Raw genomic sequence first — 144,179 nt, forward strand, 5'->3', positions numbered from 1 at the left:
AATAGCCCTAATGCTACTATTTTTGTCTTTGTTGAGTCTAGTATATAAAGAAGCCACAGTACTGCCTATTCTGACCTGGGCTTCTTTCACCAAGCTGCCTACATGTGTCTGGTGGCATTCTTTCATTCTTCATCATTCCTAACATTGTTGTAATGTCTAACTATATTTCATCTTGATAAAAGCCACTACTCTTTTCAGCTTTTCCATCCTAGGGTGTAACTGTAATGTTGTAATATCAGGCTTACCATTAAGGTGCTAAGTGCTAGTCCGGCAGGCTGTGTTCCAATGCTCAGAAGAAGCTTCTTCTCCACTTGGCTCCGGTTCTCCAGTTGCACTTTTCTAACAGACTTCACACAGTCTAGACCCCACGATATTTTTATATCACAGGCACAGCTCCAGCCTCATCCTTGTCTGGCAGAAAAAGGACTTTTATCATGAATTGATACTGTCTTTAATAGACTGTAATTTACTCTGACATTTTGAATGTTTACACCACTATTCAAAAGTTTAGAATGACTGTTTTCAATCATGTAAAATCAATTGTATAGCATCATATTAGAATCATTCTACACACACCTGCAAATGTTGTATATGTTTCAAACACTTTGTAGGATTTTTAGATGGAGACATTTTCAATGATGAACGAAGTGACAAGAAATAACTATGAATGGATAATAATAGTTAATTATTAAATAGTGTTAGTGTTAGTGAGTAGATTAAACCTTTCAGTCTTCACTATATGTCATTACTATATAACAACTAATGGAAATGTCAAATAATTCCAAACTTGGAGCGTATAGTGGTCTGAGTATTTGAGTTTCAGACATAATGTAGCATTTTTATGAGCCTGCATTGGTAGTGTTTATAAGCCTACACCAGTTTGATTACTTGATTACTGTATGAACCTCTTTACTTTGGCTGACCTAATGCCATGTTTATTTTATAGAGCACTATCAGCTCTTTATCACTGTTAGAATACAAAGAGCTTTTGTGAAGTTTGTGTTTTTTGCTCCTGTTTGCTCCATTTTTAAAAGACTTGTTAGCCCTGGGATAAGTGTTTACCTGAGGAACGGTTCCCTTGAGGAACCTGTCTTTAGGAAGCGAATATGTAGAATATATAGAATTTTTAAACATCACTATTAATCAATCTTAAATAATCATCTTTTTACAGTTTAATACAAATTATGAAAGTTGTAGAGTAGTAGCATCATATTGGTCTCGTTTAACACATCTGTGTGCAACTGAAATGGTTTTATTACTCAAAATGGTGATTCTGAACTTCTGAATACTGTTGAACATCTCTGTGAAGGGTTGTGAACGGGGCTGAAGACGGAGTGTTTGAAGAAGGAGAGAAATGGCAGGGAGGTGAAAGTGCCACTCTGCTGTCTGACCTCATGTTCATTTGCAGTGGCTCGCTAAGGCATTTGCCCTCAGCTTGTTGCTAAAGAACAGATTTCTGAAACGCTAAGCTAACCTGCCTGACGCTCAAACTCGTCTGCTTTTTTGTGATAGTATATGACAATATAAGTCAGGTTGTATTTATTTAATTGTCCACTGTAGTGGAAATGTGAATTCCTAGTCTTTTTTTTAGATAAAGTTTAATTTGGCAGTTTTTTTAATTACTTGAATTTTTCATTATATTGTGATTTGAGTAAGGTACTGGATGTTTAATGTATTGGAAAACCATAAAACATTAAATGTGCTTTAATTTTTTTGTTGTTAAATTTAAACTTTAGTGATCAAACAATGTAATAGCCTCAGATAGCATAATGAACAGACTGCCCATTCTTTGTGATACTTTATACAACAGTTCTGGGCACACAAGCTGATTGGTTGAACGAACTGCTGGCTGTGCAGTGAGTGAGCGGAGCTCGTACTGTGACGTAGCAACAAGCTGCTTGTTAAGGAACAATAATTTGGCGGAAGGAATTACTGACATTAAATGCCACGTTCACAGCCCAATTTATTAATTTCTTACTTTATTTAACAGTTGTATAAATAAGCAATAGAACACTCAAGGTCGTGTGTTATTACTATGGTTATGCGACCAAATCACATCCGTGATGTTATTTGCGCGATAACACACTCCCTCTCTTGTTCTATTGCTTAATTATTACATCTCCAAGTTGCACACTGTCACAGTTTTGCTTTGTGATGTCATGATGTCACGATGTATTGCTACTCCCCAGTTACCTTAAGTTAATGACTTGTTGTTGTTTTACTTTTTTCATTTTAAGATATTCAGAACATCCTGCATAAAGGAAAAAAATTATCTAGCTGCAGCAGCATAGGGTACACAATTATTAGGGGGCGGAGTCACAAAAGAATTAAAACATCTAACCATACCCAAGATATTGACACTTAATAGCTTAGGTGAAAAATTACCTTTTATGTATGACCTTCTTAGCTGATGCGATCTTGGTGTCAGCCGCAAGGAAGCTGCACAAACTCTAAATAAAGGAGTTGTGAGAGATCTTTAATTATGCTCTGTGTATTCCTCCTACTGAGAATCTCACCACACTTTCTTTGCCGTAGATCTGTCTGTAAAATCTGACTGGCTGAGTCATGTTTAAATCAGTTATAAAATGCTCAAAATACGCATATGTCCACACATGTCAGTTGAATTCTGTGCTCGTGTGCCATCTTTTTAAAAACATTGCGCTGTTGTAAAAACTTTGTGCCTGTCTAGAATCTTTCACCATTGCATTACTTGGCAGCTGTATTGAACTGTTAATAAACTGCATTGCTTGGCAGAAGAATGATTTATTGCGATCGTTATTGATAATAAATTGAACTATTTAATGAACATTGATATGTTTATCATGTTATGTTTTGTCGTTGCTCCATATAAATTCAGTCCTTATACAAACAGTAATTTAAAATCACTGATAATGGCTTCTTGCTTTATTTTAGGAAGCTTACCTTAAACATGTAAGCAGCCCGACAAAACTTCCACTTGTATCCCTCCTCAAGACTGATGGAGGGATGAATGCTTCTTGACGTGTTTTTCCTGTTGAAGGAAGAGAGGCATGATTGGTATCCATCAAGTCTTTATCGCACCTGTCAGTTACATGTCTGTATGTTTGTCCTGCAGGCTTCAGAGGAGGTGTCTAAATGTCTGGTTGCAATGAAGGAGATCCTGTATGGCACCAACGACAAAGAGCCACACACGGAGACAGTGGCCCAGCTGGCCCAGGAGCTGTACAACAGTGGCCTGCTCATTTCACTGGTGGAGAACCTGCAGGTCATCGACTTTGAGGTGACTTACTGCACTAATCCTCCAGCTTGCATGTTTTCATGTGGATTCAGGTAGACCTGGGTGATAAGTGAATGTTTCATATCAGCATTTCATTTGTTGTATCTCAGTTATGTTTACCACTGCAGCTGCACTGGTATAACTCTTATAACTGTAACTTGAAGTAACTTGCAGAGCTGAAGAGTAACAATTTGCCAGTTTGCATTGTTTTCCATGTTACTGAATAATAGGCCAGAGGATGTAATAAGCCTGGGATTTAGGCCACAGTCAACAAGGCTGCAAAGCTGTTTACACATACAACACTTTATTCACCTCAGACCGCTTATTCAACACTTATTTGCTGTATTATGACCATTTTGTTGACTGTATGAATGCCGCAGAAGTAATTAAGTGACATAATTGAGGTATTTTCTTAACATATTTAGCACAAACTTTTTTTCCCTCCAGCTCTGTTGTGAACTATGTGTTATTCTGACTATATACTGGCAGCATTCTGAATCTGTCTGAAGGGCTATGTTTATAGTTAAAAGAAGTGAATATTTGTAGTGCCAGAAGAGGGCACTCTTGCAAACAAAACAAGGAAAACAGACTATATTTATGTATACCCTGCCCATCAAACATCTGGGGACAGAATGTCTTTAATACAATTAAGCGTTTGTCAGTTTCAGTGTGTGCTTTCTAACTTAAGTTTAGAAAAGACATCCGTGTCAAATCATTATCTAAGCAAAGACTTCTTTTTATACGTATAGTTTGAGGAAAATGAGGCTGATTGTTAATGCAAAAAAGCATCAGTGAATAACTGATTAGTTAACAAAACTTTTGCAGCTATTTTTTTATTTTTTTTTACTTAAACAGTGTCCCAAAACCACATCCCATATATCTGCATATATACTGCACATATATGTAACATAAACAAGTTTGCTTAGTTGTTATTTGGTATTAAAGTCCAGAGTTTTGTGAGTATAGTTGTTGGTAATTTTGTTAATTTGGTGTGTTTTTGGGTGTGTAGGGTAAGAAAGACGTGTGCCAGATCTTCAACAACATCCTGCGCAGGCAGATTGGTACCCGCAGCCCCACAGTGGAATACTTCTGCTCCCATCAGGAAGTGCTCTTCATCCTACTCAAAGGGTAAGAAATGAGAGTTCACACAGTTCACTAACAGCTTACCGGCTTTCAGAAATGTTATTCAAATTGATACTGACCTTGATTTGCAAGGTTTAGGTTTTAGATTTTTTTTGTAACTTGTAACACTCTGTCACTCTGAGTACATAAAATCAATGCTGTAGGTACTCTGCTTAATTTTACCTACCTACTCATTTATTTATGTTTGCATGGGAACATAGTAAAGGACTGCTTTACTTTCCTTGTTTTGAGAAATTTGACTGAGTATTCATTAGGGGTGCAATGCTACACAAATTTGATGATACAGTACGTACTGCCATTTTTTGCATTATGATACAATACAGTTTCAATACAGAATTGGAAAAGAAATGCTAACATGACTGTCACATTTATTTATTTATTCATTTATTTATTTATTTATTTATTGTTTGTTTGTTTGTTTTTTGGTAATTCCAAACCACCCCCCCCAAACCCCCAAAAGGGCAACAGTGCTTATTTAAGGGATAACTGGCACAATAACATAAAATAAATAGAAAATAATATAATCAATAGGTATTTGATACCTGTGCAGTGTTGGCACATTGTCACCATTCAGTCTTTTACTCTACACCATTATTTATTCAACTGGGAAACCGAAGTGTTCACTTCGCTTGTTCCAGCTCAAGCTTGCTCTTTCCACCCACCATTATAAACAGCTTGGCTAATCAACCATCCAAGCCTTCTGAACAGATGAGACACATCAGTTTAGAACTTGAAATGGGGAGAAAAACGCAGACTTCTCTGTTCATTCATTTTTAAACACACTGTTGTAATCATTGACATTTCATTTTCAACAAGCCCTGTTGTCACCTTGCTTCTCAGACCACAAATAGTTAATAAAATTAAATATCTGCGAAAATGTACGAAAGTATTGGCTTTCTGACCTGACACTTAGTCTTTCTCTGCTAATGCAAAGTTTTTCATTAAAAAAATATATTTCCAGCATTATAACCTGATTGAACAGTAGAATACATTCAATTTTAATGTGAATTACAGAATTTCCTTAGTCTTTGTTCTCCTTTTGCTTTAATGACAGCATGCATTTGAGCTGGCATGGATTCTGATTCTGAGTAGATAAAATCCACCTGAGAGTCATCTGAACGTGAGCTTCAGTGAAAGAGTGAAAAATTTGACCTGTTTGTAGAAAGACGTTAACGTGGTCAGTGTCACCTAATGTTCACACAGGGTAAAGAATAACTGGCATTTTCCCATGGTGTAAAAAATAAATAAGTTGTAACATGAGAGACATTATATGGGTTGTACTGTAGTTTATCAAGGAATGTGTAATCGACACCGCTGACTTCATAATGGTCATTTTTGTAGTTTCAGGTGTGTTGTAGCTAGTGTGAAAAGGTGCTGTCATGATTTTATTTCTGCCTCTGCAGGTATGAGACTCCTCAGGTGGCGCTGAACTGTGGCATTATGCTCCGCGAGTGCATCCGACATGAACCGCTGGCCAAAATCATTCTGCACTCGGAGCACTTTAACGACTTCTTCAGCTACGTGGAGATGTCCACATTCGACATAGCTTCCGACGCTTTCGCCACCTTCAAGGTAAGAAAACGCTCCTAAAAGAATTAGCCTAAATTTCAGTTCTTTTTAATTCCTGAATAAATGATTTCTCCCTTTCTTTTTACAGGACCTTCTTACAAGACACAAGGTTCTAGTGGCAGAATATTTAGAACAGAACTATGATGCAGTAAGTGAAATCTGTATATCTTTTATCCATGTATTTTATCTGTTATCATCCAGAATCCAGGAAAAAAAACTCAGTTCTTCAGTAATAAATATAGAACAGGACTATTCAACTAAAGCTGTAAGGTCCAGTTACATTAAATTTCTTGCTTCCCAAGGCCTGGAGAAACAAACCAACAAGTATATGGCGACACTGGTTATCTTTAAATACTTTATCATAACAGCCGTTAATGATTAGTCCAGGCAGTTAAAAAAAATGACACTTCCAGTATATTTTGTTGAATTGTTTTATTTTGAATACATTTTTATGACCTAATGTGCACTTTAAAATTGTATTGCCATTGGTAATTAAAAAAAAAGAAAGAAATAGTAAAACAATATTTTCGAAAGAACACACAACTTGAAAATATCTTTACAAATACTTCTAAAGTAGAAAAAACTCTTCATAAGTATAAAATTAAGTTAAAATAATAATAGATGCTATTCTTAATGACATTTCACACTCATGTGCTGTCAGGAATGGATGAGCACTCTGCTGGTACTTTCATGTTGAGCTTTGGGTTTATTTTATTTGACCACAGAGCTGATTTTTGTAAGAAAGTGAATATGAATTGATTTGTTTCACAGTGACACTGATGCTTAGACCCCTTTTACACCTGGTCACTTCATGCGTGTTGAGTATCAGGATTGTATCTGGATAAGGCCAAGCCACATAACAGTGCAAGTGTAAACGCACCCAAGATGCTTGTAAAACAGATACAAGAAAACCTTTCAAGTGCTCGGTTCAGTCCACCGACCTACTTTGCTGGGTTCGCATCTGGACTGTGGTCCATCAGCTGACGAGCCCTGATGTAGAAGATGAAAAACTGGTATGTTAGAATATGCTATTATGTAGTATGCTTGAGTATATTATTATTAAGCCAACAGTTAATTCCGATGACAAAATCTGATTAGTTGTGTTCTCCCGGTGCTGTTATTTGTTATTTGTTAATTGTGTCTTTTTCACAGTAACTGTATGATTCTGCTCAGCACTGTTGCTAAGTAAACAGATGCTTCACGCTGAAGCTAACTGTTAAGATGTTTGTACTTCAGCACATTCAAAAACAGAACATGGATACCTTAGATACCTTCTGTAAGATAATATTTGCCCTGCAGCCTGTTGGGTCAGACTCCGAAGAAGAGTGTGAAAGCAGCACTACATCAAACTCTGACCCTGTCGTTGCCTCTAAACAAGCTTTTCCGTCGGCAGCTTTGACGGCTGAACAACTAAACAAACCAGAATCAGTCATTTGTACTGCACTTGACTTCGACTTGTTCCTGTGACCAAATCACAGCCATAATGTTATTTGCTTGCGGTTGCTTTAACTCAGCAGGGGCTAATTTGTCCCTTTTAGCTTCCATTCATTAGATTTGTATTCCTTGCATTTTTCTTCTTGCCAGTTAGTTAACATAGCTGTATCGCTGCATGAACCAGTGTGTCTCTCTCTGCAGGTCTTTGAGAACTATGAAAAGCTGCTGCACTCTGAAAACTACGTGACGAAGAGGCAGTCGTTGAAGGTGAGTGTTCTGCAGAGTCTCACAGCATGGGTAACTTAAAAGGGAAACTGGTGTATCTCAGCCTTTGCCGACTCTGTCACTGAAATATGCGTGTGTCTGACAGCTGTTGGGAGAGCTCCTCTTGGACAGACACAACTTCACTGTGATGACGAGGTACATCAGCAAGCCGGAGAATCTCAAGCTCATGATGAATTTACTGAGAGACAAAAGCCCCAACATCCAGTTTGAGGCGTTCCACGTCTTCAAGGTAAAGATTTTGTTTTCTCTGGTTAGGTTGCTAAATCCTAGACTTGAACCCTGGGCCTATTATTGCATTATTTCAAAGGAAAAACTCAGTCAGCCAGTCATGGTTGGTGTTTAAAGCTTGCTCTTTAGTTTTGCGCTAATGAGAAATGGAAGCTTATACCCAAAAATCAGCACTGCGCAACCTTTTAAGTGATCTTAATAGACCTGCTTATGTAGTTTAAGACAGACTTATCTGTACAATGTGTAACATATTGTTATCTATACAAAAGTACTAACACAGTTGTGGCTGCCAGTACTTTTTTCTGGTTATGTGCCATGCTATAGTCATATTCCTTCCTTCCTTTCCTCCCTTCCTTTCTTCCTTCTTTCCTTCCTTCCTTCTCTCCCTCCTATTCCTTCCTTTCCTTTCCTTTCCTTCCTTCCTTCCTTCCGTCCTTCCCTCCCATGATGCAGAAAAGGCTTTTTAATTTCTCAAGTGTACCCTTACCTGTAGAGCTCCTCACCCTTTGTTAGGTGTCGGTACTTTGCTAACATTTTTGTATCTTTTCCCTCAGGTGTTTGTGGCTAACCCCAACAAGACGCAGCCCATCGTAGACATCCTTCTGAAGAACCAAACGAAACTCATCGATTTCCTTAGCAACTTCCAGAAGGACCGCACAGACGACGAACAGTTTAATGACGAAAAGACGTACCTCATCAAACAGATACGAGACTTAAAGAAACCAGCCTCCTAAACCTTAGCTAGCAATCGCGTTATTAAGCACCTCATCTTTTTACTGAGGAAAAATAAACGAAAAAAAAATCACAAAAATCTATTAACAATAATAATTATATTTAAAATCTTAAGACATTTGTCTTTTCTTAGTCACGAGGCTCGCGAGTGATAGTTTTCGATCACTGACCGTTCAGTTCTTTTCTTTTTAGCTTTCTTTCATGAGCATTTTTCATTAGTTTCATCTGACTAGTGTGCCACGATAGGATGTTAACAACAAAAAACAAAAAGCAACCAATTTTGTTTCAGGAAGAACCAAAGGTTGTAGTAACCTCAAGAGAAGTGGGTGAGTCAGGACCTAAGAGAACGCTTCACATTTTCATTTTAACATTCTGATTGTGTTTTCTGACAGCCTTTACCACTCCAAATACTGTTCAGACACCCACAGTTCCGACATGCTAAAGAAAGAGTTGCTCTTGTACATTTTGTAGACGATACCGGTAGAAGAATTGTAGGAAGGGAGGTTGCATTCCCCAATTATTTATAAAGCTTTTTTTAGAACTCCTTCTGTATTTAGAAAGTTCATTCCTGCATTCCTTTTATTCTTTTTCTACTCTATTTTTTCCCCTTTACTCTGAAGCTGTAGGCTACATTTTTCTCCTGCACCTGTATGGCTTACTGCTTACTGACTCTCTGGGCTCCGAATTTGCTTGATTTCTCGGGAAAAAAAAAATATTGTTCATGTAATCCCTTTTTAGTGTTTTTAAATAATTATTTTTAAGAATGATTTGATTATACCAGTATTTTATTTGTTAGGTTTCTAAATGAAACAGAAGCGCAGTTCATCTGACTGTGTGCTTTAGTAATATATAGACCTAACCAAATTTTTTTTGTTTTGAGTTATCAGATCATATGTTTGCAAAACAGGGCGTCTAACCTTCTCGTTCTCTATTTCTACTTGATGACATGTTTACCTATCGTGTTATTAAAAAAACTGGTTTTAGTCTGAAAGTGGGTGCCATTTTAGAGAATATAAGACAAAATGTACTTTGACATTTTCTGTAGTAGCTTCTTTTACAGTGAATGGAGGGAGCGTACAGAAAAGTTCGCTCTACAGGTATATGTCTCTTCTGTACTATAGGGCGCCATGTAGATGCAGCTATAGTATTTTGGTAGTACTGTAGTGCATTCAGTGCTATAGTATTCCTATAGCAGGTTTAATAGCCTCCTATAGGATCCATGTAGTAGCTTACTATAGTACATACTATATATTAGTATCTCACTAATACTATTGTACAATTTTACGTTGTAGTACAACCTGCAGTACTAGAGTCATTCTGTACTATAGCTTGTCTGTAGTACGACGGTAATCTTCTGTTCAGTAGCCATTATTTTAGCTCTTCGTTTGTGGATTTGGCAGGCGAGACATCGATTAGGTTCGTAGCTAAAACACAGTTGAGGACACGAACATACAAAACAGGTGCCTTTTGTTGTGTTTTAATTGTATTTCTTTTTTCCCTGGTGTTTATTTTGTATTTTATAAAAACAGATCTTTCTTAGGGGGAGCTTAATTTTGTTTTTTGTTAATTTTTGAAAAAAAATATGTTCAAGTTGAGCATATTTGAATCGATTAAGCAGTGAACCTCTTTAACTCACTATATTTGAGTTACGCTGATGAAGAAAACTTTGTTTCATTCTTTGCAGCTGCAGTTGATTGATTCAGTTGTATGATTGTCTGTGACCTAACCATTAGAGTAGTCGGATCAAGTGGGAAATGTATGCTGAGGTGGTCTCTGACCCATGTTATCATCACATATTACTTGCCAATTATGTGAAAATTAATGTTTTGTTTTTATATATATATACATGCTGATCTTTCACATTTTTCCATTTTTATGGTTTTCTCTGAAATTTTGAGTTTGATTATTACAGTTCTTTGTCCTTGAAAATAGACAAAAAACTGGACCGAATTTAAATTCAATGGGAGGAAAGGCCCAAACGTATTCATTGCCAAATCTTTATTCTGAAGAAGAAATTCAAACTGTCACACTGTTTGATTCCCTTCCTCATGCGTTAAGATTATTAAGATTGGTTTTTTTCAGTATTGCGCAGTGTAAAGCGAACCATGGAACATTTTAAACCCTCCAGTAGGGTAACCATTTAAATATAGTAATGCATCTGAGCCAAATTTATTGAGTATCTTCACACCTTTACATGTAACAAAGAAACTGCAGTTTAAAAATGAAATCGAAATGAGCTACCATATCAAAACTGAAATTGTTTCCCATACCACACATGGTTGCATCCTTTCTTCTTAAATGCTAATTGTACCATATCACCAATAAACGAAAATTCAAGCATTATGGTTAATGTTTTTTTTTTTTGTATGTGTACAAGATGTTGGTTCACATTTGAAGACATTTGTAATCAGTTAATAATAACAACTGTTATTATAGAAAGCCATGTATAAAGCAATGCTTCTTCACAGATGACTCTACTTGGCTTAAAGCCTCATGATGTTTTATAGTGCCTATGATGGGGTAAGAGTCATGCTTAGTGCGAGCGCACAACATAGTCATGTGCCGTTTGTTCTTTGAAGGTACAGTACAAACCTTGACTGAACTATGTCAGTTTAAATACCAACATGTACCGTTTCTCCACTTAGAATTTTAAAAGCTTATTGTTCATGTCTTTCAAATTATCTACTCAACTGGAATGATTTTCTTTCATTACAAGGTAAGGGTGGGCGGTATGGAAAATATTTTATACGATACAATTTCACGATACACAATATATTTTTTTTTGTTGTAACGGACAAAATGCACCAGCAAAACAGTGGTGCCATGTTTTAAAAGGGCTATGAAAGGCTGAATACACTTATTTTTGATGCTCAAAATTTGCTAAAATACGCTATGAAAAAAAGGAACAGGAGGAAATCACTCCGGGTGAGAATCAATAGAAGAAGAAGATGATGATGATGATGTCATCAGCTACTTGTTGCAGTGCAGTTCAGTGACTGTACAGGGGCTGCTGTTGTTTACAGACTCTATTCATAGTATTCGATTACATCATTAAGAAGAGCACGTCGCCATTTTGGTAGGCAAGCTGTGACTGTACTCTGATAGACTTCGTCTCATCACCGTTACTGCATTTACAGCCCTGCAAGTGGATATAAACAAAACAAAATAAACCGGAATGATCACTGAAAATTTGTAAAGACATGTGGACGCGTTAGATGCATTGTCCAGAAAACGCTACGAGGAGGTTAGCTAAATTCGTCAATCGGATCCGTATAACCTGCACATCTCGAGAGTTCAGAACATTCCAGTGTGATATTTTATAAAAACTAATAAAAGTGGCAACCAAAGCTCTTCAACTCTTGAGACCACTGGTGGTTCCAAAACGCACTTCATCATATTCTTCATAACTTTCATATTTCATAAGCTATATTCAAAAGGTGGGTGTCATATGAGAGCTGTAACTGTCTTCTTTCCAGTCAACTAGGTGGGTAATGTAATTTTAAACCTTTATATTAAAAGATGCTGAACTCAGAATTTTTTTTTGTCTACTGAAAGTCGACCCATTTTTCCACAAATCTGGACTATAAACTATAAACAGATGGTGTCTCTTCAGTGATCTGCTCTGTAAAAATGATTTTTATAAAAAGTGTCTAAGATTTTTGGCTTTCAGCAGTAAATTGCAAGCACACAGCAATATGTGTATGATCATAAAACACATGTTCTGTTAATTTGAGGGGAGCTTTTAAAAACAATAAAATTAAAATTTACATTTATTTCATGCAGTTACTGAATTATTTGCTTTACGATTTGGTCAATTGACCCTGGTCAATAAGAGGTTAAATAATAAACTCCTGCATATATATCAAGCTCAAGTTAGCTTCTTGTTCGCAACCGTCTCATTTGAATTTTCCGTTCTACCTTAAACGGTGCAGTCGAAAGTTGGCGAATAAGAAACTAACATCGGCTCACCACAATAAATCCTTAATCAACAAATACCTCACATTTTTGCTTGGAGGTGTTTAACTGTTACTGATCAGTTCATGTGCAGCACAGTGAAGCTATAGAATGAGCCACTGGAGCTTCTGATCGCTTCTCACTGGCTGATCTAACGCCGCGTCCCAAAACACACACTTCTGTATTTCATTTACTTCACTAATGAGTGCACGTCTAATGGAATATGTGCTATTTTTGCATTCAATTTAGTGTGTTAGTTTGCGGTTTGGGACGCGAAAATAATAGCGCACTGGGGTATCTCGGCCGTTTAGATCCGTTTGTCATCACTACAACCACAAATCAAATTAAAACAAGTCAGTACACTCAGACACACTGGTTAATGTGCTTTACAAATTTAAAATGTGTTTTAAAAAGCGCGTTACTGCATTTGCTGGGTCGGTTACGCTTTATTATCTCATTACAAACAGCCACAGCACCGCTGAATTAACTTGAAGTTGCCTACCAAAATGGTGTCAGCGCGACGGTGACGTCATCAGAATACTATCAATAATTGGTCTGAATCCTGTCTGTTTAATGATGTAAGCAGTTGTTCAGTGTTCTGGAAGTTGTGTCAATTTTTGTGATAATACGAAAAAGCACACTGTGACCTAATTAAGTACAATAATGATGTCATATCACCCACCCTTACTGGAAGGCTAAGGATGTAAACTCTGCATTGAATCTAAAACATAATACTTAACAGCCGGTTAAGTATTAAGGTTAAATGAGGTCATTTCCTCTGAGAGCTCAAAGTGTTTTCAGGTTAACATGGCTTGAGTCTTGTTGCCAATGGATGGAGGGAATGGTTGTGAAATTTTCTTCATGTTCTCAGTCTCTTACTGCACTGGCAGTCGGATTCCTCTTGTAGTCTGTGTTTCAAGCAGCCGTCTGCAAATTAAAAAAAGAGTGAAAGAAGAACAGAACACCCATTTGTCTAAGGGAAAAACCACAGGTCCATAAAAATGTTCTTAAAATGTTCTATTAAATTTAGTCGTTCGGCCAGGTAATATGGCCGACTTCTAACAAAACAGCTGAACATTCCAAATTTTCCAAATTCCAGATTTGATTGTGAAAGTATGAAAATTACATGTAATCAGAAAATTCTGAAAAATGGGTCCTGTTAGTTGCTCTTGCAGTGTGTAACTATATTCATAACCGTTTCATCACAAATTCTGTGGCATTTTCTTTGTCATACTATATGTAGCTCCAAAATGAAATCGTCACATTAACTCCCAATAAAAATTAAGAAAGTTTTTCCTGCTTCTGTAAAGTTACCATTTTGCAGATACAAAGTTTTGTTCCAACAGGAAAGATTTGCTCAAAAAATAGAGAATTGTGAATATTCTGAAATACTGAAACCAGTTTTACAGCAAATAAATTCTTACTTGGTAAAGGTGGTGCAGCTTCTTCAGAAACATTTCTAGCCAGAGACGACTTCTGCCACTGAGAAAACACAGTAGTCACTATTAACTTTTACGTATATTGCAAGTCAGGTCTGTTCAGGTGGTTGGATTCAGGTATTGTGGTCCGTAAGGTCATATGGTAATACAGGACAAGGCTTGTGCAACAAGCATGTCATAAAATGACATTTTCTTTTCAATTCATCTCTAAAAATCTATTTTCAATATTTTTTTTTTGTTCCTTTAGAGAAAACACATTAGCATCAGTCTGGAATAAACGAGTTTCTTAAAGTCCCATATAACCTGATGGCTCTATGATACCTGAATCCAGTGTAAAGAATAAATAATCATGCCTCTTGAGTAAAATAAACAAACAGCCTGTTAGATTTTCATTTAGAACATAATTAGTTATAAATTCAAACCAACTTTACTACAATCATTAGTAAATGATGTATGTTTATAACGATATTAAAGGGGAATTCCACTACTTTTTCAAAGTTTCTACGTAATTCAAATGTTGCTATGTAAACAAAGTAATTACTATGGCTTGATTAGAAATGGTGCATTATAGTGAACCTTACAAACTCATATTTCTTCACAGTGGTGGTGAAAAGAACAAAGGGCCGTGACAACTATGACACAAGTTTTTACATGTAATGAAAATAACTGATTCTTTAGGTACTATTTTTGCCGTACATCTCCCTACATGTACTTCTCTCCCATGAATGTATTTTTAAAATTTCAAAAATATGCTCTATAGAAGGGTGGTGCAGAGGGTAGCGCTGTCACCTCACAGCAAGAAGGGCCTGGGTTCGGGCAACCAAGGTTCTTTCTGTGTGGAGTTTGTGCTTGTGACCATATATGTCTGTGTGTCTGCTCTGCAATGGGCTGGCCTGCCTTTTGCCCAATGACCACTCCAGCACCCCCTGCGACCCAGAAGGATAAGCGGCTTAGAGTGTGTGTGTGCATTTTATAGCAGAACTAGAGCCTAATATATATTCATATGCATTTCATGTAACTTTCTGTGAGGGAGCTTTTAGAGGCATTAAACTCTTAAGACATCTGTTTTTTCTCACCACCACTGTGCACAATTCTGACTTTCTGAGTTTCTCTAGAGTGGAGCATTTCACACCAAACCACTCTAAAGACTTTCTCTTACATCTTGATGACTGTTTTAAGCAGAAATTTTGTAATACAGCAATACATGTGAACGTACGATGAACTTCTGCACTTGGCTGAGCTGAGTGAAGCGCTTGTAGGAGATGTCATGCTTGTCTTTGCCACTGTCCAGGTCAGCGGTGTAAACCTGCTTGATGCCTGCGCCTTTGATTAGAGGCACACATTCATCACATGGACACTTAGTCACGAACAGCATTGTGTTCTCCTGCCCCCTCACCTCAGTGCTCCTGCAAAGAGAGAACATTGTCAACTCAAAACACCAACAAACATCTGAACATGCACTCGTTCTAAAAGACAGGCACATGCAGGGGTGTAATTGAAGGGGGTGGCGGTGCTGAAATATTGAAAAGAAATGATCCTCAGTAGTTGGTTTTGTGCTGGCAGGAGAAGGGTGTAATGGTGTAGTGATCACTCAGAGCAGGAGGCTTCAAGAACCCATCTGAGAGAGTCTTCCATAGTCCTCCAAAAACAGATAATCTGTGCTACTAATCATAACTCGGTTAGTGTAGGATCTTCAGGTAACCAATTAGACTACAGACTACAGCACTAATAAGGTAGGACTAAACTAGCCATTCAGAACACAGGATATGGCTAGCCCAATCAGAGAGCAAGCTACTGCTAAACAATCAGAATATAGGATGCTATTAGCCAGTCAGATTGCAGGATTGCCCTAGTCAATCAGGAACAGGAAACTACCACCTAATCAAAACGCATAATACTGATAACCAATCAGAGAGCTCGATTCAACCTGGACCGTCTACATACCTGATGGAGTGTCAGGTAGGATGTTGCCAGCCCCTGTTAGTCAGTCAAGTTTACTCAGCAGGTGCTGGATTATCGAATTTCTGTGCTAAGATCAAATATAATTAATATTGGGCTCTTTGATTTTTGCTAGTGTCCTTCTCTCATTTTTTTTTGTTGTTGTTGTTGTTGTTGTTTTTTTAATCAAGATTATTGTGTGGTTTAAGAGAAACCCATCAACTGCTGTCATTTGGGATTGGAATCCAAGTCAACTCCAAAATTTCTGGAATTGAACAGCCCTACTCTCATAGCACTCGCAGACACGTTTGCCACTGTGCAGTGTTGCTTCTAGTATAAACCTTACCTAACAACTTAATTTTGGTGGCGATGTTTTATGTTCATACATACATGTCACGTGGTGGGCTAATCAAAGTTCCATTAAGTGAGCCTAAAGCAGGGGTGGGGAAAACCGGTCTTGGATGGCGAGATTCCTAAAGAGTTTGTTGGTTTTCCTGCTCAGGCACACCTGACTCAACTCAGCAGCTAATTGCCAGGTTTTGTAGGTGTGTTATGGCAAGGAAATCACCAAAATCAACAGCCTTCAGTTCCCCAACCACGGCCTAGGGTTCATAGCAACCTCACTTCAGGTTTATAGCAGTGATTACAGTGATTTTTTTCAGGGTTAAGGTGCTCACACTGCTCTGGCTAGCTTGCTCATTGGTAGCTGTTTAGGCACAACTAAAGAGACCTTAGTTTGTATTGGGTGAGGCTCTTACCGAAAAAGCAGGGTGTAATTTTTGAAAAGGTATCAAACACACCCCACTCCGGACTACGCGAGTGAGTGAATGAGTGAGTGCACAGGTGAAGTTAATGAAGTGCTACTTCTGAATGAATTACTCACATGTGAAAAGAGTAAAGATTCTTTCTACCGTGCACCTCGAGTCTCACCTGAAAGTAAGTGCATTCTGCTCAGCATGGATGATGTACCGGTACTTGCGATGGCGCCTCTCCTCCTGCCTGGTGTCCATCTGCGGGAACTCTGCGTACTCTGAGCCTGCAGGGTAGGCATTATAACCACAGCCCACCAGGTACATGGCACCTGTACCATCACACTCAGCCTGCTGAAGGAGAAGACGCATAAAGAGACAGGCTGTTAACCTTTCATTTCTGAGCAGAGGTGTTATCTATGAGTAGAAATGGTGGTACCAAACCCTTAAAGGACAGACTGCTCACTTGGTAGCTATCTTAGCAATGCTTTTGGGTGGTTCTTTCCAGTCATACAAGATCAGGCTCATATTTACTTGATAGATAAGAAACCTATAAACCTGAAACTCCTGTCTCTCTAAGAACAGGACATTGCAGAGAAGTTTGTTAAGAAGGATGCTTTAAAAACCGAACAAAACATGTTGAGCTGTGCTGGCTTTCTAGCATCACTAGAGTCGTTAATAATATGGTGCATCTATAGTAGACCTACAAGCACCATTACAAAACACCCACTTACCAATGTAGCACATTAGTGCTACAATTTAAGAGTCTATGAGTTCAAGTCTCAAAATATCTTAAAAAAACCTGGAGCACTGGAGGAGCTGTTAAAATTTGGAATCAACATTTTTTTAAAAAAACTTCTTCCAGTGTATGAACACTTTCAACTTACCCATTTGTCTTCAGCCCAAATGACTGTGCCCACTCCCACTTTAGGATCTTCTAAAATTCGTCAAAAATGGAAAAATGAAACGTCAAAACTTGTTTTTACACAGTGGAAGTCACTGATTTCAAGCAAGTCTTATTTTCTCCTTAAAACAGGACCCTATTTTTTGCTCCAGAGAGGCGATCATGTAGCAGGCCTACATCTTCTGTTCACCAGACAGGCTAAATTCACTGCTCATTCTATATTTATACATTTTTTTGTATGTATTATATGTACAGAATGGGTTTGATTACAACAATCGTTTTTAACTTACATTTATCTACCTTATACTGTATTGTATTGTGAGCACATCCACCCATGTGCTAAATTTAGCCAAGAATTAAGCCACTGGTTGGTCAGGAATTTTATCGGACTGAAATGGCAATCATAGCTATAGGAAGCCCATTTTAGGCAGTAAACCAGAACATTAGTAGTATCTAGCACATAGATGTTAAAGACTAAAGGTGGGGAACTCTGGTCCTGGAGGGCCCGATTCCTGCACGGTTAATTTCTACACAGGAGATTTTCCTGCTTAAACACATCTGACTTAACTCAGCAGTTCATGTCCAGGTTTAGTTGGTATGTGTAAGCAGGGACATCATCAAACTCTGCTGGCCTACTGCAACTGCTAAAATATTCTAAAAATAATAATCAGAGCCTAGTAAAGACCTGCGTGGTGTAAAGATGTGTGCTTGTTTTAGGTTTGAGTTTGTATTTCAAAATCCTGCAGTAGTAGCCATTTTCATTAAAGTAAGCCGATTTTCCTCCCTTGCCAACTTTGGCCCATTCTAAGGTCATCACTAAAACATAAACAGGTTTAGATCTGTCCTCTAAACTTAAAAAAAAAAAACTAACATAATAATGTCTCACATTGATAAAAAAATTTATGTTAATGTTAGTCGTTTGATGTATTAGTAATAATTGTCTCTCATCACATTATAATATGTTCTATTTGATTAAAATTATCCATGATTTAAATGAAAAAACAAATAAAAAAAGATCTAATTTTGCACACTGTCGCACTGTAAAAAATGAGAAGTCAGCTCAACATAAAATAGAGTTGACTCAACTTGAGGACACTAGAGTTCACGCAACTCAAACTTCTTAGCTGAGTCAAAAATTCTCCCAGCTACTGTTTCTAGGTCTGCATCTCAGTTAGATAAACAAAACTGAATGTGTTTTTTTTTTACTCAATTTCCCCTCTAGCTTGTGCTCCTTACATCACACAGTCCCATCTGGCAAAGTTTCCAGCTGTGGCATTGCTGGGATTCAAACTCACAATCTTCTGATGTTGGGATGAATTATTAGACAGTTGCACCACATGAAACAATACTGTGCTTTAAAGTTAAAACAACAAATATTTTCTCCAGTGTATTAAACATTTGTAGACACAAAATCTGAGCTTCTTCATGTGTTTCCGTGTGGCGCAGTAGACTAGGCCATCACCCCAACAGGAGTTCGAGCCCCAGCAATGCCATAGCCATCCCTAACAGTGTGTACCCAAGCGGAAAACAGTATTGTGTGATGAAAACAGTCCTGGCTAGTGGGGAAGTTGGGTATGAAAAAACGTTCATTTTATTTACCTATCTGAGATGCAGAACTAAAAAATTAAGAGAACTTTCGACTCAACTAAGAAGTTTGAGTTGTGTGAATTCATGTGTCCTCATGAAATCAGTTACTATATCTTATTTGTTTAGCAGTGCATCATATACATTGCATACAAACAACCCGAAAAATTCCCAGCACCTTACCTGTTCTGTACGCCAGCAGCGTGGCCTGTATGATACAGTGTCGTACAACGTCTTGAGGCAATGTCTTAGGACTAGTAGTTGTGGGTTTTGTCTCATAGAACCCATATTCATGTTCTAGGACTGGAACACTGGCAGCCACACAAGCCAGAACTTTAATCAAGTCTCTCATGTGTTGCCGCAGTGTACTGAAATGCGGTTCAGTGCAAAAATTCTCCAGACCCATCTTACTGAGCAGCTCCCTGTGCCGAACCTCATCCTCTATGAGGAACTTCCTAGAAAAGTCGTCCCAGTTCCTCCAGCGTTCCTTCCTAAAGAGGTCACAGATGTCCACAGAAGAGCCATCCACTGCTATTGTCCCCAGGAAGTCGCTGTTCTGGGACTTCTCCTCTACGTATTGAAGCATGGAGCTGGCTAGAGTCTGCAGGAGCACACAGATTTGAGGCCTACTGTTGGACTTCAATCTCTCAGCAGCTAGAGCATCCAGTGTGGCCTCCTCGAGATGGGACTGTGCAGCACTGCTTCCATCAGACAGCAGGCCTATCTCAGCATCAGAAGGCCAATAAGATATTCTATTCACACCAGCTGAGAGAGATAAAAGGAGTAACAGAGAGGGAGAGGAAAAGAGAGAGAGAGAGAGAGATAAATGGCAAACACCTGGGATAATGATCTCTCTGACAGTGCTGTATATCACTATAGTGACAGCATAATGACAAAGCTTAAGAACGTCATGGTTTCTGAATCTTTGTTAAACATGTTTATTGATATACCATCCAAAAAAGGTCAAAAAACTTCCATAAATTCCTATCAGAGCACAAAAAACCAACTGAAGCTCTGTCATGTTATTGGTTTACTATGGGTTATTACGTGCCTACAGCTAATATGGGTCAACAGCTTTTACTGGCCGATAGTTCCACAGCAGTCGTCATGGATTCACAGATATTCAAAATGGTGTTAACTCAATATTAGCTTCTTTTAAAACCTTTAATTGAAATGTACTGCAGCCTTCTTAGCCTAACCACATTTAACTTGATTACTAAGTAGAAAAAGGTCATCCATAAATGCTAATGTTGCTTTCAGTTAATATTGTACCATATGTTATAAGCAATGCTAACACAAAATACACTATTACGTAGAGTTTCCCTCCGTTAATAAACTCAGTGATAACTATAGATACATACAGGCCTATGTATAGCTAATGTGCTAATCTAAAAGTTCCCATAGCAACTCAGCCTTTCACTTTGTCACCTAACTAGTCAATGTTCATATATAGACCAGGAACTAAAGGTTCATTTTTAAAAAATGGCTAACAGTGCAAGTATTTTTGATACGACTGTCCTTCATAATAGCCTTGGGCAGATCACTAATATTCATATTATTGCTCTTTTACATGCCACATGATTTCTGTTATTGCTTGACCTTTATTTAATCACTCTCTAATAAATGTATATGCACATAATTACAGGCCATGCCAAAAGAACACCTACAAATTCAAACTCCTCACAGAGTGGTGAGTTACATGATTTGAACTGCACTTGGAAATATTAAAAAACAGATGTTCTCTCTTGCAAGGAATGTTGGGGGATATGCAAATGAAATGAAAACTTCAGTATTTGTGATCTACTTTCCAGTAGAGAATAAAATGGAGGAGGTTGTCCAGAAGAAGGTTGCCAATGCATCAGTTTGGTGATATTTTGGTTTCCAACCAAATGAATGTGAGACCCAGTGAATATTAACTGTGTTACATGCAGGCTGTGCAGAATATAGTCATCATTATTAATTATTAAGAAATATTCAATCCTAGCTGGTGATTATAAAGTACTTATATTACCATCAGGGAAATGATGAGCATAAGTCTCTGTAATGCTGTCAGGCTCTATAATGAGATACTTGGGAACTGGGTTTGAATCGCAATGATACAGTATGAGTGATAACTGATGAGATGATTCTGCAGATGACAATCATTTATCTAAATTTATGTGATCCAAGCTCACTTCATAATCTCAATTAAAACGGCAGCTAAGTTAGCTCACCATTGATGATCATCTTGAGGCAGGTTGAACAGGGCTTTCTGGAGAAGTAGAGGTCACAGCCTTTTAGCCTGGGTCCATGTCTGATGACCGCTACCTGTCCTGCATGTAGGTCAGGTCCAGAGCAGTGCAGACCCAGCACTCTCTGCTCATGAACCACCACCAGACCAGTGTCTCGAGTCTGCAAGTATCACATTACGCTCCATATTCATCAAGCATTCCAGTGTAGGAGCTAATCAAAGGTCCTCCTCCAAGGGCTGACACAAGGTCTATATGGTTACACATGGTTTATGATAAAGACTGGACTGCAGTGTCTCTCAACTCCAGTCTACTAGTCCACATATTTCATGTATCCCCACAGCTTAGTCATAACATACATGCTAACATTAGCCAATGATGAAGCTCATCATCACCTATGCTCCATATTTCAGCCCCATGTTGCCTCAATCATGTTTCCTCAACACAAGAAATAAGACTAACATCCATAACGTAATTACATATTTACAAATGTACATGTTGCGATTTCATATGTTCAATATATGATATCTGAAATTGTTTTTTATACATGCTGCATATAAGCAAAGTGCTCCATTCTGTTTTGTGTCTGTTGATGGAAGTTTGTTATTCCACTCTGCTAGCTTGCTAGTACGTTAACTAGGTGCTACACAGTAAGAGCAAATAATAAGGCCAGGGCGTCACAATCAAATCAGACAAAGCAATTACAAAGTGAATCAAGTATGCCACACTCTTGACTTCCGAAAACTTCCCAACTGTTTGCATTGCAAAGTTTGCTTAGCTAACTGACTCTAGAACCATGGCCACAGGAACCCTTCCATAGGTTTTGTTAATGTATAATGTTAAGGTTTGATGTATCATATAAAGAGGTGAGGGAAAGCACAGCCCTGTGAACACAGGACCCTGGGAACATAGATACGCTCCTGTTGCATGTCAGCAGCCAGTGCTACAGTAAATGAGCTTCCCTTTTGTGCTCATACACATACCGACACATAGAGTCGGTATGTGTAGAGTCACTGAGAGGGCATTTTATGTTCTGTTTAAACTCACCAAAATGGACAATGGTATTGATAGCATAGAGGATAACACTACAGCTCCACACACAGAAGACTGGAGGTTTGATTCACCGTCCAGGCAGGAATATCACTGTCATACCATTAAGAGTCCCTGAGCAAGACCCCTAATGTTACATTTACCATCGACTGTTGCTCCAAATAAAAGCATCTGCTAAATATTATGTACATTTACAACTTAGCTGTGTAAAATGAGCTAATGGTCAACAGAGTTTCTCTCTTAATATTGTTGGAATTGGCCACAATGTTAATTATTGGTTGTCATTATCTGCCCAATTCCGATGCATCCCTAGATAAAATGATTCATAAGCTGTCAGAGCAGAAGAACATAAGGTAAACCTGAACATGACATGCAGGTGGACTACAGAACTCAACAAGTTCAGAAGAATAATACTTTACTCACAGATCCATTATCCTGTTTCTGAGATTCCCTTTTGGGGAAAAGTTCCATCCAAAGACTCAACAATGTGAAGAGGTTAACTTTGGACAGTCTCGGTCCAGGGCCTGAAAGAGAGGGATGTTTCATGAACCAGTGTTAAAGGCGATTTCACTGAATTAGATTCTGCATAATAGAATGAGGATCTTATTCAGCAGCTGTTCACAGTGGTGGTGAGAGGAACACCAGGCATCTGAGGCAGTTAAGGCCTGTAAGTTACATCACAGGAAGCTATTGCATGAAATGGTTATGAATACACCGCCTGAAGTCTGAGACACTGTTCTATGATAGTTTTCAGATATGATTTTGGTCTTAAATGTATTTTAAATGCATTCAGGATAGAGAAGTACATGGACGGCAATGTTAGGCAAAACAGTCCCCAAAGAAAACTTACTTTTTCAGATTCCCCACAATTTTCCTATCATCAACATTACACATAACAACTCAGAAGATGCGCAGATTCACCTGTCATTTTGCCTAGTTAATAAAGTGGCTATATTTGTGCTGTAGACATTGTGACCCCTGGTTCCTATCACCACCACTGAGTGACATCCTCTTTATTGACAGTAGCCCGAACGTGTTTTTAATGTCATTTTCTAAACTGCAAACTCGATAACTACAGCTTTGTGCACCTGAACAGGATTCACATATCATGCATTGTATCGACTAAGCTGATGATTCAGACAAGAGCGAATAGCGTGGAAATAGAAAGTGAAACTGATGTGCTGCCTAATGAACACTTAATGAATAATTTATTTAAGCAGTACATGTTTTAGAATAAAAGTTCATAGATGTTCATATATATATATATATATATATATATATATACATATATGTACATGCATACATACATACATACATACATACACACACATATATACACACAGTGGCAAATCAGTAGTAGCAAATCAGGACATTTCAGCCTTGAATCAGAGCTGATTTCACTTTATCTGGCACCTGTGACAGAAGTGGGAAATACTTTTGTGCTGCTTTTATATTTTATAATGTATAATCCCCGAAAAATAAACGAAGAATTACTGCATTTTGTTCTAATGAGCTGAGCGACCACAGGTGAGAAATGTGAGACCCTTACTGTCAGGTTGTGTTTTGCCCTTTGACAGCTTTTACGGTAAGTGTTGTACAGTTTACGTAACGTTACCGAAGCCTTAATGATGGAATGAAAGATGAACGGTCTGCGTGCCTGCCTGTCTGTCTGTGCTCACCCTTCACTCTGCTGCTGTCTGTCTGTGTGCTGCTCTCCTTCACACCGCGCGCTGAGCCCAGACCGTTCTCCTCGAGCTCTGAGCGCTGTCTCGTGCTGTGTGGAGCTGCCATTCAGTCTCAGCCGCTGATACCGAGTCCGCTAAATTCCGTCCTGTTAGCTTATCACTTCATTTCCACATCATCCTCTTCCTATTTTGTTTGACGTCACCCAGCAGGAGGAGCTCTCAGGTGCCTTTTGAATCTGGGTTGCCAGATATCCCCGTACATCAGCGGGGAAAGCCTCGCACCACTTGACTCGATTAAGATTCCCGTTTACTGCTCTCTGGCCACCTGTACAGACAGAAAACCGTTTTATCTTTAAACTACGATTTCTAATATCGGAAATTTAATTTGAAGAAGTAAAATGACGATAATAAGTAAAAACAAACACAAAATTCAACGTTTTCTAGTATTTGAGCATGCCGGATTTCCACTGGTAAGAAGACAGGAGTTTTTCAGCAACGATTTTTATTAGCATTAAACTTAACGTGTTATTTTACGTGAACCAAAAATAAAAATCGTTTTTAAAATTCTTAGATTAAAATTAATTTATTACTTCTTCAAATTTGTTACATTAAAAAAAAAATAGTTCTATTGCTACATGTAAAAATTTGATTTGCAGTCATCGCATTTATTATGCCTGAAAAGAAAAAAAAACACCTTTGTAATTTTGCATATTTGCAATTTTGAAACTTACATTTAAATGCATCGGGCTTGAGGTCACTTCTTTTAAATTATGTAATACTTAAAACTCATAAAAAAATGAAGATGGCTAAAAAAAATTTGTTACGTTATATTCTGACTGACTTCAATGTGTGAAATTCAGACTTAACATTTAAACATTCAAAGCAAAGCATAGGGGCCCGGACTAAATATAACTCCCTGCTGGCCACAACAGCAGCCATTCTGGCCTATTATTAAAAAAAAATGTTATTTAACATTAGTTTCTTCTCCGTCTATAAAGACACCCGAAAGAATGCAGGTAACAGCGAATATGCATAACAGACAACACTGTGGTTAAAGATACAACAGAAATGACAGTGAAAAAACATTTACCCAAACTGTAAAGAAAAGCTTTATTTTCATCAGATGACATTATACAATACTGTTGCATGTTTAAGTAGATAAATCATTTCTCAGATGTAATGCAAAAACTATACAATATATACACCTTTCACATACATTTCACACACTTTGCTTCTACATATGAGCAGTCAAAAATTCACAGGGGCGTTTGTGCATACATACAAAATTAATCTGACAGGACAAAACTAAAGTCATACAAAATGAAAATCTAAACCTCTGAACTTCAATGTAACTATTGGAAATGGACAAAAGTCTTTACTGAATAACTGAGTAAATAGAAGCAGCTGTTTTGACAGCTTTGACTACATCTCTCTTTTGATAATCCATAGAAGCCAAGCAGCCTTTCTGCATCTGGCTAGTTATCTGGATGCAAATTTAGTCTGATTTTAGACAATTTTCAGTGGTGAGTCCTCAGTGACACTTCGCAGATGAACACGTAAACTAACAATGACAAAAAAATTGTGTGTAAGGAAAGTGCAATAGTGAACTGCCAGCCACCTTAAAAGCAAAACAGCAAAAGTGTTTTTTTTTCCCCCCACACAGGAATAGATTTAAGTTTAAGACTGGCATGGTCAATGTTGGATTATGAGCTCTCTGAACAGCTAAAATGAGAAGGTGTGTCTCATGGGGTTGCACACTGGCATGTGCCAGTATATTTGCTAATACCTGCAATTACATCCTTGAAGATGAATGCACTGCACCAAACCAGAAACTCAGTAATTCACCTCTCTAACACTGATAGATGAAAGAGGGAGAGCGAGAGCAAAGTAACAAAGTGCTTTCAATGATGCACACCAAAGCTATATAATCCACCTCAGTGATCACCACAGTGCAAACTACACCAGCAGCAGTGTTAGGATGTAACATTATTATAATGTCTCCAATATTAGATCTGTGAATTGAAACAGTGTAGACAGCATATAAAGTAACAGATCAGCTCCGTGGCTAACAATTATTTATGAGTAACACTGAGATCTGTTTCCTAAGTAAATGTAACAGATGGGCTCTGAAGCAAGACCTAGAGATTCTAACTGGCAAAAGACATCCAGTGCCAAAACCTCTAGGGTACATTTGTGCCAGAATTTCTAAACTTGCACAGAATATACCTATGGATCCATGAATGCATGTTTGTTGAATTTTTCCCATGGCTTAGATGGAAAATTAGCAAGATAAACACTGCAGGTGACTTCATGAAAATCTGCACTGCAAATCAACGAAGCAGAGTCTTCTGCCTTGAAGGTTGATCAACTTCACTTAGTAACAGTGCCTTCTAGTGGTCTGGATGACTGCCTGCAGTAACAGATGGGCTCCTTGGCTACTAAGCCTCTGCATGTGCGCACGTGGTGCTGGCCTGAGGCCGCAGCGTCAGTTTTTGAAGGCTCCGCAGCGGCTGGCTCTGCAGATAAACTCCTTCAGCATGTTACCGTCAATCTGCCAGAATGCTGCTGTCTGGGTGACCTCGGTCAGGTGGTTCACGCAGAACTTGAAACAGAATTCCTCCAGATCCTTGAGGAATAGAGAGACATTTATCACAAACTGAGATCACTGTACTTGAAACAGACCCATTTGCAAACATGAAACAATTTAGCAGAAAGGTTGAAAAATTCTTTGATGAAGCTTAATAATGAACTTGGTCCCCAGTGAATTACATATGTTTTGGCTAAGAAAATGTTGAATCATTATGAAAGAAAATCAGTTTTGCTTTTAAGTCCTGCCTTTTAAGAAGCAAATGAATGGCCAGTTCATGTCTTTGATTTGAAAATCTATTTGATATTTATTTATTTTTTTTTATTTTTATTTATTTTTTTTTAAGATGAAAGCCAATACTTTCCTTTGGAGTTGTTTTTAACAGCTGACCGTGATATGATTTCCTTATAACCTACCAAAGTATATCATGAGCTTTGTGTTTCACCACAAACAGATGACTACATACATTTTTAAGGCTAAATCCCCTCGAAACCATACAACGCTAATGTAGGTAATCCGCACAGAGTTAATCCGTAAACTGAACGTCTAAGAATTTCAGTCCCAATCAAACTGCGCTGTAGAAGAGCTCTGGGAACAAAACCCAGTAGCAGCATGTCCCCTGTGCTGTGCCCCTGAGAGCAAAATGCAAATTTGGATCTTTTAATTTGATATACATACATATACTATGTATTATATACATGCAATGATATGCGTTTCCTGCTCCTATAAGATCAGGTTAGTTATACCTCAGCATCGTATCTGACTGCAGCAGACAGCAGGGAGAAGGCATTCTCTACAGTGATGCCTCGCTTTATGATGTGCTGACACAGCCGCTTCAGCCTGTTCTCACAGTACGAGGTTGCCAGATCCAGCAGTCCTGCAGGGAAAACTAAAGTGCTCAGTGAATGGTGCATCACATTTATGCAATAATTGCTGCCCAGATGCCAGGCAAGAGAAAGCAGCTTCTTCATAATATTTTCACTGTACTAAGGTTTAGCAAACCTCTCAGATTAATCCTTGTGCTTATTACATTTGTGCCTGGATAAATCAATAAATTAGGGCTGTCACAGAAAAAGAGAACTGGGAAGCCCTTAAAAGACTAAATAATCAACAAAAATGATGTGGTAAAAATGTAAATGTGTTTTCATGGTAAGAAAGGCCAGTAAAGGAACTCGCATTCATTATCTTTCAAACTGGCAAGCATTTGAGGGATGATAATGCATCATGCAAACAATTCTTTTGTATAGATTAAGTGAGAATGTACATTTTAATATATTTTTTTAATTACTTAACTGAGTAGTCGTGACAGTTCTACAATAAGTACCTTAAGGTTTTTGAACAAAAGATGCAGGATTAACTGCTGGACCATGACCAACTGCCTTACCTGTATCACACATTTTCCCACTGTACTGAAACATCTAGTCTCTTCTGTAAATGTACTTGGCTATTTGCATGGTACATCTTGGACTTACCGATGGCATCTTCTGGGGGAAGATCCACAGTGTCTGTGTAGAGGAACTCAAGGAAGGAGCGGTAGACAGGGTATGAGAACTGATCGATCTCTATGACCTCTTTCATATCCTCATTCCAGTGGGACTGAAACATGGACCGGAAGTGTTCACATCTGTAATTAAGGAATTCAAAGACAGACACAGCAGCTGAATTAACAGCAACACTAAAGGCTGTTATTAAAGGGTATGTTTCTCGTTTTAAATGAATTGTTTAGCAAAAAAGTCAAATTTACACAATTTTTCTCTTTCCCCATAAGTAGTCAGCCAGCCAAGACATGTTTGGTGTACAGAGGTTTGGCACACGGTATGACTGACTGTGAGCTATAAAAATGAGCATAAGTTGGGCAGAAACTTCAGACGACAAGTGTTGTGCTGATTTCAGACTCTCCTTAGTGTGCGTGCATGTCATGCAAACATATGGATGCTACAGATTACATTCACTAATTTGGCTGTTTCTTTTTAGAAATAACTGTAAATCCTGATTTTTCAAACTTAAGATATATATATTTAAATGTAGAAACAACACACACAAACCAAATCTAGTGTCTATATGCCTGGTTACGTGCATGTATGTTATAGGCAATGAGATTCTGTGGACGAGAACACCTGTTGTGTAAAGAGGCTGCCTGTAGCATTGAGCTACATGGTAAAGTTTTGCTGATTTTTGTAGTTCACAGTAAGTCTTGCAGTGTCCTCAACCACACTGACAATTCTGTGCAGCATGAAGACCTGGAAACTGTTTGAGCAAGCTGAGAGAAGTTTTGGGGATGTATTTACAGAAAAGATCTGGAAGCCTATTGACTTCTAGTGTTTGTTAGCTACGTTAACCTCAGAGTTCCAGTTCAAAAACTAAAGAAAATTTGAACACCAAACCTATCAGGACTGACTGACTATATGAATATATATAAATAAACACTCTTGACTAAAGGAAGGCATGCAGCAGGAGGTAGCCACTCACAGACAGCCAAAATTCTAAAACTGATACAAAAATGAAAGTGATACACATTACAAGGATATCAGATTGCACTGGTGTCCAAAATCTGTTAGAAATCGGACACTGAATATTCGACTTACGTGCACCATATCATGTAACTCATGGAGCAAGCTTGGTCTGACTTGACTTTTCCATTTCATGCAAACCCAGGACCAGCTCTCTTTTCCAAAGTTACTGTTATTAACCTTTTTTGTGACAAAACCCCCAAACTACTCTTGGGTCAGTGTATAAAAGCAAGTTACACCCCATCATGGAGTGAAATGAAGTGAAGTGAGCAGGCACCTGATTTTGAGCACTGCTTTGTGGACGTGAATAAATTTGCCATCTACGCTGAACTTGAGGTCTGAAGTCTCAGGGCTGTCGAACTCTTTCTTCAGAGACTGGGCCACTGTCAGGAAGTCATCATGCTCTACCAGAACAATAACAATTCTGTTATTGAACTTCAGAGCAGAAGAAAGAGGAGCAATGAAGAGGTTTGTTTGTGTTGCTTTTATGTGTCTTTATATTTAAGAAAGAAAGCAAAAAAACAGCTGTAGTAGAGAATCAAAACACAACTGGCCAACATTATTCAAAGAACTAGTTCAGTCTTCTATAATAGAGACACTCTATAGTAAATTCCAACACATTAACTCTACCGGATTTCACAAAGCAGTATTTCTAACTTCTTTTTAATTCCTTTATCAAGTGAAATCTGACAGTTCAATCATATCTTCAGAGATAACACAGGCCTAAATGTTTAGGGGACAGTCCATGGATTTTGGCATCCTCTCAATGTCCCCATATGCAAATCTTCCAGGAATTAATAACGACATTTGCCCATGTACACTAAGAAAATGGGACAGATATATATTTTAGAATAAAACATGTAGTGCTTACATCTAAATGAGAAGAAAAAACCTGAAATTTTTCCAGTCTCTCTTAGATCACATCAACCGAAAAAAATATGAGATAACTGGGGACCATTTAGTCAAAGCGGCATTTCTAAGTAAGCTGGATAACCTACATCAAGGACGGCCCAATAAAAATGCCTCATCTCTACTCCTCCTAGACAGGCTTGATTTCTGGTTTGAGTTATGGAGCCAACAGAAAAATCCTGTTTTATGAAATACTGCCCCTGTCAAATTAAACTGGATCTACTTTGATTTAAAAGGCATGAATTGTTTTTTTAATTTCTCAATAAATCAGCAGTAATTAGTTTCAATTTCTATGATGTTTATTTTAAATTATCCTACTGACTGAAAATAAAAACTGATGAAGACCCATTTATGTATTTTTTGCCACAAAATTGTCACAAAGCTGTCCTTAGATTGTTATTGTCAATTAAGTTAATTTTATTATTATTTTTTTTTCTTTTAATTACTCAATCACCTAAATGATTGAAAAAATACTCAATTTCTAATTTAATCGATAGTGACAGCCCTCAAAGGCCATTGGCTGTGTAATCCGTGCCAGGTAAATACCACCAGACAAACACAAACAGTCCAAAAACTCAGGGAAGAGCACACCTATCAAAAAACAAACCAGACTCACCTACTGACAGCAGCCTCCACATGACTGAAGGCGTGGCAAAGCAGGCAAAGACGTCGTCCGTGCAGGAGAAGTGTGTAAGGTGGGGCAGGACGATGGACTGGCCTCTACACTGACCCCACATATACACCTGACCGCTCTGGGTCTTTGCTGCAGAGGTGTGTGTGGAGTGGCAGGCAGCTATCTCCACAATCCTGTACAAGTGGAAAGAGGAGGTGGAGAAGGGATGAAGAGCAGGAGGGGAGGAGAGGAAAGGGAAGAAACACAGGTGGAGGGGGTGGGGAGGCAAGAAAAGGAAAAAGGAAATGCATCAGCGTGTGAAGAATGAACTCAGTTTAAGACTGCCAACATGTTTAAAGGGGCAGTTCACTTTACCAACAGTAAAAGAAAACTGACGGCTACTAGTTAGAATTGTTTCATTTGTAAAATGCTAACTGGAAGCTATTCCCTTATTGATTTGTTATTATCTGTGTTAGCACTATCAGGGTTCATTTTACTATAAGACAAAATGCCTATTATTTCAGAAAAACATGGATGTCTACAATCTTTCTTTAAATAATAATTAAATAATAATTAAGAAACACAGTACAAAGAAGTGCATCACGTGTCTATCTGAACAGGCACTTGAAGCATTCCCATCACAGGACACTCAAAACAGGAAGAGGGGGAAACTCCCCAGCAAGCTGACAGGAAATGGCTCTGGGATGCAACAATGCAGAGCATTACTGGTGCTCTGACTGGCCACACACACACAACATCCTTCATTATTAAGTCAACATGACCTCATTACTGCACCCAGCACTCAGCTCCATCCGAACTCCACAGACACACAAAACAAACAGAAACACATTGAATGAAAAAGCAAGTATAAAACATAAAAAAGAAAAGCACATACAAACAAGCAAGAGAGAAGACACTGAAAAAAAAAATTCCACTCTCTCTTACCTCTCTTTCTCGGCCATGACCTGAACGGGACTGAGCTGGTTGCTCTTATTGCCTGTACCGAGCTGACCATAAGTGTTGGCTCCCCAAGCGTACAGAAGCCCCTCATCTGTCAGTGCCAGCGAGTGGGCGTAACCAGACGCAATCTTAAACAGATGGCATGCATTAATGCAATAATCTACTGCGTCCCACGGGAGAAGCATGCTGGCTTTTAGGTGAGCAAGAGTGATGCACAATAATGTAACAATACAATGAACAACAACAAATTGTGTAATTATAATTTAACTGACTAAATTAATTACATTAGCTAAGTGCCGCGCCTGGACAATCAAAATTTTCCGGCCACCAAAGAAAATTAGATTTTAAGCTAATTTTCTGGGCCGCAAGTCTTTGTTTTCTTTTTCCTAAAAAATAAACATTAGGAAAAAAAAATACAAATATAAATTACCGTCCAGATATGTACTGCTTTAGTCTTGGCTAGCTTAAGACCTTTTAGCAAAAATTTATGGCCAGGCTCTGAGACAATAAGACCCCGTTTTACTCCTGGTTGTTTCATGCAATAGCATCTAGACTGCACTGCAACAAGAGTTTAACCACATGCATTTACGTGCATTGGTAATCAAGTGTGTCACCAGTTTGCAACATCAGTTTGCTATGAATCACTTTATTTGCAAAACCTATAATACAACAACCAATCACCAGTGTTGTTCCTAATTCTTTACCAACATGGTGAATAATGATGAAGCAAAATAAAATTAACTAATGTGCTGCTTTTTTTAAACTAGTTTGGACCGATAAAGGTTTTGCCCTTATGTACAACAGCAGGGGGAGACACCATCACAGGATTTGGAGGAGTTCTAATTGTCAAATGTGGCTTGGTGTGTCTTAGACTACCTCCTGTAGTGGGTTAAGCAACTGAATTTATATCTGTTTTTAAATGCATCTTGGGTGTGTTTAAACTGGCATTTTTGTGGCTAATATCGAGCCAGATACAATCCTGATGCTCAAGACTCATGAAACGGCCAGGCGTAAACATAGTCCTATAGTTCAACCTATTTGGCTGTGTATTATTTATACAATGTGGTGGGATGCAGGACTTTGCTTTTACCTGCAGAACACACAGACCCTGTAGCGCTGCTAGACGGCATGGAGTCAGTTGGTTCCCATTGTTTCCCAACCCAAGCTGTCCATTACCATTATAGCCCCAACCATACACCTGAAAAAAAAAACAAAAAAACATGCTTTTATCAATACATCATACACACAAACAGAACTGAAGGAAATAGAGAACATCTTTGCACAAATATGCTTGACAAAAAAATAAAAAATAAATAAAAAGAGAGATGTCAAAGAACCAGCACTTTTGGTTCACTAAAGAACCTTTCAATGATGTTTAATGAGATGTAAATAAAATAAGAACAACGAACCTCTGAAAGGTTTAAAAGCCTCCACATAATATACAAGTTATTTTCCCAGAACTGTACATCCAGCCAAGGACTACTTAGGGACATTTATTTATTATTATTTATTTTTATATTATTATTATTATTATTATTATTATTATTATTTATTTGTAAGATTGTAAAATATTTTAAGATAAAAATAAATTTGAGGATATGAACAGTGATGAAAGTGTGTAAAACACCACACAATCATCTAGGTATCACTGGTTTATATTAGATTCTTGCTTAAAAATTCAGTAACATAAGCATTATGGCCTGAAATGTACTCTAGTAACCTGTCCAGAGGGTCACAATATAAGGAGAAAGTCCAGAAAGAATTTGTTAATCCTGTGTCACCGTCAAAACAAAGGATGTTCTATGGGCCAAGTAAATGCCTTTCAGAGTACAGTTTACACTGAACCAGTCTAAGGAAAACCACTGCAGTTTTATTTTTACCTCCCCATTGTCTGACACAGCCATGGAGGAGGTCTGGCCACAGGCTATGCTGACCACCGCTTTGTTCTGGAGGCAGTTGGAGACTTTACGTGGCGTGGGCTGGTTGGCAGTGGAGCCCGAACCCACCTGACCACAGTTGTTGTACCCCCAGGCGAACACCTGAGAGAATAGAAGTATGGAAATGAAGAAAGAGGACATCATATACAAACAAATTAATGAATGAGCAATGAACAAATAAGTAACCAAAGAATCTGAAATTACCAACGACAAATACTTTTACTTTTCTGATACAGACACTGAAATCTACAGTAACTGAGATGATACTGACATTAATTCAATACTTTTTTTCCTTTTAAAAAGGCTTTAAATAAGCTACTTTGAACTGAAGCACTTTATTTAAGATGGCCATCTAAAGTACCATATTCAAACTAATCAAAACATGAAAAAATACATAGCTAATCATAGCCAAACCTTTTTTACGATCAAACTTCTACACACAAAAAGACAGAACTAAAGAAATAAAGAAACTTAGCATAACACTTTTCTAGGTACTTACTGTTGTTATGTTAATGTTAGGCTACATGTAGCTGCTGTTATAACATGACCCACTTTCTTTCGCTTTATGTTTAAGTTCTACTGTGAAATTTCAGGCTAGATTTGTTACATAATCTGATTGGGTTCAATCCTTTTTAACCCCTCCTCCAATGCACAATCAAGCATTTTCTGTTGGTACTGATAAGATCATTATGTTGAGTATCAGGTCTCTATCTCTACCTCTATTTTAAATGATTAGTTTCAAAATATTTTCAAAAGCCAAAACACACACAGCTGCCTTTTGTCCTTGTTATTGATTCAACTGAACTAAAGCAATGGCCTACTGACTATTTTCTTGAAACAAGATAACTAGGGAACAAATACTGCATTCTCTGGAGGACTGTAAGCTGCACGCTAATATAAAAGACTGTGCACAACTATGACAAAAGCAAATAACCTTACATCTCGAGATTTACAAGAACACATACAAGGGCAGGTTACTCTGAGAACAATAGCCGTATAAGTAGAGCCCCCTGTGTCACATGTTCCCTATTACAGCTAGCGCACCGCTGCTGAACAACCAACTGCTCTAGCTGAGAAGAAGCTGGGGTATTTCAAATCCCCTCTAATGCCTTTTAATATGCAACTAACCCATATTTCTAACCCACTATCGGATGTACTGAGAAAGAAAATCGAGGTGAGAAGGAGGAATGAGGACTTTTTTTGAGGTAGGATTACTGGATTAGACATTGAAACATGGCACAAGTTACTCGGAAGAGATATGAATTCTCTAATGATGCAGAAAAAGGCATCAAGCCATGTTCATGTTCACTGCTATGTTGGGCAGAAGGCTCACAGAAGAGAACACTTATCAGAGGAAATGACAGTACTACTACAAAACACATTAACAGAAAAGAATGACAACATAAAATCTACTGAGGATTGATCTCATATACTTTATCAGTGGGGTACTCTTTTGTCAGGAATACTTCAGCATTAAGCCATTGGCTTTTATTATAAAAATGTTCTGCATTAAAAAATTCTGTGCTTTCCTAAGTACAGAGTATTTATCGTCCATGGTGATCGACAAGATGCAGCAGGTATTTGTAGTATATGACACTAAAGCATGAAGCATTCCTTTATTCCTCCATGCAGAACTATTAAAATAAAAAATAACCTTGTACGATAAGGCAGCTTACCAGTTCCTCAGACTTAGGCCTCACCCACACTTATCCAGATATTTTTAAAAACAGTTAGTTCTCGTTCACACCAACAGCATGCGAGTGCAAAAACGACACAATAACGCTCACATGAACATGCAAGCCCAGCAGGGGTGCAACCACCTTAAAAAATCTGATGTCATACACCCACCTTGTGAGCATGAGTACCCGTGCACAAAATAGATTGCACCGCAAAACCGAAGTAGAGAACGGTGGCATGTTAAAAACACTGTAGACTTTAACTTGCAGATCATAAGACCTTCATAATTCCATGTTTCTCACAGATTTAAAGCCAGATTTTTGACAGGAAACACAAAAATGCTCAAATCTGAGTTTTTTAAAATCTCCACCTTGGAAACCGTTTTCAGAGATTGAAAGTACCTTTTTCATGTAGATGAGAGAACAAAATGCAAAGAACAACAAACTGTGTTTTCAAAAACATCTGGATACATGTAGGGCCTTGATCTCCCATTCTCTCTCACCTCCCCATCATGGGTCAGAGCCAACGAGTGGTGCGACCCACAGGCCACCTCAATCACCCTCTTGTTCTGCAGGTTAGTGGACACCAGCACAGGAGACACTCCCTGATTGGTGGTTCCGTTACCGAGCTGACTGTACCCATTATGTCCCCAAGCATATAGCTCTCCTTCTGCAAAAAAATAAATAATAAAATAAAATAAAAATTCACCACCATTATGGGACACAGCATGGCTTTCTGAAAATTGTGAAATATGACCCTGAAACACAATATTTGTCATGATTTCTTGTAAAAGAAGAATAATGTATAGTTTAAGACATTTTAAGAGAAAGACGAGGCAGGTCACTGGATGAAATATGAACGGCAAAGTTCGTAATGATCATGAAGGCGGCTGCATTATGGGAAGTCAATAAAAAGAGACAATCGCCTTGTTGATAATTGCATAAGTAGGAAAGGCCTCCCCTTGTTTTAGAGATAAATGAGCCAAAAATAAAAACCAGAAAAAACATGCATTTAGTGCATTATTTTAGCCAATTTTATTCAGTCATTTTTTTTTGTCAGATTATACCAGTGCTTTCAAAGATTTTTTTATAATGTAAGTGTGGCTTTTAGTTACAGATTTATAAGCCTCATCATTCAAAGAGATAACAGCCTGATCTTGTATTGGCCACTGAGTGAACAGATAATCCAATAAGGACTTTGTTTAGAATCTCCTAGTAGTAGTAAAAAAAAAAAGCCTGACTGACACATTCATTTATATCTGTTTTGGTCACTCATTTTTTAATGAAGTCTTTTTAAAGGCTTAAAGGTTTTGTTCATCTGATTATTCTGATGATTCATGAAACTATTAGTGGATTACTCAATTACTAATATAATCAACTGTGACAGGTCCAAGGATGAGTGTTATGAAAGTGAAATACTGCACGGCAAATTGCAAAACACATTTTACCATCTGTAGCAAGTAGAACATGAGGCCCACTGCCATAGCTGAGACTGACCACCTTTTTCCCACTCAGGCAGTCCAGTTTTTTGGGGACGATGGTGCTCTGACTGTCCCCTGTGCCCAAACAGTTACTGCAGTTCAGCCCAAATACGTACACCTGGCAGTATCCAAAAAAATAAAAATAAATAAATAAAAGCACAGCTCCTATACATCCATTACAGCTGCCCTGGATCAAGTTGACATCTGGGCCACGGTCTAGTTTTAACACAACAAGGAGGAAGTATGTTAATGAAATAAAACGCTTGTGTGTGTATAACATGGCAATTAGTGAAATTCATCTTTTTTTGGTAAAATTTAGGTCATATTTTGGCCCAATTACTGCAGGTCACGATCCTTAAAATCAAAATTTTAAGTATTTTTTTCCACAATTTACCTGCTTTTGATTAGCCTGCTTAAACTGATGGTTTGGCCAAAAATCAAATTTACACAATTTTCCCCTCAGCTCAAACGTAGCAGATAAGCCAACTCATATTTGGTGTCTTAAGTTGGCTTCTTCAAGTTTTGCACCGAAGCTACAAGGCTAATGTAGCTAAAAAGGAATGGAAGCTTACAGCCCACAAAAACAGCACCGTGTAAACTGCATGTGTAAACTAGGATAGTTCCCTTAAATTGTGTTGGGTTGTTAAATACTCTTAAATACACCTCAACATGTGGTTTCCGGACAAAATGGACAAGAGACAAAATTCATGCTGTTAGATGGCAGCAACTACTGTCTTCTGGCTATGCAATGTAGTTTTAGACAATTTTTGAGTAACATATACAAACTTCAAATCCCGGCTCTACATCTCCTCCCACTCACCTCATCATCGTGGGTGATGTAGATGGCCTCGTTGGCAGATGTTCCGAAGACACATGCCTGGCGTATTGAGGCGATCTCCTGCGCACTCATGAGGGTAAAGAGGGGCCATTTGCTGACGTCCACCATGGCCACACTACTGATGCTCCGAGGGGTGGGGGAGACAGACTTGGGGGCAGGGGCAGGGGCAGAAACAGCAGCGCTACCGGAGGACACACTGCAGCTACTGGCAGTGCTGATACTGAACAAACACACACACACACATTCATACCAAGACATGTTAAAGGCATTACATAAAAACAAACAGTCGGGTGCAACGGTACACAGAAATCATGGTTCGGTTCACACTGCAGTTTGGACAACACGGTCTGGTATGAGTTCTAAACACCCGAATGCAGGCTGGGTTTCTTTCATTTAATTTGAACTGACTGTGGTGCAAGTTACAATTTGTTCCATGTAGTGACCTTTAGTTCCCCCTGAAGTAACTTTAGTTGGTACAGTCTGTAGTGAGTGTCATTTGCACTCGATGGGGAGAGCCACCAATGTTAAATAATTCGTGCTGTGATAGTTCAACCTTAGTTGAGATTTTGTAGTTAGGAGCTGAGAAAACAAAAAAAATTTGTGCTGAATCTCTTCACAGGTGCAAAAATACTGCAGGCTGTGAACAGTGATGTCTCATTTCATTCATTTAATTTCAGCTTGTGTGGTTCTTTTTTTTTAATTCTCTCTGACTTTATTTTCCTCCATAGCTGCCTTCCTCAACCCTAACTCACTGTTCAAACACCTCGATAGGCTGTATAATTGCGGAGAAAGGCTCCTCCACCGCTAACTTGCTAACGGCTTAGAGCTTAAGGTTTCTGGGTGGAACATTTGTGAAATTTTTTTCTGCATTACATTCATCAATCTTCGCACATACCATCTCCAAAACGGTTTACAGGACCCAAAAAAAAAAAATGTAATTAAATGGACGTAAATGTAATCTGAGCCATTTTTATTGGTCCATTCATCATGAATTTTTAAGACAATGTAAGGGTTAGATGGTGTTTTCAAATTATGTACAAAAAAATACTACTTATAATAAAAACAATAAAAATGTGGATAAAGGTTTTGTCCCAACAGTGACAATAAAATAAAATATAAGGATTTCAATTGTGCTGCAAATTACTTCTAAAACGCTCTATATTTTTTTCACCTCTTCAAGGATTCTTGCAGTACTGTTTTTATAGCAATCTATAATGCATTTGTAGTATCCTACAGTAAATTACAGTAATTGTTTAAATTTACCTTAACATTCAAAAAGAAATCCTGTGGAAATTCTTCTAGTATTACTAAAGATCTTTTTTATTACAGACTAGCTTAACATCTGGATGAGTGGTTTGACACTGGTCGATTAACTCAGCCTAACGTGCAACCACAATGCAAAAGAGCCACCTGCACTGCAAAACCTAACTGAACATCTTAATGAAAGAATTAATTTAACACAAACTAAATACTACAGAAAGGTGGAGTAACATAAATCGAAACTAACTGAAAAAATAAAACTAACTCAAAAGTGAACTGTCGAGGCAATTTGACTAAGATAATTTTTTACCATATTTTCAGTTGAAATAGCTTAATTGAAATGTATTAAATAAAAGTAGCGAATATAAGCTAACTTTACATGCAAATACAAACAGACCAATGATGTGTTGTTTTTAAAGACTGTAAAAAATTAAGTGTAGCTGGACTGATTTCCCCTTTTCAAACTATATATGCACACTTGCAATGAACGACAGACTGTTTTCCCCATATAACAGTCATAGTTTTAGCCTATTCAGAATTACCTATGTTAAAAGAGATGGTTGCCAAGGACATGAAATAGTCTTAGCAGCAGCTGATTGCCTAAGCACAAGCAGAACACGTTCTAATGTTTTTAGCTAAAAGATCAGTTGATTCAGCGGTTGGAATATTCTGTAGCAGTGAATTCATGTGATAAACAGCATAAATGTTTACATTTAAACAATTTGGGTTTGTCGAGCTTTTCTCTTAACCTTTTTTATTTTGATGATTTCAGACATTCAAACAGGATCTCTGAACCAAATTAGTGCAATTTCATTAAGACTTCTCAGCTTTACTTGATAAAAGTTTGGTCAATGAAACCTTTAATAAAACATCATTCCTATTAGCTCTTGGCAACCTTCCCTCGGGCGTCTACTTGTTTTCTAAATCTTTGTAACGCATCTCAGTCAGTACTGATTGAAAATCAGTACTGGTGGAGCTGAGTTACTGAGTTCCCACCTTCTGTTTGTGGCTCTGTGGTGGCTAAACGCTACAGAGACTACTTCCGCACTGTGACCTAAACTGTCAGCATTCGGCAAGATGGTCCAGAGTAGTACTGAGTTGGTTATCAAATTTCTTCTACAAATTTGTTGCAATGACAGTTTAGTTTAGCCTAGCAGTGAAATTAGTTTACAATTGCTTAATTTTATTGAGTTAAAAATGACCACTATAGTTGACCACTATTACATTAAGACCAAAATACCTGATCATTTTAACAGCAACCAAATGATTTCCTCAACTTACTTAAGTGTATGCAACAATAAACATGTTTTGTTTATACTCAGTTTAGGACATTATTTATTGTGAAATGATTTGAGTTACTTGGATGGTTTAAGGAAACTGGTTTCCTCAAACCATTTGAGCTGACTTAGCTTAACTTAGCTGACTTGACTTAATGAGTTAACTCATCAGGTTTTACAGTGCGGCACTGACAAGATCATGCAACAGTTAGCCATTCTTAATGATGTTGTTGCTCTAAGACCGGACAGAGTCTCGTATGCATAATGAAAATGTTACATAACAAAACAGCGATTGAACTAGCCAGCTAGGTTAAGTCTACACAGAACTACGATAAGGCCAGGCTGGCGTGTTAGCTGCTGCAGAAAAAAACAAGCTTTTGTGTGCAGAGCTGATAGAAATGAGAATGAATGCCGCAACAGTACATGCTGACCTGTCGCTGCTGGAAGCCTCTCTCTAAACACCGCCGCTGGTTAGCTCTCGCTCAGTAAACACAAACAGAGCCGCACCGAGGACTATTCAGCTAGCCTGTTTGCTAGCTAGCGAGGTTAGCATGATAAACACAAATTAATCTCGGTGAGCAAACTAAGTCAGCCGACGGGCTAGCTTAGATAGCTAAGATGTTTACTAGCCAAGAACAAAAGCTTCTTACTCGCCAGCTTCTGTTCTAATGTTTCCGTGCCACCTTAAATGGGGCCGCTGTTGTCATAACGCCTGAGGCGTCAGAACGCAACTGCTGCACCATTTAAGGTGGAACGGAAAAATTCGAACATGTAAGCTAGCTGGCTTCAGCTTCTTCGGTGTCGACACTGCGGAGTTGCTGTCAGCAGCTAACACGAACCCTTTTTTACAAGCAGTAAGCAAAATCAGTCAATAAAGCCGTTTTTTTGCCTCGTTGCAGCGTCTCTTTAACTAAGTGGAGTGCGGTTGCTTCCAAGTTAGCCAACCGTTAGCTAGGTTGTTAGCTATCTTGGATACTAACCTACGGCATCGCTCCATCACGAAACCAGGCGAACTAAGAGAGGGAAAACATGAAGGAAGAGACAGATTTTAACACCTAAAACAAATATCAGACCTACCTAACAAGGACTAGAGGCGTTTGAGACAGTATTACCAGAGAGAGGATGACTGCGGTCTCTCTCTCTGCTCCTCCGGGTGGGTGACAGGTTCGCACCGCCACAGGGTTTTGAGCTGACCAGCTACGTCATCCTCCAAATAAGGCCACCACTACACAAAACAAAAGCCCTTAGAAATAAGGCACATGAAACAAACAGACATGAATAATAAAACTGACTAATTATTAAAGGATCACATATTTTATATATGATAAATTGTATCATTTTCTGAAAGGAAAAAGTGTGCAAGTAAACTGAGAGCTGGCAGAGTGGTTGATGTGAAATGGTTCAGTGTAGAAAAACTTACTTTCTTTACAGTGGTGGTGATAGGCGATACCAGAAAATCTACAACTCAAACACAGTCATTTTATTTATTATCCAGAACCATCAGGGAACATTCACTTGGTCTCTTGAGTCGGTATAAGTAATGTTGATGATGGTAACCATTGTGGTAAACGTGAAAAAATACATTTTCTTCGGGCACTATTTTGCCGCACAGCGTCCTGTAAGTGTCTCTTGAATATATATATATATATATATACACACACAAACACATATATATACATCCATCCATCATCTAAACCGCTTATCCTTCTGGGTCGCGGTGGGGTGCTGGAGCCTATCCCAGCTGTCATTGGGCGGAAGACAGGATACACCCTGAACAGGTTGCCAGTCCATCGCAGGGCAGACAGACACACACATTCACACCTAGGGCAAATTTAGCATGTCCATTCAGCCTGACTGCATTTTTTTGGACACGGGGACACGGGGAGAACAGGCAAACTCCACACAGAAATGACCCTGGTCACCCGGCCAGGAATTGAACCCAGGCCCTTCTTGCTGTGAGGCGACAGCGCTACCCACTGCGCCACCGTACGCCACCGTACAGCGCCGCCCCCAGTTACCATTTCATGTAATAACTTTCTGTAATGAAGTTTTTAGAGGCTTTAAATGCTTCAGACATCTGGTTCCTATTACCACTGCTGTGACTGCTCTGAGTCACAGGGCGGGTCATTTCACATCAAACCACTCTAAATGACTGTGTACATCTTAATGATTTAATTGTGCAGAAATGGAAAAAAAAAATGTAGAATTACCCTTTAATGGTTTAAATGTCTGGTTCCTATCACCACCACTGTGAACAATTCTGACTTTGTAAGTTTCTGCAGACATATTTCTCTTGAGGTAGTTCATATCAGACCCCTCTGAATGGATTTGTTTACACCTTAACAAATTAATTATACAGAAATAAAAAAATGGTAAAATTCTTGTTTATATATATATATATATATATATATATATATATATATATGCTGGCTTTGAGGGATAATATATATAAAATATCTTAAATCATCTTTGAACAATAACAAAAGTAAATTACAAAATATCCAAAATACCCATTTTAAATATTTCATCACTTAATTCTTCTAATGACGTACATTAGTTTTCCTGCTTTCCTTTGGGTTGTAACTGAGGCATTTCAAATATTTCATCACTTATGGTATTTATGTGTGTAATGTGTATGTGTAATAGTTCGATAGTGTACAAGGTTTTCTGCTTTGTTTTGATGATGCACCTGGCAGGTTGACAGCACTGTGCCTAAGACCAAACTACATTGGTGCCAGATTTATTAATACTTGAATTACCACTGCAAATTCTGTGACACACTCACTTGGATTTGTTCATTCGGCGGCAGTAAGTATGTTTCATCTCAAATTTGTATTAGCAACTATTTCAAAAAGCAAAAGTTCTTTTGTTAAAGGAGGACACACCTTCATCTTAACATGTGGATGAACTTGTTTAGCTACATTACACTGTGGAGGTATTTAAGGAAGCTTGCTACATATGGGCCAACCCACTGTGGTTAGCAGCAAACTATAGCACTGGCTGTCACTTCTGTTTCCTCTGCTTTGTACATTGTTTCTCAGCGTTGACCACAGGACACTTGATTTCGTTTGTTGCAAATTCTTCTGACAAAGAACGACCTCTACTTCAAACAAAACTCTTTATTCACATGACAACAAGCTAGAAGGAGCATACAATGGGGCCCATGCTATCAAAGAAGTTCCTCAAGACTCGGCAGGTGGTTCTAATGGGCCTGGACTCAGCTGGGAAATCCACACTGCTCTACAGGATCCACCGAGGGGTCGTCATGCAAACCTCACCCACCATAGGCTTCAACGTGGTGACCTTGGAACTGGACAAGAAGACGGTGTTTACCGTTTGGGACATAGGTGGTCAGGGGAGCATGAGAGCCAACTGGAAGTATTACCTAGAGAACTGCGAGGCTCTGGTGTTTGTGGTGGACGCTGGTGACCGTACTAGAATGGAGGAGGCCAAGACAGCTCTGAAGAAAGTCCTGTCTGACCACAACATGGCAGACATTCCTTTGATGGTCCTGGCCAACAAATCAGACCTGCCAGACGCAATGACAGTCAGCGAGGTGTCCAAGCAACTGGATATGGATAGCTACAAGGACAGGGTTTGGGAGATCCAAGCATGCAGCGCTTTGAGAGGACAGGGACTCCAGCAAGCTTTTCAGTCCGTGGCCAAACTCATTCAGACCAACTGAGAGAGACAAGGTTGAAAACTAGAGAGGGACGGTTTGATATTGAAGCATTAATACTTAAGTATCAACATGTTATTAATGTTATATTACAGTACTTCGTCTCTTGAACCCTTGGCTTATTATTCAATTGTCAATTGAAGGACATAGTATTCAGTAACTACTATGAATTATTCAATCACTTTTATGGAGCTAACGTTTAAGTTATGTATTAAGGAACAGAAGTGCAGGCTCATATATGGGCCATTAGTGTACTATTAATACTTCCAATCTTGATGTTTCCTTTTGAGAATGGATGGATTCTTGCATTAAATTATTGATAACAAGTATTTTCTTTAACCAATAATTGTAAGATTATTTTATTATAGTTGCTTGTAGCAAATAAGAGTGCACCTATGGTGTAAGTGGAGCTGATAAAACAGACAAAGAGTGTAGATACAAGGTAGTCGTACTTAATCAAGTGGCTGATTGGTGTTTTTCTGATGCACACTTTAACTAAATTCCACAGTAGAAAGCCCAAAGACGTTATCTGCACAAGAAGAGTTCAAAGTATCAGTCTTGTTATTGGCTTTGGGATACGAGAATTTGTATTAATCAATAATATTAATTACCAATAGTATCATGCATTCTTTCTTCAAAACTGTGCTGAGATGGATTTAAACATGTAGGCAAGTCAGTGGCTGGAAAACCAAGAACGTTTTTACTTTATATTCGATCATTTTAAGCTAATGACATTGAAAAATCATTGAAATGTGGTACAAATATAGAAGCACAGACAGAAGACTGGATGAGGGCCAAATCACGCCTTACTGTTTTGTATGTAAACTGACAAAAAACAGGGAAATGTAGAGGAAAGACACGCAGTCATCTTTAAACCCTTTAAACTGACTGATTGCAAAGTATTGAGATGTAGCACCAAAAACATGGGTTTCAGGGCAAGATTTATTTAATTAAGCTAATGATGGACAGAAATTCACTTTGTAAACTGCTTTGAACAGCCAAGAGTTTTATGGCTTGACTATGCTGACTACTGGATTATTTATTATAAACTGTATTATAACTGGATAATACTGTTGTGCAAACTAAATGTATTAATAATGAGAAGTGAGATTATAAAATTGAATGACTGTAAGTTTCGCTTTATTGTATTTATACCTTTTGTGTGGAGGGCGTGTCGCAGGCACATTCAACTAGGGGTGTGTCTCAGACGCACCCACCCTCATTGCTGACTAATACTTTTGATTCAACATAGAAATGAACAGCAAGTACGAAATGAATAGAAATGAGCAGTAAATGTGTTCAGAGTGATGATGGTTTCTAGCAAGTCACTATTTTTACTCTGGTCTATAATTAGTAGTTTTGATTTAAGCAGGCTGAGCTGCTACAAGATCCCCACGTAAGAGCCATTTTTATGCAAGATAAACAGCGTTTGTATTATGAAGTTTCAATGTTATTCCAGATAGACCATGGCCCCAGTTTTGTCCTCAGTGTCTGTTTCCCTGTCACCTCTGAAGAAATATTCCACTGTTACAATTACCATATACAGTCATTTCAATGCATTTCATTGTATTTGGCAAAGAGCTGAAAACCTCAAAACTCACTTATAATACAGGCCAATGGGCAGGTGCTGAATTCCATCAGTACATATTATGCAAAACATATTTTTGTACAACACTTTTATTAATTCTTCAGTCAAAGGTATTTATAAATAAAATTATAAATATGTATAATTCATTCTTTCAGAGATGGTAGCGGTTTACCAGAGAGAATAATTTATAGTAATTTATAACTAGCATAGTGGCAGAGGGAATTTTTACAGACTGATCACCGTGGATAGCAGAATACCTTAGGGAAAAAGCTTTTTTCACTGTGTCGCTCCAGTGTACTAAAGTTGTATACACGTTAAAAAGAACAGTTTTGGTAAGATATTCTCTCATATCTGCATCTTCATAAGATCTGTATTGTTAGACTGTTAAATAGTCACACATTTCATTTTTCAGTCATCCGTTTATTCAGGGAATCCAGCAACTCCCTAATAGTGTCTATTATAAATGAGTTTCAAGTCAACAGACTTGTATTCTTGCAAAATGATTGTCTGTGTTAAGACATTAAGCTGCTGGAATATTCCTTTCACTGTGCAAAATTAATCCACCAAGGTCTGTTCTGGATCTACTTCTGCTTCTTCTGACTTTGGTGAGACCTCTGTAGATCCTTCCACGACTGATAGAGCAGCAGGCCAGGCACCACCACCCAAACGCCATTAAAGAAGACCAAGTAGACCCACAGGTACAGCCAGTTACTGGTGTTCAGGTTAGGACTTCCTATCAGCCAGTCTGGACAGAAGGTCATCCAGCCTCCATACAGCTCACACACACACAGGGTGATTTGGACGAAGTGCCTGGAATAGAGAAAGAGGAGGGGTTAAAGTTTACACAGGTGCATGGCGGCACAGGCAGGCTCAAAGGCCAAGAAATACAACTGCTGATTATGCAGTAGGGGTGAAGTACACTGATATGATCTCAATCCCAGCAAAAGCTTGTGGCCTTTTTATAAGCTTAAAAGTAACGTCTGGTACTCCTTCAAGTTCGGTTCGGTTTTGCTTTGGGTTTTGAACCACGGTTTGAACCAGACATTCTCTGAAAGAATGTGTAGAGACTGCGTTTTAGTCTTTCTGAAACAGAATGGATATTCCATCTCCATCATATTTATCATGATAGAAACACACACATATAACACCACAAAAAAGCAAAATATAAGTTAATAACTAGACATTAAAGAACTGTAATTTGATAATGGAGTACAGCTACTAAACTGCACCACGCTTCTACTACAACTACAACTGAGTCAACTACTTATCATTCCTCTATAAGAGGCCAGGATAAGTTCAAACTGTGCCAGTTCATCTTGTTTTTAATACATATTCTTTTACTGTCTCACCTGTAGTGCTTGTCTTTAACAATAGCGTAGACCAAAAGCAGTGCTAGAAACCCATCCAAGACAACTGTGAGCAGCTCCAGAGATACTATGGTTGGGTCTGAGTGTAGCCAGCGCTGGTCTGCCTTACCGTATTCCTTCCCTGCAGAATATTACAACCAGATATGTACACAGCAGTATAAACCACTGAAGTATTTAGTGCAGTTCTCAGACGTCAAAACCGTTAAAGGTTGCACACTACCACTACTCATCACTAGATGTCGCCATAAGCTTCTTTTACAGCCTCTGTATGCAGTGCTGTGCTGCACCCAAGAGGATTAATTCAAGCTTATTAAACAATATACAGTATTAAAGGGGAATTCCACCGATTTTTTTAAATTTCTGCATAATTCATATTTAATATGCAAACAAAATCATTAAAAGTGGTCTGATGTGAAATGCTTTGCTCTAGAGAAACTTACTGAGTCAGATTTACTCACAGTGGTGGTGATAGGAACCAGACGTCCACAATGTTTAAATCCTCTAAATGCTCCCTCACAGAAAGGTTTTATATAAAAAAAATGTTTCGGAATTTGCTGCCTGATGTCTTTATGATAGTTTTGAGAGAAGGACTTGGCCTAAAAATGAATTTTTAAGATCTATTCATGGTGCAGGGGTCCTTGCAGGGGGGGAGTGTGAGGAAAAAAGTTCGAAAGAAAATGTATTTTCCAAGACATACCACTATTTTACCCTCATCAGCTTCACACACAGGCACAGGAAATAAAATGGCAGTATTTGTGTTACAGACATTGTGACCCCTGGTTCCTATCACCACCACTGTAATAGACGCCAGTCTGTAAGTATCTCTGCAATAAACCATCTCAAATCAAACCACTCTCGATGACTCTGTTTACCTCTCAACCAATGAATTATACAGAAACTTTGAAAAATCGGTGTAGTTCCCCTTTAAGAGCCTTGCAATATAACCGTACTTACAAAGCTCTGCGAATACGCTGTCTGAGCCTGCAACGGTTCCAACAAGTGACATATACACGAACGGGCCTTCCTGTCCAACGGAAATGACCACAGATGAAAAACGGTGTTATTGTGGTTACGTTACCTCCAGACCACCCTCGAGTGAAGCACTATCGTTACTCACCAGGGTGATGTGGACGATGGCGTCGTAAAACAACCACACAAGCACCCATCTATCTGTGGAAGAACACTTTCTGCCCCAAATCTGCGCAAATATGTAGCCGACGGCGAACTGTGCTGCGCAGGCGAGCAGAGAGATGACCGTTACTGCAGTGAAGAGAGCAGGCTCGTCCACTTTAACGGCTTCAGCCATTTTCATTCAAATAAAAACACACCGCTCTCGCTGTAACGTTAAGGGCCAGGACCTTGGTACTTTGCTCATCAGCGGCTAAACCTCAAACGCCCTCACAGTTACGGTCTCGCGAACTCCGCTCTCATTGGCTGCCGCTGCAATCTCTCCACTTTAGCCACGCCCCCGCATGGGAGATGGGCGGAGTCCGACTTTTGGCGCCAAATTTATTGCTCTGGTATCAAAGCAAAATCATCACTTCGTTCTACAGTTACAGACTGCAGTCCATCTGTTTCTCTGCATACTTTGTTAGCCCACATTTACCCTGTTCCTAGGTGGTCAGGACCCCCACAAGACCACCACAGGACAGGTGTGGGCGGTGGGTCGTTCTCAGCCCTGCAGTAACACTGATGTGGTGGTGTGTTAGTGTGTGTTGTGCTGGTATGAGTGGATCAGACACAGCAGTGCTGCTGGAGTTTTTAAACACCATGTCCACTCACTGTCCACTCTATTAGACACTCCTACCTTGTCAGTCCACCTTGTAGATGTAAAGTCAGAGACGATAGCTCATCTGCTGCAGTTTGTGTTGGTCATCCTCTAGTCCTTCATCAGTGGTCACAGGACGCTGCCCACAGGACGCTGTTGGCTGGATATTTTTGGTTGGTGGACTATTCTCAGTCCAGCAGTGACACTGAGGTGTTTAAAAACTCCTGCAGCACTGCTGTGTCTGATCCACTCAGACCAGCGCAACACACACTAACACACCACCACCACGTCAGTGTTACTGCAGTGCTGAGAATGATCTGCCACCCAAATAGTACCTGCTCTGTGAGGGTCCACGGGGGTCCTGACCATTGAAGAACAGAGTAAAAGGGGGCTAACAAAGTATGCAGAGAAACAGATGGACTACAGTCTGTAACTGTAGAACTACAAAGTGCACCTATATAGTAAGTGGAGCTGATAAAATGGACAATGAGCGTAGATAAAAGAAGGTGGTTTAATGTTATGGCTGATGGGTGTAGAAAGCCATTTAAACTCAGCCCTTAGCTGTACGTCTCCTTGTCTAACATTTAGAGCACTACTTGTGCTATGAAGCCATAGTTTCCTGACCTGTGCAGTGCACTGATGTGAAGAAAAGGGGCTATTTGGGCCTTCTGTGCCCTTCATGTCACAAAGCACAAGGTAGGATAGCTGCTTAGCCTCTCAACCACTATGTAACACATCTGGAGCTGAGAGTGTGGATCAGACAATGCGGTACTGCTGCTTTGCGGTCAGAACCTTTTCTCTAAAACCACATATTGCACTACTGAATGCACTACTGTTGGTGGTGTAGTCCTACTACTCTGACATGAGGTTTTGGAGGCAGCCCTACTCTTAATCAGGAGTGGAAAGAGTAGACAGAAACTATTCTTAAGTCAAAATATGGGTTCTACATCAGTCTCAATCATTGAAAATTCAAACAAAATATTTTTGAGCAAAAGAAAAAAGCATCTATATATAAACATTCAAGTAAATGCAATTAAAAAGTAAACATTTTACCAAATAAGTGAAATGTTCATTTTTCTTTTTCAGTTTGTGATGCAGCAACTAATGGGCAGTAGAAGTGTTTCTACAAAGACAAATTCTCACTGTTGTGAGCACTGTAATTTTACATTTATGTGAATTTGGTTGGATGTTTTAATATAAATAAATAAATAAATAAAGGAATATATAAATGCACTGGAACTCAACGGATCAGGAAAACTCAACTGACCAGCAAGAGAAAAATAAAAATACAAATCCCATGGCTTTTGAAATGTAAGAAGGTCTAAATGAAAATGTAAAGGGTATAAAGTATGCCTTTTTCATCTTAGAAATATTTTAGAGTAAGAGCACAAGTATTCATTTTGAACACTTCTTGAATAAAGCACAAGTCTTCCTTAGTGTACGTATGTAAAGTATAATATACTAACGAAATTCAATCAGGTATTTTCCACCCTGGTCTTCATGTTTGGGGCTGCAGTAAAACAACTATCAGTGCTCAGGATTTTGGTGGTGTTATCCTTGGCACTCATGATCCTATAGGTTATTGAGGCAATGGAGTCTATCATTAACATACTCTAGTCTTGGCTCAAAAACAAAACACCAAGGCAGGAATTTAAGGCCAAGTTGTCCAGCTTCTCCTTGTTTGAAATTTCTAGTGCCCACTTCAGGTGTTTCTCAGTTGTCATTTTTTGGGAAGCAAAAAGTCAGCACCCTGGACAGCGCACAACACCCCGTAACATCACTATGTAACCTGCAACATTTGAGGCTGGGGGGAAAAAAAACATCCAGAACAACTGAGGTAAGAGTCACACTATGGGCCTCATGCAAGAACTAGACATACAAAACTTCACAGTGATCCACAAGTCATATGTTCCAAAGCTAGAAAGCTTTCTTTTTTTAACAAAAGGATTGTAAACATCATGATGTGTAATGGTATTGTACTACTACCACCTATATTAATACATCGCAAAACTGCAAAACATATTGAAAGATTTTTTTAAAAAAGGAGTTTTAGCTCCTTGTGGCATATTGCTTTCTTTTAATTCAAGAAAAATACTGTGGCATTGTGCAGCCAGCATCATACACAAAGAAGGAACTCTAAGCCAGTTTTCATCATACTGAAAACGACAGCTGTTTAACATTGCAAACTTCCATGCCTAATATCGCATGATTCTTTAAATTATGAGGTCTAAGAGCTAAGGTGTCAAAATACGAATACTATTACATGACACCAATTACTCATACCGTAGTCTACTAATGGAAAAGCAATTTTACTAGCACATTTGACAAGGTTTGCTGGTTTGTGTGGGGTATTTCGGTGAAGTTGCCAGTCTTAGCATGTCAAATCAGCATGCAGCAGTGTTAGCTTGCAAGTAGCAGTATTCATATTTCATTTCGTGACATTTTGGGGTGAAAGTGTACACAGGACAAAATGCATCAGCTTTGGAATAATCTTAGCCCACCACAGGGTGCGATAGCAGTTTCCCTTATAGAAAACCAGCTTAAGCCTGGGGCTCCTTACTTGGTCATGTGGTCGACTATGTAGTGATAGCACAACTTCAAATGTCTATATTTATGAATGGCATGTCAGGGGGTGGAGTGACTGGCCTTACATGGCAACTGGATGTTAATTATGCAAATTAGGCATGCAAATTTACAGCACCGCAAACTCACACTTATGAACAGGTGCTGTTTGTTATGCTTATGGGATTTGTCAGTCAGCTCAAACTAAAAGTCAGCTCAAAAAAGTTATCTAAATTATAAAAAGCCCACCCTATAAAAAATAAAGTAAGAAAACTTATGTTCTTGCATGGGCCCACTGCAACCAAGAGTAATCCGATGTATGAAGCTATATACAAAGGCTTAAAGAAGTCAACAAGCCCATATAAAAAGGTAGAGAAACAGTACTGCACACAGAGAGAGGAAAAGGGAAGATAAAAAACAAAGTGCACTGTATTTAAGTGTGAATCAGAAAAGAGCAGTAAAGAACAGATGGCTAACAGCAAGTTTATTTTGGTTAGGATAATTGATACATAAAGCACGTCCTGAGGGAGTGATGAGTGAAGTATGGCCTGTTATGGAGAGTTTCTAAGAGGGGGAAGAAGGGTGAGGAGGGGCTGGACAGGACTGGAATTGTGGAGAGTTGAAGTGCATAGGATAAAAAAGAAAAAGAAAAGTGAAGGTGGAGAATGGAAGGGACCAGTTACAAGTCAGCCAGGAGATTCAGAGTAGAATTAAAACAGAATTACTGTATAGTCCAGAGCACAGAAGAAAGCTTTGTTGTAAAGTGGCTTAAAAAGGGAACAAAAAAAAACAAACAAAAAAACAAAATCACCCCAAACACTCCAGAGAAACGGAGACATGACACCCGAGAGACCCCATCCTAAAAACACCTCCATTGCTAAGCGCTAACTATTAAGAAAAAGATTTGCTCTGCTTTCAGTCTTTGAAATGAGAAACAAAAGGCACAATGAATTTCAACTCGTTCTTTATCTTTAATATGCACAAGAGCTGAAAAAATTACAGATGAGCCACCTTAAAGAGTAATTCAATGCTAAAATTTATAAAAAGATACAAACAATCAGAGGCCAAAATGCGAAGTTGCTTTTTTCCGTTAGTTTTTTTTTTTCCTTTTTCTTTTCTTCAGCAAGTAAAAATCTTGCAACCAGAAATAAGCTTGTATCAATTTCTGATACAAGACAAAAAATTTTCTTAATTCTTTAAAGTGGCTCGGTTTTCTAGGTGTCTAGATCATGAGTTTTCACACCTATGCAGGCTTTTTTTTTTTGTTCGTCAACAATAAATGGCTAATTCCAAAAACGCCAGGGCTGCCATTTGTCCTCGAATCCTCGTCCTCAGTAGTCTGCAGCCAAACCACAACTACATTAGTCCCAATGTAATTTTCGTTTTTCCATACATCCCTTTACAAATAAATGCACAGGGAAAAAAAAACAAAGAATTGTCCAGTCACAACAGTTAGAAAGCCCATTTCCAACACATTTCCATTTCAATTTTTTGCCATCACAAAGTGAATGTTAAAACAAAAAAAGACAAAAGTCCCATTAATTGTGAATCAGTAACACAATGTTATTATTGTTCTCAAGTGTCCCGACAAACATCTAGCATGTGTGGCAGCTTTTCAATTTATACTTTACACAAGAAAGTATTTTTTAGTTTGTACAGTTATGTTTCGTAGCAAATAAATTCCAAGAAAAAAAAAACAAAAAACAGCTTTGCCATGGATCTCCATTTCCCATTGCTTGTGTCTAAATTAAGCGAATGTCGCTTTCCATGTATGTTTAGCCAAAAAAATAATATATGTATATATTTATATTTTTGTGTGTATATATTGGGACAACTTCAAAGTGTGCATATAAGACTGAATCAAAGCTGCAAACGTGGAAGCTCCACAAATCACAAAAAAATAAAAATAAAAATAAAAATCACAGTTCAATCATTTCTGCAAAGTTTCTCTCTGCCAATGATTTAAGCCTTAATTTGTTTTTTAACTTAGAGAAAATATATTCCCTCTGAGGAGGAGGAAAGAGAGAAAAAGATGGGCCTGGTCATGAAGGCCTTTTGGGGTTTCTTCCTTATTTCTGTGGTTGAGGCAGTTAAAATGATGGATGACTCCAGAATAGAGAGATGCACCTCTAAGCGTGACACTGACTAATCCAGTGCCTCCTCCACGTGTCAAAATCCATAAACACTTTGAAAGGATGGCAGCATCCTGCAGAACTGACATCTTCCCATGTTCCACAACTATGCCATCCGTTCCTCCACTGACACTGCCCCGGTTACCGTGGTAACAGAGATCGACGCCACAAAACTTCTCCTGCCGTAGAAACTTTGTGTGTCAAATGACTTGAGCGTGTTAAACAAGACATCCTGTCTGTATGTTTGTTTTATTTGATTTGCTGATTTTTTTTAGTCATTTTCCCATTTTTTGTATACAATAGTCACAGTTTCATGATGACGTCTTAAAAAAATGAACAGGAGGAACTGGTGCTAGCTTCTTCCAAGTCCTGTTTGCACACCACATGTTTAAAAGAAAAGACCCCCATTTTCTGCAAAAAAATCCAGACTGCTCCACAGACAAGTCTTCCACAGAATAGTCCTTAGACCCTTCAGAGAAGGGAAAGCGGGTTCCACATGGCTTAACAGAACAGAGGCTGGATGTCTTGAGATAGGGTGTCTTTTCGAGCTCTACAATAGACTTCTGAGTGGGGCTGTGACATCTTGTTCAGAGAAATTTGTAAACGAAAAAAATTATGAAATTATTACCAAGAAACGAAAACAACAAAAAAAAACCCTGCCTTCAAACACCGGGATCGTCTTTTTTTCTCCCATCTTCCTCATCGGCTGATATGATGGCTGGTAGAACGTTAGAAGTTCCTAGAAATGTTCATGCACACATATGACTCAAGTCTGTGTGTTTGTGTAAGTGTAAGTGAGCAAAAAGAGCAAAAACCTTTTTTGGCAACTGCAGTATGACCAAAGAGGCGGGTTTAATCTTCCTCTTCTTGACGAAATGTGTAGACTTCGCTCCGACTATGGGTGACGCTTGAGAGAGGTGCTCTCAGATCCTTCAGTGCTAGTTTTGTTTGTAGGTTTTTTAGCGTCTTGATTGGTTGTTTTCACGGGTTAGTGGGTTGTTGGTTGATCTGTGATGGTTGAATCATGGGGTGGGGCGGCGGGGGGGTCGAGCAGCAGGGGGTCCCGCCAGCTTCAAGTTCTGAGTTTGGCTCTGTTAGAACTTGAACTCCTTGGTTTGGAGGTTGGAGGCTGGGTCAAAGTTGAATGTGCCTCCTTGTGTGGAGTCAGGGATCAGACTCGGGTCCTCGTCAATCTTGATAGGGGAAAAAAAATAAGAAAAAAGACAAAAAGGGAAATAGTTAAGAGTAAAACTGTATTTACTTATCACCTTTTCAAAACAAGTTTACAAATGGCTTTGCAGTGGGAATAAAAGACAACAAAACACAAAAGGGAAAAAAGGACTGAAATAAGAGCTTCTAGTTTAAGGAGGTCCAAAATAAACTATTTTAGAAAAATACCACACCAAGATACTTACATCATCTCCTGAAAAATACTGATCAATGATCTCGAATGCTAATTTGTAGATGTCCTCATTTTCGTGCTGCTGCAGGTTTTCGATTTTTTCCAGTCCTAATGGACAAACACAAGAGCATGAGGTTAAAGAGCTCGACGCACAGCACCGGACCATGTTTGCCCGTGCCCTCTGGACAAAAGCATTTCCAGACACAATAAGAGCTCACGAGAGGAAAGCTAAACTTTTGTTTTTCTTCTTTGCTGTGTTCTATTTACCTCCACACTCCTCAATGATCTCGGCAATGGTGCTGGCCTCCTCGCCGGCCATGATGAGAATGTTCTTCAGGCCATCTAGAACCACCTGCACCACCTGCGAGTCCTTCACCGACAACAGGTTGCAGAAGGGCGGGATCACATTCTGCTGCACCAAGTACTCCACCTGCCAATCAGGACATGGTCAGGACAAGAGGATGCAGCTCATTATATACATTTTTACATACACTGTACATTTATTATAAATGTGATGGGTCATTAATGCACTAACCTGATCTTTCCTTCCACTTATTGTTAAGTTGCTGATGGCCCATGCAGCCTCTTTCTGTGTTCCAAAATCACCCTTTTCAAAAGACAGAGAGGGAAGAAAACAGAATAAGACAAGTGAATAAATTGATGAGAGAGACAGATCGAGAGAGAACCAGAGGGAGCACAACAGCCTCAGTTCTTCGTGGCATGGATTCCACAAAATGTTGAAAACATTTCTTTGAGATTCTGGTCCATGTCATGATTGCATCAGGCAATTCCTGCAGATTTTTCAGGTGCACTTTCATGCTGCGAAACTCCCATTCTACCACATTACAAGGGAGTTTTATTGGATTCGGATCCGGTAACTGGGAAGGCAACTGAAGAACACTAAACTCATTGTTACGTTCATGAAACTAGCTTTGACTTTTGCTTTGTGACATGGCGCATTATCCTGCTGAAAGTAGCCAATAGAAGATGGGTAAACTTTGGTCATGAAGGGATGCACATGGTCAGCAAGAATACTCAAATAGGCTGTAGCAGTCCAGCGATGACTGATTGGTATTAATGGGGCCAAAGTGTGCCAAGAAAACATTTCCCACGCCATTACACCACCTCCACCAGCCTGGGCTGTTGACTCTAGGCAGGCAGGGTCTATGAATTCATGCTGTTGGCAGCAAATTCTGACCCTACCATCTGTGTGCCTCAGCAGAAGTCTGATTCATCAGATCGTGCTACATTTTTGCAGTATTAAAACAGTCCAGAGTCTGTGTCCACTGCAGCCTCAGCTTTCTGTTCTTGGCTGACCTAAGTGGAACCTGAAAAGATCTCTTGCTGTTGTAGTCCATCCACCTCGAGGTTCGATGTGTTGCGCCTTCTGAGATGCTTTTCTGCTCACCCTAAATGTACAGAGCGGTTGTCTCGAGTTACTGTAGACTTCCTGTTAGCTCGGACCAGTCTGGCCATTCTCTGTTGAACTCTCTCATCAATAAGGCGTTTATGTCTCAGAATTGCCTCTCACTGTTTTTTTTCTCTTTCACCTGAGTAAATACAGACTGTTGAGCAAGAAAATCCCTTATAGAAATACTCAAACCAGTCTGTCTGGCACCAACATGCCATGGTCAAAAACAAGAGATCACATTTTTTCCCCAATTCTGATGGTTGATGTTAACCGAAGTTGCTGGCCCCTGTTTGCATGATTTTATGCAATGTACTGCTGCCACACCATTGGCTGATTAGACAACTGCATGAGGTGTACAGGTCTTCCTAACAAAGTGCTCAGTGAGATCATATAATACACACAATATATTTTTTCAATACAGTAGCTCATTTACTCTCCTTCCACTGACTTGCACTAAAACCCTGCAAAACATCTACACTGTCTGTCCAGTGTAGCGACAGCTTTGCTTTCTTTTGAAAAATTACTGCTGCTACTTTTCAATTGAGGAAAAAAGCTTTAACATGTATCTTAATACAAGTATGAAGAGCACGCTTTACCTAAATAATGAGCTGCCAGTTTTCCGTTGCACACTTTTCTACATCTAAAAAGCACATATTGAACCTCTTTTGGCCCAAAGCTGGATTAAAGATTTGAGTACTGACATCATAGCAAGGGGAGGGGAAAAAAGTGGGTTTTGGTATTTTTCCCCAAGACAGACAATTATATATATTTAATTTTTTATAATAAAAATAAACATGTTGATGGAAAGGCATAAATTTGTTACATCACTGCAATCCAACAAAGACAATAGTTTGTATTGAAAAACAGAGTGTCCCCAAGTTTTGACAGCCAGTGTATTTGTTCCAAAATCCAGGGAGGCTATTGGGTGCGAGTGTGTGTGTGTTACCTTGGCCAGCTGGTGTATGATCATGGGGATGAGGCCTGCATCTATCACAGCCTGTACTTGCTGCTGGTTCCCTGCTGTGATATTGGACAGGAACCACACTGCCTCCTGCAGGGAAACACAAACACAAAGAACCACCCGGTCAGAGGGGGTGGGGGGTTTCCCTTGATACTGATCAACTTCCATCCCTTCAGAGGGATCATTAAACCCATAAGACCAAAACTAAGGACTGGAAATCAAACAGAACTTCCAGTAAAAGTTGTTTTGACTGAGATGCATAAGCTGCTTAACGATGAACCTCAGCACAATCTAAAAGTGGAAGGAAGAGGGGAGGAAACTTGAATGAAACGAAATCAAGTGAGTTTGCAGAATAGCATGATCAACTGGTTTTCTAACAGCTTGCTTTAACTGATGTGATACTAGCACATTAACACAGTTAAGTGTGGCCTAAGAAATGCATTAACTGTCATAAAGAACCTGCAGACATATTCTGTGTCCATGATCAAGGGGAAACCGGGACGTTTATGACTACCAAGTAGAAAAAAAATTTATTTGATAACGGCCCTCCAACTTGTAATTCCCCACTTCTAAAGTCAAGACTTTAAAAGCTTTGACTTCTTTGAGCTGTCATTCCATGACAGCAATTCAACACGGTGGCATCCACAGAACAAGAAGAAATAGCTTATTTTGCCGACAGCAGCAAAAGAGTGGGAGACCACTGTGAGCGTCAACTGTTTTCCCCCAATTTCAAATAGTTAAAGTTGTGTGAACGCTTTGAAGTGGGAACCAAGAAGCTCAGAGGGTTCAAAAATGTGGGGGAATATTTACCATTAATGAAAAAAAAACTTAGAGTTACCTTTTAAAAATTTCACCAACATTTTCTCACTCCAAATCCCGGTTCATTATTGTTCTAGACGTGTAATATTTTGACTTCTTTCCAATACTGGGAGTGGCAATTATGTCAGTTCTGAAAAATTTCTGAACCGATTCTACACTTTCAACAAGCATCCTGTTACTTGTGTACTCATTTGTAACCATAAACAGGGTGGAATGAGATGGTGGGTGTATGTATGTATGTGAGTACACACCTTGTTGATCTTCTCTTTGGGGTGTGTGAGCAGGTTGGGGAAGTGAGAGAGCACGTCACAGTTCAGCACCACCTGAGTCTGCTCATCTGTCCCCGTCACAATGTTCCCCACTGCCCTCAGTGCTGCTGTCTGTAGGGGGTGGGGGGTGGGGTGTTTAAGATCATTAACATACAAACTCTGAAAGTCAAAAAACCAAAAACCCAACAAAGCTAAAAACATATGAAAAGTAGACTAGTATGATGGTTCTGGGCTAACATATTAGCTTGTGGCTACTGCAATAGATTGGAGTACTTTAGAGCATAGCTTTTGTTTACTGGTTCTGTGCTGCTTAGAAACCAAACTGAGCGGATCAGGAAAAACCGTCTTGCCAATCTAAAGTCTAAAATATTGTACATTTATTTACATTTTAATGTAAAATGCTCTTATAACCTAAACATGAAAAACATTAACATGTTAACATCAAGCATATTTTCAGGCCATGCTTATTTTTGCTGTACAGAGAAATATACTGAACAGAATTATGAATCTTGCGAAATCCTTATGCCCCCATTATTTGGCCCTTCTTAGTTTTTATTTTCAAAAGAGAAAACATTTTGAAAGAGAAGCAGAGTCATCAGCCTAAAATATCCTTGTTTAAACATCCTTGTAAATCAAATATTGCTCATGTCTGGATTTCTACCACAGTTTCACTTTTGGACTCATTGTGCACACTATTTGCAAAAAAAATAAACCCTTGTCATCCTGCCTCAGGATGACCTGTGGTTATTAGATCTAGCAGGAGAAAATGAATGACATTTGAAAATGCACCATCCATCCCAAAATGAGAATGCTGATTCCAAAGCCATGTTTAGCGATCAAAGTAGTTTTTGTGGATTTTTGTGCCCCCTTCTTTACCTGAACTTTGACTTCTTGGTGGCTGAGTAGGGGGACGAGGAAAGGGACGACACCTGAGTCTATGACCATCTGTATCTGCTCATTCCCTCCGTCTGTTAGGTATGACAGAGCCCACACTGTGTCTACAAGAATCTAGGGAGGGGAAGAAAAAGAAACAAGCAGAATTAAACAGTGTTCAAAACACTTTCTAGCTTGCAAATGATAAAAGACAGAATTCAACTAGTCTGTTGCAAGGTTGCAAATTCATATATGGTGTGGAAGAGATGAGTCTACTTACATTTATGTCTGTGTGGTATATGAGTACACATAGTGCAGGAAGGATCTGTAAGAAGGAGAGAGATTTTAATCAGGGTTCATACATAACATTGCTCTGAGTCAGTCTAATGTATTCACCGGACAGGTCTTTACAGATGCAGTTGCTTTTTATGCATTCCAGACAAACACACACACACACACACACACACACACACACCCTTGTCTAATGACTTCTCAGCAGCAGGTGGTTCAATAAGGCTCCTTTCATCTCAAAGCTGGATAGTATGATCACAGCGATAGAGCAGGATAAAGTAATATTAAAGCCTGAAACATCATGTCTGGATTATATGTCAGAATCCGCCTCCCTCAGAGCAGGTTAGAATTGTTTATTACAGTTTTGGTGCACCGAGACTAGAGGAGCAGTGAGCAGCGGCTGGGATGAAATAAGATTTCCCCAGGAACACATTATCCTAAAACAGCAGGCAGGGTTATGGAGGGATTTCACTGGAGTTGTGGTCAGGTCACAGCGACAAAAAGTGTAAACACACACAGGCGCTTAAGAGCATAGCAATAAGTCAGAAAAGGCTGCGTGTTACAGTGACTTTACCATGGTTAGGCACAAACAAAGCTTTTATAAGACCAACACTGTTAAAATATAATACAATAAAACATATCTACGTTCAAAATATAAAGCACTTTATTATTAAAAATGATCACAATCAACAATTCATCTCAGAAGATGTATTTTAAGAGTAGTATGGTTGCCAAGCAACATAATAACCAAAAATTGTGGCTCAGCCAATCAGATTTTAGAACTGGAGCTATCTTACAATACTAAGTGTTCTACAATACATAGAAGGCAGTTCATCCCCTTTTAAAGTAGGCTGATGTTACAATATGATAATAATATGGAGAACACAATGGTTATTGAAATGCACAGATACAGAACTCTGTACTTACTTATTTAATCAGGCACAGCCAGCTGTTTTATCTTGTCATGTTCAAAGGTACATAATGTAAGTTTTGGAGATTTTGAGATCTCTCTGGTTGAAATGTGTAATTGCTCACGTGAGAAAGAACATTTTTAGCGTTGGTTGTGCTTTGAACTCCTTCCCAGATGAGTATGACGTTTGCAAGCACGCTGAAAGAGTATTCAGAGAACTCAGTCAAAACGTGGTGCAGGATGCGTCTTCCGAGGGTTCAAGTTAATTGTCTACTATTGTCATCATATGTTCATTAGTATAATGTTGATTTTGCCTTTGAGCCCTAATCATTTAGCTCGACCTTATTTTTTGGTCTGTGCGTGACATTAATATTTGAATTCGTATGACGTAGCCCGAAAAGCTTCTGTGAAATCTGACCCAACACCTGTGACTTATATTGTTAGACCTAAGACCTCTGATTTTAATTTTCTGACAAATTAGTATTTTAGGCTTCACAGAGAGACTCGCAAAAGCACACGCACACACACACACACCATATTTTAGTGTGCTTTTTCCTTTACCTGACTCAGTAATGTTACTTATTATTTCAGCAACTTAGTGTAGATTTGAATCAAAATTTTTACCAAATGTGTGATGCTGAACTGCAGAGAATGTCTGCACACAAAAAGCTAATTAGATATCTCACATTATGCGAAATAGTGATCTAAACCACTGGAATATTTTGAAATATTTTAAACAAACAAACACAGAGTGACCGTCATCATTCTGTTTGGTTACCTGGTAGCATGTTAAATCACATATGCTAAAATATAAAAAATATAAAAATAAGTCACTAAAATCGACTGAATGGTGAGGTAAAGTTGGTTGTATTCACAAGTACATTTTGGTATCTGTTTAATATATATTTAGAGATCATTTTTTTCTTTCGTGCTCAACCACTGACTCCTGTCTCTTACTGGCCGGAGCACTGTTATATGATAGCACATGCAACTTTTCCAAGAGGACAATGAAGCACAATCACAATCTGCACAAACACATTGGTGTCTGTTGTCCAACAAATTGCAAAAGAGCTAAAATGCCCGTCCCTACCACACACAGACATCCCTCACCTCCTGTACTGTTTCCATGGGTGGGGGAGGGTCCTTGTTTCGGCACAGGTTAACAATGACCCAGGTGACATTTCTCAGAAAGGTGATGGGGATGGAGGGATTGATGAATGACAAGAGGGGTTTGACCACACCCAGCGAGATAACATAGTCTCGACACTGTGGCCCATCTCCTGCAAAGATCACACGCACAAAATTGGTATTCCACATGAAGTTCTCTCTTCTCATTCTTTGACAATTACAATTACAAAAGTGACACATATCTATTCTCGCGAATCTACTTTTCAATCATCTGGAGATCATTTCAACTGAATTACATGTTAAAGGGCAAACTGTCAGAAAAGAACTAATGAGAATTTGAACAAAGAGGCAGAAAAATCTATTTTATTAATCAATATAAACAAAAAGTCACAGTTATTGGCAGCAATAACAGACATACATATTTATTAATTATCTGACTCACAGGTCATTGAGCATAAAAAATTCAGTTGCAAGTATGACTACTAAATGTTTATTTGATACCACATTTGTATTTGTAGATATATTTTATTATGATTTAAATTTGATGAAACTCAAATGAAAAGCACACACACACACAATACAGAATGTGTTGTGGAATGTGATTACAGTTCTTACTAACTGTGTAATAAATTGTTACATTAAAATTTATTACATTAAAATAATCCAGCTAAATGTCTCCAACACATTGCCTTCTAAGAGTTAAATTGTAATATGAACACAGAGACAGAATCAGATCAAGAGTTACCAATAATGTTGATCAAACTTACCAATAATGTTGCCCAGTGCCCATACGGCTTGCTCACAAACATTCTGGTGAGGGGAATGGAGCAGTCGCAAAAACAGTGGAACAGCATCTACACAAACAAAGGGTAAGAGAGGGGCAAAAGAGGTCAGCTGGATTTAAAATGCACAGAGATATATATGAGAGGAGAGAGCAAGAGACAATGACTCAGTGCAGATGGTACAAACAGTGTTGGACTTACTGGATTTGACCACAGCCTGCGTCTGCGCTGAGGTCCCTGATGCAATGTTAGTCAAAGCCCAGGCGGCCTCAAACTGCAAAGAGGGACTATGAAGAGATACGTGGACACAGACAAAGATGAGGGTGGGAGGGTGAGGGAAGAACAGAAAAACAGAGATCAAAAGGTCAGTAAAAGCCCAGACTATCTACAGAGCCAATACCAATAAGACAATCTCCTCAGCCTGGCGTGGTCCTGGATCAATAGCTGCCAGAATGTGATTACAATCCCATTCTCCATCACCCCTTTGCTTTTGTTTTCCTCTTTTAATCATCTTTGAAAAGAAACAAACTCATGGCTCCCTACATAGTGCACTATACAAAGGCTTTATCTACACCCTACACACTCCCCTTCAAAAGCCAAGAAATACAGGTTTCTTCTACACTCTAAATAGTGCATCACACAAAGGCCTGAAAATAACTTTCTTCTACACCGTACATAGTGCACTAAATAGGCCATGAAATAAAGGCTAGACTACACCTTAGACACTGCGCTACAAAGGCCGTGAAACAAAGGCTGCGATCGTTTTTGACTTAGCTTGACTTGATTGTTAACGTGAACTGCCGATGACTGCAGAGGTGGGGCATGAAAACACTGCCATCAAGGCGGACACATTCTACTTTCCTTAGCATGAGCTCACAACAATAGCCGATCTCACAGCGTTTGCCTTTTTTGTTGCACATGAAATCAATGTGCTCAAATAAACGCTGGAAATGAAAACTATAGCGTATAGTAGCCATAAGTAAAAAATGAGCTGCCAGAAGAAAGAAACCCCCTTAGGGAGAAATAACCACAGGAGATATTGGATCTGAAGTTCTTAGAATAAAAACGTAACATACGTGACACGTATCATGTTTGTCACTGAGATTCCAGCCAATCAGGGTGATGTTCTGATGTCATAAAAACATTGTGGCTCATGCAGCAGATTAAGAGCCACTGCAGCCACCTTGCTCTCATTAAATTTTGTCATGTGATATGGTGACGTTCTGCAGCGCTGGCGGACAAAATTTCTAACCAGCATGCATCACGTGAAGTCAGTGCTGCGCAGGGCACACCCTACATAGTGCACTACAAAGGGCATGAAATAAAGACGTATTCTACCCCCTACTACAAGACCATGCAATACAGACATGTTCTACAGCATGCACTGCGCATCCAATAGGGAGTGATTTGAGACTCAGTTATACAGAGCTTCAGTCATGTGCCAAATAGTGCTCCTTTGCCACAAGTCAGAGTGAAGGATAGGGCAATAATTCAACTCCCCTGCTAAATAAGGGTCTGTCCTTTAGTAAGCTACAATCAGCTGGTGACCTAGAATCAGACTACTGCTGTCTGCCACTGATGTAGTCAGAACTGGGAGTGGACAATATGGCAAAAATATATCAGGATACTTCACAGTGCCACATCTAAAAAAATCTTTCAAAAACTACAATCACTATGATGTTATTTAAAATAAACACTTCACACTGTACTGCATCTAATTAAACAGGGCCAATTATGCTGTCTTGAAGCACTGGGATTCGAACTTGCGATCTCTCAGTAAGTCGAAACCTTTGACAGCTCGACACTTGGGAGTCTCTTTCAAATCTCTCTTAATGAAACATGAATGTCCATGTTCTGACAACATCCAGAAAATCTTATTCTGACATAACTTAATACAATTGCAATTGTGTCATAGCACCCATCACCAGTCTGCAATGTTTTGGAGTGCTTTCTTTCAGACATGTCCTGTCTGGTCATCACATACATATATGCCTGCCCTTAAAAACAGTCACTGGGCTATGCACAATTACTGGAGCCCCTCATATTCCTTTATGTATGTGTACAGTATTGTGAAAATCACAGACCACCTTTCACTTATTTAATTTCCAGTCAAAACAGACACTCACGTATTTCTTTGGAGCCTGAATATATATGGTAAACCACTTGCATAAGGTTGAGGAAAGCCAAATAAAAGTGGGGGGGAAAAAAAAACAGGAGACTGCAAAAATAGAGATCAAAAACGTATAGAAAGTTACAGAGAAATGGGAACTTCTAACAACCATGCAACAACTAGACTTCGAAAACTGTTGGCAGCAGATAAGTAGTGCCTAAAGCTTTCATCTTTGATAGGCAGAGGAGAAAATCAAGCTATACTCTTGCTTCAGATTGGAAAAAATCCACAGGTGATTGTCCATCCTTTCACTGTGAGAACTCAACACTATGAATCTGAAAGGATGTGTAGCTGTTCTTACAGAGAAAAGAAAATAGAAAAGAAAGAACATTTGCAAATCAAACAAAGAAGCTGCTGCAAAAAATGACTGGAAACCCCGGAGTCCAGACTTCAACATCACTGAATGTACTGGGTCATTCTAATTGTGAGAAGTAGAAAATGCACTCAACTTCAAAGACTAAACTGTGGAGAAGTGGAAAAATATCCCTAGAGATTTTACCTGAAAATAACAAAATGCAAAGCGTGGACACACTAAATACTTAAAAATCTGACATTATACATATTATTATATATATTAAACTGTGTTTTACACAGTTTAGATTTACAGAATCAATGCACATAAACATTTCTGTGAATGAAATGTTAGTCAGCTTGGTTAAGATGTTTTGCTAAATGTGTGTTTTCTGTTTTATTTTCCTGAGGCTGAATAAAGCAGAAAACAGATGAATAACTTGCACTTAATGGCCATTTTGACTGGAAATTAAATAAATGAAGTGCGATCTCAGATTTTTGCACTGTATTGTATGGCCACTGTAGGAACAAAGCTGAGGTGTTCACATTATAAAAGCCTTGTGAGAGTGAGAGAGAGAAAGCGAGAGAGTGACTGAGTGCAAGTGGGAGAGTGAAAGTGGGAAATGGGGGAGGGGAGAAAAAAAGCCCAACAGCACAGCAGAATGCACTGGCACTTCAGGATCTCCATCACGCTCCAATTTCTCTCCCTCTATCCATTCATTCATCCATCCATCCATTCATTCCCCATCATATTTCCCCATCAGCCTATCCATCATATTCTCTAGCTCTCTTGCGCTCTCTTCGCTTCGCACTTACTCAGTCTCTCTTTCTCCAATCTCCAGTGCTCAGTTCCACAAACCCCTTCTGCCCACCCTTCCAACCCCCCTACAGTACTCCTCACGCCTGCTGGTGCAGCAGCCTGTAATTCTCTACACATTCAGCTAGAACAGAAAAGAGACTGCAGACTCCACTAAAACCTTATAAACACTACAACATTTTAAAAACCCTAAAAGCAGTTTGAACCCACTCTACCCAACACTAATACAGCTAACCTTAAATAGCTACCATGCTACAAGTTTTCACAACTTGCACTAAAGACAATAAAATGGAGTTAAAAACCTTACTTCATACAATGATTTGTAGCTTTAAACCTTTCAATATTAAAGCATCTGCACCTAACTGTGTTATGCTAACCACAAACTTTCACAACTCCCATATCATAGCTTTGGTTCCATTATGTGCCAACAAGCGTGCTAACCACCTTCCCGCTGCAGTTGCTGACAATGTAAAAGATCATTTGAATTTTTAGTATCTTAAAGTCAGTATTGGTCACGAAAACTTCATATCAGTCGGCCCCTCTCCAAACCACCCTCTTTTTTTCTCACTCCCTATCCCTCCATCCTACTGTGGTGGTGTGGTGTAGGAGCGATGACTCACTTGTCATCCCTCTCCAGGCATTTGACTAGGATGGGGAGGATCCCAGACTTTATCAAGTCATCTATGGGGGGGTTTCTGTCACTGGAGAGTAGTTTTCTGCAAACAGTGGAAAATAAATTCAGTTAAATGCTCTGCATTTCCAGCAGAACTATAGCTGAAAAGTAAATACAAATATCTTTAAGTAAGTAAATGAATAAATGAATAATAAGTAAATCAATCAGTTTTCTGGAGTTCCAGACAGATCTACTGCTGTATTTCATTAGTAATGTCAGGTACTGTCCTTGTTTAACATTGCCCACAGTGCTGAATAATGGATTTGTTAGTCAACTAGTCCAGTGGCTCTCAAACTGGTCCTTCGGGGCCTCTAAAGGGTCCACATGGAGAATCACTGGACTAATCGATGGTTAGGGGATAAAATCTGATTATTTTGGTAAGACTTATTATTTTTTAAACCTTAAATCTTTCTGAAAGATATAAAAAAATAATAGAAGTTTTACCAACATAATCAGATTTAGACCAACCAAAATACACTGATATATACCCATTTGCACAGGCCCACAGTTAGTGAATCTCTAACCTGGCTGCTTGCACTGCACTGAGCTGTACTACTGCGTTGTCACTTGTGGCATTCTGAAAGAGAGAGGGAGAGAGAGTGTGAAACAGAGAAAGAGCAAAAGATTGAGAAAAAAAAAGCAGCAGTGTGCTCAGCACTGTGCTTAAAGAGCAGTGTGCATAGCCTTTACAGTTAATCCATCTATCAACACCACTCATCAATACACACCTGCTCATTCATGCCAGCGCACACAAACACTGCAGTCAGTTATCATTAACACTAACACAAAGCTCCTCTCTACACTCACATGCACATACACACAGCCTTACCTGTAAGATGGCGTCTAGTGTTACATTTTGCTGTGGAATGAAATGTGAGAGAAAAATAGAAAAGTGAGAAATATTGTCATTTTAGGAAAGGGCTTTCATCCAAAAACTTAACATCAGAAGCATAGCAAGATGAGCATACTCTCAAAACAAACGTGTTAAAAAGCCATGAATTCCATGAATTCACTGTTTTTGTGATATTACAAAAACAATACATTTACACATATATCCATCAGTTTAGCACACAGCTCTGCAGATTCACACTGAATTTATAAGAAGTGTTTCCTTACTGCTTTTTTTGAATGAGGTATGATACAGGGCAGCCAATCAGAAAAGCAGTCATTTACATGCATCAGTCACAAAGTAACAAAAACAGCCTGATTTATTCTGTGATAAAGAGAGGCTGGAAAAGGTTGGTTGGTTAAGGTTGATTGTGTAACATGAATGCCTATGTTTGTTACTTAAACCCAGACAAATATCTGAAGTGGACCTCATAGGGGAAAAAAAAACAAAAACAAAAAACAAAACAAATAAAAAAGTGCAGATTATCAAAACGTGCTAAAATAATGATGAAAAAATGTGTCATCAATTCACAAATTTTTGAGAGTATGATGCATGATTTCAAAATTATTGCAATCAATAAAGTTATAAGGAGGTGAAAAAAAACGGAGAAGGAGGAAAAACAGTTGACAGAGCGAGAAAAGAGTGATAAAGATTCTCACCCCTTTGAAGTCGGCATCTACGTCAGAATCCTCAAGACTTTCATCTTGCGGAACGTTGCGTTTCTTCAGTAGGTGCTCGTCTCTTTTGTTCTGCGGGGGTAAAAAGTCCAGAGTGAGCCAGTTTGTCATTACATCACACTGGATCATAAATGCTCAAAATGACTTTCAAAGGAACCTTTGCATGTCAGTGCATTCAAATATTCATTCACTGATTTGATGTGTCAGTGAGGGCTGTCACTATTGACTGTATTAGTAATTGATTACTTTGATGAGTTAAAAAATATATGTTTTCGTTGGAAAAAGAAACTGCAAAGCCTAACGACTTCATTAAGTGTCCAAAAATAATGAACTAAAAACAAAAAAATTGATAGGCTCTGTTGCTTCGTGTAAGAGAGCGCAGTAGAAGAATTTAATCTCTGCATTAAGCCTACGCCACAAACTGGCGACCAATCACTGCTGTATAATTAAGTTCATGACTGAAGTACATTTCTATTTATTTTTTAACAGAGTAAACAAATATTATTCATTAATTGTGACAGTATTGTGAAAATATCAAATCAGTTTGCAAAAATTAGAAATCATGATTTCTATATTTTTAAAAAATGGCAAGATCAATCCAGTATGATACATAGAGATGACTGCATAACAAAGCCAGCTTTATGCAATACCAAATTCATACACACAGCATCTGTGCTACCCTTAGTATCCTATAAGGTCTCATAAGGCTATTAAACTATGCACAAGTTAAATGTAGGTGAAATGTTCCTGGAACAAATGGCATTTACAAAATTAAATTAAATAATTTTGAACCAAACAAGACTGTCCTGATTCTGTGCAAATGTCAGAAAATATGTTCAGTTCAGCTTTATAATAAAATTTTGCATAACTGAATGAACATTAATTGATCATTTAATTTTTTCCATTTCAAAACACATTTGTACAGTAATCCATATACGTGCATTGAACAGTACAATGAACATAGAACAGGCGATCCTTTCTACATAGCCATGGCAAATCTGATAATTATTGTAAACATTTACATATTTAGCAGACTCTCTTTTTTGCAGAAAGATTGAACAGTAGGTGAATATAAAGGTTAAAAGTCTTGTCCAAAGACGCTTACAGGTATAGTGTTAGCAACACACAATTTATATATTCGTGTCCAGTGAGTACCAGATGCTGAGCTAATAAGCTAACACTAACCAGAACCATGCAGGCTTTTCTCCTCAGTAGGCAATGTTTCTTTGTAACTAACAAATATTTTACAAACACATGTGTGTACACACACACACACACACACACACACACACACACACACACACACGGAATGGGGGGGCTGCTAGTACTGTTCGTGCTAAATGGGCTGCTTTAAGTATTTGTATTTCAGCTGATCTCCTAGGACTTTCATGCACAACAGTCTCTAGAGCTTACTCAGAAAGGTGCAATAAAGTGAAAACATCCAGTGAGCAGCAGTTCTGTGGACAGAAATGCCTTATTAATGAGAGGTCAATGGATGTCCAATGAATGTCCAGACTGGTTCGAGCTAACAGAAAGGCTTCAGTAACTCAACTGTGTTGAGCTGAAAACCATCATAGAATGTACAACATGTCGAACCTTAAGGCGGATGAGCTACAACAACAACAAACACATCGGGTTCCATACCTGTCAGCCAAGAACAGAAAGCTGAGGCTACAGTGGGCACAGGATCACCAGAAGTGGACAATTGAAGCCTGTAAAAACTTAACCTGGGTCTAATGAATCTTGACCTCTGCTGAGGCACACAGATGGTAGGGTCAGAAACCAACAGCATGAATCCATGGGCCCAGCTTGCCTAATGTCAGCAGTCTATGCTGGTGGAGGTGGTACTCCTGAAAAATCTCCAAGAACTGCACAATGCAATCATGTCAACATGGACCAGAATCTCAAAGAAACGTTTCCAACATTTTGTGGAATCCATGCCATGAAGAACTGAGGCTGTCTGGAGAACAAAGGGAGGCCCTAACCAGAATTAGTGCAGTGATGAAACGTAACAAATGCACAAATAGTGATTTCAATATTCAAATACCAGTACCTTGAATGATTAACCAAGTACTCGAGTACATGCACTTCCCTTGTTGTTACTGTAGGTTTTAATTTCAATACAGACCTGATTAAAACTAATTATTTTTTTCTTGACAAATAAAACGGCCACCAATATTATCTCATTACTGCTGCTGGGAGAAAGTGCTCTGAGGAAAGTGCTAGTCAGGCCAGAAACATCCCTGACCCACTCTAGCATCAATGCCGGCATGGGTGCGGTGCAAAATCCTGCTCTCTGTCAAACGACGCTCCAACACCGATTAGTCTAACATAAACGACAGCTGCTAGACTGGAACAGCTCTGTGTGCTGCAGCGACAAGACAGCGCTACACAGGCAGTAAAGTGTGTTTAATGAAGCAGCCATCGCACACGAACATCTCTTTTGTCCTAACTGACAGGGAGTCCATGCATGCTATGGGTCGCCCGGGTGACACCATGCTTTGGTGACACCACGCAGCTGCTTCACACCAGGGCAGATGGACTGACACCCCTGCTGCTTAGCAGAGGTGCTCCTCCTGGCTTTAGGCCAAAAACTAGCGAGTGCACAGAGTGGGGGTGTGGGGTGAAGACTGAGGGAAACCCTTGTCACTGTGCTCCCCTCCTGGGGAACAGCCAGCCAGGGGCCTCCATGATCACGAAAGAGGGAAAGGGGGGTGACCCAAATACTGCCAGCCCAAGCCAACTCTCTAATAGCAACAGTGCCTAAGGTATAGAGAGGCCCAGTCTGGGAGCAGAATAAAAGAAACCCAATGCAACATCTTAAGACTGGAGCACACCAACCCAATAAAACCAACATTCCGAAGTTGGCAGTTGTTTTAAAGTGTTCAGAAGAACTGATAAACCAAATGAAGCAGTGTGAATGGGGGAGAACGTTTTTCAGTAGTGTGAATGGAGTAAGCATTCTAGAACAGTGAATGAAGGAGAACGTTTTTCAGTAGTGTGAATGGAGTAAGCATTCTAGAACAGTGAATGAAGGAGAACGTTTTTCAGTAGTGTGAATGGAGTAAGCATTCTAGAACAGTGAATGAAGGAGAACGTTTTTCAGTAGTGTGAATGGAGTAAGCATTCTAGAACAGTGAATGAAGGAGAACGTTTTTCAGTAGTGTGAATGGAGTAAGCATTCTAGAACAGTGAATGAAGGAGAACATTATAGAGCAGGGTAAATGATGGGAGAACATTCTAGAACAGACTGAACAGAGAAGAACATTCTAGAACAGGGTAAATGAGAGGAGGATAATCTAGAACAAGGAAAGGGAAGGGAATGAAGGGAAGACATCGTAGAGGAGCATGAATGGGGGAAAACACTGAGTGCATTCACATGCACTCAATAATTTCTGCAGTTATCCGATTATTCAAATGGTCATGTAAACACCATACTCCGATCTAGAAATCTGATTAAGAAATCAGATAAAGAGAGCTGGATTTTAGCTCAGTAATCAGATTTCCCAGTGCATGTATACTCATACTCCGATTTCTGTTGGGTTTCTTATATGGGTGGATGTAACGAGATGGCAGCAAAACACTTTGAGAGGTGCTGAAACCAAACACGAACACAAAACACAAACATTTTAATATTCTTCATCTTCTAGATGATGTATGTTCATAGTTTCAGGTAAAGTGGCACAAGGTTTTAAAAAATAGCTGCAGTATGAAGCTGAGTAAGCGAGTTTTATGTTATGTTTACGGCAGGTCTTCCTTTCCCCATTATCTGATTACTCAAGAGCATGTAGACGTGTTGATCGGATTACTAACAAAATCTAACTTTCTGCAGTTATCGGATTGTGCACGCACTCACTGTGGAACAGGGTGAACGGAAGAGAACAGTGTAGAACAGTATGAATGGGGAAACCAATGTAGAACAGTGTGAATGAAGGAGAAAAGTGTAAATGGGGAAAATATTCCAGAATTGAACAGATCTTGTGTAAATGGGGGACCCAGAATGGAGGAACTAGTTTTAGAATCTCCCAAACATCACACACAGGTGTGGCGCACCCAGCCAATGTTTGGGTTTATTGTTGTTTGCAGGGTCAATGTGCTCTGGCTTTTAGAGGAACACTTTGCTCAAACGTGATAACCTGGATCTGACAGTTAACAATGCATGTCATTCAGCGGCTGTTTCAGATTCATCTGAAAGAACAGCCTAAAATACTTAATACTTAAAACTAAATAAATAGTATTATGTTAGCAGTTTTAAGGAATTTTATTAATGCCAACTTACCAACTTCATTAATCCTGACTTACTACCACCTTTATTAATGCTAACTTAAAGATCATCTAACACTGTGATACTGTGTTGTATTTGGAAAACAATATTGAATTATCAATATTGATCAGGGCTACACAAATATTTTCTTTAAGTATTTACATGCAAATTATTAACATTACTAAGAACATATGGATTGCTAATACGCTAACCATGAGTTAGCCAACTCAGTAGGATGCATCCTCGAAGTTTTTTGTTGGCAATGTTAGATCAATATTCATATGGTTAGAATAGGCAAAAAGTTATTCATTCATATTAAATATACCTGATAAAACTGGTTGACTTGTAACATTTCGAGCAGCACAAGTATTAGCAGTTTTATGAGAAAAGAGCTGCTCCACTCGTAACGTAATATGACCACAGAAGCCAACGTTTTAACTATAAAGTTATGACAGCTGGACATTCTGTCCTGGATCATTCACTAGTTTTCAGGAACTTGCTACATGTTGAACAGCAGCACTTTACAGCCAAACCAAAGCCTAATAAAGGATAAATATCTAAGAAGTGGTCTGATTCCCTCTTCTTGTCTATTGAACGATGTCTTATTTTTCACTGAACAACCTCAGTGGCATTAAAGGAGAAAAATAAAGGTATTGAACAGATTCCCTGCAAGACAACGCATGGGTCAATATTCTTGTTTCCTCCAGTGCAGCAGGCAGCCTGAAAGAGTCTGGGCTACCTGCACATGTATGTGGGAAGACCTGTGTCTGAAAGAGGCATGAGACTAGCCACTATTGACTTCCAAGACGACGGGGCTGTATAATATAAACATGCCAACTTACAGCTTCTTAAGCAGTTCAGTCTACAAAACTTAACAAAAAGAATGCCAGTGATGCTAACAATGAATGAAATTCAATGAAAACGATTGGGGAACTCTACCGAAAGGGAAAAGTGCAAACAAGCACCGCTGGCCATGCTAGTGCCTGCTGGTAAGGCTGATGCAAGTACAGGCAGTTTATGAAAATCTAGTTTATTGAATATTCAGCATACTTCAAAAGCTGTCAATCACACCAACAAAGAATGACAGCAAGCATTTCAGAGTAAGTGTACTAATCTACAACTAGTATTTCTAATTATATTAGCCTATATGGGGCATGAAATTCAACAAATGATCCTAGATCAACACCTCTACTCTGAGAAATCTGACAAATATAACCCTCAGAGGGTTGGTAATATCTTGATAGGTTATCAGCATCATGACAAATTACAACTGCACGTGTACATAGAAACGTGCATGTCCTGAGAGAAACTCAAAGAGGTTGCACAGCGGTTAATATGATATTCCAGGTGGTTGCTAAGGTGTTGCTAGGCAGTTGCTATGCTGTTGCTAAATTACTGCTAGGCAGTTGCCATGGTGTATGGGGTCTGTATTTAGGTGTTCATAGGGAGTTGCCAAGTGTTAGCTACTATACTAAGTCCATGTGAGGAATGAGGGATGAAAAAAACAAAAAAAACACAGCACGCAGAGGACCTGCCCTGAGTGAGGACATGTAGTTTTGGTGGCTGTCAGGCAAAGAAGTAATAGAGTTTGTGTGGTGGCGAAAATGAACAGTGTATAGTACTAGTAAACTAACTAGTATAGTAACTGCATAAACCCCACAGGGACAAATAGCTAACAGCTAATCATACCATCATGCCATTTTTAATTACTTGGGGACCACTTTTCTGCTGGTGCACTTTTGTTCATCTCAACTTCACAAACTTAGAAAAATGTAATTTCCTGATGCATATGATCTGTGAAAATATCTTCAAATACTGTGATGCTATAGTTTTTGCTCTATCACACATCCTGCCACATCCCCTTCATGATACATAACATTTTACCATTTTCATCCAGGTCAGTACTGCTCTCCATTAAGGGAAACCTAACCAAGATGGCTTTTATATCAAAGTTAGTCCATGAGGACTTTTTGACATTGAGGCGTATTCGTGGCCAATAAGACAACATTTTATCATTATCATGATGGATGTTGTCAGTACTTAAAGAACACTGACAAACTATGTTTCAGTACAAAATGAACATAAATACGTCCTGTTTAATTGGATTCAGTGCAGTTTGCAAAACACTGAAAATATATATGTGTATATTATATATGTGTGTGTGTGTGTGTGTGTGTTTGTGTGTGTGTATATATATATACACACACACACACACACACACACACACACACACTAATGTAGTTACAGGATTATTTTTTTTTATTATAGCATTGTTATATGCAGCACTACAGGTTCTATATTGTCTGTTGAAACTAAACACTGAGATACACACTTGGTATCTTAACGTTTTAAAGTAATATATTTTTGCCATATTGCCGACCCCTACTGAGGCCCTTTCTGTCTTATTCTCTCTCAGTAGATCAGTTTCAATCTCTCTCCCACTCCCACTGTGTAATGCCAGCTTTCCTTGGCACTGGGTTGAGGGCTCCAGCATCCATCATGCGCTCCAAAATGAGAAGCACATGACACAGCGCTGGAATGACAGAGTAGCAAGCAGTCACAAGGGACAAGGGTCAAAGGTCACCATTGTTGGAGTTTTAAATCGGTCTTAAATCAGTGCTTCGAACAGCATCATCACACAATATGGAGACTAGAAGGGAAAAGGGGATTGTGACGTAAAACAGCAAGAGGAAAACCAGCTGGCAAAAGAGTGTGTGTGTGTGTGTGTGGCGGCGGCGGCAGAGGGTGGTCATACCGAAGGATCCTAAAGCACACAAGGGTCCAGCCATGAATGTCAATAATCACACATTTCCAAACCAACCTAACAAAACACTTCATGCTAGAAAGCTAATGCTGTTAATTATGAATGAAAGCCAACAGGGGTTGGTCAAAAAATTTGAACCTCTAGCTTTCATACACTGCTAGCCTTTATGAATCTCCATTAGCTTTTACACATTGCTACTCAGAACGATTCACCGCTACTTTTTATGTAGTCATAGCAAGTATGAATCTCCACTAGCTTTCATTCACTGCTAGCTAGTTAGTCTTGTGAAAAACTACAAAACTTCGTAAGACAGGGATGACACAGATAATGTTACAGGTTATTATTTATCTGTCGTAAATAATATAGGAAGGATGTAAACTCTCCTATTGGATTTTCACTGTTTTCCAGTTAGCCATGAGACTGTCTTGCATCCTTTTATCTCTTTTAGCTCTTGCCAATGAGTAAAAGCCAGTCTGAGATTTACTCTTGCCTGGTTCTCTTGCTCGGTCACTGTCTTTTCTCTTCCTCAGACCCAAAAAACTCATCTAGTTTTATAAATTAGGTGTTCCACCACCTCACTAAATGTGTTGTACCTAATGCCTTAAGCTTGAAGAACTAACATCAGTGGTCTGTGCATGAAGCAATAATTGTCAAACTGGTCCTCAGGGACCCCCAGATGGTCCACATTTTGTCTCCCTCTCTAATCCCCACCACGTAGGAATAGAGCAAATGTGGACTGTCTGGGGGTCCCTGAGGACCATTTTAAGAACCACTGGCTTAAAGACTGCTGAGAACCATCCTATGAGGTTCACACCGGCTATGTGATTGTCTTGAGTCTATTGTAATGTGTGAAGTGCTTGAAACTCCTCTGAGAACTAGATTAAAAGTGCACAGACATTATCCACAACAACACACATGGTTTTATTTTGCCCCATTGTATTGTTGAGTGTATCAGAGCCCAGAGAACAACATACTCAGATTAAAGCTTCCTCTGTGGCCTCTCCTCTATTCCTTGCAGTATTCCACCCACCCACCCGTACGCGCGCGCGCGCACACACACACACACACACACACACACACACACACATATGCAAACGCGCACACACACGCCTCCACTCAGCTGCAGCTGCATTGCATCACAAATTTTGAACAGCTTCAGCGTCTCATGATAAGAAATTGTTAGTAAGACTATGGGCTTTAGATGTCAATGCACATGTTTAATTTAACTGATCAATGAAACTCACATCGCTAACAAGAGGTAACAGAGTCAATATGAACTGAATTATGAATTATAAATGAAAAAATAATAAAAAGGCTAGTCAAGGTGAGCGAAATTCTACATTACTTGATAAAGTATGTAGTAGATTCAGGTGAGAGATAGAAAGTAAGCGTCTACAAGGGATTATGGCTAAAAAAAAAAGAATGAGTTATGGGCAATATGGCAAAAATATTTTATGATACAGGAGAGCAGCGGTGGCCAATACTTTACTGTTATCCTGATCAACTGTCAGAATACACTTTTCTGAGTATATTGTGGATATTATCAGAACACTGACCAACTGTGTGTTTCAATGTAAAGAGAGCATAATTAGTACTGTTTGGTTGGTTGATTTAGTACAGTGCAGTATGTGAAATGAATAAAAATCATTTTACTCTATTTTTGATAGTATTTTTTTAACTTGCAAAATACTGGTACGCTGCATCTCTGTGTCAATATTGTTGTGTGTTGTGCATCGTGAAAACGCCTTGTGGTGTCACATTTTTGCCATATTGCTCATCTCTACTTGTGAACATTTTCCTGATACACCAGTAAATTAACACTATTGCGCAGAGCTCCAACAAATGCCGTGCGGTCATCCAGGGGATGATAAAAAAAAATGCACAGGAAAATGTTTTACGTGCATAAAATGTCTGTAAAACAGTCATAAAATCATAAATATACCAGCCATCTGCACTCACCCTAAATTGCTAAATAATATTAGTTTTACAGTCTCTCTAGAATCTGAAATATGGTATTACAGACTGGTTAAGAGTAGCTGTGCTCAGTGATTTGCCAACAATGTCTCATAGTACCTGAGTATTTAATGCTATATACAGGGATAGACCGATACCACTTTTTCCCTTTCTGATACCGATACCTGATCCTTGAGTATCGTCCGAAACCAGGTACCGGTGCCGACACAAACTCTATTTAATTACATTCCACTTTTAAAATATCTTAAATCTTTTCTTAATAGATCAAGCACTTAGCTAGGGTTCTTCTAATACTGACAATAATCTGGGCACCCTGTAAAAAGCATACTGTGACATAATTTATCAGGACACCACCACCCTATCACCCGCCCCTGTTACTGAGTCACTGCTATTACAGCATTAAGAGAGGACCATAAAATGCTTTATTTGCATTAAGAGTCATGAGTCAACAAGAATCAAACAGAGCTCCCGGTTTACAAGTTCTGTTTGATAAAGATATGATCGGCCAAATGTTATCTAGTCCTTGATAAACTAGCCCATCCTCTGCCCTCCATCTCCATGGTGGTCATTATACATGGCAAATAATACTTGTTGAAACTGAACATCTCACTTACCTTTCTCAGTTCAACTGTTACTTCGTTACGATGTCTTCGCATAGTCTGAAAGAGATGAAGAGAAGGAACAGCAAAAGTCAACAACTCTTCACTTAGAAAAAGATACAAACCTATCTTGATCAAAATCAATACAGCACTTTAGGTAAGTGTGCACAAAATCAGCTGATATCCACTTCTAATGTGTGACTGTCAAATTATTTTATGTTGTACGAGCGGAAGTCATTTTACAATGCAAGTAATGTGAGCCAACCAAGCACAGACACACTGTCTTAGCCCTAAAACCCAGGCTATGTGCTCTGCACTAGTACCCTGATTTAACCTGCAATGGCTGGTGCTTTAAAAAAAAATTCTGTCTAAGAAAAACGTCCATCAACTGGTCCTAAACCAGTTCAACTCCTTTCTTCGTCTCAACTAATGGAACTAACGATGCACGATTATGTCAGAATTGTATCTGAATCAGCAGCTAATGGTTCAGCTAAAACGTCTGCATTTTATTAATATTACTGCATATGTAACCCTACAGAAATAAACAGAACATTTCTCCATTCAGTGCTACTCCAGGTAAATTTAGTCCCAGTTTTTACATTTTTATAAATGTTTATGCATCGGTATCAGCAGATATGTGCATGAAAAATATCGGATATAGGCATCGGCCCACAATTCCCATATCAGTGCATCCCTAAACGGGACCAACCTTGATCCCTCTGATGGTCTTTTATGAGGATAAGCCCAGCCTAAGGAGAGACTGCCTAATAATGAATGAGGTGTAATGGTGCATCCACAATGAAGAGACGAATGGCAGTCTCAGTCTGGCCACTCCACAGAACAAAGAGGCAACCAGCCATGGTAGCCATGGTGATGGGAGAAACCCCCAGCTGTCACTCAGCAGTACAGAGAGAGGTCCATTTAACTAACCACATGCTGAGCAGATTCAGTCAGAACCTCTCCATACAATCGACAGCACCACAAACTGACAGAAAGGACAAACCTAGTGTGTCATCACTTGATCAAGAAGTGTTTTCTGTAAGTTGATGTAGCATGGATTGTCGTGTTGTTGACAGGACAAGCTAACCCATGACAACTCTACTTACTAACCACTTAATCAGATCTAATGGGGAAAATAAATGCAGGTTTAGAACGGTATCAAAACAGCAGTCTCTGGTGTGTTGACTTCAAGTAAAGCTTTCCAAACATAAGGGAGAAGAAATTCACTCACATTGTGAGGGTGGGCAATACAACATGCTGCAGAGGTACCAACAATACATTCAATCTGCTTTAAAACGTTTATCATGAGATACAGCTGCATGCAAAAGTTTGGTCACCACTGGTCAGATGACATGTTTTGTTGATTTTGAAAATATGTTAACACATTCTCTACAGAGAACACAGAATTTTAAAAATAACGAAACACTGTAGGCCCTACTTATGGTTTTCTATAGATTTTGTCCATTCAAACATATTTGCTAAGCTTAAAAAAAAAAGAAAAGAAATATCCTAAATGTCTTCAGGTGTTGTGATTTTAGCCATATCACTCACTGTTAACCATCAGGTTCCTATATATACCAAAGAAAGCCTTGTATCAGTCCCGGAACGCTTTTCACAAGCACAATTTAATTTAACAATGTAATGTGGACTGTGCAAAAGTTAGGGCACATTTTAGATTGGGTTATTTTTTCTAATATGTTAAATAAACAGGAATTGTGCACAAAAATTTGGAGAAAATGTCATATTTGAGTTTTTTCCTCCGTAGAGAATATGTTAACTTATCTTCATTTAGAAAATCAACAAAAAAATTGAACAGAGGTGATTAAACTTTTGCATATGACTGTATTTCAATAATACCCATCCCTAACTCGTGGATCAAAATCTAATTTTTTGTGGAACACAGGAAATAAATCCTAAAGACTGATCTCTGAGCGCAGGTTTCTCCTAACTGTTGATTTTTGGAAGCTGGTTAGTAAGAAGTGGCTGAAAACTAAACTCAACAGGGAATGAGGATGGGGGGTGGTTGGAGGCTTGATGGGCGTATGAGGAGGGGGGGGACTCTCTGGAAATATACCCGCAGCAGAACACGCGGAGATTCCACATGTGTAGGGGGACGAGGGGGACGAGGGGAGAGATCAGGTTTGGTCTTATGACTGGGCATCTTAGTTCATGTTACAGCAGTGGAGCCCCACCACGGACTTGAGCAATCCAAAGGCCATGGACAAGGACTGAGGGAGTGAAAGAGAGAGAAAGAGGGGGACCTTTTTAACTTTAATCGTACCAATGTCACCAATAAACACTTTCTTCACAATTTTTTCCTAACACATTGCAAAACTATTTATGCTCCTGATGAATGAAACAGAAAAGCTGGTACTGATGTTTGGTGTTCAGTTTTCACTGCTGGTATTTACTAAGAAGTTTCCTAGCTTTATGTTTGTTAGGCCTGGGTGATATATTGTCTATGTCAGTGTACTGGCACTGATTCCATAATACTGATTTTAGTTTCAGTAGCACTGTATATAACAAGTATTATATCTATAACACCCTCTTCCATAAAACAGTGATGTCCCTGTAGAAACAATGACATAAATACACTGCGTAACTTTTCCTTTGGTGTAATTTTAAGAGATGAAAACAGCCCAAAGCAGTTCAGTCAAAACAAGCCATGTCATGTATGTCAGACATTCTTCTAGTGTAGAAAACTTGATTACTACCAAATACTGTGAGAACATGCTATTTGGAAAATATTTTGATATCAAACTTTATTTTACAAAAGTGGGTAGTAACCAGTTAGATTTACTTAGTTACTGGTACTTAAGTAAAAGTTAGATTTTGATTTGTAATCCCCCAAGTACACTCTAATGAAAATATTTTTACATCTACTCTAATATAATACTGAGAAAAGGGATCAACTTGTAGCTGGGCTTTAGTCATTAACATGTAGTTACTTTTTTTCAATGCGTGATGAACTAAGTAGTTTTATTGCAGTTCTATAATTTAGTACTTGCATAGGTTTTTGACCTGGTACATTTACTATTTTACTTATATTCAAGTCATTATTGCAATGTAGTAATACTTTTACTTGAGTACAGGTGCAAGCTATTTCTACTCTAAATTTTTTGTTGTTATGTTATGCAACCCGTATGGAACCCATAAATATCTTACAACTGACTAGGAAATCCATACATAATTCTTGGTCACTTAGACCACTGGGTCAAGAGGACAAGCAGAGGGAGGAAGCATCCGCTTGCCTCAAAGGGAGGTCACTTGAGTGCAGCCTAGGCCTCCAAAGAAGCATTTTTCCATTTATGCAACACATCCTCGCGATGAACAACAACTAGGGCTGCCCTGAAAACTCATTAAACAAACAAACAAAAAGGCGGATAAAATTTACAATTCAACAAATCAATAACGTGCATGATACAGTCTCCTACTGTGAGAAACAGAGCTAGACAGACACAAACCTGTTTACAAGCATTTTTTTGGCCACAGAACGTATTTATTTATTTTATGAAATCTTTAATGTTTCTGAATTCAATATTTTTCCACAAAAAGTGTTTTTTTGTGCATAGTCAGTTCAGTCAAGTCCATCTGTACTGTTTTGTCATTTTTTTTAAATTCAAATTATCATCAAAATAACCTAGATTATCAACTATATCTATATATAAAAATAAATAGTGCCCTTCCTAACAACGTTTACAAATGGTCATTAATAATGACTTCGAATTTGAGATTAATGCATTTGCAAAAGCAGTGGGGAAACACTCCATGAGCCAGAGGCCTGAAGCCTCCTCTAGTGATTTGACAGCTTGGCACTGCTGAGTCCAACATAATGACACAGTATGTGTGTGTATGAGGGAGAGAGAGAGCGAGTGTGTGTGTGTGTGTGTGTGTTATAGGCTGCTGATACTTTGTGAAGACATGCTGGTGCACCTGACGTGCTGGAGGCAAACCTCATAAAAAGCTTCACAGTGCCCGCGAGTGCCAGGCTGCACCAGGGCTCATCACTTTTCTATAGCCACTTCCGGCAGGTCTCAAGCCCGGCTTTTCTCTGATCCTAAACCACCCTGAAGCACCTTCAGGCTCCTCTACAACCTAGGCCTCCACCAGGCTTGGTTTTTGTTTAGGGTTTCCACCAATGGGCAGGGCTATGTGCTAACATCCTTCTTGCTACTCATAGCACAGCAATATGAACGGAGCAACCTGTGAAAAGAATACTGCTCGTCCTCAATAGCAATTAATGGATGACGCACAGAAAGTGGAAATGTGGGCTAAATATGACGACGCTCTCTCAATTCTCTCAATTTTAGTACTGACACTGAAAAGCTGGGTTTGGTCTTTGAGCGGGTGGGGCAAGGATGTTATCAGTCACAAATGTGCATACTTAGTGCAAAATATGAATGAAGGCTGACTTTGAGGAAGGCCTGCACAATATGGACAAAAGACAGTACTGTGAGTAAGCTGCTACATATTTTGAGCACATTAGATTAAGAACTCATTCATTTAACAGGGTTAGAGACAGGTTTGCATTATTTTGACCAAAAACATTTGGTTCACTTGTTTGCATCAGTAATGATTAACAAACAATAAATTATGCAGCACTACGGTAGAAAAACGAGGCTCTCAAAGCTTCAAGCATGAAGACGAAAAAAGCACGAGCTTGCTGGCTCACCTGGCTGTTTAAAAAACAGCTCATAGTGCCTGAAAATCTAGAACGAGCAGACTGTCCATTACTTCACCATGTCGCTCAAGATTCGTTGCTTCTTTTTCTAATTAGTCCATCCAGACATTGTAGTACTACTTTAAGAAACATGAGTAACTTGCTCTACATTCAAAGTTTAAAACATTAGGATAAGGTTCAGGCTACAAAACACTAAGACCAAATTCTAGCTTGAGAAAAAATGCTAACCACAGAGCCACTTATCTCTTATGAGTGAGGCCTATTTTGTGGATTAAGTACACGCTGATCAGATCCAACAGCCGTATCTCTCCCCGAGTTCAAGAAATCCAGTGAGCAAAAGTATCCCACGGTCCCCCCTCTGGCCACATCCAAAACCTCTAGTCTTAATCCAGCTCAGCCTCTGTGTTCAGCCGCCTGTTCTCAGGGCAAGAACTCTGGAATGAAACTCCTTTTAAATTCCTGGAATAGCTGAAACGAGTGGCGATGGCTCTTCTTGCTTCACCCAACATCTCCGGCCACGGGCGCAGTGGTCTGCAAAAGACAGCTGACCTCTCACAGATACACCGTACTGGAGCTCGCATGAGGAATGTCCAGACTAAACAAACTCGAATGTCATCTCTCAGTTGGATTATAAACGGATAGCTGATTTTACTGACACAGTATAGAGCTCGCAGTGGGTTCTGCAATACGTAGGTTAGCTAGAATAATTCACACTTCCGAGAGCAAGCCTGTGTTGGGCAATACTGCATGTAACTACGTCGTAGGAAGGCCACTGTGCTAGACCACCGAGGGTCCAGCCTATAAATTTGTGTTCTGCGACACACTGTCGTTCCCTACAGAACCGACGATCAGCCTTAGCAACGTTTGAACGTGTATTTTCGGTATGATTACTGAAGCATCTAGCATAAACAACCCCTGTATCATACAAACAGATCCCCAAATGGTTAGGACTTGTGACCTGCTTGCCCCTACCATAACTTTTAAGCTGCTAGACGGATAAAACCTGAAACAGACTCGGGCCTCCTCAAGCATAATTACTAGGGCTGCTTAGCCAACACTGTCTGCTAAAAGAACCGACTTCCCATGTTTGGCGAAATACAGCCAAGTTAGCAACTGAACCATTAAGTTCTTCCAAATAGTGTGTTTTAAGAGGCTGGCCACTTCACAGTCCATACCACTGTCGATCAACGTTACATTTAAACCAAAAAGACATTGATGAAGCCACGCTAACTGTACTAGAAATGGAGGTACTAGTGAAGAAAGGCGAATCGGCTTGATTAACGTTATTCAGCTAACGCTAGCTTAGTCGGCTAGCCGGCACAAAAGCAAATGCTCGCTGTCAGTCCTCCTTTCGTCGCATGTAAATGTTTCAGAACAAAATATACTCTAAAAACCTCATCCTCAAAAGGTTTGGCTTTAGTTGGACAGCAATAAGACACTTCTGCCTCGTTTCACACGGCGTTAGGACGGTTAAGACGTACTAACTAACGTTAGCTTGCCATCGTTACAGCTAACTAACCGGCTGCTGGGTTGCTAAGTTAGCTAGCGTTAGCGGGCTAATTCAGCTCAGCCAGCTTAAATTCGCCCTCGAAGGCAGCCAGGCCGAGGGAAGAGGGCCAGATAAATGAGCGCACTTTAAAGATACTTCATAGTCGGTTTCTTATAATTAAAAGTAATACGTAAGGTGGCCGAGAGGTGAGTGTTTAAAGACATAGAGGCGATTAAAAAGGCCTTTCTGTACTATTAGGCCGCGCCCGCTCCGCATGCGATGGTGGCAGCTGGTGGTGGAGGAGGGTTTTCCGGACTTGAGGGTTTATATCAAATCCTGCATACATGCAACCCGAATAAAAACGGGAACAAAATCGACACCAGAGGCGTACAAACCGAGCCGGGTCCTTAATAAGGTAAAACAGTGGCTTAATATGCCTCCGAAAACACGTACCTCGACATCTCGCCCCTTGTTTTTAAAGCTCTTGATGCGGTGGTTTTCCAAGCCGGCGTTTTCGGCCATGGCTGTGCGTGTCTCTCTGCCTTGTAGTCCAACGCTCGGAGCTCCGGCGAGGAGGGGAAGTAGACAGTAACACTGGAAAGGAGGCGAGCAGTGGTGGTGGTGGGGCAGCAGCCAGACGTGACAGGACGTGGTGGGGCAGGGAGGGGACGGAGGAGCCGAGAGGAGGAGCCCAAAGACGGGATTTCAATCAGGGACGCACCAAAACGGCTAGTGTGCTAAAACGCACTCGAGCGTTTAAGGGCGCCTTATTTACACCTCCTCCTTTAACCGACTCTGCTCGCCCGGGTTAAATGCATCATAAGTAGCTCGCCGAGGCCCTTCAACAAACTCTACGACACACACAGGTCCGTAAAAACGGCCAAACACCCGGACTGAACTTAGCAGTGAAGCTAAAAGCAGTACAGTATGTTTACGTCAGTGTGCGTAATCTTGCGCATGTTCCAGCAGCAGATGACCCATCCAACGTTACGAGGGTTCATACGGCAAAAGCGTCAAATGTTACGGGTGGGCGGATCGATACTCAAGTATCGATACTTCCGATCATGAGGTTTCCCTCTGAGAATCGATTCTCAGAAGAAAATATTGACACTTAATGTTTTCTTTAAGCGACAAACTTATTTTCTATTTTTTTAAAAAAACACTGTATGAGCTGAAAAAGCGGAAAAAAAATACACATGTAAGATCTGAACTGCTTTTCCTCAGGCCTGGTGTCAGGGGTTCACCATCTAATCTTCATGCTCCACCAAAGCCTCTACTTTTTATACATACCTCTGTAGCGGCAGATGGCAAAAACAAAGTGAAAGTAAACTTTTGTGCACCAGACAGAAAAATGTTATAGATGAACATAGGAGGGTGTGCACACATCACTCTGTGTTGGCTGCTTTTTAGGGATGTGCTGCATGTGCAAATGTGGCTCTACTTAATGTGTGGCTCTAGAGCAGGGGTGCATAACTCCAGTCCTGGAGGGTCGGTGTCTAGCAGAGTTGGGTGGTTTATTTGCTCAAACACACTTAATTCAACTTGCCTGTTGTCAGGTTTCATGGGTGTGTTTGAGTTTGAAAACTACCAAAACAGGCTGAACACTGGCCCTCCAGAATCAGAGTTGTGCACCAGTACTCTAGAGCTACTGTACATTTATCACCCAGTATTTTCCTTATCTTTGATTCTGGCACTGGGCCTGCTCTTCCCTCCACCCGCTTCCGCTTTTCCTCACACATGCACATGCACAAACAACAGGAGACAGAGTAAATGCTCTAAAGTGGCAGATCATATGATGATATTTCACACAAGTAAACAACTGGCTTCCGTGGCAGTTTAATAGTAACAGTCTTATAAATATATTTGTTTGATGTCTGCACTTACTGGTTTTCAGTTTCACACGTCAATAAATTTCCCCTTTTATGACTTTCAGAAGTACTTGTTTCTGTATGTTAGCCTTGGCATTACTTTGTATCAGAGCAGAACACTTTCGAAAGTATAAGTGTTGGTATCAGGGTGATATGGCTGATTCCTATCAAATACAAATTGAAAAAAATGTGTCCTATATTGGTTTAAAGCAGCCCAGTCCTCCTTGTAGACAGGTGTATAAACCAGTTTAGTTTCAATTTGTATTTGTTGCTAGCTAATAAATGCCATGTTGAGGCCTACCGTCCAGCAATTATGTAATGTCAATGAAACTGCAATGCTTCTACCAAAGAGCAATGTCTTTATTACTTTACCAACAAATACAACACAAATAACATGACTGATTAGTGCATACAAAACATTATGGATATCACATGACAGGCTATTTTTACATTTAATGTTTCTGAACAAAAACAGTATAACTTAAAACCTCTTAAAACATCTCACTCTGTGTATAAAATACTCAGTATAGGCACTACATCTTTCTTTTCTGCCCCCCACATAATATGATATTATCTCTTATAACTTTCCTTATTACAACATGTCAGTCAAGTAAAGTTAGAAAGAACCTTATCATAATATAGAATAAGAAGGAAGTTACACAATATGAAAAATGTAGTGAACTATGACAAAGTTAGATGAATTGATATCTAGTGAAAGTATGTGGTTTTAGTGGGTTTTACAAAAAAAACCACAAACAAACAAAAAAAAACGCTTGCACTGAGATACGGCTGCAACAGTGAAACAACTACAGTGTAAAAATTTTCATTTCAGAATTTTTGTGTCTAACATAAATATACAGAATAAAATATTCTGGATTTGGTTTGAATTTTTGCATTATTTCCATTGGAAAGCATCTGGCAATACTGCATGATTGTTACATCTTTTACTTTTTGACAGAGACACTGTAGGTCAGCTGTAATTGTCAGTTGTAATATTCAAAATAATTATGCCCCTGATGTCGGTCAAACGTTCAAGAATTCATAACAAGATTGCATTACAACAATAATCAAATGCATGTAAGAGTGTTTTTTTAAAGCAGCACATGGTGTGTAGTCTAAAGCAAAGTGCCGGAAATTTGGAGGAATATACAGAATCTTTAAATTAAATAATGCAAATAAAAATGGTTAATAAGTACATAAAACAGGGCAAACAAGGAGTGTTCTAACTGCCAACATGGATCAATTCTACATGAGCAAAAATCACTGAAGACGTAACACTGGCATGTTGCACTTTTGAACCAGCAGAGCAAAGCATCAGCCACATAATCACAAACATATAGTGATTCGTTTCTGTCTCTGAGCTGGAACAGACACAACTGGAAAGCTGATGTACATGGAGTGCCTCCGAAGATCAGAATATCTGTTGTTCAAAAAGAATCTTTTGGTAGCCTTGTGGAGGAGCATGGTAGAAGTCACTAAACTGACAATCCAATATTGCACTGTCATCCACTGTAGAGGAATAAAAAAGAAAGAGAAAAAAAGTTAGAGTGCAATTTAACATTCCAAAAAGACCATAAGATACCCTATCTAATTTGGACATGTATATCAATGAGGGACAGACTTAAAGGGCCTATACTCCACATTTTTGTATAACATAAACGTATAACAATTGTGTAAATTGTATAAATGTATAACAATCGTGTTTATGTACAGTCATAATATGACCACTTTCCAGTCTTCAACCCTTAGAATTGAACAATATTTTGTTAAGGGAGTCTTTAAGACTGACACATGTTCCGATTGGCTGCCACATATTGTGCCTCATTCAAAAAGCAGTCTGGGCTGAAACACTCTTAATAACTTCAATGTGAATAGGTAGCCTGTAGGCTTAATAGGTGGATATAGGTCCATTCCTCTGTTTTTGTAGCTTAATTGAAATATACCCCATATATTGACCGCTGCTATTCACCAGATAAATGAAAAGAGACAAAATCTGAGGCCAAATTAATGCATATTTAACTGACACTTAGTACAGTCAGTATTGCTTTCAGAAAAGCTGATTTTGCAATGTTTTGTGCTTTAGTATATGTGTAAAATGGAATAATAAAGTCTTTTGGGGCCCTGTCAGTGCAATACATTAAATGGAAAGAAAAATGGCTGTTTCCACAACAGTGTGGCGCACCGTATACTACAGGGAAAACTGTTCCTCGAATGCCTGATGCTGGACAGTTCATGTTCTTTCCATTTAGATACAAATTCAGCTCCACATGGTCATAAGTAACACCCTGCAAATGAACAGAGACACAGAAAGAGGAAAGTGTCAGGTTTCATTAATGCTTGCTCAACAATATACAGTCATTTTATTAGAAATACCTACCTTGTAGCTCTGGTGAACAACTAGAGACTGTAGCCAACCTACTGATGCATAGTTTGTCTTAGCTATCCCCTAGCCTTTCATTGATGACCAATTTCTGACCACAAGGCAACTTTCAACTAGACATCTGTGAGTGGGCCACTCTCAAACAAGTTGTCACACTGGCTTGTGTATAAAATACCAGCAAAACTGCCATCTGATCCACTCACACAGCACCATAAATAATAGGACCCCACTATCATGCCACTGTCACTGCTGTGCTGAAAATAGTCCCCCACACAAATAATAGCTGGTCAATAGCAGTATTGTGGTCAAACCAACTAATAATGATTGTGATAAAGGGTGGGCTACAGCATGGAACCCACCTTGGAAACTGGTCACACATACACACTATATGGGTAAAAGCATGTGGACACCCCTCCTAATTATTGAGTTCAGGTGTTTAAGTCACACCCTTTGCTAACAAATGTATAAAATCATGCATGCAGCCTTACAATCTGCATAGACAAACACTGGCAGTAGAATGAGTCATCCTGAAGAGCACATAGACTTATGTATAGGACGCCACCTTTGCCACAAATCAGTCTGTGAAATTTCTGTCCTGCTAGATCTGCTCCAGTCAGTTGTGGCTGTTATTATCATGAAATGGACAAATGGAAGTCTAGGAGAACCTACAGCTCACACAAACCACACAAACTTACAGAGTGGAGCCACCAAGTGCTGAAGTGCCTAGTGCTATCCTCTATTGAATCACTCACTACAGACTTCCAAACTGCCTATGGAAGCAACATCAGCAAAAGAACTGGGTTTCCATGGCCTATCAGCTGCGTTTAAGCCTAAGATCAAAATGCACCATGTCAAGCGTCGGCTGAAGGGGCGTAAACCATGCCGCCACTGGATTTTGGAACAGTGAAAACGTGTTCTCTGGAGGGATGAATCACGCTTTACTTTATCTCACAGTCTGACTGACAAATCTGGATCTGGCAGATGCCAAGAGAGCACTACCTACCAGAAAACATCGAGCCAACAGTAAAGAAGGGGTGTGTATGTATGTGTGTGTGTGTGTAAAAGCATTTTTTTTTTGTCTATTCTTCTTTATGACTTTATGTGTTATCCTTTAGTGATCAAATGTCCTGAGTTCCAAAAGCCTAATTATAGCAGACTTTATTACCTTTAAGTTGGCAGTTAAAGTACAATAAAAGTAAAATATTGCACCATTGTATGCATTTTATGATATTTAATAACAGCATTTAAAATGTATTTAATAATAGCAATTAGTGTTTGGAGATGTTATTAGTTTGTACTTTACTGGACTCTGATTTCACTCCTGCTTCAATGCGTGTGAAAAAGGATGCACTTAACCCTAAATTATTACCCCCACAACATGCATAGAGCCAACAGTAAAGTTTGGTGATGGTCTGAGGCTGTTTGCCAGGTTTTGGGCTTGGGCCCTTAGTTACAGTGAAAGGTAATGTTAGTGCTACAACATACAAAGACATTTTAGACAACCGCATGCTTCCAATTTCGTGGCAACAATTTGGGAAAGGCCCTTTCCTGTTCCAGCCTGACTGTGCACAGAGCAAACTCCAAATTTGCAATAAAGACATGGCTTGACAAGTTTGGTATGGAAGAACTCCAGTGGCCTGCACAGAGCCCTGACCTCAACCCCACTGAACACCTTTTGGATGAATTGGAACATCAATGGCAAGACAGGCCTTCTTGTCCAACATCAGTGTCTGACATCAAAAATACTCTTTTGACTGTATGGGCATACATTCCTACAGACGCACTCCAAAATCTTGTGGAATGCTTTCAGAGAGAAAGGAGGCAGTGGAGGCCAACTCCATATCAATCCCCAGTTTTGGAATGGGATGTCCAACAAGCTCATATGGGTGCCAAGTGAAGAATTGCATCATTGTATGCATTTAATGACATATACTATTTATTTATTTAATAACCGCATTTAAAATGTATTTAATAATAGCAATTAATGTTTGAAGTTTTACTAGTACTTTGTAGTTTACTGGACTGATTTCACTCCTGCTTTAATGTGTGTGAAAAAGGATGGACTTAACTTTAAATTATTACCCCCACAGCATGCATAAATATGTACACAAGATAAGTGGCAAACAATACTGTATACAACTGTATACATATTTAATTTTTTTTTAATGTGGCACTGCTGGTTCTTTTTTGTCTGTTTAAACTTATCAAACCTCAGAAAAGAAAAAAAAATTCATTTGGTATCATTATATTTCCCCACAGTGCCCATCTCCAGGTTCTGAAGAGCATTGAGACCTCAGAAACTCACCACAATGTCTCCTTCCTGCGGCAGACTGTTAGCTGGTAGCCGGTTCTTCTCCTCGTTGTTATGGTACACAGTTCCATCTTGCCTCAGCACTAAGCTGTGTGCATCCCTACCCAGTGGGACCTGGTTAAGGTTAGCTTTCTGCGTTGCTACCCCTACTCCCCAAACACCTGTCAAGAACCAGGGACAACATGCTTGCTGTGATGCTACCGGTTACCATGGTTCCCTGCCACTAAAGTGTCATTCAAAGACACATTAATAACTCCTTAAACTCCAACCATATAATTCAGCTACTAATCTTACAACTTCTACTCACTAACTACTACAAATTTATTAGGTAACTACTATTAAAATAATACAAGGATTATGTAGTAACAAGTGTAAATTATGGATGTCAGAGTTTAAGGGGTGGAACGTATTATTCCCTTGTTAGTCCTATGACTAATTCAGTAACTACTATTAAATATTTGACTATTACTATGGAACTAATATATAACTTATGCAATTATGAAAATGAGGAATTGAATTGTGGCCTACACATGGACCAGGCCTTAACAGGAAAAAAAAAACATAAATAATCCTCCACCTCACTTACAAACCTCCTGCTTAAAAGCCAGTTCTAGCCACCTTCGTCCAAGTAGAATATGTACTAGATATAAATGCACTTAAACTTACCTGTAGACTGAATCTTAAACTCAAAGTAGCTCTTGTTCTGATGGAGAGGGGCGTTTGCAATGCAGCCACCTGTGCCACATATTCTTCTGCCACTTTTCACAATGACAACATCGGTGCCTGTAATACCAAATACACATTCACAAAAGGTAGAGCACTTAACATGAAAACCATGATCAACCATGCAGACCTCACCAAATCTTTTGGGCCTCAGTGCCAAAAAAGAAAGTAAGAAGTAATGGGCCAGCTATACAAAAATTACTTGCAATTAATAACACAATGGCAATGTAATCTGCCTATTTGCCTGCTTGTTCACTTGCATGATCTCTCAAACAAATCGATGATCCCAAGCCATGCCACACACTAGTGTCTAACATTAACCTAAATGTTTATAGTAGACTACATGTTTAAGAGTATAAATAACAAATATATTATGCTGTAGGTTGTGAAGGACCTGTCTGAAAATGATTAACATGCATGAGATGCATTAAGAATCAGAGGAAAATAAACAGACATCAGGACAGTCCGTGTAGGGTTGTTCGAGGCCAACTGGTGAGTTATGTTGTTGAGACATCAGTTTGAGTCATGGGTGTACAATAGTGTCAGTATCTGTATGAGGGATCCAATAACGATTTTAGAGGACGGCAACCCCCTGCCCCCGCAGTAGTTGGGTCATTCTCACAAAACTGCCTCAAAGCATGTCAATAAATATTTTAGTGCCATACGCATCACACAGATAAAACAATACTTACAAGATGCAGTGGGTCAACTTGAGCTCTATATTTTACACAAATGTTTGAGGAGTTCACTTATTTTAAGTTTTCTGGCATTTTTACTCCAATTTTCATTATGCAGTGTGTCCACATATGTGTTTCTCATTACCAATATTTATATCTATGTTACATTTTTTGTTAATTAGAAGAATTCAGTGTGCATGACTTTAAACTGTTGAATCTCTTTAATGGTTTCTTGTAAGGATGTGAACCAAATTAACAAAATGTTATTTGGCACAAGGAAAATGATAAACCTCTATGGCTGTCAATGTGTCGCAGTGATAGATAAAATTGCAAAATATTATGTAATTAGATACTTAGTCTGACAACAGTATACAGACTGTAAAAAAAGCTGTACAAAAATGCAAATGCATCTTTCAAAAAAAAAAACAAAAAAACATTAAGTTTAAGTTATTTTAATTTTTTCAACCTGGGTTCCAGTATTCAACATGTTTGTAAGAATAACCCATTTACGTCACCCAAACTTATCACCCTGCTGAAAATAAAAGGTACACAGAAACAATTAAAGGTTGGTGTTGGTTCCTGTTGGATTTATAATAACGTCTAAAGGTTAGTGATGGTATTTTGTGTTTTCCTCACTAGTTGTTTGCAAGGTAACAGATCCCAATGGTTTTACTATTGATCTGTGACTGATCCTAAATGCAACTCATGGTTTTCTAAAGGTGTTTTACAGAACCATGAGTTCTATATAGAACCATTTCATGTTTAAACAGTTCTTTGCATGGTGAAATGGTTCTTCAGATTGACTGACAATATGTTACATATTTTTTAAAATGGTTCTATGTAGCTCCATAAAGTTTTCCATTGTTACAAGCTTGACATTGTAACAATAGTAGATACCTTTTTGGTGTTATTTAGAATCCCATTTGAAGGGTTCTACATAGGTTAGAACCATATACAACCCACTTGTAGCAACAAAATAAACATGCCTAGTGCTACACAGAACCGTTTTCAAAAAGGTTCTACATAAAACCACATAGAATACATTCTCCACCAATCTCAACAACCATTTCAACAGGCAAAGAACCACTTAAGCATGAAATGGGTCAATGTAGAACTCAGAGATCTAACTAGAACCACCACCTTTACTAAAGAAGCATCTTTTTAAAGTGGGCAGCTCTGCATGCAGTCTCGGACATGTTGAGCCACCCACATCTCTTTGTGCTTGGACTGTAATGTAATTGGGAGGCTACTGTGATCGTGTGTGACTGATCACATTTCTTACCCATGTGATGCGTGTCTAGCTGGACCGTTGGCATTTCTTTCAGGGTTACGTGGCCCGAGTTTCCACGACCGCAGTCGAAGCAGCACGAAAACAGCCCCGCCATCATGACACAACACTCACAGATACGACGGCCTGGGCAGCAGAAGTTGTACCAGCAAACGAGAAAGTCCCAAAATAAAGCTATTCTAGTGTCATTTCGACGGAGGTCATTTTTTCCTGCGCTCACATCCGTGCTTCTGACAGTCCGGAAATGACGTAGCACACGGATTTGTCATGAAGTGTTCAGAGAAGAGCAACAGTGACATCTAGCGGCAGTTTGTAAGTTCTGGCTAACATTAAAGTGGCACTCCGGCCAAACTGACAAATTCAAACGGCTCTACATCAGCTGTAAACATGCTCGCTGTCCTCTTACAGCGACCCCACAGTAATCCTGAGGGTGAGGTTTTCCCGTTTAAAGACTAGGAGCCCGTACATCTTCTGATGATGTATCTTGAAGGTGGGAGGAACTTCTGAAGAAGCTGTCGTCACTGCTAGAAGGCAGAATATCAAGTGTGTGTTTGTGAGCCTCTACATCACTGGTACATCAATGTATTAGTGTATTGCAGTGGAGGGGGGGTCCCACAGTGGTTGTATGTTGTATTTGAGTGATGGATGCTGGGTATTGTAGTGAGAGAACAATGTTGGACGTGAAGGATACAAAATCCTGAATTCTGTCAAACCGAGGAGGCTGAGGCATGTAATGCTGCACTATATAGTTAAATATTAGACAATGTGACAAAATTCACATTAAATAATCGTTTTAGGCCAGAATGCCCCCTAAAAACATCCGCATTAGTCAGTCGACAGACCCCATACTCAACCAGATTATTTGTGGACATGGAAAAAATAATGGTTTGTGAGAAAATGCTTGGAAAATGCTTGGAATGCTAAGAAGTTTGGTTAAAGGAAAAGCTAACTGAAAATTAAAGTTTACACCATCCCCTTACGCTAGACATAGTCGATTGGCTGAAGTTGGCTTACCTTAGTTTTGTAGACCTGCTAATAGTCTAATAATAAACTTTGGAGTGACATCAGCGTCGCAGAACCAGTGCAAACCTAAAGAAGCAGACAGCAAACATACCTTGACCCCGTCGACATCATTTGGGATTGTGTAAATTAGATTTTCGGTGAACCATTCCTTCAAGGATGGACAGTAATATGGGGCTGTTAAACAGTTGTAATACCGAAATAAGCAGAATGGATTGGAGGCTGTGTTGTGGCGCTTATTTGATCACGGTGGTGTGTGAGATTAAGAGGGAGCGAAAGATGAGAGAGATGGAGAAGCACAGGGAGGCAAAATAAAGTCGTGTCAAAATCTGCGTGACCTTAAAAGCTTAACTTAGCCCCGCTCGCTCCCACCGTTAAGTTTTGCATGGCAACAACACCTCCGGAGAAGTAAGGGAGTCGCTCAATTTGACCGACTGCGGGGAAAAACGAAACGTTTCCTATCCGCGCCTGAGTTCGTACACATAGTCGACATTATGCCAGCATCTCGGATTCGCCGTGTCACGGATTAACGGTCGAAGTAAAAACATGTTTTTTATTCGGTAGTTTTGCCCCGTTTAACGTTCACCCACAAACGGCAACTCTGTGCAAACACTCGGCGAGCAACGAGTTCTGAAATCTGCACAGCAACAATCGCCCTGGTAACTGGCGCGCGCGCCGTTTCTGTCCAATAAAAATCGCCTGCCTCGAAAAAACGGCGTCAGTAGTTTTATGGGATTCCCTGATAGCAGAAACAATTTCTTAGCTTTTTTCAAAAAACCTCTCCATTCATGCGGCTCTTCTTGTTTTTTTTTCCTGTCTTTCTTTAGGTGGGTTACCAGTGAACAGATGTGAAGGTAAATGGACCAAAAGAAGGTACAGTAGGTCAATATTCTGTGACGATATTTCTGGTGTCATCTTTTTCTTCTAACCCAAGTTGTGTTTATTTACCAGGCTAACCTAGCTAGGTTAGCTTACCTGTACTCGCTTTTTAACACTCCTCCTCTTCGCTAGGCTACTTGTGGTGTGAAATTTCGGTACAAGTTTAGTCCTCTTGGTATCGGAAGCTGAAGTCAGCTTCTCGTTCCACCTTAAATGGTGCACCATTTAAGGTGGAACAGGAAAATTCGAACGAGAAGCTGGAGATTAAAGCGGAGTTCAGCTTCGTTGTCTAGCCTATTAGGAGATGCAGGGAGGCGAAAGGCAGCAGATGTTGGATGTTAAGTCATACTTTGGTGTTGTTGGGTGCTGCTGCTGCTCCTTCGGGGGAGTGATTGAGCGGGTTATTTAGAGAAAGTCGCGCCAACACAGGCGATTATCTCAGGGCATTTGTCTTTTGATGAATGGCACACGACCTGCTGTCTTCTTGGAAGATTACTCTCCAGATTTCGCCTCGGCTTCCTCGAGTGGAGTGAACCGGAGCCATGAGAGAGAGAGAGAGAGAGGGGAAAATGTACTAAATCCATAGCCTGCATTTGGAGGGAAAGTACTCGGGTTTAACCATTAAGCTGCCGTGACCGTCTCAGAAGTTTGTTTTTGAGCATGCTCATAGGAAAAACGCAGACGGGATGCTGAAGATTAAGAGAGGAAGCAGAGTTTTATCCGTCTCCACTCCTCTCTCGTGTGACCCTGTTCAGTTGTATGTTGCAGTAGCTCATCTAAGACGGTACATAGGAGCGTTTTAATGCACCTGCAGGCGCACAGAGCGGCACTGTGGTTAGCTCAGCCTGCACTAACCTGAAATGGAGTGACCCAAGTGTGTGTATGTGTGTGTGTGTCAGTGTCAGCTGAGTCATCATCTCTGAAACAAGGACATCTCGTTTTTTTGTTCCTTTTTTCCTTCTCTGCAACGATAGGTGCTCTGTGTCTCCGTCTTCACTCCAATCCGTTCATCCCAGACTTCACTGTGAAGGAACGAAAGCATGTCAGTGCATTTTTCTGTCTCATCTCATTCACACGGAGGCAAAGAGCTGCCGCCAGCGCTGCACCGGCAGCATGTGATGCTCTAAAACGTAGACTTTATGAGACATTAAATGCCGTTTTATGAGATATTACACTTTATGATGTTGCTGAAGGCTCACGTGCATTTGAAAGGTTGCCATAATATCCTGTTGTTGTTGTTGTTGCCTCAAAGTTGAAGCCATCCGCGTTTATTTAGCAAAAAAAAAGTTATCGTCTCTCACATATAGACTTGAATAGACAACTGAGTGTTAGTGACTGCCTTAATCTGTTTGACCCTGCATAAAGCCCACCATTAGCTCACGTGACCAAAGCCTACACTCTTAAAAATAAAGGTGCCAGAAAGGGTCCTTGCTTATTGCCATAGAAGAACCATTTCTGGTTCCCTAAAGGACTTTTATGTGGATGGTTATTTGGGGACTATTTTTTTATTTAAGGTTTAAAGAACCTCCACATAATGTAAATGGATATGTAGGGAACTAAAATGGTTCTTCTTTGGCACCTTTTTTAAGGCTTTAGTCTGGGACAAAATTGCCAATGGTTGATCAACATTAACAATTCTGCTTAGTCTAGGCTTAGCTTTAATCTGGGTCTGGGAAACCGGCCCTTAATGTTCACGATCCTTTGCCTATGGGCACCGGTTTTATTTTGTCGTGTTTCTTGATAGCCTATTTGATAAAGAGTAGTAAACTTATGAGAACTAATGGAGCACCAAAAATAAAAATGATGGGTCACTTCTAATATTGGACGCAACTTTTTTTTAATTTCGTCACAAATGAGTCAACAATAAGGATAAGAGATCCAGATTTGAGGTCTGCATGAATGCTAAATGACCCAGGATCGTGAGTTTCACTCAGGGATGCACCACTCTGTGTTCACAGTTTGGTAGTTCCCCTCCTCAAACACCACCCATTAAACCTGGCTATCAGCAAATGAGTGTAATCAGGTGTGTCTGGGCAGGTAAATCACCAAACTCTGCTGGACACCAGCCCTCCAGGACCAGCTCCCCTGGTTTACCTCCTTAAACTGCAGGGTTATTATTATGTATTACTGCACTCTAAAAAGGGATGTGTTAAATTTAAACTTGTGTTATCCATTTTAACACTTTCTGTATCATACTGTTTTGTGATTTAACACGTTCTGTGTTAAAAGTAACCCAAAAATATGTCATCCATAACTGTGTGTATAAATATTTCAACACATTTTATGTTAAAACCAATGCAAAACGTGTCGTCTCCAACTGAACACACTGATGTGTCTAGTTAGAGACAGAATGTGTTGTTTTTTTTTTCCAACACGTTTTAAGAGGTTAATGTGTTAAAACTAAGTTTTGTAGTTATGGGAGTGAGGGAACTGGAGTGTGGACCTACATACGGACCCTCGCAGTTTAAGGGGTTAATTTTTCAAATGGCCAAATGTTAATTAGCGGAGGTTTCGGTTTAGTCTTGGCTGCGCTGGAGTGTTTAAAAACTAGACGCATTATTTATTACTTTAATCGAGTGAAAAGTCGTTGACCGTGACGGAGCCGTTGCGTAAGGCTGAATTTCGCAGAAATAGCGTTTCAGATTTTTCTTTTAACAGCTTCTGTCCGAAGGCTGAGCGGAAACCATCGAGTTGCGCTTCGCCGTTCGAGATGCTCGGAAGTTTCTTCCGAATGTTTTCCTCCAAAAGCCCAAGTCTTGTTGCGCTGGACGTAAGAAAAATCCCAGTTCCACGAGCGACCTGCGAAATCTGATGGAGCCTCGGTGGACCCTCATTCCACCATCTCAGTGCTGATTTCCTCAGTGGAGAAGAACTGTCTGCAAGGTGAGACGAAAAAACAACCCAGCATAAAATCATGAAAGGGTGGAATTTATTTGCACACCAGATATTTTTGGTAGATGTCAGAGATGTTACTCTGCATAGCTTAACTACTCAGCATCTATTTTGCCTTGTGGTGTTACAGTAAAACGATCTAAGTCAGTTTAGAACCATCGCAAGTTACTTGTACGTAAGTTGCACGAGCATTGCTGTAAATTAATCTGCATATATTCGTTTTTTCCACTCTTTACAGGGCCGCTGCGACCGAAACAGACGAACCAAAACCTCTCCAATATTCTTGGCCTGCTGGTGGAAAAGGGGACTTTAGTTTAATCAGCACCTGCGAGGATTCTGTTGAAATATTCTTGCCATCAACGAACCACATGTATTTAAACAAACACAGAAAAGTTTAAAAAAAAATGGAACGAATTCCTGAAGTGATCGTATCAACTTTTTTCCATTCATTGTGAAATCCCGAAAAAAAAAGCCGTCATGCGATGCAACACCCTGAGGCAGTTTAAGGTTTCCCAGAAGATGGCGATGCTGTGTTATTTAGGGCAATATCAGTGCGTGTGTGGGGGAGATATGATGACCATTTTTTATCATTTGAGCCAACCTTGCCTCGTTTTTAACATTTAGCAGTCATGCATATTTAGAAGGTTTTAGTATGTGTGCGTTGCTCAGCCAGGTTAAGCCATTTGGGACACTTCATCCCCCCCCACCAAAAAGAACCACAGCTTCTCAAGAACATGACCTGCCAGGCCTTAGAAAGATTTCTGAATGTCTTAAGAATTTGGCCCTGGTGAATAGAAATGTAACCATCCAGATTATGCATAATTTTGATAGCTTTATACATGACTTGTAACACCTGATATGTACAGCCTAAGCCATCCAAGTTGTATAAGGACCACATGACTCAATTTTATTTGACAATACTTTATTTGTTTTCTTGTACAATAAATAAATTGTCATCTGTTCACCAAACAGGCAACAATCTCTTCATGAATTTTGAACCTCAGAGTAATATATAACATCTAGTCAGGATTATGGTTTAAAACACACATACACATCTTGCATCTGTTTTGTTTAATGCATCAAACTGCAAAAGGTGTTATGAGCTGTACATCCGTTCTATACTCTGCTAGGCCCAGACTCATCATAATCCTTTTAAAAAATACTAGCAGATCCACCATAATTCATTATAAAACACTGCTAGGCCCAAACCCACCACAATTCCTTTTAAAACACTGCTAGGCTCCATACCCACCACAATTGCTTGCAAAACACTGACAGGCCCATACCCATCATAATTTTCATTAAAATGCTGTTAAGTTCCACTATTATTCATTCCAAACACTGGTAAACCCATAGCCATCAGAAAGCTTTATAAAACATTGGTCCACCATATTTTTTATAAAGCACTAGTAAGCCCATGCTCATAATGACTCCTTACCAAACACTGGTAGGCCTGAAAACATGATTCCTTACAAAGTACTAGTGTTTATTGATAAAACACTGGCAGGCACATACCAATCGTGATTCATTTTAAAATGCTGGTCCATTTTTTTTTAACAAAACACTGTTACTTAATTACTTATAGTAATTATTTATTAAAGTACTAGTAGTTCCCACCATTATTCATTGCAAACACTGGCAGACCCAAAGCCATCACAATGCTTTATAAAACACTGGTCCACCATAATTCTTTATAAAGCACTGTTAAGCCCATGCCCATCATGATTCCTCATAAAACACTGGCGCTTCCATCATACTTCCTTATAAAACAGTGACAGGCACATGCCCATCATAATTCTTTATAAAATACTAGTAGTCCATTGTAATTCCTTACAAAACACTGGTAGGCCCATACCTGCCAGATTCTCTGTAAAACATATCCATCACAAGTGTTTATAAACACCATACAAATGCTTATTCCATATAACACACCGGTACGCTCATCCAGACAATAATTCTGTACAAAACACTGATAGGTCCACCACAGTTCCTCACACAGCACTGGTAGGCCCATACCCACCAAACTCTACCGTTCCTCTTCTGACCCTCTCCATGGGTGATGCTGGTGCAGTCAGAGCACTAATCCTCGCCTGGAGGCTCCACTGGACGGTAAACGGCCCGCCTAACTTCAGCAGCACGGTCAATACTGGAGGATTCACTACTGCTTTAACTCCAATATTTACGTGCTGCTACAGCCAGGCAGCCAGTCGCGGCGATGTTCAGGAGACACACACACACAGAGACACACAGACGTTCACCAGCTCCTGTTTTTTGCCTACTTTTCTCCCTCTCCTTCCCCTCTTCAGTCCTGGCGTTGCTGCCGCAGCACAGCACGGCCTGCACCCCCCTGTTGAAAACTCACAAACCATTCTGTGCTGCTACGGCACCGCCAGGCCCCGCTCCCGCTCCGCGCGCGCTCTCGCTCTGTCTCTCTCTCATTCGCGCGCTCACGCGCCCGCGCACACGCGCGGAAAGTCGTTTTGCGCGCGACCGAAAAAAAAGGACAGACACGCTCGCGCAGCAGAGCGCGAACCGGGGGGGACGTCGATGTGCCAACCTGAAAGCAACAAAGAGGAAAAAAAAAAAACATTAGCCTAACTACAAGAACCCTGTATCGATGTCACCGTCAGGCTCTGACACGGTGATTTAGTTAAAGAAAAAGAAGAAGGGGGGAAAAAAACAACAACCAATAGCTGCCGTAAGCGTGCCAAAAGTACGATAACTGGAGAACAACATCACCCCTGCATGCAAGAGATCAGCAACCTGTCCTGCTTGATTTTGCTAATAAAATATTCACTGACATATTAAATATGACGAGCAGCGTTTACAAGCTCAGAAACACAGCAAAGTCTCCAGTGCTGCTCACTTAACCCTCGCCGTGTTCACTTAACTCAGTGTTGATTTAACTCTAGCGGTGTCTATTTAAATCTCACCGTCTTCTTTTAACTCTAATGACTTTAATTTAACTCTCTTACGCCCTTCATTTAACATTGATCTCTCTCACAGAGTTCATTTGTCTCTTACAGTATTCACTTAACCCTTACAGTGTTCATTTAACTGTAACAGTCCTTATTTAACTCACTATCGCGCTTCATTTAACTCTTACGTGTTCATTTAACTACATTTAATTCCAACAGTCCTGATTTAATTCTTGCAGCCTTTATTTCCCTCTCAAACAGTCTACATTTAATTCTTACTGAGCTCATTTCACTTAAAAAAATCTTAATTACAAGTCTATACAAACTCGTTCTCATTTAGCTCTGTTACATTGTTCATTTATCTATTACAGTATTCATGTAACTTAGTGTAATGTGTGTAACTGAACACTGTAGTAGTTAATTCAACACTGGGAATTTTTTTTTTCAGTTCAGTCTCATTGCACAATTTCTCCAATTTAGTCTTACCCAAATCACATTTCTCTGTGATGGAAAAAAAAACTCGGCTGTAATACAGTTTATAAAAATCTAAACACACCTACATACTGTAACACTATAATCTAGAGTGAGAAGTCTTCTTCATTAAGACAGTCACTTGGAGAGGGATAGAAATATGCAATTGTCCATTTTAGAGTTATAAAAACTACACAGGGACACATGCCTCAAAATGGTCAACCATAAGATCTCGTTTCATAATTATCCACTGCCAGAAGGCACAAACACAATTCTTCTTCTTTCTTTCAGTTTTTTTCCTTAAAAAAAAGGTATATCCCAGTTTGATATACCATCGAATCATGGTGCCTTCTTATATCATGTAAATCAGTAACACACACACACACACACACACACACAGCCCTCCTGCCTGCAGCTCACTTTACTCCATAGCAAACCCACTGTAGACAATACCACTACCACTTTGGCCTACAAAGTGCTCAAATACAGTGCAAATAACAAAAAAGAACAGGTACGAGCACACCTGTACGTAACACAAAAAAAACAACTCCAAACCTCAGATCAACTGTCTTTCAACTAAACAAGACTAACAAGTTTCCCAGTCAAATTATGGTTGTAGAGTTTCTGAATATTTAAAATTAATTACGGTATGAAATTTTATACACCAAATAAGCCACAGAGCACCCAACAGTGCAGACTAACTTTGTGTTGTTCATTTTCTAAATGATCCGTTTCTAATTCTATGACCTTACATGTTTTGTTGCATTTCCAGTTGTAGCGGTGCAGCTGAGTCAGACAGGATAGTAAACCGTCTGCTATCAGCGTGAAACTGTAAAATTACATAGAAGCGCGGTATTCTAGGTGCTGTTCCACGATACAGATAAGTAAATTACAGTATTTTACTCCAACAGCTCTTCCACTGCCTCTCCTCTCTGAGGCAATGGCAATTACATAATCCAACCAATGAAATTTCTTTACACTCCAGCCTTCATCAGACTTCCAATCTCGCGCATATTTTACAGTAACCCTATTCATTTGCCTCTGTTTACGACGGCTTCAATGCTTACATTGTTGTAGTGTATTTCTGTGCGTGGTTATATTTGGAAATGGGACGTCCCAGACATAGTGTAAAAACTCTTGAACATTGGATGGCTATTCCCAAGTCTCACAGACACACCAACATATGATTTAGGGAAATTAACTAATCTACTTACCATTGGCACGATTCTGAGACACTGCCGTCCTTTGCGGTGTGTGTAACCATTCCCTTTGACTGTGAAAAAAAAAGAGAGGGAAAAAAGGCATTACTGCAATGCATGCATTGGAGTTACATCACTGGAGTGTCTCACTGCTACTGTTCAATTGTGAGGCTAGACTGGTGTATTTTAACTTTTTAAACCAATTCAATACTTGACTGCTAAAGATGGTATTAACACTTAAGTGAGGCATTTTTTTATAGAAATAAAATTAAGATAAATAAGAGTGTTTAATATTTTGCTTGAGCGAGTGTGTATGAGTGTGTGTGTGATTTTATTTGTAAGGAGAATTTGTGTGACTGAGTGTGTGCATGTGTGTGTGATTTTATGTGTAAGGAGAAAAAGAAATTTCTGCAATATTTCAACTACAATAATTTCAACCCCCCCCCCATTTTTCTTTTTTAGGTCTGAAGTTTCCAACCCTTTGAGAGTGTAGCCTATTTAGAGAGGACAAAAAAAAGGAAAAAAAAATACCTTTTTTAGTTTTATTTTATTAACATGCTCATGCTGCATGTGACACGTGCTTAGATGAACAGACACAGAAGCAAATTTTAAACAACTTCAAAGGACCAACTTCAAACTAAATTTTATTTGTCTTCCACTCGTTGAGCCAAAAGTACACAACTCTTAATTGATGTTCCAAAGCAAACTGGTTTCTTATCTAATCTTGCATATCAAAAAATCAACGAGTCATTGCTCCGGCCTCAGTAGTAGCACTTTCACCACTTTCATTATCAAAGTGATTTCAAAACTATCCAAATTGGTATTCAGTTTTATTTCTGATCATCAGTATTTCATGAAGTGTACAAGAATTTAGTATGAGTTGTCATAATAATACATATGATCCCCCATTTAAGAGAAGCAGAGTAACAATGATCAAAATACAGCATATACTGACGAGCAGTGGTAAAATTCAACCATTAAGACAAACATGAAGGTTCTTAATAGTGTTTGTCAGATATTTCACCACCATATCCGAGCAGGCCATCAAACAGAGCAAAAAAAAAGGCATTTTTTTATTACTTCAAAAATCATCAGTTTTCCTTTCACTGGAAAATTTCCAAAAAATAAATGTTATGTTCTTCTTACATCATGCAGTGGTCTAGCTTTTATCTAGTCTATACAGAGAGTAGTGTAACTAAGTTCGTCTTTGTAACTGCGTATGCCAAAAGCTTACAGAAAAACATTTACTTCCTACCACAAAAAGGGAAGTTGCAAGAGTACTTTTACTTGCTTTTACTACTGTACCAAACAAAGAGCACAGTATTTAACAATCTTTTACATGTGATTAAGCATGGATTGTGTGCATGGTGTGTGTTTATGTGTGTATATATGTGTGGCCTCCAGCAGCAACTGTTTATACAGTCCACTGCAATAGCAATTATCAAACCAATGACTGCACTACAAAACCGACACACCTAATGTCCAAACACAGCCATCCACAAGCAGTTTTTGCAACTTCCTATGCAGTCAGGTCACTTTTGCAATCTGCACCAGCCGGCTAACCTACACTGCTGTTATAAAAACAACAGCACAGCACAAATAGAAGGCAAAATATCAGGCTCCGATTTTCTTGCTAAAACAATAAAACATCGCAGTCGGCATTTAAATGAAAATTATTATAATTATTTTTTAAATCAGCTTTAGCATTCAAAAAACACTGCAAACCAAACAGACAGAAAATCATCAAGAGTATACATACAGGCCTCTCAGCAGCTTTTAGTTGCAGCAGTTGTCAACCACAACTCCTTGAAGGCAGAGTCAGATCAAGTGCACAAGTGCAAGTACCAAGTGCATTTACCTTAGTAACGTCAGAGAGAGGGGGTTGCCCTGACAGCACGTGCACTGCTGAGAACAGCTCTAATGCACTAGTGGAGTATTCTGAGTGTTGTCCATGTTCGCATCACAGACGGGACACTGCTCAAGCCACGTTTTACTACTAGCAAATATAGCTTTGTAACTGACAATGAACACAGGACTTTCATTGCTAAATTCACCAGCCAAAAACACACACAGGCACACAAAATCCAAGTTAAGGGCCAAAAAAACCTCACGAAGCAATGATGAGTTTACAGACAACCAACTTATGCAATTCTGCCCCACCCCCCACAACACTGACCTTCAAAGGCTTCCTACGCTTGCCATTTTACGGCTTTAAAATAACATGCAAATCTTTTTAATGTTCAAGCCACTTTTAACCAACTTCCTTGAATTTATAGGGCCCTCGGATGTCAAAAAAAAAACAAAAACAAAAACAAAAAAAAAACAACCCACAACCCATCAAAAGTACAAATGTTCACATGGGGGATGGGGGTGGGGAATTTGAAACTTAAAACTGATTTAGTAACCAGTCTTGATTAAGCATTTACTATTATAGAAAATAGTTATAAACATAAAATGTTTATGGACACATAAAAAAGCACAAGACAATAATAAAACTCCACTCACTTGAACAGTCGGTCTGTATTATTTACAAGAGTAGCTTCCTCTCAAAGGGAGATTAAAACGTGATCCCTTTGAAGTCAATACGGCCCTTCAAGCTTGCTCAACCCCATGTCACACACCAAAGCATTATAAATTTTGAAACCAGGGCATATTACAAACACAGAAACAAAACTGTAGTGATAAAATCTAGAATGGCGATGGCTAAATATATATAGATTAGTGCTTTTGATAAAGAAAAATCACAGAAAAATCTAAAAAAGTCCACCCCTTCCCTTGTGAATAATTACAATGCTTTTGCCTAAATATTGATAGAACTTCGAAGTCACAGAGGCTGTTTTTTTGCTAGAAGGACGTGAGTCATCTTTGGCCTATTAGGCTACCAGCAATAAAGAAATGACTACTTACTTCGGTATTGAAGTGATTATGACGTGTACAACCCGTATAACAAATGTGGTCTGTATTAATGGTAAAACTGAAAGTGTGGGAGTCAAATCCAATATCATGTAATGTTCACATTAAACAAGAACATTTGTCATTATCCTTGTGAAACATGTCTGAGTTTGGAAAAGGCACTATATAAAATTCATAAAAATTATTTAAGGTATTATATTTATATAGTTACATATTCTACTATATAATACTAATACTACATAATTGAATACATATTATTATTATTAATAAAATGAGTCAAATAAAAACATTTTTGGTAATTTCACACCAGCAAACAGGAACTCTGGTCTTAGCTTCATAAAACAAGCTGGGGCCGTATCAAAATGCATAAGGGTATCCTTTTGGACATTTGCCAAGAGGTTACAAGTCTATTTGAAGCCAGACTAATTTGAGGGGAACAGACTTGCACGGCATTTCAGTACACCACAAGTCATTGTTGATGATCATTATTGCTACTAATTGGTCACGGTAGCTGTGTCACAACAAAAGTGTATGTGTAGGCTATATGTTCAAGAAAAAGTTGATTTCCCCCGCGCCCGAAACTCCTGACAAAAAGCACGACAGAAAATACTCACAGCTGATGTCAGAGAGATGAGTAAAACTGTTACATGAAAATGATTGTTGCTTACACTGTGTTCTTCGCTGGCAATAACTGCTTTATTTGATAGACATAACCTAGAATGTAGCTAAATGCAAAAATATTTATTTTAAAAAATGTATGGAAAATTAATTTGCTCGTTGTTGGGATAATTTAAGACTATAACAGCACAAGTGTGAAGTCTTTTTAAAATGTATTTGTAGAGAGTGAGAGTGGAGCCACTGATGACTTTTTTTTCCCCTCCTTTTTTTCCCCCACAAGGCCGTCCTGATTGGGATGGGACTGGACAGAGGGGTATTCAGTACCCCAAGAGGGGAGACAGTCCCAAATCAGCAACCGTGACTACTCACCTACCTGCCACCACATACTGTACGTCTTAATCTAGTGGGTGTGATAATTAGCCAGACACTGCTGCATTGCAAGGTCAATGTATTTCTATGAGTGTGCTATATTTAAATTGTATTTGAAGAAATTCTAGTGGTGAACTATTGTGGAAAATTACAAACCAATGACAAATGAAAAATTTTATTTTTAAAAAATGTACATTTTTACTTTACTGCAAATGACACAAATATTGTCTTTCCCTACAATGAGGGTTTGGAGTTACAAAGATGAATGCAGTTACACTACCCCCTTAATAGCCTAGATTAAAAAGTTAGACCACTGCATGATGTAACAAGAACATCACAGCAGGCCATACCAACAAATATACTGGGGCAAGACAAGATTTGTGTAATCTGCATTAAAGTAACAATTTAAGGATGTTTTTAGTGATTTTTAACCTGCATCATTGGTTGGTAATGTCAACATGCTGTTTTTTATGTGTCTATTTATTTATTTTGCCCCCAGGATTTACTAAATGTGCTCTTTTGGCAGCTACCCTATAATTTAGGACATGAAGTTGCCCAGTATTAATGAATTGGGCCTCCATTGTGTCTTATAAGATAAAGATTGCAAAACTTCAGACCTGACCTTAAGTCTCAAACTACACTGTGTGTGAATTTATGTGGATCATCCTCATTATGTTCATAATGCCTCACCTGGCTCACAATGTGTGCTCCTGTGAGATCACCTTGTGCCTATTTTTTTTAAAGTATATTATTCTTATTTCTATTATATCAATTATTGTTCTTAAGCTAACTTTCACAGAAGTGAAGACATAAAAACACACCAACTGGCTCCAAGGCTCTCAGCTACCAACAAGACAATTGTGCAATAGTTGTATACAATAAACAACTTCAAAACTTTTTTTTAAGTGAAACTTTTTTTATATTCTACTCCTTTTAGCTCCACTCAAGACAAAGGAAACATAAGATAGCTGCTGCAGTAGCTTAAAGAATTTGGAGAAGTCAGTATTCAAATCAAATGGCCAAGTCAGTCTTCAAATTCAAATGAATGTTTTTGGGCCTGGACAAGAAGCACGTAAACAGAAGTCAGTGTTAGAATGACAATGTCCATTTTTTTACAACTCACTTTCCTACAGAGTATGACCGAAAGGTAAGTAGATTCGTACACTCCCCCCCACCCCATTAAGCAATAAGGGGTCAACAGGCCTGGGATTATTCTAATAGAAATTACCATTCTTGTAGACATATGTTAATGTGATCACTGAAAGAGTTGTGCAACACTGGAGTGTGTGTGCACAAGCTGTTTTTAAGGATGTGTAACAAGAGTGCATTTAGTTACACTGCACTTCCTCAAAACAATTAAGAGCAACAAAATACTGCAACTGAAACTAGTAAAATATGTTTTTAAAAGGTATATCTATACATTTTAAAATATACTAATTTATATATATAAATTCAGACAGATCTATATGGCAGGACAATGCATTTGTGTTTTGTGTGTGTGTGTGTGTGTGTATGTGTGTGTGTGCATTTACACATACATACCTAACTTTTAATATAGGAGTTAATTGCAAAATAATAACATAGTAATTAGATATATTTATATTTATACATACTAGTTCTGTCACAAAGAGACAGGATTCTTATACTTATTTCTTTGAAAAGCAAATGATACAAAGAAGATGGATATGTAATGACTTGGCCAACACACAGCTTCTGGTGATATTTCAGTTTAACTCGAATTCTCCAGTAAATATAATGTTTTACAAAAAGCCTGACCATTTTTTTATAAAAAATGTGCACCTAAATGTCTCACATCAATAAATGGTAAAATAATTGTTTGAAAAATATTAATAAAAAAATAATTTTAAAAAATGTAAAAATTATAGACATTCGTGTGACTTACAGGTGACTGTGAATTACGTGTGAGAAGGGTCATGCCTGCCACTTGATTTGTGTGTCTATGTGTGTGAGTCTACGTGTGTATGTGTGTGTTCAGAATGTATTCTTACAGTGTGAGGCCACAGATCAACAACAGAACAACTTCTGGAAACCTGCTCTGGACACTGGTAATCCAAATCACAACTGGAAACACTGGGCACAGCTTACTAACGAACTGTTCCAAACATTCACAGCTTTACTATGAATACAAACCTTGAACTTGAAAGTGAGAGAGAGAGAGAAACTAGCGAAACTGAAGCCTTATTGATGCCATCTCATCCAGACCAGAGAGTGAATTTCTCTCAGAAGTCATGCGAAGGTAAACACTGCTGTCTTTTTATGACATACAATTATAAGTGTTCAAAAAAATTATGAGTCTTCAAAAAAAAATTAAAAAACAATAGATAAGAATAATTAGTGGGTAAATAATTTACAGTCAACCCCCCACCTCTCTCAAAACGACATGGTGTAAATGCAAGTCGGACACATGGGACATGTGATAATAGTAATAATAAAGGTGGGCCTAATTTAGGAATGAACTGGGTTTGTAAATCTGAGGCTGAGGATTTCTTGAATGGATTTCTGTTCATGTGAACAGGAATCTCCAGGTGTGCAACGCCCTCCATGAGCCACACAGGCCAAACCTGGCTCTGATTCAGAATCGCCACAACGGTTAGAGGAACATGCACACCTCAGCAAGGCTCAAACTTTACTACAGCTACAATTTCAATATCACTCCCACCCACCTTAAACTACACTTTTTCAGAATGAGAATCTGTTGTTTAAAAAAAGTCCCTTGTGTGTTTCACTCCGTCAGAGGTGTTGTAATGAATAGTGTTTAGGCAGCAGTAGAATAGAAAATCTCTATGAAATATGTAAATCAAGTGTATTTAGAGACTATGGTGCCTTAGGTTTACTCATCATGACTAAGAACAAAAGGCAAAATGATATGAGCCCAGGCTCACAAGTGTCATTATAAAAGGGCAGCTAGCGTAAGCTAAGCTACTCAGCAACTAACGAGCCTTTTTTCTCCTTTTCTTTGCTTTGCCATCCAAGCTTTGCTGGAGCTAAGAGCCACAGAAGGCCCACTTTCCCCCACCCAGTACACTTTCTTCACACTTTTTCTTCTGCTACTGCAAACGCTGTGATGAACCCTGCGTTTTCTTCAAAGGAAAAGACAAGAAACCTAATGCATCACATTTCAAGACAAGACAGCACCTCCTCCAAAAAAAGGTCAGTGTCTAAATTAACAAAATGACAGCAAAAGTCATGTAGCTGGAGCCCAGTCACACTTCAGCTGACACCAGAACGCAGCTCAAACGGTTCATCCTGGCTTCTGCTTGTTTACTGGCTAAACTAACGTTACATCGTCAGTGCTGACTCACCAAATTACACAGCTTTTTTTTTTTTCTTTTTTGGTCAAAAAAACTTTTTTTTTCTTAGTCGCTTGCGTGGCCAGACGTAAAATGGCGCAAAAAAAAAAAACTCCCGCAAAAGACCTGCCTGCTTGACCTGCCAGTGTTCATAGGTTTTCGACATAACTGTTACATAAACATGCGCCTCTCTGATCATATTCAGCAGAAAAGCTCACAAAGCTTACCAGCTCGGAGGGTCGAGAGAGTATCTAGTGGCTCGACTTGTCATTTCAGTCTTCAGTAGTCGATGCATCAGAGAGAGAGAGTGAGAGAGAGAGAGAGAGAGAGAGAGAGAGAGAGACTGACGGACTCTCTCTCTCTCTCTCTGCACCACCAGCCCCGTATCCGTCTCCCGCTCAAAAACGAGGTCGAAAAAACACCCAAAACGACAAAATCTCCGACTCAGCGCCACTGAAACCGAACACCGAGGCTCTCGGCTATTTTACAGAATTTTTGAAGATTTTTCCCGCGCCGTTTTCTAATTTTGAGAATTTTTTTTTTGTTGTTTTCAAAAAATGCTCGTCCACACACGGCTGCGCAGCTGAAAAACAGACAGCCTTTTTCCTCCCACGACTCCTCTATCAGTTAGAGCTGGTCACTTCTGCTTCTGCCCCGCTCGACGGCTGCCGATCTTTCTCTCTTCTTTGTCTGAGAGACGGTCCAGCCCGGCGCCGATTCTCGCGCTCAGAGACCGAATATCTCCGCCGTTTTCCCTCCGTCCTCCTCCGCCTCCCGCCCGCAGCTCAGCTCGGCTCAGCGCAGCGCAGCTCAGCGGTGTTGATGTTACTGCCGCTCAGTCGAAAATGGCGCCTAAAGTGACTCTCTTCATTCAAATTCGTAGGAGCCGCCCCCAGCCCGCATGGGCATGCCGGGAACATGGACTGGCTGAGTGGTTTGAAGGTGGAAAGATGCACACTTTTTTGTACCGTAGGCAGCCACGCTTATTCTAACTGCTCGTCACTTACTTAATAATATCGCCTATTTGAAGCCGTGAGAGGTGAATGCGTCAGTAAATGTCGTTACTAAAGAAAGAGCTCACATCGAGGTGCACTGTGAGAGCCTAAAAAGGTATGAAACAACAACCTCTAGTTTAATGTCTTCTGGGTCAGTAAAACCATATGCTTAACAAGTTTGTCAGTGAACTAATCTAAATGAACGTGGCCAGGAGGGGTGGGCGATACCACCGATTCTTTTCGATCCGATATCAAAGCTAGTAATTCAATAACAATACTGATACTGAATTTTGGGTCTTTGCATTTGTCTTAACTAAACTCTCCAATCATTGACCTATTTTGAAAAAAATGTATGTTTGAAGACCTATACTATACTATATTGTTACTGTCAGAACAAAGTCTTGAATCTCCACATTTGCCTTTTTTTTGTTAACATAATATCAGCTGCCCTTTGGGTTATATGAGCATTTCATGATGACTGGACCGATAGAAATGGTCCACAAATACCTGAAAAAAATCTTGTTGCATTGACATACATTACAACTTACCATTTTGGAGGTACAAGGTTTTGTTCTGACAGTGACGATATGCTTGTATAATGCCCAGTTGTGTATGTTTCTATCCTGCACCTACACTTTTATTTGTTACACATTTAATTTCCTTAAAAGAAATTTCTTAAAATCATTGCCTGAATTAAGTAACTGGTGGCAGTATTTTTATGTAAATATCGGTTTTCAAAAGGAAGTGTAAGGATTTAAAGTCTCTATACTTCTGTATTGTTCATCCATGCTGGTACAAAACTACAGACCAATCTCAGCACAAATATGAAATTCCATTTCTGGTCAGAAACAAATTTTAAGGGCCAAACACATACTTACTGACACACATCTACTAGTATAAGCATGATGCTGAGTTAAATAGAAGCAACAGTTGACGTGACTACAAACTTTGTTATAATTAGCTTATGACATACCAGAGGTTGCTGTAGGCAGCTGAGGGCAACATAGCCAAACAACTTGTGTAATTGGCTCTTAAGGAATAGACTAATGTTTTGTCTCTGTCTTCCCTTGATATTTTGCTTAACCCCTTAACATCTTGGCCTTATTACATCCTTATTAACATCCCAGCCTTATTACATCCTGGGGCTTATTATTCACTAACTACAGGGACAACAATGCAAACTGGCTGAGTTATTTTTAAGTTATAGAAGTGTGTAATAAAAATGTTTACCTCTGCTTACCAATCTACCTCAGTGTAACCTTGCAGTCTGCTCTGTTCCAAACTGCACAGAATGTAAAGGCCTCTGAGTTGACTTTCTCTTAAACACAGTGTAACCAGACAGCTAGCTTTTTTCTGAAGTGATGTCATATTTTAACATGACACTATGAATTTACTTGTAAAATATAGAATATAGAATTCACATTACCTATACAGGTATATAGCATATGCGTACATATGTATGTAATACTATATATATGTAATGCATGTATATACATACAGCATGTAATAAAAAGAAAGTAAATTAAAATACTAAACTATAATAATAATAATAATAATAAATCATGATAAACTATAAAAAATAATTTGTTGTCTTGTTTTTTGTCTCTTGGGTACTGAACCTCAGAGTTTTTTTTTAAAGAATAATTTTACTATTATTTTTTTTTTCAACAAAGTGCCAACAAATGTAGCAACAGCCAATTTTCACTGTAATAAACTTTAAAAAGCATATGTATTCAATTTATTAATTTTCTCATCACAGCAATGTGCTCACTTGTGTGTTTTAAGTGCTAACGTCTTCAAAAACTCAAAAGCTTTTGGTGTGACAAACTGAGGTCACATTTGAAGTGCACGCTTTTTTTTACAGTGTTGTTCTCGTCCCTATCGCCTCCAATCTGAGGATGAGGGCATGCATGTACATGAAGACTGTGAGTGCATTTCTTCAGCTTATGCACCATGTAATATTTACTGTCTTAGTAAAGTCATGGAAACGAGGTGACTCTGAGATGTGTCTGTGTTTCTGGTGCATGACGTAGTGATGAGGGAGAGCCTTTCATAGGTAATGTCGATTACAAAAATGATGCTCTTGATGTGATAACCAGCCACGTACAGTGCATTACATAGCTGGGATCTGAGCAACAAAAGGACTTACCTCTGCAACACTAAGCAGTGCTTGTATCAGGTTCACACAAAGTTAGTAACAATCCAAGTCCATTAAATTAAATCACAGTACAAAGCAGTGTCCTGTGATGTATTCCAAATGGCCATCTAGTAATCTCCATTTCTGTCTTCTGAATTTCTGCACTGAGCTTATTTTCATAGTGGGAATTAAGGCTTGACAACAAGAGACCTAAAGCTAGGTTCATACCAGCACTAGTTCATATTTATGACAGCATTATTTAAGCACTATTGCATATTTGTGACAGTTGCTATCAGAAAAATGAATGTCATGTTTATAGCTGCTGGTACCATTAAATGATGTTGGAACTACGATGCTTTTGGGCCTAGCTTTAACCCCTAAACACTTAGGCCTCATATATAGGCCCACACTTCAGTTCCTCCCTCTCATAACTACATACTTTACATATTAGTTTCACAGTAGTTACTGAATAGTACATTTTAGGATTAACATCTGAATAATAATCTTTTAGTTTAAGGAGTTTAAAGGACAGAGTAAGTGCCACACCATAGTCTATGATTCACACATTCAAGCCATAACTGAGACAACGACAACCTCAATCTAATTGCCCTCACACGCAGGCCTGCTAACTCTCTGCAATAAATGTGACTTTAAATACATGTTTACAATGCCATAATTTACATGTAGCTAAGTTCTCTCACAAAATCAGGGAGGCATTTTAAACTCCTCTAGCTTTTATCTGTGAATAGGCTATGTACCTGCATGTCCCATCAAGGTCAGCAAGGAATCAGCCTTGTCCCACAGAATCTGAGAATTCTTTTTCACTGTTAATAGTTTGGTGCAAATTAGAAAATTTTATCTTAATCTGATACCATTTTTTTGTAGAATTGTGCAGAGAAGAAACTGATCGATCCTGGCCATCAGCATCAAGCATATATATATCTCCAAAGATCCACATAATTTTAGTATTGCTCAGTCACGTTAATTTCTCAAATACTTCCCTCTAACCAAATGGATATTGGATATGTGTGTGAGGCTCAGAGATATACCATTTGCATTCAGTCAACTCAGGGAAAGCGATTACATGCATTTGAAAGCCTTTCTTCTACAAAGGAAAAGGTTGGTTCCATATTAGTGGTGCAGTAGCCGCATGTGATAATGCTGTGAACATCAGGGCAAAGGGCAACCTATGATATGGGTTAGCTATAGCCTATCTGAAGCAGGACATAAATGCTCAGACAGTAATCTACATCATGGCCTGTAAAGGTGAGCATCTCTCGGTGCACTGCTCTATAGCCACCAGGGCCTTTATATCTACAAGAATCGTCTGTGTCTATATTTCTAACGCTGTCAGGAGTTCAGAGGCATTTTAATTCACATGGGATCATGTTGCTACAACAAATGTGGTGAACTATACATGTTTGCAAAGTTAGTAACAATCTAACTCTATTAAATTGAATCCCACTATAAAGCAGCGTCCTGTGACCTATTCCAAACGACCCCTCTAGCTATCTCTATTATTGTTCTTCGCAAGCTTATTTTCATACTGAGAACTTTTCATGGTCTGATGTTGCAAGAGAGGTAAAGCCATATTCACTTCTAGGGAAGCTTAAATTGCATTTGTATGACAGATGCAGTCAACCTTTTTACAGTATTTGCCGTACCTAACCTGCACAACCCCAGAAAAAAGGCAGCCAAGTCTGCTACATGTCAAGTGAACTTTCTTGCACCCCGTCACTTGTCAGACACTGTTTTGTTGTGTGAGAATAGGGTAGTAGTTGTAAGGGGCAAGCAAGTGTGTGTGTGTGTGTGTGAGAGAGAGAGAGAGGGAGAGAGAGAGAGAGAGGGAGAGCAAGAGAAAAGGTTTTGTTCTCATTGAGGGGTCTCAGGCGCCCCTCCCCCAGCTAAAGTTGTCTGTAGCAGCTGCACCCCTGTGATCTCCCCTAAACAGTGTGGGAGGGGGCAACAGTGGGGCGACATCGCCCCCTCCTCTTTTATAGAGGCCAAAGCTGCACACTTAAGCGACAACATCCATCAAAAGCCAATAGACGCCTGCAGGTCAAGCCTGAGAACACAACAGCGACCTTTGACCCCTGTTAAGTGAGCTGGCCTAACAAGACATGACCGCTGACTCACGCTGGTTTATTTGGTTTATTTCACCAATTAGAGTCCTGCAGGGGGGAGAGATTACAAATGTGACAACCTTCTGATTACATGGCCCCAACTGAAAAAAAAAGTAACTGACAGCTCTAAGATATGTTCTGGCCTTTAGTTAGACTCCACAACACTACATAATTCCTTAAATTACGCACATATTTTAACAAACAAATTAAAGTCTGATTGATCATTATGTATGAAGTCTTCTGTAGTGTACTGAAATATCTGCTGCTTAATTAAATAAATTCTAGATAACATCTCATCATCGCTTTTCGCTTGTATTGTTGCGTGATGTTTTTTTAATAAATGATCTTAAGTAATTTAAGCATACAGCTGAGGCACTGTCATAACCACACATATTAACCACACTAAATCATATTTTAGTTTGACACCCACAGCTAAAGTTTTATGAATTATTGAATGTCACATGAGATGACAACTAGTAAACAACACTTTGCCATAATATTTAGTGTAAGTAGTCTAAGTTGACTTGTAAACTGGCATCTCCTGCACTGTAATGCTATTATCACTGTCATTTCTGATTCCTGCACTAGCCACTTTTTCCTGCATATTATATTTACATTGGAGTTGCACAATAACTACATAATCTGCCTGCCATACAGCTTCTTTATCCCTTATCGGCATAAATGCACATGTATCTATAAAACTAAGTTGTGTATATTTCTATTCCTATGTTTATTGAATGTGTAATGTGTAAATATACTAGAGATGGCATAATGGTCTTGATAGGTACTGGTATTTGGCCTATATCAGCAGGAAATGCTGTATCGGATATTAGAGGGAAAAAATGAATAAATCTGATCCAATCCTGTAACAAATCTAGCCTGAAATACGAACACTGACATTGTGTGATATTTTGTTAGATGTTTATTTCTTCTTGTGGGGTAATAGGGAGTTTGAGAGGTTTAATCGTGATATCCTATGTTTAGATGTTCATCTTAAGCTTAGTATTTCAATTAAAAATAGCTCATTTTAAAGCTTAGCAGTTGTTAAAGAAAAATATTGGGTCAGTAAGTTTCAATATCAGTATTAATATCAGAAAAATTGTCCCATCTCTAATATTCACATGTAAATTGTGTCAAAGTTAAACACTAAGACAAATTCCAAACACATGCTAATGCATTTGGTGAATAAATTTAATTCTGATTCTCATTCTATGGGCCTACATGGAGCAAAAAAAAACGAAAACAAAAACAGAGAAAACAAAGACAGAAGCTCCCACTGAGCCGATTCTGATATTTTAGGTTAATTCTCTGGACATGTCTGTGTTGAAAATCTCTCAGGCTGTGTTTCAGTCGACTCCAAGACAAGTTTGTCTTGGATCAGGCGGGCTGCGACTACCCTGACGATGGACCAAATGCACTGGAAGAACATTCTGAGGCACATTCAGCCGATTTATCTCGGTTCTGGGTTCGTTTAAGCTCGGCTCGTGCACTGTGAGGGGAAACAACGAGGCCACTCTGAGCTTCAGCGGTACGAACTCAAACCCGAGCGGAAGTCCCGCCCCTTCGGCGCCGCTCTGCGATGATGTAACCCCCCCTCCCTCCCTCCTGTCCAAATTTAGCACGGTGTTGATGCCTCTCCGCTCTTTCCTCTGGATGAGGACGCTGTCCGTCACTCGACGTCACGACTATCCTGTTATTATTGTAAACAGTCCACCCCGTTTCTCTCTCTTACTGTAGCCCTCCACCAAACCAAAATCCAGCTAACCCCCTCCCTCCACCACCACCACCACCACCTCCTCTCCTCCTCCCGGGTTCTTTGTTCGTAAAGTAAAACGATTCAGGATTTCACAAAATAATAAAATAAGCAAAAGGCGCGAGCGACATCTCGCCGTTGAATTAGAGCGAGCGTGCTAAAAGAGAGCCAGTGAAAGACAGTCGAAAATACAACACAACGAGCAACACGTGTGGTTTATAATCGTTTTTGAGATACGACGTCGGGGTAGATTGGAGAAAATGTGTAGCCTGTCGATGAAGAGCAGACTAACCTACATCTCTCGTGCTCAGTCGGAGTGTTTCAGGCTGGAGTGAAAAAGGGGAACCGGCTGGCACTTCGCTCGCGGAGAAAAAAAAAAACCCTGACGGTGAATTGAAAAGGCGAACGGCGCCGCTGCCTTCAGATGCACTTCAGCGTTGGCACTGACCAAAAACCTAGCAAATCCACAGCCGCGATGTAAAATGTCATCGACACGAGAAGCAGCTTTGCTCCATTTTTCCTGCCAACAATGCTGTCAACCGACAGCCCGTAGTGTTCATTCAAAACCGAGCAGTCCTTTCTTGTTTCTTGTGTTTTTTTTCCTCCCCTCTCTCTCTCGCGCGCTCTCTCTCTCTATCTCTCTCACTCTTTACGCCCAACAACTGTGTTTGTGCTCTAGCTTGTTTACCTCCCCTCCAGGTCCTGGAGGAATTTTGATAAGCTCGATAACGAGCCGTTGGATTTGCCCGGGTGAAAACAAACCACTGCAACTTTCACCCTCCGGTGCTGGAAAGCCTCTCCATCTCTCCACACACAGCCCGTTCAAACGCGCTCGGCGCTGGGGAAACCCAGCGAAAGAAGCCCGGTCCTGTCAGAGTGGACGGAGGGAGAGAAGGAGGAGAGAATGGGTAGACGAGTGCATAAATGAGACTTACTTGGAGCGCTGGCGGAGCTGGAACGCACCGCGAAGCCCATTGTGACGTGCACGTCGAACCGTGGAGCCGCGCGGGAAAATAAATAATAACAGCAAATAATAACAATGCCGTAATATTCCACTAGACTGCCGGGCTTTCCGTTAGCGCTGCCAGCCAAGGCACCCGTATCTCTCTCGTTCTCTCTCTCTCTCTTTCTCTCTCGCTTTTTTTGTTGTTGTTGTTGCAATTACGCCAAGCTTCAAGGAAGTTGTCCTTTTGTTCCAGCATTTATACGTTGCGTCAATGTTGCGAAAAGAGGAGGCGGAGCGGTGGCACTTGGAGTAAGAGAGAGAGAGACAGAGAGAGAGAGAGAGAGGGAGGGAGAGAGAGAGGGAGAGAGAGGGAACGGTGAGCACACGACCTCATGTCCAGAAAGCCCAGTCCTCTCTCCACCCTGACACCAAAGCAAACGGCCAAAGGGATCTGAACAGCTCTCGTTGCTGCAAAGCTTCACCATGGCTAACTTGGACGGGGCAGGTCGGTGGTGGTAGTTGGGGAGTGGAGGGGGGGTGGGGGGTGGAGGGTGAAGTGTGTGTGTGTGTTGAGGGGGGGGGTATAATACGGGGGTATGTGGACTCGGAGGGAGGGTAGTAGGGCTGTGAAAAGTCGAGAGGCGAGACGAGTCCTTTCATCAGATCAGTGCGTTGAGCCGGCGGAAAGAGAGCGAGGAGGAGGACAGTAACAACGGCTCAGGAAGAGGAGGAATAGCCTACTTTCTCTATAAACGGTTAAATGCGAGAGAGCCAGAGAGGGAGAGAAGGAAAGCGCGAGCACGTGCGTAAGCTTTTCAATCATGTAGCCTAGTTATAGTAGCTGAGGTAAACGATGCGTTTTATTCACTCTTTTGCTTTTGCCCCCCCTCACCTTACCCCCCTCCCCCCATTACAGCCGAGTTGCATCACGAACTTTTTGCCTCATCGCTTTGCTGTCAGTCATTTTTTTCCACCAATAAACGACGGCGCCCCTCAGGTAACCGTCCTCACTCACCGCCAGACTCCACAGAGCGCGGGTCCGTTTGGTAGCTGTTGGCCTTTCGCTTTAATGTACTGTCATTATCAACGTACTGCAGCCCTCATTTGCCTGCAGATGGTGGACATCGCACAGAACTAGACACTGGAATAAAAAGCCTGAGGCCGTTAGAGTCTAATCTGTGCTCCTTACGACTACACAAAAGCAACTAAGACGAGAAAATAAGGTGAATTTTAGAAGCTATTTAACGCTGTACACATGAAGAGTGTGAGTAGGCTAACTTTGTGATGATCCGGCACAGAATCAGAGGATACACTCAGGATGCTTTTAGCAGTTAATACACTTCATGAGGTGGAACTGACACGCAAAGCATGAGAAATGATATCAAAATCAGCACATCAGCCTACACAGCTTCCACACTGAAATGTGTGGCTTTGGTGTTATGGTCTATTGGGTCATCTGAGTTATTATGGTAATACGTCACACGTAAATTGCAGGCCGTGATTAATAATAATGCCATTCTTTTATGCAATTTCCCATCAAAGGCCGCTGTAATTTCAGGTGCCTTAAAGTATTTCCCTAGTAAACACCAGCTAAAATTAGAATAAACAAAACCTTCTTCAAATGTCTCATATTACTTGCTGGCCCAGAGTACCTCAGTATAGGCTGTGGGACGTGTGTATGAGTAGGCAAGTGTTTGTGGGGGGTCTCTGGTGCAGTGGACCATACTAACCTACCCAAGCCATCTCTTTAGGCACTATTTTTTGTTTTGTGTCTGATGTGGATGTCTCTGTATCTCTTTCCGGACAAGCTCCTTAAATGCAAGTCTCCAGCAGACGTGTAATATTAAGCAAACAGAAACTAGTCATTGAAATAGACTAGAGACTCGAAATATTTTACCTTCCTATGTGCATTTGTATGGTTATTAGTATACCAAAATTAATCAGTTTGGCCAAAGAAATGCAGAAATGTGGCATGGGGAGGTCCAGCACACAGGCTAATATTTACACTTTAATAAGCCGACACTAAAAGTTTGGGCTTAGAGTGATTTAACTTTACCTTCATGTGTGTATAACATTTCACAGAGGTTCTTTTTAATCTTCTACGCTATAAAACGTTAATATAAAACATATAAAACGTAAAAATGACTCGCCCTACCGAAAACACTGCGATTAAGTACGCGCCCCCAATTCGGGACCCGCTTCAGATTTTAAGGCTGAGTGAATGAAACGTGATGTTAAGTTCATTAATCCAATGCAAAGCTTTTCACACGGACTCAGCAGGGTTGATTTTATATGTTACTGCCAGCAATCGATTGTTTTTTTGGTATTTTGCAACGAAAAGTGGCGGATTAGAGTGGATTTGTTCTGCGATTTCAGCGCTAATAATATAACAGAGCGCCCGTTTCAGAGCAGCAGTCTGATAAAAGGCTTTGCAGGGCGTCTGGTCAGTGAATATTTGTCCTTCAAGTTCACGGCTGTTTTTCCTCAAAACCAGCTGTTTCTGTAACGAACCCAGCGAGGTCTGTGAGGAAGGAGGACACGCTGCTTTTTACCGAGGCAGGCGATGAAATGTCCAGTGTTTTTCTCCATATAGGAGTCGAATTTAACCATTTGTACAAAATTTCGTTACGGCGAAACGCGCCGCGCTTGGAAAACAACACATTTTGTCTCTTAATTAGAGACATAAACAGTTTTGTCAGCGGAAACGGAGGCATTTCTAAAGTTGGCTCGCTAAAGCCGCTAAAAAACACCAAAAACACTTGCGAAACCGAGCCGTTTAATTCCATTTCCTTCAAAAACTAAACCACTGCTGATAAACGCCCAGCTCGAGAAAAGCCTCTGTTAGCCAGGTGTGACTAAAACAACTGAGAGAATGACAGAGACCCGCTACAGCGCTGCCTTTAGAGGGGGAAAAGTCAGAGTCTGGACACCAAAACACACTCGATACAGCCTGATAAAAACATGTACCTGATTCTCAGCATCCAAAACCCCATTAGAGCTCCAAACTGCAGACAGTTTTCGTGTAAAATGAGCGATTGTTTTGGAGTTAACGCCTCAGTGAAAGTGGGGGCTAATCATGCTATTAATAAAAAAATCAATATATCTCGACTCGGCTTAAATATTCACACCGCTTAAGATCTCTTTATTCCACCAAATGAGTAGAAAACAGTGTCGTTCGTTTAAAAAAGCATAGGCTAAATAACAGTAGCACCAGATAGGGTGAATTCAGGTCTTAGGCGCCATGAGCTGATCTGGGACAGTGAGTTAAGTGGCATTAGCAGACACCAGCCCTGAATGAAAGACACCTTTCCTTTATTCAATTCCTCATTAAGAAATAGTTTTGTATTTTTTCTATTGTCCATTTTCTTTTGTAGATTAAAAAAAAACAGCGAGCGTCAGATTAACCTGAAATAAACACGTTTCTTAAAGTGTCCCATAATGACTGATGACTCAGAAAACCCCCAAACAGCCAAGCACTCTTTGGCAGTACAATGCTCTTTTTAAGAAAACATAATTTATAAGTGTATTTGTTTGTTTGCTTTTTTGGCGCTGTACATTTAAATCTAGAAACACTCTAAAAAGTAATGTGTTAAATAACAACACGCTTACTTGAGTTACCTGTAACAGTTTTTTGTCACAGTCTTTTCTGATTTAACACATTCTGTGTTAAAAATAACACAAAATGTGTTATCAGTCAAATATTTCAACGCATTTTTGTGTCAAAAGTAACACAAAATGTGTTGTTTCCAACTGAACGCACTGATCTGTCTGGTTAGAGACAGAATGTGTTGTTTTTTTTTAACACATCTGTTTTAAAGTGAAGCAGATTCGCTAATATAGACTATAAACTATATCAAAGTGAAAAAACTGAATGATTCTAAATGTTGAGTGTTTCATTATTAACTATTTCTATGTTGTTACGTCATAACCGCTGCTGGTGCGCAGCCCTTTAATCGTCCCAGGCTGGATTCCGCTCTGACTCTAGATTCAAATCGCATTATATATCAAATTTTCGTTTGTTATTGAAGGAGATAGTTTTAGCCTGCTAAATAAACCGACCAAACATCACACTGGCGAGGGGAAACCGATAGGCTGAGCTAAAACTCTCTCCAACTCCTTCTTTACTCCAACTGAATGAAATTCGAAAATGCGGTGGGAAATTACTTTCTACTGTGAAGCCAGTCGTAGGCACGACTTGTTAACTCTCACTGCACTAAAGCTGAAATAAACAGTCCGTTGTCTCTAATTTCGTGTTTGCTGAGTCATATGCTGCCGTGTCATATTCTTGTAATGACTGAAGCAGGCCGTACGAGTGTGAAAGGTCACGCTGTTTCGGTTGAACTGGGAATCTTACTCATCTCTGTTTGCCTTATTAAGGCTCGAATAAAGGGCTGTGTGAATATACAGGCTGCTGTCTCTCACTGCTAAGTGGCTAATTCGTTCAGTCATTGGTGACAGCAGCATGTTAGGCCTTCTTTTAGCTGTGTCTGTCCAGCTGGAAAGAACAGTCAAGGTTATAAAACATTTAGGCTACAGACTAATTATTTACTTATTCATTTTAAGAAGTGTTATTCAGTAACTGCGATAAATTCTTCAGCAGCTACTATGAAATTATGTTAATTTTGAGAACCCATTTGGGGACCCACATACAGGCCCTTGCCATTTAAAGGGCCCATGTCCTGATATTTTTCCTGTATGCTGTCCCCTCTCCAACACGTGGCATTTTTGTGGTTTTATGTACAAAAACATTCATCATTCATTTTTAAACAACCTCCAACCTTTTTTTGTCCTTTTGAATTAAACGTGCTGTATTGTTATCACAAATATGTATATGATATCTGTTCTGACTGGCCGCCCTGTATCATGGCTCATTCAAAAAGCAGTCAAGGCTGAAAAAACTCCTTGTAAGTGAACTGCTGCAAGGCTGAATATATATAAATGCCTTGGTTTTGTGACATCATAAAAATGTGCATTCAAAACTATTATTATTATAAAACTACTATTTCCATATAAGGACTGAGAAATGAGCAGTATGTTCTGAGAAAACTTTAAAAGTGTTTATATATTAAATCAAACTCTTTTGTCTAAAAGCAAGTTAAATGGCTAATTTTCAGAATCCGCTTAGGCCTATCCAAAGTAACTTGGAGCCTATGACCTCTAAGTGGCAGTCACTGCTGCACTGAAGCATTCAAGACAGCAACCTTGAGCAGTCTAGTCACTCATGGGCTCAAAAAGTGAGACTAGTCCTTGGTAATTTGGCACTTGGTATGTATGATGTTCGTCAAAATTGATGTTCTAATACAGGCAGGTCCTTCTCTCCTCTCCCATTTCAGTCCCTCTTGTGTGCCACAGCAAAGAGGAGAGGAACCCGTTTAGACAACAGATGTCCAAAAGGTGTCCCGTGTCCTCCTCACTCTCACCCTCCGCCTGTATCTATCTATATCCCTCGCTCATGTCCCGTCATGTAAAATGCTTGCCCGCGTTTCTCCAATATCAGCCCAACTGTGCCTGGGCCTGTATTCATGAAATACTGAGAGAACTGTTCCAGGATCAGATTCATCTTCTGTCTATGTCCAATTAAAAACAGCAGTGTTAATTCTTTTAACAGCTGGCTTATTATTCAGTTATTAATCAAAATACTTATTATTCACCATCTACTATAAATTACTATTATTATATACAATCTAATAAAAATTAGTATAAATTATTGTAACTGTCATTAAACTAACATGTCAGTTAAGTAGCAAGAAATGATTAGTGCAGTTTAAAGGGTTAACTAAATTCCTGCATTCTGCCCAAATTGAGTTCAGATGAGCTCTGTAGAAGTTTGTTCAACCCACTGAACACTAGCATTATTTTACAGTTATTGATCTTAAAACTTATGAATGTATTTCGTAACTTCTCCATTTTGTATCTGGCCTCAGTCTGCCCTACATGAACTCATATGAACTCTGTACAAGTCAATTTAACCCCCTGAATGTTAAACTTATTATTCTGCCATTAATTGTAAGACTTAAAATTCAGCAACTACTGAAACTAATATGCAATTTGTATACAAAATCTGCTTTTAAGGGTTAAAGGGGTTAAGGCCTGTGATTTTAGAGTGTTACTGGTCCTTGGTGGCATAAACAGGTCCAAGATGAGGGCCTGTATCTGTCTGAAAAATTCTTAGTTCTGGGATCAGGTTGCAGTGTATCCACTCTGATGTCAGTCACAGGAGCCTAAGAGTCAAAACTGATCCAGAAGCAGCTCTCCCACGCTTCAGTGCCTTAGCCTATACCAGCCCAGGCCTATTTATAAAGAGTTGCTAGCCTCTTCAGTTTCACTGTACACTCTCCATCCCTTACACCACTGCATGATCAGCGCCCCTTTATCTCGCCAAATAAGAAAACAGATCCAGCTGAGCTGTCCAAGCATTTGACACAAACAGAAAACAAATACACTGGAAACGGCAACCATCAAGGTCAGAAGGTCATACATCCTTGTATGTGTGTGTATGTGTATATGTAACTTTAATAAAGCACATTATTTGTCACAGCTTACTGCAGACCGAATTGGGCTTGCATGTAAAAGGAAAATCGCCCCTTATAATGCATAAGACATAATGTTCAGGAACTGCTTTGAACTATTTGGTAACTACTATAAAAATAATATGTAAATTATGTAATTATAATAGTTATGAATCTAAGTTTAGACTTAAATAGAGATTCCTTAGAGTAGGTCCTGATGCCTAGAGTTTAATGGGTTAACAACTAAAGTAGTTAAAATCTGTAACTACTCACTTGTTCCATTAGGTATGTTTAATAAAAAAACAAACACAACTAACAGGCAAAAAGTGCCCATATAAAGGAAAAATTGAGTTTTCATCACTTTTTTGAAAGAGTTTGATGTTGTACTGGGGAGTAAACGTACTGTTCAGTCTATACAGTCCATATATGGAAATTAAGCTGCAAAGACAACCTATTTAGACATCATTGTGTTTGTGATGTCACAAAGCATTTACTTATATAGCCTTTTCAGTCTACAACAGTAATACTATAAGTAGTTGTTTTAGCATGGACTGCTTTTTAAAGTCCAGTCCAGGACAGGCAATCAGAACAGAGGTCATGTACAAGTACAGGCATACGCCCCAGTCAAATAAAATAAAAAATAAGTTAACACATTCCCTACAGAAAACACACCTCTGCACATTTTAATGCACAATTACTGTTTTTTTTTTTTAGCACATTTTTAATTGTTTTCGATATATGAAAATGTGGTGCACATAAATTTAAATTGTGCACTAATTGTGCAGAAAAATGGCATAATTAATGTGGATCCATGTAGAGGATGGGTTAACTTATTTTAGAAAATTAACAAAACAGGGCATGTTCAAACTTTTGCAGACAGTACTGAAAGCTTTATCCTAAAGGATAAAAAGAGGCTGGAAAATTGTTATAGAAAGAATTATGACTGTTTTGCCATACGTGGGCCTCAGGAAAAGTAATTACAAACAGGAAAAAATGTAGAATATGGGTTCTTTAATTCCTGTAACCTGCTTTGACAAGTGTTTTAATTGGCCTTGACTGATTTAATAGGCCTGATGTGATTGTATGGAGGTAGAACAGCAGTATGTGAATGGCTAATTGGCCTTAAGAGGCAGCTAAGAGGGCTGTAGTTTCAGTAGGCCGCTCTAACTCCTCCTGTCACTGCTGGCCAGTCTCAAGGGCCAGTATTGTGTGTGTGCGCGCCTGTGTGTGTGGGGGTGTATGTGCTCGTGGAGACGTTTTGAGGAAGTTAATGAGTAAAAGTACAGCAGTTGGAGAGCGGATGCCTCCTGCTGTCTCAAGCTGAACTGGGTCAGGATCCATATACAGGAGAATTGGTGATCTGCTTTCTCCCTGCAAAAAGAAAAGAAAGAGAAAAACTTTACTACAATCGAGTAGTAGTAGTGGTTTTATCTGTGCTTCACAGTCAAAGACTGAATTGACAGCCTAATTTACAGATCATAAAAGCAAGCCCGGCTAATACACACAGAAAAAAATGGAGTTACAAAGTTTTCATATGACAGCTACAATATGTGAGTTCAGCAGAAGTGCTGGCCCTCATATAAACCCTTGGAGTTTAAGAGGGTAAATAACATTGTTTAAGTTAGAAAGGACACATAGCAACATAGCACAGCAGATCTCTCTCTCTCTCTATCTCTCTCTTCTTGGAATGATAATTAGATAGTAAGGCTGACCTCGGTGTCCTCGTAATGAATTGTGGGCTGCTCTTAATTTAAGTGTGACATCTTGCCAGCAGGGGGAAGAACAAGGGTCCTTGTCACAAGACCGTCCCACAGAGACACGTGAAGAGCCCTGACCAGCAACCACTGGCCTGCTACGAGCTGTGAGGACACTTTAAGTAAAAGAATACATAATAGCCTATGAGACATCTTACTGATTATTCCGTCCAGGCATAGCCCCTTAGACTCTAAGGCCTGTGAGTGAGTCCACACTTAATTTCTCACTCTCATAACTACACAACATACATATTAGCTTAGCGAATTAATAGCTGAATAATGAACTTGCAGTTTAAGTTGGTAATAGATCCATATAAAAATCCAATACATTGCACTTTGCTGTTGCTACATGTATTATAATGTATAGGCATAGATTTAGAATGAAGACGACTATTAAATTAATTAAATAATGAGATTATGTTGTACTTTATTAACAGGATAAAGTACAACACATATTTAACGTAATGTTAACACTTATTTTAACACAATTTTAATCAGTCAAATGAGCTACCACGCAGCTATTAGGGAGAAGCCACATGTTGACGGTGTTAAAAGGGACAGTATCTACAGAAGCACATACACACACACACATACACACACACACAAACACGCACACACTGTGCCCAATGTAGGGAATGCCATGCATCCCGTGCTCAGTCAGCTTGTCTCTATGTTAATTCATGAGGTCAAATGCCATAGTGAAGCAGACCAGCTTCAAATACAGAAGTGCTAACAGGCTAATGGAGTCAATATACTTTATCGGATGCAATGAAAACATATAATGCACTGGTCAATGTAATAATAATAACAAACAATTACATAATAATAATAATAATAATAAGAAGAAAGAACAAGAACTAAAAAAAGCATGATGTCAAAATACACTGAAAAGAACTGATTCATTGAATTTACTTGATTCATATATATATATATATATATATATATATATATATATATATATATATATATATATATAATTACCACACTGATAAAATATATTACAAGAAGTTACAGCCAAACGTAAGTTAACTGAAATACTTTGTGCTGTCATATATTTTATTCTTGTGGAAATGAGTCATTAGTCATCAAATTAGTCAAGTAAATTCAATGCATGACCTCTTTTAGTGATGTAAAAGTAACTGCTTCAACTATTTATCAAAAGTTTCTACTCTTTCTACAGATAAAAAAGTTCTTGAAAAACAGTGTGGATAATTTAACTGCATTCATTACACTACAGTAGTACTGAATATACAGTAGTTATAAAACCAAATGCAGTGAGGAAAGTGATGTGTTAAATGTAGTTGATTCAGTTGATGTGTAAATAATTTCCTCATGAATTATGCATATTACAGCAACATATCAACACTGGATTTCAACATACTTTTGTCAGTGTCGATGTAATATGTTTTATTCATGTGGAAATGATGTATATTTTTAAATCAAGTAAATTCAGTGCATCACTGTTTTTAGTGTGGCAACAGTAAAAGTTTCCAAAGTAGTCTAACAGTGCGGTGTGTAGTAACAGTTCAGTTATGAGCGACTGTAGTGGCCTGTTTGTGCTTCAGTAGCAGGAATCTCTCTGGCACAACTTGCCAACAGAGGCAGCTGTGTGGCTCGCAGACAGACAGACAGACATACACACACCCCTCACACACACACACACACACACATACACACACACACACACTCTTACACGCACACCCATGGTGTCTGTATCCGCCCCCCAGCTGTTGCCTGACTGCATGTCAAAGCTGCCACAGTGAGCGAGAGCGAATGCCACAGATTCTGACTTCTGACATATACACACACTCTCTCTTCAGAATGAGTGTATGTGTGTCTCTACATATTCAGGGCACAAATGTCCAGGCTTTTTACAAAAGCTACGTTCATTTTTTTAAAAAACAGAAATGGCAAAATCAGTTATTTACTTACTGAGATTAGGACCAGAGTTAGGAAAATTCTTATTACATATTGTATACATATTGTTTATATCCCCATTTTTGTCATTTTTTTTATTGTATTACAGAATTTGAAAACTCGCGCTGTCCTTTACATTCATATATTCAAACATTCATATGTATGTACATATATATATATATATATATATATCGATATCTATCTATCTATCTATCTATCTATATATATGTATATATATAAATATATAAAACCATATAAGAGATATTATTATTATTTATGTATTTACATATATAACAGTTTATTATAACATATAATATTTCCTGATATAATACATATCGTCGCTCTCAGAGCAAAACATTGTATCCCCACAATGACAATTTTTTATAGGAGAAGGAAAAAGCACTCTTATCTTCCAGTGTAAGTTGGGGTAAAGACATTTAATACCAAGTCATTTTTGAGCATTACTATTAGTCCATTCATCATTAAATTGTCAAGTAATATAAAGGACGGCTTGTGCTTCGAATTATGTCAAAAAAAATGTAACAAACAAAAATTCATACAAAATTTCAAAAATAAATGTGTAAGTGTGTGTGTGTGTGTGTGTGTGTGTGTGTGTGTGTGTGTTTGGAGACCCATGTGCAACAGAGTTAACTAAAGAGACTTTTCAAGTACAGAGATCCCTCCACATTTACAAGGTCATCAAAAGCCACACAGGATCACTAAAAGCCACAATTCATACACCTGTTCAAATGTTTGGAATTACCTGTCATATTAACCTATTGTCCTTAAACCCTAGCCTTATTATTCAGACAGTATACTACCCCACTCAGTTACTACAATGAAACTAATACATGGGTTAGGCCTTTAGAGTTTGCAGGGTTAATAACTGTTTTTGTTTTAATCAGTAATAAAATATACAGTGTAGATAGAATTATTATAATCTAGACACCAGAAGTGGTTTTATTGAAATATGTCAAGTTTTCAGGACCACAAGAAGGTATTAAATGACAAACAATATACTACAATTATTTATTTGTTTTGATTTCCTGTCAGGCTATCTGCCTCAAGATTTGATCACCACTTTTGAAATACAAAGCATTCATTTATGATATACCTTAATTGTCAATGTTGTACAGCTTTCACAGTTAATACAGAATCATCTACAACTCTCCTTATCATTCTGGACACATGTAATATGTATTCATTTTTTAAAACTTCCAAATAATTATGTGAAGTTGTAGAGTGATAGCATCATAACTAGAAATGTTTGAACAGAGAGGAGCCAGTTTACCGGCAGCTGTGTAATTCAGCGTGTTCTGGTACTCAGGCACGTTTCAGTGTGGCACTGTTTAAGGGTCTCACTGACATGAATGTAAAAGGAAGCTCAATGATCTCATCCATATTAGAGATGGAGTAGTTAGCTATATTAAAGTGATGGTGATTTCGCATGCCTCTGTGGAACCTGATAGTGGACACACCTTACTGGTCACTCACAGCTACTTGCAGTCCCCCGCTCTCGTCCACTCACTGACCAACTCTATGTGTGAGCTCTGAGAGATGGGTTGGGGTGGGGGGGCAGAGAGAAGGAGAGAGAGAGAGAGAGAGACAGAGAGAGAGACAGAGAGAAGTAAGAGAGACAGAAAGTAAAAGAGAAAGAGAGGAGAGAGAGAGAGAGTGACTACATAGACCAAAAGAGAGCCCAGGCAGCCTATGGATGTATATCAACACATACTGAAACTGAATGTCTTCGGAAGAGTTTCACAAATACAAAGATTAAATACGTACTTCTTCATGTGTAAGTTAGCTGCCACTCTAAATGAATCAGCTTTATTGTTAACAGCCCACATAATCAGGCTGCAGTCACAGATCAGCTATTTCACTGCAAGCAGAAGTCTATAATGTGAGTAAATAGATAATGAATCGTCTATTGCCCTTCTTGTCGTACCTTATTATTATTAATCTGTTATTTAAAAAGACTCTTTTGACTCAATGTACCAAAAATTGCTTTATGAATCTGATCTTGGTAGGAGTATTTTGTTGCATACTTTGGAAAAATATGCCGAAATACATAAATACATAAATACATATATGCCCCTTACAAAAACAGTAAAATATAAAATTTAAAATACATAAAAATGTACTCTTAAATTGAAGTTTTATTACTCAATTGTTGAGTAATCCTAAGACTTACACAGTATTTACTATGAATTATTCTCTAACCATCTAACTAATAGGTAGGTTTAGTAGTTATGAGAGTGAAGAACTGTGTGGACCCACATACAGGCCCTTCTAGGTTAAAGTGAATCTGTAATCAAAATGGACACTTTCTACTATGTTAGATTATGTTTCTGGTTATATTAGGCACATCTTATTGAAACGATACAGTTTAAAGGCTTTTTTTCTCCCATAAAGTTTGATTGAAATATAGACTTTTATTTGCCTCAAAATGCCCCACCTATCACTGAGTGAAAGCACCCTTGGATACCCTTATTGATACTGTGCTTTACTTGGAAATATGTCATAATAGGGAAGAAAAATGCGTTGTGATTATGCTTATGCACATTTTAGAACACAGAAAAAGTGTAAAAGGTCATAAAAAGTAATTATCTGTAGCACGACAGCATTACAGAAGGCATGAATGGAAATGTGTGAAGTGTGCCTTATAAACAAGAAAAGAACATGGGACAAATGCAAGAACCTGGAATGACCTGGTACGTAGAACAATCCAGGAAGACTCTATAGAATGGCTGAAGTATTTATACTGTGGCAGATAGGCATGGTAATGAGCAACAGGTGTTTAGGACGTAACCCTGGCATAATCTACCACTTTAACCCCTTACATGGCTCAAAGTTCTATTACACACTTCTATAACCTGAGAATAACTCCAGTTTGCACTGAGGTCCCTGTACTTGCTGAGTAATAAGCCTTAGTTTGTAATAAGCCTGGAATTGTAAGGGGTTAAACCAACTGAAATGTTCTTTGTCATCTCCGAGGCAATGATGGGAAATGGAAAGTTTGGTAAGTATTATGAAACTAATATGTAAATTATGTGAGTGAGGACCTTTCGGTTTAAGGGGTTAACTATGAGAATTTCCCTATAGTGTGAATTATTGCTTTGCTTTTTCTAGTTCTCTCCAGGTCGTCTCTTGTCGCTGATCTGGGGTCAGTCTTGCTCACTTTAACACTTCATGTGTCTGGAGCTGATCCCAAATCAGCAGGGGTAGAAAGAGAGAGAAAGAGAGAGAGAGATGAGCTGTAGAGCGAGCGAGTGAGCGGAGGATGCTAACAGCAGCCCACAGCACAGCCGTGTGGAGGCTGGGGGGAAACACTCGACCAATCCGTCCCCTCAGAATGAACACACACTACTGCAACTCTACACCAATACGGCACACACACACACACACGTTTGGCTCATTTCTCACTGAGAGAGAGGCAGATTTGCTTTCTTTGTGTTCGAAGAAGAAATTCCTACACTTCTGTAACATCCAAACAGACACTGAAAACATTCAACTATTAATTTTACATCAATTTTTACAGCAATTTACGATACAATTTGGAAATGGATCCTTCTTGCTGTGAGACAACAGTGCTACCCACTGCACCACCGTGCTGCCTATTAGAGTTTATGTGTATCTAAAGACAAATGACATTGCTGTGGGCTGCAGTACAGATATTCCGTTGTTGTAGGCTCAAATACAGAACTTGCTATACATTGGTGTAATTCCAGTTATACATAGTTTACTTTTATTTGACACTTTGTGCACTCTTTAGCTGTAAAAACATAGATACACAGGATCATACATGGTGTTCACAATAGTTACTCTGATTGAACTGTATATTTACAGTACTTTACTGGCCAGTAATGTACTGTCAATTTTACAGAACGCATTATTGTGGAAAGGGGCATAATGCTCCTTTAGCTGGCAAATACATACCACAGCCACATTATGCCACAGCCTAAGGCATAATAGAAAAAGGAGATAATAAATCTAAAGTACATTTGTGTGTGTTTGATGGTCTATACACACCAACCGGCAACTTCATTAAGCACATCTACCTTGTTTGTACACTCTTTGTTCATCAGGTCTATTTACCATATAGGAGCACTTCATATATCTACAATTACAGACTGTGGTCCATCTGTTTCTCTGCTTACTTTGATAGCCCCACTGTACTTAAATGGTCAAGACTCCCACAGGACCACCACAGAGCAGGTATTATTTGGGTATTGGATCATTCTCAGTACTGCAGTGACACTAATGTGGTGGTGGCATGTTAGTCTGTGTTGTGCTGGTGTAAGTGGATCACACACAGTTGCTTGTACATTAATGGTACAGGTGCGTTTATTCACCGGTGTGAACTACCATGATGCAATCACTGCACTTTTTGATGCCCAATACCCAATGTCTTGAGGGGGCTACACCCTATAGGTATTGTGGCTATAGCACTGCCTACAACAACCCACTAAACCACTGACTCTGCCTCTTATGTATAGAGGCCCAATCCTGGTCCTGGAGATGAATCACCCTGTAGAGTTTAGCTCCAACCCTAAACAAACCCACCTGATCCAATGAAATGAAAGCCTTCAGTGGCATCTGAATATTAGAGCTAGAGGTGTGTTGGATCTGAACTCTTCAGAGTGGTAGATCTCCAAGACCAGCATTAGGCACCTCTGATGTAAGCCATACTAATTTTTGCATGGTTAGTATCTCAGTTTTCTATTATGCATGTCATTTTTACATTCTTTTTTTGTAGGAAATCTTGCATGTCTCATGTTAATGTTCTAGAGCTTAAAACAATGTCCTTAGTTTTCCCATTTTGATTTTTGAAAGGATTTCTGGGGGGTCAATTTTATAGGAACAATAAACTGTTAAGAATGAAACAGAATTCACACCAAAATACAGTAATGTACTGTACGATTTTTACTATGAATAGTAATATGATATTGTACAATTATATTGTAAATTACTGTAAAATTACAGGTTCTTTATAGAATGTACCGATGTATACATCATACATCAAGTATATTCAAAGCAACACTTTTTTCAGTGTATAGTGCACTGTTACCTAATAATGTAATATAATGTGTAATGTTTCTAATGTACATAGTCAAACATCTACAGTCCATCCAAAGTAAATCTACAGTCAAAATAATACTCTTCATGTATGTAAAACTAAATGTGTGTAGCTACAGGTGCATGAGATTGTGTACTTTCTAATTATAATAGACTGACCTATGATAAACAAATTGAACTGAGGGTGACATAGTCATACCTGTAAAGCTTTAATTGATTTGAGCTAAAAGAGTGAGATAAACACAGATAGAAGTTTCATTTAATATACGATAAAATAAACTATATACACATTTTGATATTGAAATTAAACATTTTTTTGGTTACATTGATGTATACAGTATACAGTATGTTCTTAAAGAGACTTTACTTGCCAAGATATAAACGCATATGAAATACCTGTTAAGCCATTCTAATAGGTAATGGTGAATCTAATGAGTATATATGTGCCAGAATGAGCATTTTTAGATATACTATATGAGGAATTCAATTAAATCTTTATACAGAGTTAAGCAAATTTAAGTTAGACAGCCTAGTAAATGTGTAGTCAAGGAACAATTCAGTAAATAATTAATTGTACATCAATTTCACCTTGCCCTAAATGTAGTCCGTCAGCCAAGACATGTTGTTTGTTTAGTTTTGTGCTGGAGCTACCAGGCTAATGTAGCTAACAAGTAATGAAAACTAATACCCCACAAATTACCTTTGTGCATTCATAAGTCATTTGTTTCAAACAGTGCCAAATATGTTTGAAACATGACTTATGACACTGTATAATATAATATAATATAATTTAATATAAAATGACTTATGACACTGTATAATATTCTTTTATCTTAAATAGCTAAAAACTGTAGTAGCAGCTATCTTGAAGTGATTGGGTGACTGTCTACATCTGTGATAAGAGGAAATTAGATTTTTTGCCAAACAATTTCTTCAACAGATCCTCAGAGTGTATAGGTCTAGTGGAGAGTGCAGATGGGAACTGACCAATGAAAGATACTGAATAATGTATATATATGTATGAGAAACAGACAAAGCTTAGGTTTTGATGTTATGACATGAGAAAAGCCAGAGAGATATGAAAAGGTATGTGTGTGTGTGTGTGTGTGTGTCTGTGACCTGAGCTGCAGGAGCAGACCCCTACATGGATCCATGATTTCACTGGACACAAACCAGCAGCAAGGATTAATGTGGGAGGAGAATGAGTGAGAGAGAGAGAGAGAGAGAGAGAGCGAGAGAGAGAGAGAGAGAATGAAGGAGAGACTGGGAAAGAGGCAAGGCAGGGTCAGGGAGAGAAATAGAGAAGTAAGGAGAAACAGAGAGAGAGAGAGTGGGTGAGAGACAGAGAGAGAGAGGGTGGAAACCTTTGCACCATGTCCAGTCTGCACTGGGTGAGTGACTGTCCTTTGTGCTGGGTGGATGTAGCCCCTCCAACACATTTCCCACAGTGCTCCAGTCCTACTGGCACCCATTCACTGCTTTAACAATAATACAAGGAGAGACGGACAGAACAGCTATACAAACATGCTAGATTGACCACACGTGTGTCAGTCTAAAACTACTATTCTACTCAATGGTGATGTGTTAATGACATTAGGGAGTCAGCAACTTTACTCAAGGTGTTAATAGTACGGAAGGATCACTTCAAAAAACAATGCTTTCTGCCTAATATCTAATGTCATCTGTATCAATTACCACAGACAATAATTTGGATAGAGAAAAAAATCAAATGACAGAAACAGAAGTTAAAGGAAACTTGCTGAAATCTGTGAATGAACATTTGAAATGTGTGACCGCATAAATCAAATTCAAAATGACATAAACACAAAATGACACTCTAGCAGTAAAGGTATTAGGATGAGGCATGAATTCGGATGATTTTTTTTTTTTCAACTTTCAAACAGTGGAGCTATGTTGTGAAAAAAGTAGTTCTGGTACTTTCACAGGTATTATAGTATTCATGTGTGCTCAGGCAGAGCTTGTGAAAACTCCACCACCCCACTACTATCACAAATTCTTCCCCCTGGAAACTAGTCCCATCTCTGAAGGAACAAAGTTACAAATACTATTGTCTGAAGAATTCAAAAAGTGTTCTACAAGAATCCATGCGCAAAAAGCACAAATTTATGCTTCAAGTCTATTTTTGCCCACTTGCCATGGGCAAAGTGCACTTATTAAAACAAAATAACATTTAGTCCAATACAACCAGAAATGTTTAGTCTAATACAAACAGAAATGTTAAGCCTAATACAAAATAATGATTGGCTGTTCTTGTTTTATATTAAAGTATTAAAAAATATTAAAATTCTGCATGTATACTTGCCAAAAATTTGTACTATGCTAGGCAATTATCCAGTAAATGTTAATAGTCATGGGAGCTGCATGCATCTTGCAAGCTACATAATGAGTAACACTACTTTAACCTTTTCATGCATAGATAATTAAAGTCTAACTAGACAGATACAGCCAAGTGAGTTTTCCCATTGGCTAGGACCTTCAGGAGCTGAACTGATATCCTAAAGTGTAATTAGGAAGTAACAGAGGAATCAACCAATCAAGTGTTCACTTTCAATGGGTGAGACCAATTTTGTGAGAAAAACAGTAATTCTAGGCCTTCTGGAAGTCCTTGATGGTTTCTATCTGTGAGTATGAGCTGTAGTCTAATCAGGTTTCAGTAAACTGATAAAATTGAAAACAGCAGCAGCAGCTCTCTCTGTGTGTTTAATCTAGAATCACAAAAATGTTTACACTCACCAGCATTAACTTAGTGCTAACATACTATTTGATATGCCATAGAGGCGTTAGCAGAAATTATCGTTATTGTCAAGTTGTTTTTTCCTTGTTTTTTGATGGAGTTTTGATAGTTATGGCTCACCACTGTTTTTTATGATTCTATCTTTATTTACTTTATTTAAATATCAGTTTTCTTCAAATATATGTAGACACCATACAAAGGTCAAGACTTTTAGGATAATTCACTGCAAGAGAAAAGCATGCAATAATACTAGCCACAGAGGTGTGTTCTTTGTGTGTGTGCATGCATATGTGGTTGAATATATGGGTATATGGCCTGTGCATGTTATAGATAGTATTTTACTCATGACTCACAGCTAATGTTGACTCACTCACATACAGAACCACACACTTTTCCCCTTTTACCAAAAAGATCCAAACAGAATGTTTTTGTTTTGTGTTTTTTTTCTAAAAGAGATTCTCTTTGGTTAGACATGTACAGGGTGTAAATATTGATTTGAATGTGTTATTGGTTAAATATGGACACAGAAAGCGTGTGAGTATTTTTTGCTCTCACACGTACCCACACTGAGTCAGAGTGAAAAATAAATCACACAGCAGAGTTCAGACATTATGAAAAACACTGCTGACACTGAGAGACGTGAACTACTGAGCACTGCTGAAAGGTCACACACACACGCACACACACACACACAGGTACTTGAAAGCACATGAAATTATTGCAGCATTTCTCTGACCAAAAATTTTGCGTTTAGTTGTTTGTTTGTATGTTTATTTAAATTTTTAGTTTTTCTCAGTGACTAAAACATTTTACAGGCTCATCAGTGAGTTTGGTGTCCATCTTGCATTACATTTTGAGGTTTACATTCATTTTTCCATTTTCTCTTTAACCTTCTCTCTTTACCTTTCTTTTTCTTTCTCCTCTCTTTGCTCTCTGTTTCTTTCTCTTCTCCTTTTTCTCTCCTATCTTTTCTTCTCTTTCTACTGTCTCTCTGATCCCTTCTCTCTCCTCTCTGCTCTTTCTCTCTATCTGCTTCTCTCTGCCTCCTCTCTTCTTCTCTCTATCTGCTTTCTCTTTCTCGGTGCTCCCCCTTCTCTGTCTTTCTCTTTTTTCTGTTCCTCTTTCTCCTCTTTTTGCTTCTCTCTACATTTCTTTTTTTCTCTTTCTTTCTATCTGTGCCTCTTACTCTCCTTCTCTATCCTTGTCCTCTCTCTGTTTCTCTCTGTCCTCTCTGTGCTTCTCTCTCTCTCTTTCTCTTTCTGTCTTCTCTTTGCTTCTTTCTCTTTCTGTCCTCTCTTTGCTTCTCTCTCTCTGTCCTCTCTCTTTCTCTCTCTCTCTCTCTCTCTCTCTCTCAACTTTGTAATGAATGTTACAAGTTATATAAAATAAACATAAATAGGAAAAAAGAAGGACAAATATAGAAACATTTGTTCTGTTTCATAGCGCAGTGCGAAGCTGATCTTTTAACATTTTACACAAAGTCACTCCTTTGCTAACATGATTAGTTTCAGACTTGGGAGTCAGTGGACAGTCAACGGACAGTCAGCGGCGAATCAAAACCTTCATCAGAACAAACAAGGATTCTCCTCCTCCAATCAGAATACAGCAGGGAGATTCTATCGCTATAGAGACTATTGCTATGGCAGGTCTCCAGGGGAGTGGCCCCTGACAATCTGGTTCTGCAGGTTTAAACTAAAGGAACCGGTTGGCCGAGCTGTCACTTAAAAAAGATCAACAAAAACTCCACCAACACCACACACCTCATCTGCTCTGTCACGACCGTAAATCACACAAAAAAGAAGTAATATCAAGGTGTTTGGCAGCGCCGGACAAAGTACACGAATCCTGCAGTCTACTTTAGCGAGGGGAGAGATGCTCATGGTACAATGTTTCCCCAAGAACAGTAAAAATCCTCTGTTTTATATTTCTAGTACAAAAGTACTTACTTTTAAATACTGTGAGTTATTGTAGTTGTTGTATAATTTTATTTTAAATTATACTATATTATTATATTATATATATATTAAATGATATTATTAGTAGTAGTTATATGACAAATTATGAATGAATATTATTAGTAGTAGTATGGCAATAGCAATCTTTGAGTGCATCAGGTCAAACAAATTAGCCAATTAAAGGGGAATTCCACCAACGTTTTAAAAAAATCTGCTTAATCAAACAATTTTGTCATTCAGATTGTTATTATGTGAAATGTTTAATTTTAAAAAATGATAGGAACCAGATGTCTGAAGAGTTGAATACTTCTAAAAGTTACTTCACAGAAAGCTACTACATGAAAATGGTTACAAACATATATATATATATATATATACACACACGCATACAAACTCAATAGACACACAGAGCAATAGCAATATTTGTGTTGCAGACATTGTGACAGCTGGTTCCTATCATCACCACTGTAAAGAAATCTGAGTCAGTAAGTTTCTCTACAATGAACCATTTCACTCTGAATGACTGTTTACATTTCTACCAATAAATCATTTCACATTCACATTTTGAAAAATCGGTGGAATTCCCCTTTGAAAGGTGTGTTGTGCAATGTTGGTTTGAAAGAGTGTCATATTCTTTATGATGTTTTAGGGCACTTGAGAGTGTTTTGACACATGCTAGACACTGTATTGGAGTCAAAAGTAGAATATTTTACTTTGAAATGCAGTTGATGAAAGTTAAGTCCCCAAAAATGGAAACAGTCATTTAGATACTTGAATAAAGTAGCAGCAACAAGTTACATGTACTTTGTTACTGTCCACCACAAAATTTTGTTAATACTTCTTACATAGTTTAATATTTGAATTTATGTGGTCACTGCTGACTGAAAACACTACAAAAGGACCGTGTTCTTCCAGGAAAAAGCTTGAATGTAATGTCAGTTATTCTTCTGACAATGTTACCCAAAGTTATACTTAGCGAGAGAACAAACCTCCTCTGTTACCAAATGTCCACTTATTTACATAGCCAGGGACAGAATAACAGGCATTGAGTGAGAGAGAGAGCGAACGAGAGAGAGCGAGAGAGCTAGCAGACAATAATGGCAAGAGCACATGGTAAATAGAAAGGCAGGAAGAACAGTTAGTCTGGTGAAAACAGACTTGAGTGTCTCGTGACTCCAGCTCGAGCTCCCATCTCTGGAAGGCCGAGGAGACAGCCATGCTCTTCACACCCAGTGAGAAATGGGTTTGTGGGGCAGAGCGTGGAGGAGGAGTTAGGGATGGTGGTGGATGGACTTAATTATTCTAGTGGCGACTTTGTGAATTATCCATGAATACCACATGCACTGTGTCACGCCTTTTATAAATAAAGGTTCCTATGGTTGTTAACTTGGATATAAAGTTGTAGGAAAAACTGCGCCATTTTGTGGAGTTTCCTTAAACTTTAAAAAGATTCTTCACGCTCACACATCCTACTTATAAGAATGGTTTCTTACCAAACAGCCATTAAATGTTCTTTAGGGAACCAAATGTGGATATTCTGTTGATTGTTAATGTTGAAAATGTACATCTATCATAGTAAGGTTTTTAAGGGCTCCTGACGGGGTCAAAGGATTCTGGATACAACTATTAACCCCTTGGGTAGTCCATGAACACCCCTGTGCCCTCACTTTCATCACTTATAAATTAGCTTCACAGCAGTTACTGATTAAATCTTGTTTTTAATTCTCCCCCCTGAGGTCCACTTATAAAGTTTGTGTGCTTTTAATTACCAAAAACATAATTCATTTTAGATGACCATTTTCCAGCCTCACTTTATCCCTTATAAATAAACAGGCTGTTTTTGTTACAGTGCCTTTGAGACCGATGCAGTTTGAACAGCCTCCCAATAAAATACACGTTTTGTTGATTTTCCAAGTGACAATAAGTTAATACACCCTGTACAAAGAACACAGTTACATGACATTGTTTGCACATTGTTATGCACAATTTCTATTTAGAGTTTCTATATAGAGTTTAACATATTAAAAATAAAATAAAACAAAATATAAAATGTGCCATAACAGTGACTGTTAAAATGTGCTCTCTGAAGAGGATACTGTCGAGTACTTTTATTAAAATCAACAAAATGTATTTTTCGACCAGGGCGTTCAAACTTTTGCATACAATGGTACATGTAAATGAGCTCTGTTCTGATTGAGTGTCTTATATTATGCCTCATTCAAAAAGCAGAAACGCTCCTTATATCTCATTGAGAGTAGGCAGGGCTAAACTTCTGCAGACTAAATAGGCAGATATGTGTAAATGTGTTGCTTGTTGGTCACCTCACTAAAGCAGTGAATTCAAAACGCTCTATTTTTGCCGTTTAAGGCTGTTTGGATTAGGAGTAAATGGTATGTTTTGACATTTAAACAAAGTTTTCATACTACAAAGTCTTTTATTTTAAGTAAGCAATGAAAATGTGCTTTTCCGTGATATGGCCCTTTAAGATTAACCGAATAATAAACTTGAAGTTTAAAGAGCTAAAGATGCAAAAGCTTTCTGCCTCTTGACTGGCTTTTGAAGGCACACCGCAGTGTTGAAGGACCTTGAAAAATTAGCCATGATTTGAATATTGTATAACAATTGTTCAAAGTGATTCTTTGAGGGAAACTGACAGAATGTTACAGATCATAGACATCATAGCATATCATCTATATTTTTGATAAATCATTTAAATTTAGCTATGAATATCCACTGACTGCAGATTTGTTTTTGTAGCACTGCAGCCAGCTGTAGCCACAAAAAGTCTGTAGATTTAAAGTTAAGCCTAGATTAAGATTTAGATTAGGAGAGATTTAGGAGGAGTTTCAGTTTAAAAAGGTGAAAAAAAAAACTGGAGACAGAGCAGCTCCTTTCACAACGCTGAATGCAAAACCACGTGTTGCTTACAAGGGAGCACCTAATGAGCTGGCTTTGTGTTTGTGTGTAAGTGTGCAGCTGGGGCAGGGACACGACTCACTGTGCTCGTATTGATCGCGCTGCAGCCAGAAACTCATCTAGGAGCCCGAGCCCTGGGGCACTACGAGGGAGGGAGAGAGAGAGAGAGAGAGAGAGAGAGAGACAGAGGGAGGCAGGAGAGGGAGGGGGAAAATAGTGCGAACAAAAGAGGACCAGAGTTTTTACTCCAGCGTTTTGGACAAAGAGGCTAAGTGTGTGTGCATGTGTGTGTGTGTGTGTGTGTGTGTGTGTGTGTGTGTGTGTAAGACACACATATATTTGTTTTCATACAGTGTCAAGACGTGAGGTTGCATATGTATTTATCTGTAAAAATTATGTGCATATATATATATATACTTACAGCATTTTGGAATGAAATTCTTTACATAGATTTGAATATATGTGATTCAAAATGTTGGATATACAACTGTAATAATTTTGGATAGAACAAGCCTTTGAAAAGATTAATATCTTATTTAAAATGGAAACTGCATTTTTATTTCTTTAATAAAGGTGGTATTAATCACAATATAGCATTGATTTTTCAAGCCCACTCCCAACAACACAGTGTGATCTATAATGCATTTTGGAACAAAAGCCTTTATATGTGTATATATATATATATATATATATATATATATATATACACACGTGTCCTCGAAATGTACGAAAACACACACACACGCACATACGCACTGAACGAATGCGAGTAAGAGAGAGGCTGAAAGACTGCTGGCTCTCTTGGCTCGAGCCCAGAGGATGATGTCATGGGATGACTTCACCATGCAGTGTCATCACTGCCTCCTCCCCACCTCCCCCATCCCTCACTCCATCCCCCCCCCCCTTCATCTCTCTCTCCTCCTCTATCCACCCTCGCCGTGAAAGGTGCTGCTACACACACTCGCGCCAAAACACAAGCCATGACAATCCGCCCGCCTGGGCTACTGCCACTGTACTATTTAAAGAGAGAGTGAGAGTGGGGGGGGCAGGGAGAGAGGAAGAAAGAAAGAAAAGAAAGGTGTAAAGAAAGAAAGAAAGAGAGATAGAGCGAAAAGAGAGAAAGAGAGAAAAAGAAAGAGAGGAAGAAAGAGAGACAAAGAAGAGAAAAAAGACATAGAGAAAAAGAAAGAATACAGCAGCAAGAGGGAAAAAGAAAAAGAAAGGGGAAAAAGAGAGAGAGCGAAATAGAGAAAGCCTGCAATAAAAGATATAAAAAAGTATAAACTAGTAAGAGAAATTGTCAGGTGCAGATGACAGAGACAGAGAGAGAGAGAGAGAGAGAGACACTAGTGAGACAATAGAAGGGAGTAGAAAAAGAAAATAAAAGACGTAGTAGGTTGGAGAGAGATGCTAAATAGGGATTGGGTGGCTTAGACGAAGTGAAAGGAGAGAGAGAGAGAAAGAGAGAGAGAGAGAGAGAGAGAGAGATGTGGAGGGGGTGGGTTGGTTTAATTACATTTCTCAGTGCCACTCTGCTGCCATAAGGCCCCAGTAAACACACACACACACACACACACACACACACACACACACACACACACACACAGCAGGGCACAGGGAGGTGCAGCACTGCCCCCTTACAGACTGCTTCCGCTTACTCACACAAACAAATGACGACCAACACGCAGAAGAAAGACCACATCTCAATTTAAGTTAACTGACCTGCATTTAATTTAGTGCTAGTTACATGAAGGTAAGCATTATAAGTGATGTCAATCATACAGTGTTTATTTCTTATGTGTTGTTGTAAAATCTCTCTATACAAATATGATTGCTATTTTACAGACCCTTAAGATCTACAATGAAAAAACTATTTTGTTCTTCAACCTAGGAAATCTACCCCTTAGGGTAACAAGCAGTTAAACTGATTCTATTCAAGTCAGATAAATTCTTTGATTAATGTAAAGCAAAGCAAAATAATACACTGAAAAACATGACACATTAAAAATACCTGATTCAAATGTATATATGCACAAAGTTTAACACACTTGCTGCCAAAGTAAACAAAAGCAAAAGTAATATGCAGATTTGAATCAAGTAAACTTAATGCATCCCCTTTTTGTCAGTGTGCATGCGAAATATAACATTTGTGCGAAATGTACGAACCAACTAGCCAATGTGTTTCTTTTAAAAGAAGGCTATTTTATGGTTTACACATTCTTTCACATGGAGTAAATCAACTGTTCCTCATAGTTTTTTTTTTTTCTTATCTTTTGAAGTAGCCAAAATGGTTAAGCCTAAAGAGTCTGATATCAGTGCTGTCCGATGTCCTTGACATTAGACTCACTGGCAACCCAAGCAATACCATAGAATATCTGCTTTTGTTTCCTTAAAGATCCTCCATGGGAAATGATAAAATGCCATAGCAATTGCCATATAATTCATAATAGCCACTTCATAAAAAAGTGAGTTAACTGATGAATAGTAAGCCTAGAAATCAAAATCATTTTGGGAAATGAGATGTGCACGTGTGAAGAACCCCTTTAAAATCTAAAGAAAATGCACAGAATGTAAAGAACTGTAAAACAATTGAAAAATGTAAGCGTAGAACTATATAGGAAATTTTTTTTATATTTTATTTTAAGTGTGTGCAGTCTCAGGCAAGAAAAGCTGGTCCTAGATCATTGTTAAAAGATAAAACAGTTGGACAGCAGTAACTCTCTCCAGATTGGGCCAGACCTGGAGCAAGCAGGGGAGCGACAGGCTTTGGGCCGATGGGAGGGAGAGAGAGAGAAAGAGAGAGAGAGAGAGAGAGAGAGAGAGAGAGAGAGAGAGATGTACACACTGCCAGGCCTCCTGACTCTAATGCATCTGTCACTTTGAGTCACCAGTATTGACTGTGATTGTGTGTCACTGCGTAATCTATACCCTGTAAAACTCAATAAACGGAGTGGAAAATGATTGCTTTGAATGCAATTTGCTATTAATTGATGTTTATATGTTGCAGAACCCACATATATTATGTGTAATGCACACTATATGTATAAACTTGACACTGGGTCTTACAGTGTAAACAGACGAAATCAAATATTGAATAAACATAATACTGTATTTGAAGGTCTGCACATAAGGACTTTTTAAAACATTCATAATTCACACATTACTTGTTTGTAAATCCCATATAGCCTTCTATAAATAGTTGACCTTCTGGAGGTACAACACAGCCAGCAGCGGCCTAAAAAAGCACTAATAAATGTCTATATATTACCTATAAACAACACTGCCTACAGCTGCCTATATTTGCATTTACATAATTGCATACATGCAACTTTAAACAGGTTATGTATAAATCCTGGGTTACACTTTATTCAGATTGTCCCCTATAGATCTAAAGATGGTTTAACTGTTAAGAAAATCGGAGTTAGGATTAAATATGGGTTAAAGCTGAGGTTAGGTTTAAATTTAATAGAATCTATTACATTCAACTTTTAGTTGCATTTAAAGAGAAGGTGAGCATCTATGCCACATATGCAGGGGACTCTCAAAATAAGATCTTGTACTATAGTTTGTATATTAAGCTTATATTTTGTAGGTATAAACCATAAGCCAAAGGGGAACTTCATTTTAATGTGAATAGTTAATTCAACACTGGTCATTTGTCTTTATGGCTTACTGAAAATAAACACACTGCCCATCAAAAGTTTTGAGAGCCTACGCTTGCTTTTTAAATGTTTGATTTGCACTCTAAGTTTTTGATTAACTAAGAAAAAACAGCTGTAACACCCACTGTTAGGACAAACCAGTATGGAGAAGTGGAGAAAAAGTGTAGGATATTGGCCCTGTAAGTGGTCTAGAAACTTCACATTACATGGATGTTCATTAAAGTTCCTAAGGGTTCTTAACATTTGTAAACGTTCTTAAATCATCCACTGGAAGGTTCTTTATCGATCCAAACGATGGTATAGCTCTAAATAAGCTATAATGACATCTATATACATGTGAGTTGCTGTACAGCTACTGTACACTGCGACTGCTGGAGTTTTTGCTCTC

The 144,179-nt window shown here is 39.0% G+C and overlaps 7 protein-coding genes and 2 long non-coding RNA genes across 13 annotated transcripts in view; 3 read left to right on the top strand and 6 right to left on the bottom strand.

The window, feature by feature from the left end:
• Positions 1 to 10,990, top strand: part of cab39l (calcium binding protein 39-like) — an 18,964-nt gene extending 7,974 nt beyond the window's left edge. The window contains exons 3-9 of the mRNA XM_036563387.1: positions 3,095 to 3,259; positions 4,266 to 4,384; positions 5,803 to 5,971; positions 6,057 to 6,116; positions 7,604 to 7,669; positions 7,773 to 7,916; positions 8,470 to 10,990. Of these exons, the coding sequence (XP_036419280.1) occupies positions 3,095 to 3,259; positions 4,266 to 4,384; positions 5,803 to 5,971; positions 6,057 to 6,116; positions 7,604 to 7,669; positions 7,773 to 7,916; positions 8,470 to 8,649 (903 nt within the window). The 3' untranslated portion in view covers positions 8,650 to 10,990. The remainder of the gene's footprint in view (positions 1 to 3,094; positions 3,260 to 4,265; positions 4,385 to 5,802; positions 5,972 to 6,056; positions 6,117 to 7,603; positions 7,670 to 7,772; positions 7,917 to 8,469) is intronic.
• Positions 10,991 to 12,359: 1,369 nt separating this feature from the next.
• Positions 12,360 to 24,368, bottom strand: cdadc1 (cytidine and dCMP deaminase domain containing 1). The gene is made up of 9 exons (XM_036563476.1): positions 24,173 to 24,368; positions 22,917 to 23,017; positions 21,429 to 21,606; positions 19,399 to 19,980; positions 17,615 to 17,664; positions 16,909 to 17,081; positions 15,257 to 15,446; positions 14,026 to 14,083; positions 12,360 to 13,528 (listed from the first exon to the last, which is right to left on the bottom strand). Exons 1-9 carry the CDS (start codon positions 24,282 to 24,284, stop codon positions 13,461 to 13,463), a joined length of 1,512 nt encoding a protein of 503 aa, XP_036419369.1. The 5' UTR covers positions 24,285 to 24,368; the 3' UTR covers positions 12,360 to 13,460.
• Positions 24,369 to 25,848: 1,480 nt separating this feature from the next.
• Positions 25,849 to 41,418, bottom strand: rcbtb1 (regulator of chromosome condensation (RCC1) and BTB (POZ) domain containing protein 1). 4 transcript variants are annotated; one of them, XM_036563424.1, is made up of 13 exons: positions 41,339 to 41,410; positions 41,207 to 41,239; positions 37,672 to 37,909; positions 36,819 to 36,969; positions 35,874 to 36,040; positions 33,638 to 33,796; positions 32,848 to 32,955; positions 31,743 to 31,885; positions 30,801 to 30,991; positions 29,553 to 29,679; positions 28,238 to 28,389; positions 27,512 to 27,642; positions 25,849 to 26,804 (listed from the first exon to the last, which is right to left on the bottom strand). In XM_036563424.1, the coding sequence occupies exons 2-13, from the start codon at positions 41,221 to 41,223 to the stop codon at positions 26,664 to 26,666; spliced, it is 1,725 nt and encodes a 574-aa protein (XP_036419317.1). In that variant the 5' UTR covers positions 41,224 to 41,239; positions 41,339 to 41,410; the 3' UTR covers positions 25,849 to 26,663. The 4 variants fall into 4 exon arrangements, 3 of the variants coding, with proteins under 3 accessions (XP_036419317.1, XP_036419319.1, XP_036419320.1); XM_036563426.1 differs by lacking the exon at positions 41,207 to 41,239 and having other exon boundaries at positions 41,304 to 41,418; XM_036563427.1 differs by lacking the exons at positions 41,207 to 41,239; positions 41,339 to 41,410 and adding an exon at positions 40,658 to 41,044.
• A 1,755-nt stretch (positions 41,419 to 43,173) lies between these two features.
• Positions 43,174 to 44,086, top strand: arl11 (ADP-ribosylation factor-like 11). The gene has a single exon (XM_036563459.1). The coding sequence runs from the start codon at positions 43,381 to 43,383 to the stop codon at positions 43,909 to 43,911; it is 531 nt and encodes a 176-aa protein (XP_036419352.1). The 5' UTR covers positions 43,174 to 43,380; the 3' UTR covers positions 43,912 to 44,086.
• A 743-nt stretch (positions 44,087 to 44,829) lies between these two features.
• ebpl (EBP like) lies at positions 44,830 to 48,240 on the bottom strand. The gene is made up of 4 exons (XM_036563458.1): positions 47,978 to 48,240; positions 47,815 to 47,884; positions 46,843 to 46,981; positions 44,830 to 46,303 (listed from the first exon to the last, which is right to left on the bottom strand). Exons 1-4 carry the CDS (start codon positions 48,170 to 48,172, stop codon positions 46,075 to 46,077), a joined length of 633 nt encoding a protein of 210 aa, XP_036419351.1. The 5' UTR covers positions 48,173 to 48,240; the 3' UTR covers positions 44,830 to 46,074.
• A 3,417-nt stretch (positions 48,241 to 51,657) lies between these two features.
• On the bottom strand, positions 51,658 to 84,355 carry kpna3 (karyopherin alpha 3 (importin alpha 4)). Its single transcript, XM_036563439.1, has 17 exons — positions 83,910 to 84,355; positions 77,302 to 77,346; positions 67,668 to 67,757; positions 66,949 to 66,978; positions 66,644 to 66,696; positions 66,067 to 66,162; positions 62,370 to 62,455; positions 62,154 to 62,240; positions 61,369 to 61,538; positions 59,338 to 59,382; positions 59,061 to 59,192; positions 58,167 to 58,295; positions 57,082 to 57,186; positions 55,260 to 55,331; positions 54,992 to 55,154; positions 54,738 to 54,832; positions 51,658 to 54,515 (listed from the first exon to the last, which is right to left on the bottom strand). The coding sequence occupies exons 1-17, from the start codon at positions 83,976 to 83,978 to the stop codon at positions 54,417 to 54,419; spliced, it is 1,566 nt and encodes a 521-aa protein (XP_036419332.1). The 5' UTR covers positions 83,979 to 84,355; the 3' UTR covers positions 51,658 to 54,416.
• Positions 84,356 to 85,663: 1,308 nt separating this feature from the next.
• On the bottom strand, positions 85,664 to 93,205 carry spryd7a (SPRY domain containing 7a). The gene is made up of 5 exons (XM_036563440.1): positions 92,698 to 93,205; positions 90,682 to 90,798; positions 90,010 to 90,176; positions 87,507 to 87,609; positions 85,664 to 86,833 (listed from the first exon to the last, which is right to left on the bottom strand). Exons 1-5 carry the CDS (start codon positions 92,801 to 92,803, stop codon positions 86,736 to 86,738), a joined length of 591 nt encoding a protein of 196 aa, XP_036419333.1. The 5' UTR covers positions 92,804 to 93,205; the 3' UTR covers positions 85,664 to 86,735.
• Positions 93,206 to 94,248: 1,043 nt separating this feature from the next.
• Positions 94,249 to 98,467, top strand: LOC118802971. Of its 2 annotated transcripts, XR_005006805.1 has the most exons (4): positions 94,249 to 94,440; positions 94,551 to 94,596; positions 95,577 to 97,485; positions 97,733 to 98,467. It is a non-coding gene; the product is annotated as an uncharacterized LOC118802971 (long non-coding RNA). The 2 variants fall into 2 exon arrangements; XR_005006804.1 differs by lacking the exon at positions 94,249 to 94,440 and having other exon boundaries at positions 94,464 to 94,596.
• Positions 98,468 to 99,982: 1,515 nt separating this feature from the next.
• Positions 99,983 to 117,525, bottom strand: LOC118802972. The gene is made up of 3 exons (XR_005006806.1): positions 117,237 to 117,525; positions 102,098 to 102,156; positions 99,983 to 100,051 (listed from the first exon to the last, which is right to left on the bottom strand). It is a non-coding gene; the product is annotated as an uncharacterized LOC118802972 (long non-coding RNA).
• Positions 117,526 to 144,179: the final 26,654 nt, after the last annotated feature.

The sequence above is a fragment of the Colossoma macropomum genome, unplaced genomic scaffold (genome assembly GCF_904425465.1).
Source record: "Colossoma macropomum unplaced genomic scaffold, Colossoma_macropomum, whole genome shotgun sequence".
Classification (NCBI taxonomy): domain Eukaryota; kingdom Metazoa; phylum Chordata; class Actinopteri; order Characiformes; family Serrasalmidae; genus Colossoma; species Colossoma macropomum.

Coding starts and splice junctions, on each gene's coding strand:
- ebpl (XM_036563458.1), bottom strand. CDS start 48,172: ATGAAAATGGCTGAAGCCGTTAAAGTGGACGAGCCTGCTCTCTTCACT. Junction 47,885..47,977: donor CCATCGTCCACATCACCCTG/GTGAGTAACGAT, acceptor TCCGTTGGACAG/GAAGGCCCGTTCGTGTATAT. Junction 46,304..46,842: donor GTTAAAGACAAGCACTACAG/GTGAGACAGTAA, acceptor TCTCTATTCCAG/GCACTTCGTCCAAATCACCC.
- arl11 (XM_036563459.1), top strand. CDS start 43,381: ATGGGGCCCATGCTATCAAAGAAGTTCCTCAAGACTCGGCAGGTGGTT.
- spryd7a (XM_036563440.1), bottom strand. CDS start 92,803: ATGATGGCGGGGCTGTTTTCGTGCTGCTTCGACTGCGGTCGTGGAAAC. Junction 90,799..92,697: donor GCTAGACACGCATCACATGG/GTAAGAAATGTG, acceptor TTGGTATTACAG/GCACCGATGTTGTCATTGTG. Junction 86,834..87,506: donor AGTTTTCCCTGTAGTATACG/GTGCGCCACACT, acceptor ATTCCTCTACAG/TGGATGACAGTGCAATATTG.
- rcbtb1 (XM_036563424.1), bottom strand. Junction 36,041..36,818: donor TGTTCTACTTGCTACAGATG/GTAAAATGTGTT, acceptor ATTTTTTTGCAG/AAGGAGAGCTATATGCTTGG. Junction 33,797..35,873: donor CTCTGACCCATGATGGGGAG/GTGAGAGAGAAT, acceptor CTATTCTCTCAG/GTGTTCGCCTGGGGGTACAA.
- cdadc1 (XM_036563476.1), bottom strand. CDS start 24,284: ATGGCAGCTCCACACAGCACGAGACAGCGCTCAGAGCTCGAGGAGAAC. Junction 21,607..22,916: donor AGAAACAGGATAATGGATCT/GTGAGTAAAGTA, acceptor TGATACTTGCAG/ACTCGAGACACTGGTCTGGT. Junction 17,665..19,398: donor GCTGCTGGCGTACAGAACAG/GTAAGGTGCTGG, acceptor GACGAATTTTAG/AAGATCCTAAAGTGGGAGTG.
- kpna3 (XM_036563439.1), bottom strand. CDS start 83,978: ATGGCCGAAAACGCCGGCTTGGAAAACCACCGCATCAAGAGCTTTAAA. Junction 62,241..62,369: donor GCAGGCTGTGGTCAAATCCA/GTAAGTCCAACA, acceptor TTGTTTGTGTAG/ATGCTGTTCCACTGTTTTTG. Junction 57,187..58,166: donor CCAAAGAGAAGATCAACAAG/GTGTGTACTCAC, acceptor GTTTCCCTGCAG/GAGGCAGTGTGGTTCCTGTC.